We start from the raw sequence: 110,974 nt of genomic DNA on the forward strand, positions 1-110,974 counted from the left end.
AAGTGATATAAGGCACATTTTCCTGAAACTCGACTGCAGGCTTCTTCAGCACGCAGGATTCCCTGGGCTCCCCCATGCCCACAGGAGGAAATATAGCTTCTTTGCCATGGCATGGAGCCCCCCAAGTGCAAGCTGCTATCTCAGACCCCACTGTGTGGAAGCAAGGCTGATCCACGCCACAAGCTGGCAGTCTCATTCGAAGCCATTCCTCTCCCACCTAGCCCAGGTCCACTTGACCTTCCCCCTTCCCAAGCAGGATTCCCAATGGATGCCATTGCATTTTGCAGGACAGAGACCAGCAGAGCTATGCATGAACATCTCTGGGCCTGAAAGCCAGGATGTGAACATGGCTGCAGGTGTGCACAGCTCAGGGGACAGGACCCATACACATGAGGTCTCACACTGGTGCTTTCCGAAGAAACAAATGTGCTAACACCAGGATCCATCCTCAGCCATGGGCTGGGAGCAAGACACGTCAGGAATGGGGATACAGTGGTGATGCCAGGCTGGGCTGGGCCAGGTCCAAGCCGAAGTCGGAATACTAGATCTTCCCCCATCTGACACAATTCGTGCCACCCTCTCCACCCCACCTCCCTCAAGCACCCACTGTCTGTCACGAAGCACGGTGCCATCTGAGGCTCAGGCAGCAGGATGGTCATTGTGGGCAGCTTTCCCGAGCTACTTTTTTCCTTCCCAGAATTAACTCCTCTGCCCTGGGGAGTGCCTCTGGTGCTGGTGTTTCATGCTTCTGGCTTCTCTCAAAGGCTGGGCCGGATCACGAACAGCTTCCACCTAATGAGGGTAGGAGAGAACGGTGCGTGACTGCCCCGCACACTGGACAAGGATGCCTCAGGGAGTGGCCCGTGTATCTGCCATATCCACTGACACTCTAGTCAATGTGGTGCACGCCACTGGAAGGAAGTTTCTGGAATGCGAGAGGCAATCCTTCCTTTCCTACCATCACCGTGCTCGGAGTGGTGACGGAGCGCTTTGGAGATGGCGTCCTGGGACCTGTGGCTCAATAGTCCTAGTGGTTCATTTCAGCCATGGAGGAGTTATCTGGGAAGAAGCAGGCTAGAGGGAGACCTTGTGGGTGTGGCCTGGTGTTCCAACCATGGTCACCTGCTTGCTGTTCTGAAAGCCCAGCCCCCCAGTGGTGGGTGTGATCCCACCCCCACCCCCCATTTTACAAATGTGAACTTGAAAGGCAAGCACCTGCAATAAACTTGCCTGGGGCCATCCTATCAGTACGATCTGTGTGGAGCAGAATCTCCAGACAGAATGTCGGCTTGCTGGGGTCGGGGGTCGGTCTTACAGCACTGGGTCTGGCCATGCTGTTCCCAGCAGCTGGGAAGCACAAACATTTGTTGTTGACTTTGAAACCCGTCTCTGCCCTCTGATGTGGAGCATGAAGGCAGCAGACAGACCAGTGACTTCTAAAGCGCCCTTCCAGGCTGTGATTTGGTAGGGAACAAAAATAGACAGGGGAAAAAAAAAAAACCCTCCACCATGTTCATGCCCCTCTTGTGGCACGGCTGGAGGCTGCTGTGGCAAGGTTGTGATTTAAAAAGAGGGAGAGAGGTTCTGAGCAATTCTCAGAATGGCTTATTGATCATGTCACCAGGTCTCCATTCCACTGGGATGTATAAGATCACATCGGGGCTGGCTAAAGGATCCAGGACGCTGCAGACATAACAGCTCGCTGCTGAAAAACTTGGAGAGCGTGGCTTTCAAAGTCAAGGGAAGAGAAGCATGCAAGAGACTTCACACGACACCGGTCATGAAGAAAGCACACCTGGATATGCTCCAGCAGGACTGGGGCTCTGTTCCCCAGACACCTGTCTGGATTGCTGAAAGCATCCTGAACCCATCCCGTTTGACACCACACACACCTGCCCAGGTGTTGTAAACGACCCACATTAACGACTCTGAAGTAACAGCCACAGGAGTTGCTGTGTGGCTGACTATATGGGATGCACCAAGTTCTATTTTAAAAAGGTAGAATGACAGATAAGAGATGAAGAAAGGAAGGGATCCTTCCATCCACTCCCCAAATGGCTGCAACAGACAGGGCTGGACCAGGTTGAAGCCAGAAGCCTAGATCTTTCTGCAGAGCTCCATGTAGATGGCAGGGACCCAGGTGCTTAAACCATCATTGTTGCTTCCCCAGGTACATTAGCAGGGAGTTGGACTCAGGACTTGAATCAGTGCTCCGATACGGGATGCCAGTGTTGCAAGTGTTGGCTTAGCCCACTGCATCACAGTGCCAGGTGCTACAGTAATTTTTTGGATGGTGAAGTGCACAAAAATACGCTAATCGCGAAGGGGAGAGCACAGGACAACAATAGCAGCCCCCAGCCCCAACCTACAGTTCACCAGAGACCAAGTGCTCTACATCGCCACTTCCACCTCATCCAACAGCTAGGATTTGAGAAAGAGAAACACACACCTTGGCTGAGAGATGGCATCAGGCCTTTGAAAGCGCCAAAGGCTCCTGGGAGAGGGGACGGGAGCTGTGCCCTCTTCGGATCAGACAGGCCCCAGCTTCCAGCTCAAGGGGGCACTCACTGTTCTCTGCCACCCTCCTTGATCCCCGGTGGCCACCCCTGCCCCTCCTCACAGCTTCAGATCCATGGGCTCAGCATTAGGACTCCATGTGCAGGAGCTACGTGGGCTCTGAGGACCCTGATCAGTCACCGCAGAACAAGAGACAAAGTCCTGAATCGGTCCCCACATGCCTACAATAGCTTAGATCAGGCCTGATAGAAGGCAGGAGCCCGGAATTCCATGCAGGTCTCCTGGGAGGGTGGCAGAGACCCAGGCACTTGAGCCGTCATGGCCTGCTGCCTCCAGGTGTACACCTTAGCAGGAGTCAGGAGGGGAGGTGGGGCTTGAGCCCAGCAATTCTGATGCGGAATGCTGCTCTAGACCAGCTGGGAAAATATCTCTGGACCCAAAGGAAAACAAAGAGAATAGGATGACTGAGCTGGCTCTCGGGGAGATGAGGCAAATCACGCTGTCCCAGGGAACCCCCATGAAATGCTTGCGTGGCTGCCGGGCCAATGAGAGAGGCCCCAATGGTTTAGGGAGTCCAACTACAGGGGGTGTCCGGAACTACCCTCTCTGACAGAAGCTAGAAAATGCACCACTGTCAAACGCTGATGAGAACCCAAAGAGCAAACACGCAGACAGAATTCTGCCTCTTAGTCCTTCTCTTAGAGGAAAAGCACCAGAAAAGCAGCTACCTACGGGGCAGCCACAAAGTGGGACTGGCACCCATGTGGCTGGGATGGAGAGTGGGCTCAGGAAGGTCTACGGTCTTCAGGATGTGTGGGTCCTGCAGAAGAGGACCCACCCCTGAGTTATGACAAGAGCCTCCAAGACCTCTGTGCTGTCCACGGGTGTGCAGGTGTCAGGGGCGTGACCCCCTGAATGTGAGAAGAACGCCCGTGTCTCTGGACGGCGCCCACACCTTCTGACACACGTGGCAACCCATCTGGGGTGAGAGGCAGCAGGATCTCACTCTGGGGGATTTGCATCAGTGAAGCCCACCCACCCGCATCCTCTGTGGCCTAGTGAAGGCAGCAGTCTCTTCTTCACTGCTCACTGATTTTTCAGAGGCTCTCCCAGGGAACCGGGAATGAGAAAAACCTTCTCCAGCTTTCCCAGGTGCCTTCGCCGGGAGCCAGATCAGAAGAGGAACAGCTGGGACTCAAAGCAGCATCTATACGGGATGTCAGAAACTAAACCGCGCTGTGCCACAGTGCTAGCCCCACCACACTAATTTAAAGAGCACACACATTATCAGAAATAGGAATGAGCCTTCAGAATAAGGAGTGGATGGTGTCACGTGGCCTAATGCAAAGTTTTACCCTGGCATGATTCCAGACGTTGACTTTCCATGTTTGGCCCCTTCAATGCACAGCGCCTGGCATGGCCAACACTGAACTTGGGTGCATCCCCGTTCCTCTCCCTTGTGACTGGCAGCACCCAGTCAGCTTTGAACTCTGCGACTGTTGCAGCCCACAATTCCAGGTCCCACTGTGCACTGGCAGTTTTGCTTGGCTTTCCATTTCTGCTTGATCACCCGACCCTTTGCAGTTTGCCTATCTCAGATTCGCACTTCTTCGATTTCCTTTTTCTGCAACTAGAACTTGACATAAGGAAAATCAAGCAGAGGATGTGCAGCGCTAACTCTTAACCAAAGGCTTTCCCTCACGGCTTGGCCGCTGCTCACCCTTGCCAAGCTGTGTGCAGCATCTGAACAGGAGGGCAGGGTGCAGACTCAAAGGTGACCACTGTTCAGCAGACTTCCTAAAACACTCAACTTCCTCTCATAATACAAGCTTTTGTGTGGCGCTGGGCAGTGCATGTTGTAGGGGAACAAAACAGTCAGCCCATCAGCTGCCTACCCCTGGTAGAGAAGGAGCTTTGGCAATCCGAGTTTTCAACATGGTAAGCAGAAGAGGAAGAAGTGCTTGCTGCAAACAGGAGCCTCTGATCATCCAGCCAGTGCAGCTGACTGCTCCATCAGGGCAGAGCATCAACTCCAGGTCTTAGGATGCCAGAGATCGAGGGTGCAGGCTTCCAATGCCAGTCCTCAGTTCTTCTCTGGGAGGACACGGAATCTGCAGGAGAAAGGGATGGAGAAGGAGCAGCCTCATTATTGCAAAGAGCCACTTGAGGGGATGCTTCCCCTGGGCACCCACAGAGACCTTGAACAACTTGTGATAAACAATGCCCAGAGAAGTTGCTTTTTATGGGGGAAAAAAGGAAGAAAAATGAGCATCTGCTTTGGGTCTCTGGAGCTGAAATCACACCATTACGGTACTATTGCCTTTCACTAAAGCAGGTTTCTGTGAATTTCATGAAAAAAAAAAAAAAAGTCCTCCAGAAAATGTGCTCCTAGTTCCACTGTGGAATGCAGAAAATGATCCAAACAGCAGTGACATTTCTAAGGTCAGCACATCCACAGCCCTGCCCAGGGCCAGCCAGACTCTCTCCTCTCTACCATGGCTCCCGCCACACGACCCATTTCACTAGGAAAGTAGGAGAGGACAGAGGTGACCCCACGGAGGTCTGCCCTCTCCTCCTGCAGCTGCCAGCATCCCAGGTCCTCTTCCTCGCTCATCTCGGCAAGCAATCTGCCTGCACCCATCTCTTCCAGAATGTTGATACTTCCATCAATGGAGACCTGATTAAGCACCTCCAAGGGAACTCTATACTAAAGGCAAACAACAGAGGAATGAGCCCCCAGCTCCACTCCTCTCATCCCAGACCCAATGTTATCTAGCTCTTCTTCAGCTGCTTTATTGTTCCCTGACCTTATCTGCACTGACCCCAGGCCCACCCCAGTACAGCCTCCAAGCCTTTTCCTCCAAAGGCTCTGTGCAAAGCCACACATGGGGAGTGAGAGTGGCACTGTGCCCACTGGCACCTCGGCTGCATCGTGGTCTGGTGCCAGCCCCTCATCTGGCACTTGGCTCTCCTGACTTCCCTATGCCCTCCCTTTCCTATTACACATTCTCAGGGTCAGCTGCCTCTGGTTAGATCCTGGGGTGTCCTCGGTCCCCTCGCCAGATTCCCCTACCATTTCATCCATTTCTGCTCCTATGTATCAGGGATGTGGGGACTCACAGTCCACTCTGGAATCCTGACTCATGTGATTGTCTCGGAGAGGCAGAGATGGAATGTGGACCACACTAAGCTCGCGGTCTTCACCTAGGACCCTGCCTGGATGACAGCTGTCTTCAGGCACCCAGCCCTTGGAGTTGCCCTTGACATACTGGCCCCTCCTGTCTGCTCTATCACCTGCAACCTATGCATTGCCACATTTCCCATCTCTACTGCTCAGGTTCTCCTCAGCATCTCCTGTGATTTCACGTGTGGTCTCCACATTTCCTCCCTGCTCCCCTCACCTCCTAAGCTCCATGCACCAGCCAGGGTCCCTTACTAAAAACACAAAATAAAGCCACATAAACAAACTCTTAAAAAGGGGGAGCAAAAAAAGATGTATTTATTTGAAAGACAGGGAAACAAGGATCATCCATCTGCTGGTTCACTCCCCAGATGGCTGGTCCAGGCTGAAGGTAGGAGGGTGGCAGAGACCCAAGAACATGGGCCATTTTCTGATGCTTTTCCCAAGGCCATTATCAGGGATCTGCATGGGGGCGTGGAGCAGCTGGGACTCTCATGGGCATCCATATGGGATTCCGGAGTCCCAGGCAGCGAGTAACGCCTCTTAACGGTTTCTATGGTCTTCCTAACATTTTAAAGCTCACTTTGTATTGACTTGAAAAGTTCCTAAAATGTCAGTGCTCTATTTTTACCAAGCTATGATTAAATTTTAAGAAGTAGCCACTTGCCTATTTTGATTGCTCAAATGATGAAGCTCATCATTAAAGAATAGTCCTTTGGAAATGTTGGTTCTCTTCTCTCTGATGTTTTCGTTGTGAGGAGTGTTTCTGTCAGTTACTGTAATTTCAGTCTTCCTAATTCAACAGCCATTCATACAGGCAGAACGACTCTTTGAGACGATCTACAGTTCTGACATCCCAGCCTCGGTCTGTATTAGCTACCATGATGGAACACTCAAGACTGGGTCACTAACAGACACGTGTTTCCTCGCCCCTCTGGTACCCTCAGATCCAGGTAGGGCGCTTCCCTCTGCTTCCTGTATGACACCTGTTACCCCATCCTCACATTACAGGAGGGTGGAAGACACCCAGAGATGACCTCACCAACCTTTCTAAGCAGCAGCGGGGCTATCTCTGGGGCAAAATCCTCACCAGGCAATGAGCTCCTCAGAGTCTGCCTCTCAGCCTGGCTGAAGCAGCTGTTGGATTTCAGAATGCATTATGGGAAGGAAGGGACAGGGCCGAGGGTGGTTGCCTGGGCCAGGAGATGGCTAGGATCCATATAAAGGGTCCAAAATTTATGTTGGAGTAGGCCTGTCACACAGAGGTTAATATGCTACTAGTAATACCCACATCCCAAGTCCAGGAGCCTGGGATGCAGCTCCATGCTAAAGCACAGCCCGGGAGGCAGTGGCTGATGGTTCAAGTACTCGGGCCCTTACCACCCACGTGGGAGACCTGAATGGAGTTCCAGGTCCCTGGCTTGGACCCAGTCCTGGCTACCGTGGGCATCTGAGAAGTGAACTGATAGTTGGAGTATCTCTCACAAAACAAAGGGTACAGGGCTATACAAACTTGAATTGTGTTCCTGAATCTCCTCTGTTATAAGGCAGGCTGGGATACAAGTGTTTTGATAGTAACTTTTTCAGATAGCAAAGTTTGCTCAGGTGTCTGAAGGATTTTCAAGGTAGTTTTGAAAAGGCTGAGCAGGAGGAGCTAGCATGAGTGAAGATCCACTTGTCTCTTCCTCCTCCCCCAGGGCAAACAAAGTTGCTATCTATGAAGCACAGGAGTCGCTCGCTCCACATTAGGGACACTTCAATCTTTTCCTCCCATTCCGCTGCTTCCACTTTAGACGTGCATTAAACTCATTGGAAAAACACGCAGCCTTTTTGCTGCTTTTCCTGACAAAAGTGGTTTGGCGTTTTCCCAACCTTGGCCGCCCTGGGTGCCATCCCAGTGCGCATGACCAACCTGAAGCCCCACATAGGGTAGATCCGGAGGGAGCTGGTGGCTACAGACTCAAGTCTAACAAGTTTCCTCAGAGCACAGGTTGGGCTCCTAACCACCTGGTGGACATGCTAGGCTGCTGAATCCAAGACCAAGTCTTAGGCTGGTGGACCTGGGCCGAAGGAACCCTCCAGGGAAATGCAGGGCAGGGGTGGGTGTCCGTGCCAGGGTGCAAGACCTCAAATCCCACTGGAAAACGCACTGTCCACGGGGAAGCAGGAAGATAGTTTGGCTCCGGCCCAAATCTCCCCCGTGTGTCCACCGCCCTCCCCAACCGGGTCGTCGAAGCGGCTCAGCTGTCGGGTTCCCTCCTACCCCGGGGAAGTGGCCAGGACACCCCGTTCTCCTGCCCTGACACCCATCCAGGTTCCAGAGGCGCCTCTTCTCCACAAGCTGAGAGCACCTGGGTCACCTGGAGCCTACTGGTGTTCCAAGAGGGGCGGAACGCGCAGGTCGTGGCTTCCAGGAGCGGCTTGCTTCCGCTGCGTTCGCTCCAAGGGGTCTGAACTGGCCGCAGGGCTGCCCACCGCCCAGCCACGGTCCCTTCCTTTCCCCAGGCTTCCGACTCCCGGCCTTGGAGCGCCCCCTGCCCACCCTTGCTTTACTGAGAGGAGGAAGCTGGCGAGGGAGGAAGGCGCAGGGGGCAGGGCGGGCTCCAGGCGTCCGGGAGGCTCCTGGTGCGCGCGGGAAAGCGGGAAGGCTGGACTGGACTCCAAAAGAAAGGGTGGCTTGGCCCCGGGCCTGCTGCACTCCGGGGAAGCGGGGGGGGGGGGCGGACGGGAGGGCGAGGGGGTGCAGGGCCCGCGCGCCTGGATCTGCCCTTCTCCCCGCCTGACCCCACCACGCTTTGCACCAACCCTTAGCCAAGCGCCCTGGCCAACAGTCCGGGTGCCTTGCCCAACCCCCTGCTGTGCTTCTACGGGTTTGGGGGGTGGGGTGCGCCACTTCCCAGGAAGGCACGACCTTTTCCCCTTTCCGCGGAAGGGCTCCAGGCACTCATCCCACGGGTGCCACACGGGTAGGGGGCACAGCCTGTTTGCTCCTGAAACGCCCTTGCAGTTAAGACCCGGGCACGCGCCCGGGCACCGCCTCTGAGAGGTCCCGGGGCTTGAAGGCGGGGACGCCCTGAGGATGGTGAGGGCGATAGGGCGCGGGCTGGGGATTTGGCTATCGTTCGGCCAGTGGCTGGAGCAGGCGTCCAGAACGCCAGCAACAAAACAACCCTTCCCCTGCACTCTGCTCCATCCCCGGGGATCCCCCACTTTCCAAACCGCCTAGAGCACGAAGTACTGAGACAAGCCTGGGTGTGGACGGGCGGCTTGGAGGCGCCCCAGTTCCCAGAATCGAACGCCAAATCTCGGAACTGTGAGGCCGCCACGCGCAGAGGGCAACGGACACGATTGGCATTGGGGTGCGCACAGGGCAAGGCGTGTGCTGTATGGAGCTGCATTCCCGGCCTCGCGCTTTTGGCCGATGACTGCCCTTCGCCTGTGCACTACTGCGCCCCCAGCCTTCATTCTCAGCCCGAGATATCCAGGAGTACTCGCTGCCCTTGCCTTGCGTCTCGGGTCGGTGCAAGGAGGGAGGGGGCCCGACACCGCACTCCTCGCTGCTCCGGGACCCGGAGTTGCTCCAAGCAGCCAGCACCCCCTGGGCGCTCCGCCCTGCCGAGCTGCACAGCCCTGCCCAGCGGTCCAGATCGAGATTGCTCTGTGGGTTGAGTCGGACCCCGACGTTGCAGCCGGGGCGCAGCCCCAGGCGGTGCTGGTGAGGGCCCACCGTGCATCAGAGAAGGAGCCACCGCCGTCCTTAGCAGGCGGCCGGCGGGCGGGGCGAGGGGGAGGGCTGGGCAGGGGCGGGAGCTCGGGCGGGGGCGGGCGCAGCCGGCGCTGAGCGCCGCGTCTTCCGTTCCCGCTCCTCTGCTGCGCGCAGACACCCGGCCTCCCCCCGGGCGCCGGCTCCTCGGCTCCAACCCGTCCAAGAGCGAACGGTCCTTTCTTTCTGGAATTGGCTGTGCTGCGTGCGCGCGCGGCCTTCCCCCTCCCTCTGCCCCTCCCAACCCCCATTTTTTTTTTTTTCTTTTTTGGAGCCATGGCCCGGGCAGTGGCTCTTGGAAGAGGAACAAGTGTGGGAAAAGGGAGGGGAAGCCGAAGCTAAATGACAGGATGCAAGCGACTTGAGCTGCACAAGCAGCAGCGCGTCTCAGAGCCTGGCAGAGCGGGCTGAGCACCGCAACCCCCGCGCAGCCGGAGCGCCTCGGGCGGCGTGGACCCCCGGGCTCGGCTTCGTTGCGTCTCCGGGCCGTTCCCTCGCCCGCGATTCCCGCTTCTGCCTGCGGATCTGAGAAGGGAGCATGGAGAGGACGCCTCTCTTCTGCGCCGCGTTCGCGCTCGCCCTGACCGTGGCCGGCGCCTTCCGTAACGGTGAGTGGCAGGCCGGGCGCGATGGGGACAGCCCGGGGACGGCGTAGAGGACAGCGGGGGAAGCTGCGGGGAGAGCCCAGGCACAGTGGAGGAGAGGACGGCGCGGCGACCTCGGCGCAGGGGACAGATCGGGTTCGGCGCACTGGGGCCGCGGTGCCGGGGGACAGCGCGGGAATGACCCGGGGAAGGCGCGCGGGCGCGGGGACTGTGGCGCGAGGACTCCGCCGGCCACCGGACCAGGGTTCGCACACAGCCGCGGGGCACCGGAGAGGCGGAGTCCGGAGGGAGCCGAAGGAAAGTTTTATATGGGTGCAGAGAGGATAACAGGGGCTCCGATCCGAGTGGGATTGGCTCCACCGGGCTCCCAGTCCTAGGCTGCCTCGGGAAGTTGGTTTGTGGCTGGGGGCGTGGGGTCTTCTCCCCACCTGGGCCTGGGGGCAGAGCCGCCTACCTACCTCCCTCTCACACACCCGCAGCCAATTACCCTCCTAATGTTTCCTCCCGAAGGCAATTAGCCGAGGCTTCCCTTTCAAAAATCCGAGGGCTGTGGCGGGGAGCTAAGGCTCACCGCGCTCTCCGGGAGCGCTGCCCGGCTGCCTAGCCGACCCTGCGCTCTCGCCTCCTCTTAGGGGAACCGGGGTCTTCCGCTGGTTCCGGGAGCTCCCTCTGCGCGCGGGGTCCTCCCTACCCCATTACGAATGAATGAACGCCTAGGGGTCCCACGCGGGAGTCTAATAGGACAGCATGAGGCCCCCGGGGTGGCTGCAGATCCCGGGCAAGATTGTGGCATTCACTTGACTGTGACTGCCCTTTAGGTCCTTGAGGGCCTGGCCAGGGCGGTAACAGGGCAGGGCTCTGGACCCCAAGTTGTGTGTCTCTGAGTTGGGACCCGATTGTAGGCACGCTTGAGTCTCACTCATAGTGAATGTCTGCAATTCTGTTAACAGTAGTGGGTCCTCAACCATTATTAACTAATTACTAAATATTTACTTTTGTCTGGCTTCGATTTCAATCAAAGTAATTAGGAGGAGAGAATACGCACCACTTACTGTGGTATATTGTTTTAATAAGAGACCACAAGTGGAGGAGAACTCATGCGGGGCAGGAATTGGAATCCTGGCTTTATGATGGAAGTTAATCTTACTGATGCGCCTTTATAGAGAGAGAGGTTTTGTGATTTCAGCTGTAGATGTTCCCACACAGGTACCAAGCGGTGATCTGAAGACTGTACTAAAATGCGTGCAAAATAAAACCCAGCCCTGAATGTGTTAGGAGCCAGAGCTGCTGGCCTCTATGTTAACCTGGCAGAAAGTGAACCACACAGAATTATGAATGTGGAGTACAATTTATTAATGAACCTGGGCTGTGGCATCTTCCTGTGAATGACAGGGAGTGGAGTCTCATTCTGCCCCAGCGGGAAAAGCTCTGAAATGGCTGCACTCTGTGGAGGTGGCCGTGACCCCACCCTCTGTGCTCCTCTCCTGAGCTAAGTCCACTGTGTGTGGGGGGGTGCACATCCCAGGGCCTGGGCGGGGCGGGGGGGACTCTACCCCTGGTGCAGAAGGGGTTTGGGAGTCAAAGTTATGAGACACACACACACACACACACGCTCAAAACACACACTTTTAATTCCCTCAGCAGAAATCTGGGGAATGCAGACCATCTGCAGCCTGACGGTCTGTGAGCTTGACCAGCCGGGGCTACGCGGCCACGCGCAGTGACCACACACACCTCCCCAAGCCGTGTTCTCCTGGGCCGGCCACCAGTGCCTGCTAAATTAATTCATTAACCTTCTCTCGGACTAATGGCCCAGACTCATTAGAAAACTGCTCTTTCTTAATCAACTGGCAGAGAGACTGAGCAGACCCAGGGAGTCTGGCGGCCCACATTATCTTATTACACTGTCACTTTCTCAGAAGTCACAGATGAAAGGCGCTGCTGGGCCGCAGAGCCCACCTCCCAGGCCTGGGCCACGACCATTTCCTTGCCAGACACGAGCCGGGGGGAAGCCTGGGGACACAGGGTCCCTCTCCAGGTCCTGTGCGCTGGTACGGCTCACTCTGTATGGGTGGGTGGCAGATGTCAGAGCAATCCCATAGGGGTCCCTAGCATCGCCCGCTGTGGCCGGTGTCACTTCGTCTTGGCACAGGTTGAAGGAAACCGGTACATGGATAACCCTTGGCCTGGGCACGAAAATTGGGCATGTGCAGCAGCTGAGGCAAACGATATCATTTATGTTGTCTTCTTTTTTAATTTATGGGAAATGATTTCTGGAATGTGTGGAGCTTTATGCATTTTTGATGTGCTCTTCATCTTTCATTTCCATTTGACCTGGTTTTCTTGCAATAAAACCCTGTAGATTTATAAATTCATGCTGGGAGTAAAGAATGCCTTTCTCTTTTCATGGGGATTCTATTAAATGCAATATTAAAATCCATATATCCCATTATCGAAGACCCATGATTGATTAGGCTTCTGTAGCCCATGCCTTCCTACCTCTTCCTCTGACGTAGTTTATGTAGGCACCAAAGTGTTACTGTTCAAAACAACGTATCAATAGATGTGGTGGCGATTCTGGTTGGGATCTGTCTCCAGAGTCCAGGGTGCCCTCCCCCCAATCCTCAAGCCCCCACTCCCCCATGAGCCACCTCTGCATCTGTCCTTTTCTGAAACCAAGAAGGTTCAAATCCAGTCTCTCAGCTTCCCCAGGAAGCAAGGGTGCGGCTCAGCAGCCGTGACCCTGACCGCCGTCAGCGCTGTCAGCGTGGCCGAGTCCTCCCTCCACCATGCAGGCAGCCGGGGTGCAGGTGGTTTTCTATCTGAGCCTCGAGTCTTGGCAGCTCCACGCGGAAGGGGATTTCTGTTTCTGCAAGCACACTGTGCTGTTTGGGATCCCAAGAGCAGGAAAAATGGAACTCTGGGTGAGGGACAGGCGAAGCAGCCACAGCAGCAACGAAGGGCACAGCCGGTCTGTCTGTCTCCTGCCACTCCCAGGGAGAGATCCACTTCCTGGGAGTGCAGTAGGTCTCCTGGAAACCCCTACCTGCCTCCTCGCTAAGCGGGTGCTGCTCTGACATCTGCCACTACCAATGAGCTCAGACTGCTGGCCTCTGAGCATGCCCTGCAGAGGACAGTGGCCTGCCAGGCCCAGGGTGCCACCTGCAACCTTAAGGAAACCTTCCCAGGGGTTGGGGTGTTCCTGACAACCCATTGTCACCTGCTAACCTGAGCCTATCTGTTTGCAGATAAATGTGGGGACACCATCAGAATCGAGAGCCCCGGTTACCTGACGTCCCCCGGATACCCACACTCCTACCACCCGAGCGAGAAATGCGAGTGGCTGCTACAAGCACCCGATCAGTACCAGAGAATCATGATCAACTTCAACCCCCACTTCGACCTGGAAGACAGGGAGTGCAAGTGAGTGAGCGCGGCGTGCAGCAGGGCGCGCGGCGCCACCTAGCGTCTGCCTGCGCGCAGTCGTGGCCACCTCTGTCTCCGGCCAGCAGGGAATGGGGCTAGGAGGGCCGACCCTGTCCTGTTAGTTCGTGTGGCGTATTTATCTGTATGATTGTGTTTCGGGTTTTTTTTTTCTCCTATTCTGGGAAGAGCCAGAAAGCAGCAATAAGAGTTCCTGCTTGTGTTTCTCTTGGTATTATAGAGCTTTGCTCATGTGGGTGCTGAGATCGGGCTGTGCTTTGTCCGACCATGCACCTGGCAGGTTTTATGACTCCAGGACTGCGTCTGTCTTGCTGGATTTGACACGTGAAATGGGGGAGCCACAGGCCGAGTCAGATGGGCTCTGGAAAGCTGGGAGGCCTCCATGGAAAATGCTAGCACTCCACTAAATAGGACCAGAGCTGAAATAGAAATCAGCAGTTTTGCCTGCGGGCTTTGGTTTTGCCGTGTTCTGTCATGACGTGACTCAGCATTGTGCACACTCTGTCACTTAACACAGCGCGGAATGATATTTCTCCACTGAGCTTGGGAGAGCTGGTGTGTGTGGGTGTCGCTGCCCACAACTGTCTTGGAGACTCTGTGCTTGCCATGAGCAGACTTCCACTCAGCCCACGTCTGCACCGGCTCTCAACAACACCGTGACTGCCCGTCTTCCCCACGCCATCCCAGTCTGCACCCCTCATGGGGTGCGATTGGCAGGGATTAGCACCTGCTGGTCAGACTAAATAGATAAGCATTCTGATCCCAGGCAGAGTTGGTTTAATGCTCAGATCTAAAGCGTTGCGGGGGGCAGGGGGGAGGTGGTGGGGGGCGTTGGCTTTGCTATCTGTGGTCTTGAAATGGGTTCATCTTGAATTCCCATTTGGGAATTCCAATGGGAATTCAAGATGAACATGGACATGACGTTTCTGAGGGGACTGATTGGGCACATGGTCCCACCTCTAGCAAGTCTGGCCACCTGTTGAGTGGGAGGAGTGACCTGGCTTTTCCTGGTCATCTGAAGAATTCTGTGTTTGGAGAATTAGCATAAATTGGTTTCCAAGCAATCAGCATTTACTTGGCAGTGAAATCAGGCGATATAATCAGACCCTTTCTAGTTTGTTCCCGGGCCCGTGAATCTGAAATGCTTCAGTGGCTTCTGACGGACTAGCTTCATCATACGGGATTTGGCCTGTTAATACTCTTGCTGGTGATTTTCAACCACGACAGTCCCTCAGACAAGTTAAAGACGTGTTGTCTATTTTGTTTTTAGCTATTTTTGTTTACACTGCTCAAATTGCATTAGGAAAGTTTTGTCCTTGTTGCTATTGCTGTGTAAGGAATTCTGTTGAAATAATACTCCAGCAATAGCATTGCTCTGTAAAACTCAGGTGCTAATTAAATTTCCAGACGCTCATGTTTGTTAACAGTTGACTTGAATACTGTGGCTGTGTGGATCCTTAACTCGGGCCCTGAATTAGTGAAAGAACTCAGAATGGTCAAAATTGTTGGTAGTGGGTGCTTGGTGACTGGGAGAACAGGGCAGAATCGAGATGTGTTACCTTTGTGAAGACCCTGGCCCTGACGACTGGAAGCCACCCATGTACCCTGGTGTTGGTGCACAGCATGGCGGGAGGTGCACTATCGTTCCCCGTGAGGTGGTACCAGCCCCAGATCACGACTGGGACCGAAGTTCAGCAGGTGAAGCCTCCTGACTTTCCACATGCTTACGACAGCGTCTGGCGGGCAGTAAGCCTTAAATAACTCCTTGTGATCCCATGATGCGAGGTGGGATTGGGGCAGAGCTCATGCTAGCTTTCTCTTTGAAAGCTGGCAAGATAAAGGATGATGCTAATTTGTAGAAAAAGGCAGTATTAGTGATATTAATGTGATGTTGTCAGGGAGTCTTTGGAATTTTTGTTGTGGTCCTTTATGCTATAGAGTGGGGTGATTTCTTCACTGTCACCCCGGGGGCCCATCTCCAAGCCAGGGCCGAGACTGGTACATTTAGCATGATGAAGTCAGTGTAGAGGGTGCCGTGGGGAAGAGTCTGTGTGTTCCTGTCTGCTGAGTAGCTGGCCGGAGCCCTGTCAGCCGGCAGCTCCAGAAAGACCGTGGACACCAGCCCAACATAGTGCCCCCACTGGCCACGTCTGTGGCTGTGGTCCTCCGAGGAACACACTCATGGTCTTGGCCATATTAGACGTCCCTACATGCAGCTGATTTTTGTTAAGATTATTTATATATATGTAAAAAAAAGCAGATAGGAGGTGGCACACACCCAGGTAGTGCTAACCACGGAGTGGCGAGCTCTGAGTCACAGCTCCCACTAGGTTGTGTGTGGGGTCTGGATTACACACCACCTTCCCCTACCCCCACCCCAGCCCTCTGCCTCTGCTGATTGATGTGTCACTGGGGGGTCCTCTGGTTACCTCCAAAGAAGTAGCCAATGTGAAGGCCCTTTGAAAAGTTAGGCTAAGTCAGGCTGATGGTGTAGCCAACACCTTGGGTGTAGCTAGGCTGCTTGTGAAACTAAACATGTCCAAGTGACTCTAGGGATGAATCGTGCCGCACTCCTTGCATCTTCTCTTGAAGCTGTGGGGGCCGGGGCACTGGATTTCCACTGTGACGAAGTCTGAGGAATCGATTTCCCAGCATGTTTGCTAATTGAGGAACAGCCTGGGACCCAAGGAAATGATTTTCTTTTGCAGGTTTTAGGACAGGCGAGTAATTAAATAGGCCTTCCAATAGATGTGGTGGAAGAGTATTTCTTTCTTAATTATTAATGCTTGGTTTCTGATTAGGCAAATAATAATAATATCCTAGTGTGAGCAGGGCCATGAGCAGCACCAGGACATGCCCAGTTCCTGCCACCCATGGCTGTGCTCCTCCAGTGGGTGCCGCAGTTCCCAGCAGCTCCCAGGGGACGTGTCCTTCAGGGAAATAGATGTTTGAAGCTGTTCTGGTCCCCACAGAATCCAGGTCCTAGACAAATCAACATCAAGATCGCAGGGCTCTGCCCACTTGAAATGACTGATGGTGCCGAGGAGTGCATGGCTCCGTGCAGTAACGGGCAACTGAACTGAGCCGTCTGCAGGCTGACAAGGGGCTGGGCTGGGGTCTCACGCCACATGGGTGTGTGTGGGCCTGTGGCTGGTGTTGAGCACGCTAGGGAATTTGGCAAGAGGAGGACATGGTGAGGAAGGGAACAATGAGCTCTCCAAAGCATGCCTGTGAGCGTCCAAGAGCTAAGTGTGGTTAAAAGTAGCAACAGGCAGACAGGACGGGCGGGTGTCTGCCAGGGAGCCAGCCTTGTGGTTCTTAACTACGCCAACGTCTTCCTCGGTGGAAGGCAGACATCTTGAGTCTCGTAAAACTTTATATCTCTATAGTAAACAGGAACATCACTGGTACAGTAGTTAGAATTTATGGCTCCCTTCCGGTTTCCCAGCCTTGCAGGCGATCGGCATGATAATTTATAATGGTTTGTGACAAATACTGCTGAGCAAAGAGGTGTGTGGTTACATTCAGCTCGGATGTCGGCACCTGGGGAGCAATAAAAGTTTCACAGACCCCGGGTTAAAAACATTAGGAAAATGAAGGCAGAGTTCCAGGGAAAGAGTCTAGAGGTGGTGGTGTTGTGGGGAGACGTCCTAGCATTGAGTGGACTCTGGCGTCCATCCCCTGCTTGCTACAGGGGGCACCTCGGCCTGGCATGCTCAAGTTGGGGTCTCTGAGGATGCACCATGGCCCCTCTGGATGGCGAGAGCTGCTCCCGGTTGAGTGCCTGCAGAGGGAAACAGGAAGCAGAGCCCCAGGCACTGCGGGGAGATGGAGATGAGGCCCTGGCTTTGGCATGTTGCAGGAATCAATTGTGCATTGTTTCTTTAATCCTGCTCTCCACATTACCCGAGTTATTATAAACTGTGAAACGCGGCTAATCGCATTTATTTTCATGGAGTACAAACTCGTTGATTGGAAATTAATATCTGCCCTCAGTTTCTCAAATCTGATTATTCCTGCAAATTGAATTATACCAGTGGCCACTTAGTCATTTCTCGGCAAGTTGGGCAACATACATTCCATTTTGGGATTTCCTGGAGTAATATTTTCAATTTTGGACTTTCTTTCCTTATTTTGCTTTGGCGGTTTTTCTTTCTTCCTTTCTTTTGCATTAATTTTGAGTTGAAAAACCCATTGCAGTAAAACACCATTTATCTGCATGGAACTTCCTGGAGTTTTGTGTCCAGGGGTGAGTCTGTGCCTCTAGCTTTGTGTTTCCCAGCATTGCTTACGTCGAGTCAGACCGTGCTTTTAATCCAGTGTTCCTTCTCTCTGGAATACAGAAGTTTATTGAAATTAGAGTAACAACTTGCAAAGATACACAACCTCAGTTTGAGATTGCCGAAGAGATGGGAGGTAAACACCTCAGTGGAATCAAGGCAGAGCAAACAGTTCTGCTCCCTGGGAGGCCCCGAACACCCTCCCTGGGTCACCAACCTTTGCCCCAGAGCACCTGTGGCCCCTAGCTGCCTTGGATCTCTTGTTTGTCTGTTTCGAAGTCCAACAAAACTCAACAGCAGCTGAGCGGAAAACTCAACAGCAGCTGAGCGGTGTGCTGTTCACTGTCCTTGAACACAGACCGTGGCTTGTTTTGGGGGGTGGTCACTGCAGAAACAGCCTTGGTTCATGGCCTGCAATTATATGAAAGCGAACGTGAGCTTGCCTGTCTGGAGCCTGCTTTGTGTGCAAGGAAGAATACTCCTTGGCTTTCGTTCTTACCTTTTCATTCCTGTGACTTGGGATAGCTTCCCGATGCCACCGGGTCTGTGCTAGGGGTGCCACTGCTGAGTTCGACTCCCCTCAAATCTCCTGGGTAGGACTGGAGAAGCCCAGAGTTGTGAGACTCCCCCGGCCACCTGACAATCCCACCCAGGACTCAGGTGGATAAACGCTGTGTTTTTATGGCCCTCTATTAGCGCTGATTTCATTTGAACAGAACCCCCTCGTGTTTAGTAAAAATTAAACTTCCATGTTGTTCCTTAATATAAGAAATTTGCACCTGGCCGCAGTAGATTCTGCTACAAGTTGCTTTGTTAGGCATCTCTGTCGCTTGAAAGACGCAACCCAGATGAGGCGCTGTTGGAGAGGTAGGGGTGGGAAAATTCCATGGAATTGAATCAACATGTGCTGGGCATATTCCTGACCAGATGTCATAGTCTGGGTGCCCAGGGAGACCACCCCCTCCTCCCGCAGCCAACGTGCAATTTCCCCAGCTCCTTCTGTCCAGCTTGAAATTCTGCCTTCACGGGTGCCCAGGGGCCTCATCAGAGCCACACAGAAACATATGTGTGCACAAAGTCAACCTAAACAGGTTCAAGTTCACCAAGGAAAATCTGTGCCTCTGACATGCTTTTCCTCCCCGACGGGTCTGGGTGGTGGGGCTGAGTCTGATTGTGTTTTTCCTCCTTTTGTTTAAATCATCATGGAGACTTGGGGAAGGAAGCGTGGTGGCAGGCCCTGTGTGTGTGTGTGTGTGTGTGTGTGTCCCTCACAGCTCTGAACTCCCACACTCGGGACCCCAGTCTCCCTCCCCACCCCCTTCCTCACACACATGACAACCCCAAGGTTTGTAGCTGTGATGGAAGGCACTTGTAAGATGTACCAGCTGAAGGACAGGGCACTCTGCTTCTTACCCAAGAAACCAGTTTTTCTCTGTGAACTGTTACACACAGAAGTCAACCAGCCAACTGCAGGGGGAACTTTTAGACTTTGAGTTCAGGCTAAATAAGTAGCTGTGATAACTGCACATGAACTCCTAGCCTGCTAATGACTTTCAACTCCAGGAAACCCAACTGGCTTTAACTGAGAAATGGAAATCCTGGGCCGAGTGTGGCTGGCCCCAGAGCCTGGTTCTATTAGTTGATGAAATGTGTGGTTAAAAGGATAAATGAGGGGACTTATGCCATGGTGTAGCGGATAAGCCACTGCTTCTGACACCAGCACCCCACATCAGAGCTCTGGCTCAAGTCCCACCTGTTCCACGTCTGATTCAGCAACCTAATAATTCACTTAGGAAAGCAGAAGAAGATGGTCCAAGCACTTGGGCCCCTGCTACCCAAGTGGGAAACCCAGATGGAGATCCAGGTTCCTGTTTTCAGCCTGACCCAGCCCCCAATACTGCTGGCAATTTGGGAGTGAATCAATGAATGGAAAATTGATCTCTCTGTCCCTCTCTCTGTCCACCTGCCTTTCTGATCAAAATACAAAGTGAATGAGGAATGAGATCCTTGCTGTGCCCAGAAATGGGTGTTGGTGCTGGGTTCAGAAGTAAGATGGTTCTTTATTTGAACTCAGGCAAGCGTTAGGATTGCATTCCCCCTCACAGTGGTCCCCGTGATAACACTGAGGTGCTTGCATGGGCCATGGTGGTGCTGTTAGAACTCCAGGGGAGATGCTGGACACGGGGTCTCTGTGAGAGTCATGGAGGACTTCTTGGAGAAGACATAGATGCTCCAAAATTTGTGTTTTTCTGGGCAAATGTTCTGTGCAGAGACGGGTCAGGGTGCCATGACAGACTGACTACTGTGTCCTGGAAACAGCATCCAGCCCCCAGCTGACTGTCCCTGTACTCAGTTCTCAAATCCCACAGGTGGGGAGCATCCATTGAGCCAGGACTGCAAGTCTATGTCTCAGGGCCCAGCCAGAGCATGCTCCTGGGTAGTGCCTGTCCAAAAGCCTGGGTGGACAGTTTCTGGAAGGTTCTTCTGGGAGATGCTGTGTTGGGGTCAGCACTGGCACCTGCAGAGAAATCACTTTCCCACCAACACCCCTGGTGAGCATACCCCTTAGTCCAGGCTGTGATTGCCATGTGAAAGCCAGTCCTTGTCCATACTGTCTGCTCAGGGAAAAACAGTCTGAATTTTCCAGGGAAGAAAGATGGCTGGGAAAGTAGACATCTTAATATCACTGGCCAAACCTGTTCTCCTGGGGCCCTGGTTGTGGACTGTGACCAAGGCTAGCCATCTCTTCTCATTGCTGGTTACAATGATAATGGATGTCCATGTGGCAGGGGGCTTCTCTGCGATGGTCCCGAAGAGTGTGTGTGGGAGGGACCCCAGCTGCATGGCAGAGAGTGCCTGCAGCCCCCTACCTACTTCCCCCTCTGTGGCTCGGGACAAGGTGGCTGTATCCCAGAGTGCAGTCTTCAGGGTCCCACCCTCTTTGCATCCTTCTTGCCCTCTCCAGCCACCGTCACTGCCTGCCCCAAGATGTGCCCTAGTGCTCCCTGGCCACTGATGTACGTAGGCAAGAGTTTGCCACATTGCGTTCTGAGACGCTGCTCCCTCAAGGTCATTCCTTGCTTCTCTGGCCACTTCTCTCTTGTGCTTCCCTCTCCCATGTAGCACCAAGAACCAGCCATTTGCCTAGGTTCTGCTCTGCCCGCACTGTGTTTTCCCTGTGTCACCTATGTGAGCGGAAGCGATTGGCTCAGACGTGACCCAAAGTCCTGTCCCTCCCTTCCCAGGGACCTCCTTGAGTGCTGGACTTAGACCTCCACATTATGTGTGGATGGCGTTGGCTACCTGCTAACTGATAGTGGCCACACACAAAAATGAGCTTTGCACCTCTTCTCCTTCTCTTATGGGTTCTTTCAAAAGCAAAGCTGTGATGTCTCCTGATTTCACTCCATCCAGCAGACCTTAAGTCACTTAAGTCTCGTCCATTCCTGTCCTGATTTGGCCCACTTTTCCTCCCTGGCTCCTGGTCACCGTTACACTATGGTTCTAGTTTGAGGAGTGAGACATCAGGTTCCTCAGAGCCTTCCCACAGTTGGGATTCTGGGGGACGATCCTTTGGAGGTTGTGGGCTGTGTGTGTGGCTCTGGGCTCGGGTCCTAGCTGCCTTCACATGGGTTTAGCATGGACGCTGGGAAGCCTTCTTCATCTGCTCATAAACACACATGCACTTCCCTGCAGGTCCTGAGACCTCTTCAGGAAGCTGCAGAGAGGTGAGCTTGGCATGCGGCCCTGCAGAGTGGTATGAATAGCTTTAGCCACCCCTAGAGAAGAGGAGAAAGAAGCTCTCGGGAGAGTGAGGGACCCTAGCTGCCCAGGAGCACCTGCAACAACTGGACTTTTTCTGTCGTAGCAATTCAGATTGTAGCCCTCTCGTGGCTCTCATGTCTCCCTTAAGCTCACATGGGACTCTAGGCCAGTGCTGGCCCAGGAGAACCAGCCAAAAAGTGGCAGATGCAAGCTGTACCCCAGCACAAGAAGCCCAGTGGCAAGAAGTGGGTTTTCTTCCTTCTTGCTAGCCCCTCCAGCATCATCATCCTACCTTTAGCTGTCTGAGACTATCCACATCACCTTATTCCCAATGTCTTCCAGAAATTCATGATGGCACCTTCCCTCCCCATTCTTATGTCTCTAATTGGTCTGTAGAACCAAATGCCCCAGAAGTTGAGTTCTGACATCTCCATGAGGTTTGGCACATGAGTATGCAGGACAGGCTCCTGTTCTCAGCTCCTTCTGCTTTGGGCCCATGTTCACAGTATTCTCCAGAACATGCTTAGCCAACACGTGAGCTCCATGGGAGACCAGGGCATCCCTCTGGGTGAACTTTGTGGGGACACTGTGGGGTTTGGTGCAGGGATGTGTGACCTCTATGGGACTCAGGTGACCGTGTCCCTGTGGGATGTTGGAGTCACGAGCCTCTGGTGATGTGTGGGACGTGCGCTTTATGCATCTAGGTCTGTGTCTCCTTATCGGTGACAGGAGAAGGCAGGCCTCCAAGCCCTGTCCACCATGCTGGGTGTAAGGGAGCAGTGGGGAGCCCTGTGGCCAGCAGCATGGCCTGCAGGTGTCTGTCCTGGTTACATCAGCCAGTCCTGATCCCTGGACCATCCTGGTGTTGGGCAAAGCCATGCTCCCACCTTCCTGTCTCCTTTTTTATATCCCCCTATTCCCTCTCCCAGTTCAGGCTCTCCCCACCTTTCCACTGCAACCCTCTTCTTCCTCTTCTTTCACCCATGTGAGCTTTCTTTTTTAAAAAATTAAAGTTTGATGCCTTCATTTGAATGACAGAGGCAGATCTAACATCCAGTGGTTTACTCCCCAAGTGACTGCAACAACAGGCCAGGGCTGAGCCTGGGGACAGGAGCTCCTTCTAGAAGTTCTGTCCTGGATTGGTCTTGAATTGCAGCCAAGCTGGAGGTGTCATTTCCTAGCAGTCAATAACCAGAGTGTTAACTTGCTACTCTGATCTGATCACTAACAGAAGTAGTTCTTAGCTTATCTCCTTGTTCGGCAAAACATGAGAATTAGATTGTAAAGAGTAGAAATTGCACTGGAAAAAAAAATACAAAGGAATGACAGCAGGGACTGTGTTAACGAATCCTACCTCATTGTGCGTCTCTGAGGCCGCGTGGGCCGTAGAATAAGTGAGGCATCTATTTGTAAAGCAGACTGCATCAAGGAGCTGGTGCAGGATCTGTCAGCAGGAGACAGGCCACCCACAGAGGCCCATTGTGAACAATCTACCCCAGCGGCAAATCACAGACAGCACATGGATTCATTTGTTCCCACTGCTGCGTGTTCTGCAAAGGTACAATTTCATCATTTGAGCACTGGTCCATCTGTTCTAGACCCATTCTAAGATGTGTAAACCATAATGCACCTTTGCCAAAAGCATCCAAAGGTGCCAATGGCTCAAAACCCATCATGTAGGGTGGACCATTAACCTGGCAGTTAACATGCCAGAGGACACCTACATGCCTTACAGGAGTGACTGGGTTCCAGACCCTCCTTGGCTTCTGCTTCCAGCTTCCTGGTCAGCTGTACACCGTGGCAGGCAGTGGTGATGGCTCCAGGGCTTGGAGACCAGGAGTAAGTTCTTGGCTCCTGGGTTTGGCTCCTGCTAGGGAGGAAGTGATCCAGGGGTGCAAGCTCTGGTCCTGTCTGTTTCAGACCCCACCATCCTTCTTTGTACATTGTAAACACCCCAGACTTGGTCCTCTGAATGCCATCTCCATGGACGTGTTTCCAGTGAGGAAGAGTCATGAACCCCTGTTGGTGATGCAGTGGGGGAGGCGGGAAGCAAGTCCTCAGGACACACGTGCAGGCAGGAGCTGAAGTGTGTGCACACAGTAACCGCGTTTCCCATCCCCCCTCCTCCTGAGCTGTCATCTGACGATAAACGGTCAACAGAGCACCAACATCTGAAATTATTTTGCCCACTCCCAGTGTTGAATGGAAAACAGCTCAGGTTTCTAAATACTAGGATTAAAAAAAAAAAACAAATCGGACCGTCAACTCACATTATCTTTGTTATCGTGTCTCTCCCATGGCCAGCCTCGAGATCTGAATTCTCAGAGTCTTTTTTTCTCGTGTTTGTTTTCGGGTTTGGTTTATAGTTGAGTGTTACTCAAGTCCTGTGAGGGGTGGTGAGTATGAGCTCAGTGAGCGTTCCCCACAGTGGACACAAAAGAAACAGAGCCATCGTGGAGTCTGGGGCCTGGGGGGTCAGGATTGTCTAGGCACATTCTGACCTAGCTTTGGGGGACGCCGGAAGTTCCTACTCTGATAGCCTCAGCTTTACTCACTCACTCCCTCTTACTAATTCATTTACCCATTCATCCAATACGCTCATTCTCCAATGCTAGAGCCATGAGCACAGAGGGCATTGCTAACCTTCCCTTGGGAAATTGCATTCTGGAAGCACAGGCACCAGCAGGAGGTGTGTTCCCAACCACAGGCACCGTCCTTGCTCTCCCACCATGACATCCTCACTGACAGGCTCCAGGGATGCTCGCTGGACCTAGGTTTAGCTCCAAATGAGTCCTATGAAGACACTGGACATAGCCTCCCTGGCTAAGCTTCCAGCCTGTTCCTCTTGCTGGAGATCTGCGCTGGGCACTCCTGGCCTGAGTGTAATCTATCCCTGGTCACTGACCCCAGTGGCTTGTCCTCCAGATCCCACACTTCCTTTGTTTCTTGACTGTTTCACCTCTCCTGATTGGCCTGTGTTTACTCTGCAGCTGCAGCACCCCACAACTGGTGCGGCAGTTAATTTTCCCAAAGGGCTAAGTAAAGTTAGTTTGGGCCTCTTATTAACTGGCTCTTGCAGAGGCTAACTAACCAGAGAGAGGGTATGAGTTACAGGAACTCTGGGAAATCTTGCCCCCCACATCCCAAGCCAAGGCATAAAGGTAACAGTCACTCAGCACACACTCTTCCGAACCCCCGTCCTTCCTATATGTGGCCAACAGATGTGGAGATGCTGGGAAAGAGGAAGCAGGAAGGACCTGACAGATGTCAGTGATGTCACCTGGGTCTCCTGCTCCGAGGGAGCCAGGGTAACCTTAGTGTGAACAGAGAAAAAGCAAGGTGCAGGTCCACTGTGCATGTCTGCGAGACTTTCAGGAAGAGCCAGCCAAAAACAAGGGAGCCATTCGATGGCTCAAGTTTTAGAAACAAAGAGAGAGAAAAATGATATCCTTCAGCCAAAGCCAGCCTCCCAGGGCAGGATGAGGGGGTATGCAAGGGTTGGTGTTGGCTCCAGATGGTTGCCAAGGCAGGTGGGTAAGAATCATGGTCAGGTTCTACAGGAGGCCCTGGGGGGCAGTGGACATGGGAGGGGCAGCCCCTGAGTGCTGGGGGGCTCCGCAGGATGCAGCTGTGTGCAGTCCTTGGGGAAGGAAAGTCTCCCGCCCTCAAGTCCTTGGACATGCAATGCCTGGAGGCAGCACCGGGCATTCTGGGAGGAGGCACAGGCCAGAATCACTTTTTTTTTTTTTAAACAATGATTTTCAAAGTCCTAAATAAAACCTGCCTACATGAGCTGGCAAATTTTGTTTTGCACAATAAGCCAAATTTATGAAGAGTTGTGTACACATCCAGGTTGCATATATATATGATGGAACAAGGCTGCGTGTTTTTCTGTCAAATAAATATTCAGCAATACAAGAAAATGAATCATTCATGATTCTTCCCCTCAAAGGCAAGAGCTAGATTTTAGTGTATCTTTTCCAGCCCATCATTTTTGAAAGTGTAGAAAATGAGGTTATTCTCCATATACAGCTTTTCTCCTACAATTTTCTCCTCACCTCCCCCATTTTTTTTTATTAAGACTTGTTTCTTGGGGGCTCCTTCTGTGGCATACTGGCATAAGCTGTTCTCAACAGCCCCAGCATCCCCTATGTGTACCAGTTCAAGTCCCCGGATGCAGCTCCTGCTAGTGTGCCCAAGGGGCAGAAGGTGATAACCCAAGAGTTTGGGCCTCTGCACCCAGGTGGGAGACTGAATGAACTTGCCCTCTGGCTTAGGCCTGGCATAGTCTTGCCTGTTGCAGCCCTTTGGGGAGTGAACCAGCCGGGAGTAAATCCATCTCTCTCTCTTTCTTCCCAGACTCTCCCGCCATAACTCTGACTTTCAAAAAGATAAATTGTTTTGTTTTGTTTTAAGACTTATTTTTATTGGAAAGGCGGATATACAGAGAGGAGAGACAGAGAGGAAGATCTTCCGTCCCATGATTCACTCCCCAAGTGAGCACAACAGCCGATGCTATGCCGATCCGAAGCCAGGAGCCTCTTCTGGGTCTCCCACACGGGTGCAGGGTCCCAAAGCTTTGGGCCGTCCTCGACTGCTTTCCCAGGCCACAGGCAGGGAGCTGGATGGGAAGAGGGGCTGCCGGGATAGAACCGGTGCCCATATGGGATCCCGGATGTATAAGGCGAGGACCTTAACCACTGCGCCACCGTGCCGGACCTGATAAATTGTTTTTAAAGATTATATATTCAAAACAGTTACAGAGAGAAACAGAGATATCTCATCTGGCAGTTTCCTGGACCAGAGCAGAACTAGGATCCAGGCATTTCTTTCAGATTTCCCTCATGGATATATGTGCCCAGGCACTTGGGCCGTCTTGCATTGTTTTTCCCAGGCCAATGGGGAGCTGGATTGGAAGCGAAACAGCTGGAACATAGACCAGGGCCCAGATGGGATGGATAGTACTGCTGCTGGCAATTTAACTGGCTGTGTCACAACACGAGCCCCAGTACGGTTTTCTCTTAGAATTCCATTTTATGTGTGTCACATTAGCTCCTTCAATATTTTTTTTAAAGCATGCCCTTTACAAACTGTGTTATCTTTTCAAACTGATATGTTTTATCCAAATGGTTCAAGTATTTAGGACCAGTAGTAATTGTAAATGTTGAAGGGATGGGGCTGTAGCCTGAGTTTCCTTGGAGGCAACTGGCAGACCAGAGACCCAGGTCTGGCCTTGGCTTTAGCATCTCCAGTCTGCTGAAGACGCCCTGGATTGGTGAGGCTGGCTTCAAAACTATAGGGTGTTGTTTTAAGGAATCTGACTTTTTTTTTTAATGAAAGAAACTGACATTTCCTTCCAGGAGTTGACACTTTTTCAGAAGGATCAGGGACTAAATGCTTTGAACTTGGCTGGCCAGGTGTCCACTGCTGCCACAGCACACAACCCTAGGTGGGGTGAGGACAGTCAGAGGTCCTGAGTGGCCACAGCTGCATGTCAGTAACAGTGTATTTATTTATAATGGAGACTTCATCGCAGTCAAAACTTTATAAAATAGATTGTGTCCTAGTAAAGTTTTCCTTAAAAAGGATGTCGAGTCCCAGGAAACTTTATTTACCAGTGGACAAAAGATCTTGCTTTCTCTGTCTCTCCTAAGATTAAAAGGCAAAGGAATCAAAGCTGCCTGAGGACCGTTGTTCCAGCATCCAGTAGAGGCCCCAGGTTTCCTGTTTGACACGCATGTGCTCTCTTCCGCTATCCCTGCTGTAGGAAGAATAAGAGCTGGAAGAAAGCAGCTGTGCACCAGGCGGGTCTCAGGAGCTGGAACCCAAGCAACAGTGACTTCCCCGAACACAAACACACACTCCCCATACACATCAATGGCTAAGGTGCAGCTTTGTTTAGAACTATATCTTTGCCTAAACACTCCAAATTGTGTTCCCATCATCAGAAGATCTTTCAGGCATAAATCCCTTTTGAAAAATGCATGGAATTTTGTAAACACAAGGATATTGATTTGCAACATGGCAAGAAGATAACCCCGGGCTTGTCCTCTGACCTCTGTTTGATGGGTGCGAGTCAGTGGCACCGAGCAGGACGGGTTGAGAACGTGGCCCTCCTGGCTTCCAGGACAACGTTCTGGGCACTCATGCTGCATCCTCCCTGGCCAGGGATGTTCCAGTCCAAGCAGCACACGCTGATAGCCAGGGATATGGGGCAGCCTGTACCCCTTTGCCGTGTGTTCTATAAAGGGTATCTGACTTACTGTGAAGGTGGAACAGGGAACAGAGCCCACCAGTAGAAATGCTTGTGCTGAAGGACCACAGCTAATATTGCAGTGTTTGTACAAGTTCCCTGGGATGTGCAGGGTTGATTTTGCTTTGAATAAGACCCATGGCCTGTGGTTTTGGGCTTTTTATACAATTTTTTTTTAAAAATATTTCTTTTGTTATTTTGAAGGGTGGGGTTACAGAGAGACAGAGAGAGGTCTTCCATCTGCTAGTTTACTGACTAGATGACTGCAACAGTCAAGATTAAACCACCCTACAACTGGGAACCAAAAACTCCATCTGGGCCCTGCATGGGAGGCAGGGGACTCAGGTACTTGAGCCGCCACCTGCTGCCTCCCAGGCACATTTGCAGGGATCTGGGTAGGAAGTGGAGCCAGGACTTGTGCCCAAGCCCTCTGAAATAGGACACTGAGCATCCCAAGCAGCATCTTAACCACTGGTGCAGACACTTGCCCTGTGTCTCTGCCCTGTGTCTCTTGGGCGACATGGCTCAGAACAAAGGTGAGTGGTTTGTCCCATGCCCTGGCTCTGTGCTCTGTCTCTGACAGCAGTGTTCTACCAGAAGGTCCTGGACAGTGCCCAGATGGCTGTGTGTGTGTGTGTGTGTGTGTGTGTGTGTGTGTGTGTGTGTGGTGGTGGTGGTGGTGGTAGTACGGTGGGAGTTACTGTGTGCTCCTGTAGGCTCAGGTCCCAGTGGATCCATTGCACAGTTAAATGCACATAGGCAGGATATCAAGTGCCAGGCATGCAGCCATTGCTATGGTATGGATTTGGTTGGTCTCATGTCACTCCCGGGGCATGTAACGTGGGTCAGGGCTTGGTCTGTCTACCTAACTACATCTACCTACATCATCTATCTGTCCATTTATTTAAATCGATATATGTGTACCCCCATTTTTTATCATCTGTCTAGATACATCTATGTCCTCTGTCTGTATATATTTCACCTGTATGTACCTGTCATTGATCTATCCTTGCATGTATCATCTGGCTACTATGTCTTTCTAGCTGTCTTGTTGATCCCTCATCTTTCTGTGTCTGTCATCCTTCTAGCCATCTGCCTGTCCATCACTCTTCTCCATCTGCGTATCCAAAAGCTGGGTTTGAACTGGATGGTACCATCAGGGTGGTTTCTGAGGGTCTTCATGCAAAGGGACTCTGCTGTCCCTGGATGCTAAAAACCAGAGGGACCTGGAGGCCGTAATTAGTGAGAAAATAAGTGAGTCAGGATCTTCTAGGCAAGAGGGGCCTGAAGAACAGGGCCAACTAAGTCAGTGAGGACCCCCAGGAGGCAGAGTCTCCCCGGCCCCTCCCCAGTGGCCACTGCCATCTTTCCATTCCATATTCCCTGAAGAATTTACAGCTGCTGCTCTCAAACACAGAAAGATAAGGGGGAGCCAGGATCAAAGCAGCAGGAATTTTGTTGAGAACAGGTGTGGCTCAGCTCCCAGGCTTATCTCTCTGCCTGGCTGCTGTGACCCTCAGCAACCTGGCCTTTGTTTGCTTGTCACCTGGATTGCACTCAGCTCCTTCCCAGTGGTGCCTGGTCCCACCCAGGAAGTGCTGGCTCCTTCCTGCAGTGGGGTATGCCCCTCCCCCTACCTTGTGCCTTGAAGGAAAACAGATGGGCGTGCTTGTACAAGCCAGGATTCTGCATTTCTTCTTTCTCAGCTGTCCTTATCCAATGTCACTCGGAGGAAGACTTGCGACATGCTGCCATCCAGTGATCCCAGAGGTGCTACATGCAGAAAGACAAGCATGGCTTCACTGGTGGCTGGGAGGTGGCTGTGTCAAGGGCAGGGCTGAGCTGCCATCCCACCTCGATTCAGAGCCATGGTTGCTGGATAAGGGCTCAGAACTCCTGTTGGGGTTGTAAAGATGGACTCCGTGGTGAGATGGCACAAGTGTGGCTGCCAGGGACAGGGTTGGCCAAGTATTCCGGGCTGTGGTGTAGTCTCAGGAACCAAGATGTGCCTAGCTTTGTAACAGCCGACCGGAGGACAGTGCCCTGACCCAGTCACATTTCCCCAAATCACACCCCTGACCATCCCCGGGGATAAGTTCCTTCTTGAAAAAGCAACTTTTAAAAAAAGACTTATTTTTATTGGAAAGGCAGATTTACAGAGAGGAGAGACCGGGAGAAAGATCTTCTGTGTACTAGCTCACCTCCCCAATGGCTACAATGCCCAAAGCTGAATCAGTCCAAAACCAGGAGCCAGGAGCCCCCAACTGGTTCTTCCACACCAGAAGGTCAGTGCAGGCCTCCTTGTGTGGGTGTCAGGAGCCCAGCCACTTGGGCAACCACTGCTGTCTCCCAGCCTGTGCATGAGCCCAAAGCCAGAGTCAGGGGCCAAGGCAGTGTCAGACTCTGGCACTGTGATGTGGGAGGGGGAGTCAAACTAGTCCTTAATCTCTTTCCCATTCTTGGGCTCCTAGGGAGCACCTAGCTCAGCTGCCCTGTGCTCCTTGCATATATTCCCACCCAGCCGCCCTCCAGGGCTGCCAATCAGGAGGGGCCCCCAGAAGTCTGGGCAGGGAGCACACCATAGCATCTGTGTGGCCCTGCCCTCTGAGGCCCCACCGCCACTCCCCCCACAGCGCCCTCAGACCCCATCCTTCTGCTCCTGTGTGGTCTAACCCCTCCATGGGCCCCTGGTACTGTGCCCTCCCAGGGAAAGGGGGGCAGTCTGTGTGGAAGGTCTAGTGGCCAATGGCCAGGGGACGTCCATCCGTCCTTTGATCAAGGAGGATTGGGCCTGACAGGAAACCTTTCCTGTTTACAGACGTCTGGGGCTTTGTAAGGGCCCCACAAGTGCAGGGCAGCTCCTTGGCTGCTACGTGAAGGGGCCAAACAGGATGTGTCCAGTGTGGCTGTGAGGAGCAAAGGCTCCGGGTCGTGGCAGGAAGGAGCAGCAGGAGCCGGAGCTCAGGGTTAAAGGTGGGGTGCTGGCCCCTGCCTCCTCCTGTTAGTCCCTGTGTGCTCCACGCCAGGGGATCTGAGTCTGCTTGGAGGGTCGGTGAGTCAAAACGCTGTCTGTCATCCCTATGGGGAAAGCCTTGGCATCCTCTGCAGGGTTGGCTGCTCTAGAACGCACAGTTCACAGGTGCAGTCAGGAGAAGGCTTCAAGGCTATCTGCATCTCATTGTGCAGCTGGACACAGACATCACTGGGTCCTAATGGGATCCCCATGTCCCTCCGCATCCCCCTTCCCACCCTGGCCTTCATGATGCAGGCAGCGTGATGCAGGTTGCAGTGGCCTGCTGCAACCTGGGGTGCCTACTGCTGCAGGTGCTGAAGCAGCACCTTGTCATTTGTCGGGTGCAAACGAACAATGGATATGCCTTTTCCTTTAGTAAGTTTTCCCATGGGTCTGGGTTCTCTCTGTACAGTCATTTGAAAACATTCACGGAATTGATGAAATGAATGGGATCCTAGCATCTGAACAGAACACAGTGTTTTTCTTGTGACTTTTTTCAAAAACCAAGTGAGATATTTAGGATTCATAAGGAAAGTGTTGCCAGTGAGCTTCAAAGACAGTAGACATGGCAATGAAAAGAAAGCGCTTTCCTCAGAGCTTTTGTGTTTCTGTGATGGTGGCTTGGGAAATAACCTCCAGGGTTTTCAATCCCTGGCACCAGGGGGTCCCCAGGCAGGTAGCTGGGCCACCCCACACCGTGTCCCATCCTAGGGAGTGATGCTGGTCATCCTGACTCCAGCCCCACCTCCCCAGCAAGGAAGCTACGGACTGTTTACAAGGGACCCACATACGACCTTCTGAGGACAGCTGACAATTTTTTACGCTACCTCCTGCTGAATGTTCTTGTGAAGATCGTGCTGTAAGAGCAGCCCGGCTCTGCCTCCCTCCCCTGATCCCGGCTACAGGTGTCGCTGAGCGTGCTCAGACAGTGGGAAGAAGAGGAGAGTGGAGGAGCTGCACACAGCTCTCAGCTCCTCCAGGTTTGGGGCTTCCCCACACAAGGCCCCCAAACCCTGCTGCTCTCCCTTGCCCCAGGCAATCCTGTTCAGAAAGGGGAGGCATCACTTTCCCACTCCGTAAAGGGTAACAAATGAAGCCCTGCTGTGGGTAGTTCAGCATCTGTAAAGGAGAGGAAGGGCAGCTGCCCCTTGGGGCTAGGAGGCCAGCCTGCCCTACACTCTGCCTGAGTCTGTCTGGGCCAGGAGGCAGCAGATTCAGAGATCCCATCCTGGAAACCATGGACAGAACCTCCAGGCTCCTGGCCGCATCCAGCAGGTGGACATTGTACCCCATGTGTCTGCCCTCCAGGTCAATACTTGCGATGCGTGTAGGATGTTAACGCCAATATCTTTCAGGAACTAAGTCAAGCAGACTTCATTCAGTGGCTGGAAGCTTTTCTAGCTTTTCCACAAACTTACCCTGCTTAGGTACAGGATTCACGTCTTCTTACACCAAAATAAACTTCTCCTTTAAGTCCTTTTGTGGTGTCGCGCGCACACACACGATCTTTTCAAGGCATGGATGAGGAACAAGGAATATGCAGATGCGTAACTCTTCCAAAAGCAGCCGTGAACGCAGGCAGTGGATGAGCTGGCGACCGGCGGCGTAGACATGCTGTGGCCCACGCACACCACTCTCATGGCCAAGCTTCTTTGCAAAGCTCTCGGAAAGCCTGGGAGTTCCGGCCACACCGGACAGCCAGGACTTGGAATGGGTGAAAATCAGCATCCAGGGTGAAAATCCGAGTGGCGTTTCTCAGGGAACAGAGGGGCCGAGAAGAATGGGCTAGAGGCCGCACAGGCAGCTGGGCCTTTAGCCTCCTGAGCCTCTCATACCCCCACCCCCGGCATCAAGCCCCAGGGAGACACAGACCAGAGAGGTCCCCTCCTGCATGTTGATGGCTCTGTAGGAAACACCAGTCATGATCAAAGAGTGGAAATTAGTCTAATGGGACTTTCTCACGCCAAACGCCCCCTGCGCCCCCCACATCCCAACTGTGGCCCCATTCTCCACCACAGAGTCCTCTCTGGAGCATGTCCCAGCCCCTCGCTGAGCCTGCTGGAGAAGCCGGATCTGCAGGGCACACCTTCTCTGTGGCTGTGATGGGAGTGGCAGGAAAGCGAGGTACCCATGTCACAGGAGGATAATGCCTCCCTCTCTGACTATAGGGTCCCAACAGAACCCTGAAGGTCCTCTCTCTTTTGTGGCTTTGCCTCAGCATGGGGGGTAGTGAATCCTGTTGGTTTCCAAAGGGCCTAAAAGTAAAATTGTTCCTGCATAGCCACAGACTATACAAGATAGGCAGCAGGAAACAGCCCATGGACACCCATGGTGTTCTAGAACCCTACTCGTTGAAGCCCATCAAAGCTGAAGGAACCACATGCAATCTGTTAGTCAGTGGCTCTTGAAACCTTCCTTGGAGAAGGCTTTGAGCTCACGGGTGGCCATGGGATCCACCTCCAGCATGGCACTGCATGCACAGCTGGACACATGGTCTTGGCCTGAACCAACGTTGCCCTGCATCCCATGGTTTAGAACCACAGCAAGTGTCAGCTTGTAGGCAGTGATTGGCCAGTCATCAGCTAGCAGAGCATCTGTAATGCCAAGTAAGTGATTTCCCTGGGTGGTGAAGACTGTGATGCAGATCCAACCCCAGTCTGTGCTTTCCCAGGAACCCACTGACCTGTCAAAACCCATCCTAGGAGACATGTCCTGGGGCTCCTTCCCATCAGTCAGGGCGCCTGCTTCCATCCCACCCCACAACGGCCCCAGGGTCAGCCATGGATGGCACACACAGCTGTTTGCCCAGGGCCTGGCCCCCTGCTGGCATTTGTGGGAACCGATGTTGTAAGGTATTTCCACCTTGTACTTCAGTTGTGGTAAACTTGGTTTCCTCTAGTTTCAGCATCATAGATAATACAGTTGTTTTCTTTCTAACATATATTTTCATTCTGTTTGAAAGGCAGAAAGAGACAAAGCTCTTCCACCCTCTGGTTCATACCCCCAAATGTCCATAATGGCCAGAGCTTGGTCAGCCTGCAGCCAGGAGTCCAAGACTGGAACCATGTCTCCCATGTACCAAGGCCCAGGTACCAGGGACTTCATATCGCACTGCATCACATGGTACGCGTTGGCAGGAAACTGGAGTCAGCATGGAGTTGGGGGCTCAGAGTGTTCACTCCTGCATGGACAGGGATGTCCGAAGAGTGACTCAGCTGCTGCCCCAAACCTGGTCACTCCAAGCTGACATTGTGCTGATGGTGTCAGGGGACAGCTGAGGCTCTGGGTGATGATGGAACCAGCAACCTGCATGGCTGCCCTGTGTATAGAGCCCTGGAGTCTGTTGCAGGTTGCAGCCAGGGAGGGAAGCAAAAGCTTCGAGAGGAAAGAGAACCACTTAGCATCACTCTGCTGTCCACAGACAGGGGCTGCTTAGAGCCCTACACCTTGTTCTCTGGACAAACCATACCTATCCCAGCCAGGCAGTGGCGCTGACAGTTTAGCAGACAGTAGCTGCAGCTCAGAGAGATGGTCCTGGAGAAGGAGCACCACCCACATCATGACTCTACACACAGGGAGACCCTGGGCATGGATGGGCAGAGTGCAGGGACCCCAGGATCCGTGGGTGTACAGCTGTGAAGGTTGTGTGCTGCTCGTGTTGCGAGAGTTGTATAGTTTCCTAGGTGTTTGCTTTCATATGTGTTTTGCTACCTCTGGAGGAGACTGTCCTGTTTCCTCCTCCGTCTGGTGAAGCCTGCTATGTGGTCAGGAGTCCTCCTGGGCTCAGGAGGGGCTTTAATGTCAGGATGGGCCATAGGGCTTGCTCAACTGCCTGAGCTGGGTGTGTCTGTCCAAAGAGCTCTCAGGGACCTGCCCTGTGGACCTCTGAAAGGTTTAGGAGCCTCCCTCACACCCATCAATGCGCATGATGGTGGTATGAGGGCATTCATATGGACATCAGTATGAGCAGCACCTGGGTGCTCACTCCCCGCCTTTGCTTCACCAGCTCTAAGCAGGACCCTAGAGCAATGTGACTTTTTGAGTAAGGATTTTTAAAATTATTTTTAAAAGGATCCATTTATTTATTTGAAAGGCAGTTACAGAGAGAGATTGTCCATTCGCTCGTTCATTCACTCCCTAATAGCCACAACAGCCAGGCCTGAGCCAGATGCTTCTTCTAGTTCTTCCACCTGGGTGCAGGGGCCCAAGGCCTTGGCCATCTTTCAGGACTTTCCCAGGTGCATTAGCAGGCAGCTGGATCAGAAGTAGAGCAGTCAGGACCTGAGCCAGTGCCCATTTGAAAATCTGCGACTACAGATAGTGTCCTTACCCACCATGCCACAGTGCCAGCCTCTGAACATTGCTTGTTTCATGACAAAAAGAAGTGCTGAAAAGATGAGAGATTCTGCAAGAAAAAAGGGGAAAAGTCAGTTGGTGGAGGGCATTTGCATTCCAAGCTGACATTGGGTAGGATGTCCTTGCAAAGCTCTGAAATCAGAACTCAGCCCCAGGACCCTAAATCCATCTTTGACGCTGTGAGGCAGCCTGTATCCTGGGTACCAGTCTCCATGTTTGAAGATATGGGAACAGAACCTGTCAAGATCAGGTTCACTGTGATGGCTAGGCATTTCTGAATTGTCCTGCTTTGCCCTGAGTCTGATTCCAAGGGAGGCACTTTGGAATCTGTATTTACATGCCTGCTATCAAGGGTTTGCAGTTTCTCTGAGCTGTCTGCATCTGGGTAGTGTGTGTGTGTGTGTGTGTGTGTGTGTGTGTGTGTGCATCTGTATGTCTCTATGCCTGTGTCTGTGTACGCACGTGTCCACGTCTTCCCACTAACTTCTGACTCCAGCCCATGCCTGCACAACGCGCCTCTGTTTGGTGTTGCCCTGCGGTTGCCGTTGTTTGTAACTCTGTCTGGAAAAAAAAAGTCTTGTCTCCCAGTCACAGCGGCTGTCTCTTTTCTTGCCCTGAAGCCACAGACGATGGGGGAGAAATAGGCATTTGTTTCTGTTCATCAGAGTCTGAGCTGCCCCCAAGCGAAATTCTGAGCTCTCCTGTTCAATCCAGAAGCTGTGAGTCACAGAACAAATGCCAACTGAGGGCTGCCTATCACAGTTATGGAACAAGCAACATTAATCTTAAGAACCAGACTGCATTGGTCAAGGTCTGATTTATGCCCACAGAAATGTCGAGTTGGCCAGCCAAGGTGCTTAGGACACACTGCCCAGACAGGAGCTGTCGGCATGAACCTGTCATCTTGTGGACTGATTTGGATCTGGAATGCAGGCGTCTTGTAGGTGCCCTGAAGGAGAACTGGTGCTGGAACATCCACGGCACAACTATTTGTAAAAGTACCAGTCATGTCTCCCCTCATAAAGGTGCTATTGGCAGAAGGAGGCCTGATGGCTAATCCATAACTGTTGACTGGCACAGAATGAGCTGAGCAAGGTCCAGGAACTGGACTGCGTGCTCCTTGGAGCCGGAGTCCTGGGTCTGCTGCCATCACACTGAGTTGGACTTGAAATTGGCACGTGTTCATGTTTCCTTAGCTTTGTGAAGGTGCTCAGGGGCATGCGAGTGATGGGCAAGTTTGTGGCCAGATCCCTGGGGTCAATTCTCCACGATCCAGCAGGTGCAGACAGATGACCAGGGCTGGCCTCCTACCTGCTGGGTGGGAAAAGCCACTGGTGATAGATGCTGAAATGGACCCCAGTGACAGCCTGTGGTGTCAGTAGCACAGATTTGTACTCGGTCACGTCATAGGTTAACCCTCCTTGGCTGGATAAAGTTGCGATCTTTGTGTGTGGTGTGCGGCACAGCTAGACACAGCCAGACCCACCCCCACTGTTTTTGACCTCCTCTTGCAGAGTGGCTGCTGGACTTAGGTTTCATCTTAAAGGAGGCTGGTTGTGGCAAAGGCAGATAGAAAGGATGGTACCTGTCATCAGATCTCTGAGCCGGGAGGAAAGAGCCACGACCACTGTTGAAGGGAAGAGAGAGCAGAGGTGGTGGCAGGTGTCTGGCCAGGGGTGAGAGTGCCTGCATCCCATGTTGGTCCCCGGCCTGGGTTCAGGTCCCCGGCCTGCCTCCCCTTCAGCTTCCTGCTTAGGCACACCCTGAGGGGAAACAGCAGGTGATGATTCAATAAGTGATGTCCCTGCCACCCATGTGGGAGACCCAGTCATAGTTCCCAGCCCCTGGCATTGACCTGGCCCAGCCCCGTTGTTGAGGGTATGGAAGGAGCAAGCCGCAAATCAAAGCGTATGACTTTCACACTCACACAAAATGAACATGAGACATTTTTAAGAAACAAAGTTGCAGCAAAAAGATCTGTTGATGCCTGTCCCTATTGAGGGGAGTATGTGGAGTGACAACAGAGGGAAAAGGTCCTGGTGTTGCATGGATGTGACTTGTCCTTGCTGCATTCCCAACACCCTGTGCACCTGCGTGGACCAGTGTCTGTACAGGTGTCAACCACTGGCTCCATCGTACGATGTGAGCTGAGGGAGATGCGTGAGTTTTGTTTTGTGAGCATAAGTTTGAAAACCTGGACCTCATTAGCGCCATTTTCTACCTGTGGGACGGGAGCAGAGGGGCCCGTGTGCCGCGCCTGGGGACTCACAGACGTAATACTGATTAGCACTAATAGGTATTCGACACCTGACTCCCAGGAGTCCTGATGAGACAGCACCCCTAAGGACCTGGGCCTGCTCCCGTAGCAAGGTGCTATTGTCACGGGGAAGGCGGTGGGTGAGGACTGTTTTAACCCAGGGTAGCGCACCCAGAACACAGGCAAGAGTTTTTCCCAAAAGTGATTTACAAGGTTGCAGGAAAAGAAAATTCATGACAGTCTTTGATGTTGTTTTCCAAAATGATTTATGAAGCAATGGAAAAGAGTGGGGTTTTGTGTTGGCGCAGCATGAATGTAAAATAATTGACTGTTTAGGTTATGGGGATTTTTGTTCCAGTTTCTTGCAGATTTATCAGTGAGCATGTACGTATTCCCGGAGAAATAAATGGTGATTCTCCGGGGAAAACAAGTCAAGGTAAACACGCAGTCTTTCTTATAACAAGAGGAGCTGGTGTGGTGGTATAGCAGGCTGAACCTCCACCTGTGGTGCTAGTATCCCGTACGGTCTCTGATTTGTGTCCCAGTTGCCTCCCTTCTGACCCAGCTCCTGGGAAAGCCGTGACTACTAGCTCAAGTCCCTGGGCCCTTACACCCATGTAGGAGTCCTGGCAGAAGCTCCTGGCTCCTGGCTTAGGGCCGGCTTAGCTCTAGCCATTTGGGGCTTTGAACCAAGGGATGAAGGATATGTGTTTCTCTCTGTGTGTGTGTGTCTCCCCCGACCCCATCTCAGCAGTTCTGACTTTCAAGTAAAATAAATCTGTTTAAAAAAGAACAACTTTAAACCATTTATTGATTTAGGAGGTGCAGGAGGGAGGGGGAGTGAAAGCGGCAGAGAAAGCAAGCCTCCGTCTCTGTCCTGGAGCCTCCTGACATCCACCCCAAGTCCCCCTGGAGCCGTTCCAGGAAGGGGCTGCTTTTTGCCCATCCACGGTTAGCATCCTCCCACCTGAGGAGAGCAGCATGCAACATTTCTCTCCCCCAGCAGCAGGTGCTTCTGCACTTCTGCTGATCCCGCTCCCAGCTAGGGACCCCTCTGCTCCAGGAAGCTGCTGGGGTCCCTTCACTCAAACCTCCATAGCCCCCACTGACATGGACCAAGGACTTGCAGGCTTGTCTGGTGTGCACTGGGATTGTTTTTCAGGTGTTGTGAATACTGTATTTGTATCCCTGATAATGTTTGTACTTCTTGGGGTGGACGCCTGGCCTCTCAGTGAAGACTCCGGTTAGGATACCTGTGTTTCCTACTGGACTGTCCAGCTTGCTCCCAAGGAAGACTCCAGGCAGCAGCAGGTGCCAGCTCACGGAGATGCAGTTCTAGCTGCTGGCTTTGGCATGGCCCAGCCTGGCTGTTGTAGGCATTTGGGGAGTAAAGCAACAGGGATGAATTGATCCCCTCACCTTTTCTTTCTGTAAAACAAGATATATATGCATATACATATACGTTATAAAGTTCATAGAAAATATACCTTATGAAAGAGCTGTGTGTGGACTTTAAAAAAAAAAACTGTTGCTTGCCATAATAAGCATCTCCTTTAGTTCCACTGCTGCATGAACCCCTTGCTTGTGCTTGGATCTGAACCTGAGCAGTTGGTGGCCAGATATACATTCTATCTCCAAGAAGCCCTTCTCAGTTGTTTTTCTGCCCTGGCCTCCAGGCATTTCTTTGGCTTTTTCTTTTCTTGGGTTGTCATCAGAATTCGTCTCAACAGATTTCAGTGCTGGTGTGTGTGTGTGTGTGTGTGTGTGGCAAGTCGGGGTTCAAGTAAGAAGGGCAGAACTGTTGGCCATCCAGAACAGCCTGGGCTGCTGAGTTGCGTCCCTCCCACCAGGCAGCCCTGGAGTTGGAAGCAGCAGAGCCTGGATCTTCAGCCCTGGGCAGATGTGTCTCAGAAAAACGGCCCTCAACTGCCATCAGCTGAGGGCCTCTTCTGCCCTTGCAGTCCTCCCACCGCAGACCCTTCTGAGCCCATGGATGAAGAATTCAGGAGTCGATTCAGTCAGTGCCCTGACCAGTGTGATAGAGAATTGCCTGGATACCGCTGGTTTAACCAAGTCAACCAGCTGTGCCCAAGGTCCTGCCATCACTAGGAGCAGGATGCTACCCATCCCCGGTCTTTCTGAGGCTGGCAGCTGACAGCCAACACAAGAGACACTCTCGGCTTTTGAAGGGAAACTGCCGCATCGTTGATGCAAGCTGTGACCGCTTGTCCACTGTAAATGACGCACGTCACACAGCCAAGACTGCCTTCCCTCCTTAGCATATTGTCTAACGGCAGTCAGAATCAAAGCTTCGGCTGACGGTCACACACCATGTGTCCCGAGATGTCTGCTCGACTGTTCCAGCAGTCGTATGGCCCTTGTTGGACAAGTCTGCCACAGCTCAAGGAGAAGGCGTTTGAGAAGATGTTGGACTTTAAATGGGGAGGAATTAGAAGAGCTATTGCTTGTAACAACCACACGGTCCCAGAGATACTGCTGCCCTGGGTCATATCTGAATGGGGACCTTTTGTTTCTCAGTAGTGATCATGGGGTGAAGGGGAAGTGTTCTTTAATATGAATGCGATGGAAAGGCCATCAAGGTCTAGCGTCTGTTTAGATGCAGGTCATGTGGGTGTGTTTTGTCGGTGAGAGCAGGCATTCACGCATGTCTAGGAAAGGGAGATGTTTGCTGTCCGGGACCCTGAAGAAGCGTGTCCTCCGCCATTGGCGTCTGCACAGCGACTGTCCCCATGTGCAGCACAGAGATAGTGTTCAAAGAAGCGAGATTTGGGCGCATAATCTCCTAGGAGCCCAAGGAGGAGGGAGGGAATGAGTCACAGAAAACGCCACACAGACGTGAAACAGTTCCAAAAATAGGAGCGTTCTCCACTCACAATGCGGAGTTCCTGGCTGGCGAGTCTTGTGTGTAAAGGAAAAACCGGCAGAATACATTAAAATCCTTCCTTTGGCATCAGCCAGCCCTCAGAATAGATGTGGAAGATGCTTCTCTGAAGAGTGTCCCCTGGGGGTGGGCTTTGAGCTGCACTGGGTTACGCCGCCCCTTGGGACACCCACATCCAATAGCAGGTGCTTGTTCTGAGTCCCAGCTCCTCCCCTTCAGCTACGGCTCCCTGGTAATGTACCTGGGAAGGCAAAATGTCATCGATGGCTTGAGTACCTGGGCTCCTGCCACCCACAGGGGAGACCTGGGTGGGTGTAGCTTCAAGCATTTGAGGAGTGAACCAGCAGCTGGAATATTTCTCTTATAAATGTTTATATTGAATAAATAAATATAATTACCTCCAGTGTTTCCTTGGCAGCCTCACTATGGAATTTTGCCAGCTGTGCATTTTTTTCATAATATATATTTCCATGTACTCTTCAGTGACCCACCCCCCTGCCCAGGCAGGTGTTTGGTTCATGTTGGCAGCTGCATCCCGATACTGGAGATCCTGGTTCAGGTCACAGATGCTCTGCTTCTCATCCAGCTTCCTGCTGATGCACATGCTAAGAGGTGGCAGGTGGCACGTAGCTTGAGCCTCTGCTACCCACATGGAAGGCCTAGCTGGGGTTTGGGGGTATTGGGCTCCTGAATTCTGCTCCTCCACTGCTGGGCCTACACTGGCTGTTGTGGGCATTTGGAGGGTGAATCAGCAGATGGGAGTGTCTGTCTCTTTCTCTGTATTCCAAATGCAATTGTAAAAGACTGTGTGTATGCATGAAATTCTAAGTTTTCTTGTATCAAGATGAAAATCTTTGGATTCCATTGTCTGTGGACACTTTGGAGCACCTCATGCCAGACTTCCTGTGTCAAGTGGATGTTGCTGGACTGTGTCCCTAGCAGGCATTGTCCCAGCACAGCACAGGCAGGACATCCCTAGACCCCAGCTAATAGCAGAGACAGGCAAGGAGAATTGTCCCTGGTGCCTCCCCGTTTCCTTCGCCCATCCCCCTTTGCTAAGCGTCTACACAGTCTCCTGTGCCCGCATCAGGCTTGTGCAGCCAGAAACAGTTGCTAAAACAGTTCTTCTAAGCACAGATTCAAATTAGATCACTAACATTTCAGCAGACGGGGAGAAGGGATTAAGTTGCCAGATTGATCCCTGTGGCTGTCATCCTCAGAGCAGATTCCTCCCTGAATGTCCTGTGCTTCTGACAGGGTGGGCGTGCAGGGGTCTGCTCCATTGTTCTGCTCGGGAAGGCAGACTTCTCCCAGGGCACTGAGGCTGTCAGGCCAGGATAGCTGGGCTGTACCCAGGTCCCCAAGCTGTGGGCTTCTCAAAAATATCTTCTTGCCATTGCAAAGTGTGAATTTTTGCTACTCTTACTTTAAAAAAAAAAAAAAAGGGTTCTTAAGCAGCAGATTAGAAAGTGAAAAAAAAAAAAAAAACCAGTGGTGGCTGTGATCTGAGGGCAGGAGGGCGAAAGGCAAGGAGAACTGCTGAGAGATGTGCCAGGAAGCTGGAGTGCTGCACGTGAGGGTCACCGTTGGAGGATCCCAGTCCCTGTTTCAGTGGACTTCAGTAAGGAAGCACTCGCATGCCTCCACATGCTTCTGGGATCCCAGTGCCGAGAAGCCGGCTTCTTACTGCTCTGCATCCCCAGCTTTGCCCACAGCACCAATGCTTTAAGCACATTCACAGTCACAATGCCATCAGCCTCAACCTCTTCATTAAGACAGTTCAAAGGAATCAGGCTGCTTCCCAACAGCATGCAGTTCAATCATTTCTCTCCTGGTTTTTACATTTCTTTAGCTCAGAGGCAGAGATTGGAGAGCGAGACCTCCCAAGTACTGGCTCACTCTCACAGATGCCCCTAGCCCTGCCCCTCGCCCCCTAACCCCCAGGCCCAGGGACTGGAGCCATCCCTGCAGCCTTCCAGGGTGAGCACTGGCAGGAAGTTATACTCACGAGCGGAGCCTGGCCTCCAGTCAGGTGCTATGGGATTAGATGCCAACATCTTAAGTGCAGTCCGCAGCATGCTCCTTCCCCCCACCAAAGTCTGTTTATTTCACTTAAAAAGCAGCAAAATACTTAATGCAAAGAGGTGGCAAAGCGGGCGCCTCTCTCCTCCAACAACCTTCACACTAGAGCCGTGCACCTCGCCGGTACCTGGCTGGGTTGAGACTGGGAGAGGTGGCTCCAAAACACATTTTATTTTGGGCTGCTCCAGCATTGTTCCCTCTCCTCTCCAGTCCTGGGACTGGAAATTCTGCATTCTCATGTAGAAAATAGAATCGACCTGGCTTGATGACTCAGTGGCAATCACATGTGAGCACCAGTTCATGTCCCAGTTGCTCCACTTCCCATCCAGCTCCCTGCTTGTGGCCTGAGAAAGCAGTGGGGGGTGGCCCAAAGCCTTGGGACCCTGCACGCTCTTAGGGACCCAGAGGAGGCTACTGATTGCTGGCTTTGGATAGGCTCAGCTCTGGCCATTGTACCCACTTGGAGAGTGAACCAGCAGATGGAAGATCTTTCTGTCTCTCCTCTCTATAAATCTTTCTTTCCACCGGAAATAAATAAATCTTAAGAAAGAAAGAAGAGTAGCATCAGGTTGAGTCCACGCTCTAGCTGCCTTTCATGAAGCCATAAGGCAGTACGGCAATTGACATAGCACGTGTGTCGCTCCCACTCTTGTCTACAACCGTGGCTGCCCCTTCTTCTGACACCCACCCACTCCTTGGTGTTGCATAAAGCACAAAGGGCTCCATGAGTCGTGAACATCCTTCCTTCTTTTTTGAATTTGCTCCCAGTAAAAGGTGGCCAAAGACTTACTTTTACTTCAGTTAAGTTACTCTGTCTGCAAGGAAAGCCCATGAAAAGAAAGAAAAAAAAGCCACTCAAATCGGCATTTAGACCAAAAGCAGTAATTCTGTGAGTCCTGTTTCCAGGAGGTCTGTGTGTTGTCACATCGTATCGTGTCGACACTGGTGGCAGTGTCTGCCCACCAATAGATGTGCCTTTCTCATTATACCAAGTACTTGCTGTGTGATAAACTGATTTGGGGTGTGTGCATTTGGGGAGAGGGAGGGGCATAAGACCATTCCCCATGGAAAAAAGATGTCTGCTGAGCTACCCGATAGCTTATCCACCTCCCCCTGACCTCACAGAATTTTCCATAATGAAAAAACATACATACATCTGAATCTGAAGCTAGACCACGAGCAAGCAGGAGCACCCAACTGCCACCCTCCTTAACACCCAGGGTTAAGGCAGGACAGCCCACTCAGGGTCACCCTCTGCCTGTGCATGTCACCCAGTCCTTTAGACAAGCTGGGCCCATGTCCAAGGCCTAGCGGCTGAGCGGTCTGCACTTCGTGTCCACCCCAACATCTGTAGACACTGTCTCCTGCCTGAACTCAGTGCAGGTAGCTCTCACCTTGCAGGAAAGTGCCTCTCGCTGTGTCTTCTACAGCCTTGCATCCCCTTTCGGAGTCCCATCTTCTCTCTTCCGGGGAGAGCAGTTGCACCTGTATATTGCTGGAAAGGATCTGTGATAATTCTTGAAGGGGGCGTGGGAGGAAGGATTTAGAATAAATATTTGTCCACTTTAGTTCCTGCAGCTGCGATGACTGACGTACCCAGGTCCCCACTGACTTTAATAATTTGTCAGGTGGTTTTGTTTTTTGTTTGTTTTTGTAGTCCTCAAAGACTGAATATTAGGATCCTGGAGCTCTCACAAAATTAAGAAAGGAGATGTGACATTCTGTTTTATATTTATTTGTTTGAAAGATAAAGTTACAATGGGCGAGAGGGAAAGACAATGAGAGAGAGAGAGATCCTCCATCTGCTAATTCAGTCCCCAAATGGTTTCGATGTCCAGGGCTGTGCCAGGCCAAAGCCAGGAGCCAACAAGTCCCTCCAGGTTTCTCCAACATGAGGGCAGGAATGCCAGCACCTGGACCACCTTCTGCTGATTTCCCCAGCCAGTTAGGAAGGAGCTGCATCAGAAATGGAGCATCCAGGACTCAAAACGGCTCCCTCATGCTGCCACTGAAGGCAGAGGAGTTACTTGCTAGGCCACAGATTGTGACTCTGGGATGCCCCAAGCCACAGCCAATCCCATCCATAACCAAAGGGTACACCCAGGTACCTCCATCCATCCCAGTGAAAGGAGCTTTTTGTGCAGACTCAGCACCATGTGCCAACAGCACCAACCCCACTGCGGTTAAGTAAATCTTCAGTCAGGTGAGCTGATGGCAGCACTTAAAGTAGTTAGTGGTTTAGCCACACTTATACCATGGTATACATAAATTGCTTTCTTTAACTCCAAGGCTAGTAGCGGCTTTGGCTGATTGGCTTTTGGCAGGCCCTGTAATCATAGTGTCTTTCACAGCATCGTGTCGGGCCTTTTCCCAGAGTGAGTCATCTGCCCACAGAGTACCCTGGGAAGTAACGCAGCTTAATGTCCCGGGCTACCGAAACTGCAGCCAATTTTGTTTTGTTATGTTTTGCTGCTGGGTGGTGTGTGCTTTGGAAAGCAAGCTTTGCTCTCCCCCGTCTCCCTGTCTCTGCTCCTGTGGGGAAGGCACAGTCCACCAGCATCATGTCACAGACTCCATCTTGTGAGTCTCAGGTGTCAGCTGGCTCAATTCATAGAGTGGCCACTGGGACCCCCAGAGGTAGTATGACCACCTGGGCCATCCTGCTAGTAGGCGGTCAAGGGTGCACACATTGACTTGGGGGGGCAGGCACCCAGTTTCAGTCAACTGGATGTCAGGCAGATGTCACCTGCCCATCTTGACACATTGTGGGCTACCAAAGATGGTGACCTTGACACTCTGCAGGCCACCAGAGGCATGAAGTGACCTCTTTGGTGGTCACCATTCTGATGGAAAGTACACAGGGGACTCTGGGGCTGCAGAGCTGCTCAGTCCCCTCCCCCGCACTCATGTTGGAGAGAGGAGGCCGCCCTTTGTAGCAAGAGCCCTTGAAGATGCAGGAATCTAAAACAACTGGGAAAGAATTGACTGCGGCCAGAAGACCTGCCCCTGTCCAGTGGCCTGGCCTGTTGCATGATGCTGGCACGATGCTATCTATAGGACCCCACCTGAGATCCCAGTAGAGGAATGAATTTTTCCTGAAAGCAGCAGAAAGTTGGCAAGAAGCAGAAGTTCTCTGCGATTGAGAGGTAGACGAGAGGCTGAGGATTAAGGCCTTCCAGCTGGTGCCGTGTCAACAGCCTGTGAGTGTCCCAGGCCCCTCTCCCTCCTTCCTCTCTCCCTCCTTCCCAGGCAGGCATTCTAAGGGAGACAACCCTTATTGCTGAATGTGCATCTTTGGGTCTCTCAATCTGCAATAAATCAGATGAATTCCCATGTGCTTGCTTCCTTAAAAATGTCTTGGTAATGTGTCTTCATTGTGAAGTAACATACTCAGAAGGAAGAAATGTAAACTTGCCAGTATTCCTCATGGCAGTGACGTCTGCTCTGACCTGTGTTTCACACGATGCATTGTGAACTCTTTGTTATTATTGTTCAGTGAAAGCCATACCATACTTGGGTTTGTAGACGTGTAGAGTGTGGGACATCCTGAGAAGTTCTGGTTTGGTTCAACCTGCAACCCAGCATTCTTCCCCGGTGGATTCTCACGCCCACAGCCATGCACATTCAAGACCATTCAAGTTCTGGTTCCTCTACCATTGCTGTTCTCCTGCCCTTCCTGGGCCTGGTCATGGACCTGGCCAACTCTCCATCAGTGGCTGCAGGTAGAGGGCTCCTGCTGCCACTGATCAGCTCTGTGTGGCCCACAAGGATGAAGTCACTTAGGAGAGAGCTCTCTGGGCTCCTCCCTTGCTGGTGCCAGGCAAAAGCTTTGATGTCAAGAGAAGGAGAGACAGAGTGAAATCTTCCAACCACTGGTTCATTCCCCAGATATGCACTTCAGAGATTAGCCAAACCAAAACCAGGATCCAGGAGCTTCTTCTGGGTCTCCCGTGTGGATGAAGGGTCCCAAGGACTTGGGCCCTCCTCTGCTGCCTTCCCAGGTTATGAGCAGGGAGAAGGACGGGAAGTGGAGCAGCTGGGACATGAACCACTGTCCACATGGGATGCTGACACCAACCCTGATTTACTTTCAACTAAAACATAATAGAAATGTAAAATTGGTGCAAGAAAAAAAGATAGCAGTGCGCTACATTGTGACGTGGTGACTTTGCCCTGGCCTTGCAGCCCTGCTGACTGCCTCCTAGTTTTTTGACTATAGGTGTAATAAGGATCGGAAATGGACTGGAGAGAGTTTGTTCTGCTTTTCACTTGGTTTTTCATAAACATTTTTCTATCTATTTTAAAGAAATCTTTCGTTGCACATGCTGTTTCATAGTTAACCAGTGTCCTGTGCTATGCACTTGCATATTTGACATTGCAACAGATCACTTCCGTGCAGTAGGTTTTTGGAAGGTTGCTTTGTCTTAGTGGGAGGCTGGGGCCACAGGAAGCCTCATCAAGAGTGTTCATCAGAACCCTGCCAGCCCACGCGGTGGGTGAGGCGAGTGAGGGTTTCAGCCAGTGTCGCCTCCTACGGCTCCTGGAGAAAATCTGCTCCCTTGGGAGAGAGGGTGATGTAAGGCATTTCCAGCACAGCAGCAGGGCAGCCACTGGGGCCGCTCAGCTGGGAATCCTGTTAACACCTGTGAGCGCCACAGAACATGTTTGCACAGGTCAAAGTTACATTAGCTGCCGCTGTCGTCTCCCCCTCTGGTTTATGGTGCTGGATATCACATTTCACCATTATAATCCTGCTTGTGAGGGCAGAGCCTCTTGGAAGATGAACAATGCTACTCCTGGGATCCCTTAGCTGGTGAGGGGGATTTGCAGAACGTAGAGGAGGGGCTTGGGGGGGGGGTCTGGCAGTGCTCCTTGTGGGGTAAGCTTTCTGTCACTTTTGGGGTCTCCGGCTGAGCCCAGAGCAGCCCCTTGACTTGGCAGTATGTACCTACAGCATCCAAGGATGCTCTCAGGTGACTGAGTCCATTTCTTATTTTCCCATCTCTCTACCCCTGGACCGGGCAATTTTCCTAGTACTACAGTTCAAACTTTACTAAAGGAAAAAAAAAAATATCTTTGGGCAGTCCTTTCCAGAATTCTTAGAAGGAAATCTTGGTTGCTTCATTGTTCTTACAGGAAGCTCAGCTTGTGGTTTCCAGTGGGGCACAAATCTCTGCTCCTTCCCTGGTGTGGGGTGCGTGGGTGGGCATGGGAAGATGGCCAAGCAGATGCTACGCTGGAGAAATTTGCATAACCTCAAACCAGCCACTTGGTCCCTTGCCGGTCATTTTGTTATTAGAGCTTGGCTAGCCTTAAAGGTTGCCTGTTTTTGTGGGACACAGTGCTGTAATTTGGTACATGGATTAGGCTGCCAGGTTCCTGGTTCCTTTTTCTGTTCTCAGTTCCTCCTCCCTCTGAGACTCCTTCAGGAACAGAGTCCACAGTGAAGAGTAGATGTTGGGTGCCCCCACGTGTCATGTGCCCACAGCTCGGGGTTCCCTGCTTCACACCCCATCCTGAATCCCAAACTGTAGGAGGGTACCAGGGAAAGTGGACCTGTGCAGGCCTGCTCAGTGAGGAGTAAGCATCCACCCGCTCTGCCCCGGCTGGATCTGGGGAAAGCTGTTATCCTAACACAGGCTGTTTACATACTGGGAGTCATGCAGGGAGCAAGCATGAAAGAGGCACAGCATCCAGACAGGCCTGGTCCCTGTTGGGTTCTGGCGTGGACCCTTCTCCTGTTGGAGCAGGGACTACACTTCTTGACCCCATGAGTCCTTGGATACCACACAAACTCTCCTCCTGCTGCTGGGGCAAAGCTGTCCCCAGGGAGACTCTTAACAGGTGCCTTCATCCTCACCTGGGAGAGGTGCTGCCCTGGAAGCTGGGGATCCTGACATTCTGCAGAGCTGGCTGCCCTTGGAAATGCATAGACTTTCCTGGGCTGGCTGTGTTGCTGGGCCACACACTCCTCCTCTAGGAAGGGGCCACTGGCATGCCGACTGCATTCCCAGCACCATGTGTACCAGGGAGAGATGCTTATGGAGGGGAGTCAATGTTGACTGCAGAGGGAGGTGTCAGCTGCACCCTTTTGGGCCACATGCCCCCTCAGAGCTGCTGGGGGAGGACAGTGGCAACAGTGGCACTCCTGTCTGCCTCAGTGGTCCAGGGTCCTGAAGCTGGCACTTGAGGAGAGGATTCCCAGTCCCCATTGCACGCCACTAAAAATAGCTTCTACCACTGCCAAGCTGAGAGATCCTTACTACAGAGGGTGTGTGAGCTCAGCACCAGCTGCTTTCCCCGCCACTCCTGGCACTGAAGTGGATGGTCCTCCAATACCTGGGAGGATGCTGTCCTTGCAAACTGGCCCTGGGTCTCTCAGGAAGACCAGCCCCCACCCCAAATGTGCATAGGAGGTGACCCCCATTCGGCTTTGGCCTCTTAGCGTTCAGCGCATGGCCAGGTTGAAGTAAAAAGCCAGCGTTGCAGCGCTGGGCACAGTTCGGATGCAATCCTTGCCCTCCTTGTTTTCCCCTTCATTCCCCCTCCTTTCTTTTTCCTTCCTCCTTCTGCTGATCTTTTCCCTCTTCATCTCTTCATCTTTCTCCTTTTCCCCCTCTTCCTCCTCCTCCCTCTTCTTTCCTCTCCCTGTACCTCCTGATCTTCTCTTTCTTCTCCTTTGTATTTTCTAAGAAATATGTCTTTGTCAATTTCTCTGAAAGGCAGAGTGATGCAGAGAAGGAGGGAGAGAGATCTTTCATTTGCTGATTCACCCCCCAAATGAATGCCATGGTCAGGACTGGTCTCCCACGTAGGTAGCAGAAGCCCAAGCACTTGGGCCCATCTTCTGCTGCTTCCCCAGCTGCCTTAGCAGGGAGTTGGATCAGAAGTAGAGCAGCCAGGACTCAACCAGCGCTCACATTGAACCTGGCATTGCAGGGGACTGCTGACACTGATGGGCTGCAACTTCACTTCCACCGCCTCCTCTCCCGTCTGCCCCTCCTCCTCCCCCAGGCTCAAGAAGCTGCACAGTCCCTCTGAATGGTTCTAGAGCTTTGTCAGGAGACTGTGGCATCTCCACAGGCCAGGCCATTGTCATGACAGCATCAGCCACAGCAGGCAGTCCCAGCGGGAACAGGAGCTCACATGAGTCTATGCTTATACCCCAGTAGTGTCCACCTCACTGTCTCTTCTGGGTGGACCCAGGGGCGTACACATGGCCTTGATTGATAAGGTGGGTCATCTTTCACTTGGAGAGCCTGGCATATGCGCTGTGACCAGCAGAATTACCCTGAGGTACCACAGGGAGCGTCCTATGTGAGCCCCATGGGTGGATCATGACAGCTGCTGAAGATGCCACTGGGCATGGTGAGGGCTGCCTGGACTCTGGTGTCTGAAGTTGCTAGAACCTTGCATGAGCCATTCTTGGGCCATCTCCAGGATATCTGAGATCTCCATTATCGCTTACTGTTAGCACTGTCACATGGGGCCCCAGGTGGGAAGCCTGAGACCGAGCAGGGTCTGGCTGTAGGGAGAGGAAGTCAGAAGAAGAGAGGGCAACAAGGCATGGGCCAGGTGAACTAGAGCCCCTTCCTCTGGGCACACAGAGGCTCTGCACTAGGACCCCACCTGCTGCTCATGCCGCTGGCCCTGCACTTCTGCCGTCGCCTTCCCAGCTGGGTCACATCGTCGCCCACTTTCCCATTTGTCTCCTTCATACGATGTCATTAACCCTGAGTTCTTTTTCTTTTTTAAAGACGTATTTATTTATGGGTGGGTGGGGAGAAACAGAGATCTTCCATCACTGGTTCACTCCCCAGATGGACGCAATGGCTGGAGGTGGGCCAGACCAAAGCCAGGAGCTTCCTCCTGTAACTTAGGCCAACCTCCACTGCTTTCCCAGACACCATGCTGCTGTGCTTATTTCCTGCTTGAGCAAAATGTCATCTTTAAGTAGGGGGATGCATGAACATAGAGCAAGTCATGCTCCTTTTTGAAGTAAATTCTGAGCCAATGCTGTGAAAAGAGAGGTGATTGGAGAGGAGACAGCTGGGGTCTGCCCTGCGGGGTGTTCTTTGGGAAAACAGTGCAGGGCCTGATTGGTGTTCCCTGGCTGTAGGTGTGGAAGGTCACCCATGTATTATTTGTAGAGGGCTCCAGCTAATGGAGACGCTGGGGTTCCAGGTAGGCCTTTGTGCCTTTGTGTGCACAAACATGGACAGAGGGACAGGACCAAATCACAGAAGGTCCTTCCCCGGGGCTTCCTTTCTCGTGTGCATCAGTTGCTTCCCCCCAGGGCTTAAGGGGCCGTGTTGCTGCTGTGGATCTGAGCTGCCAGGTGACATGTGGATGTGTGACACAGTTCACTTGCCCCTTCCGGCTCAAGGTTTCTTCCTGCCAGGTAAAGCAGTGGCAATTGAGGACAGACTGCCCTGGTTGAGCCTGGTTTCTCAGTCTCTGGCACTCTTACCAGACTAACACTGCTTCCTGTGTCTCTATGCCAGGTATGACTACGTGGAGGTTATTGATGGGGACAGTGAGCATGGACGGCCATGGGGCAAGTTCTGCGGGAAGATTGCCCCTTCCCCTGTCGTGTCCTCGGGGCCCACCCTCTTCGTCCGGTTTGTGTCTGACTACGAGACGCATGGTGCAGGCTTCTCCATCCGCTACGAGATCTTCAAACGAGGTGAGTGAGTGTCTGCAGGGTGTTCCTTGGGACTGAGCATTGGCCTAAAGAGCGAATGCAAAGGCAGGGCTGGCGCTGGCACCCCTTTGTGACCAACTGTGAGCTTCCATTGTGAGCTTGCTGCGAGCTTCTTCCAATAAAGGGATACTACCCAGTGGATAGAGAGTTATTTATTTATTCTTTTAAATGTTTATTTTGGCAGAGTTATGGAGAAAGGGAGAACAAAAGAGATCTCCCATCCATTGCTTCATTTCTCAAGTGGTTGCAAAGGCAGGGTCTGGGCCAGGCTGAAACCAGAAGCCAGAAGCCAAGAGCTGCCTTGGTGCCTCCCATGTGGGTGCAGGGGCCCAAGCATTTAGGCCATCTTTTGCTGCTTTCCTAGGTGCATTAGCAGGGAGCTAGATGGGAAGTGAAGCAGCCATGACACAATCCAGTGCCTATATGAGATGCCAGCTCTGCGTACAGCAGCTTCACCCACTACGACACAATACCGGCTTTACCCACTACCTCACAATGCCGGCTTTACCCACTATGACACAATGCCTGCTGGAGGGGGTGTTTAAAGCAGGGAGTAAGCTCTTACAGAGCATGTCCTGGCCACAGGGGCTTACTTGCTTGCTGCAAAGGCAGGCATGATGCACCCTTGCAGTTTGGCTTCTAAAGACACACTCACTCTCTTCTCCTTAAAGCTAACTGCACCCTGCTACCCTTGAGATACCAGAGTTGAGAGCTAGACATCCCTGGGAACCTGGATCTGCCCACCTGGCACACAGCAAAGCCAACTAAAGATTCCTGAGGCAGAAGAGAGATCTTTATTGGAGCAAGCAAGGTGCTAGTCATGATCAGTTAATGCCAGAGCAGCAGAGGTAAACAGAAATTGTGGCTGTTGGGGGATACGGTCAGCTCACATGCAGGTTGCTAGCCCCTCTTGTATACATCAGCCACCCTGTGTTCCATGGTGCTCCAGCCAGCCAGATGGTGGTGGTTGCTCGCCCAGGGCCTGAGCTAGGTCACTGGAGAAGCCCTCAAGGCAGCGTGGACACCACAGTGTTAGTTGCAAAGGAGATGAGCAGCCCCAGGAGTCTGGACTCAGGAAGGCATCTTCAGCATGAGGCTTATTCGCAGTCACAGATACATCCTAGGAAACCGTCAGCACAGGAAGGGCCAGAAACCAACACTTAGCAGGTGTGCCTCTGAGGCATCAGGGAGGGGACCATGTGAAGATTTCAGCAGCTGTGGTTGTCGGGGAGAGAAGCACATCCATTCCTCCCAGGTCTAACACGGTCTTGACCGTGAGTATGGATAGGAGAGAGCCTTCTCCACAAGGTGCCCAGCCACACGCTCAGGACACAGATTGTGAATAGCAGTCCTGAAGTGATGTTCATGTCAGCACTGGACCGTGTGTGTGTGTGTGTGTGTGTGTGTGTGTGTGTGTGTGTGGCTTTGCACTAAGAGTTACTTGGCCGCTGATCTGTGTCTGATACCACTGGGGTGAAAGATGTCAGGGGAGGGGCTCAGAACCTAGGGTTTCCTCAGCTGAAAACAATATATGGCTCAGGCCACTGGAAAAATCGGGGGAAAATCAGCAGGGAGAACCTTGAAGATACCTCCACAGCCACTATCTTAGTGGGACGGGGTGGGGCCTCTCTTTGCTAGCCCAGCCCCCCCCCAATTCAACCCTCTCAGGAGTTCCCCGTAATTAATCTGTGAAAGGGTAGATATTAGTCGTTTTTGAACCAGCATCCAAACCATTGAGGCTGTTACAGAGTGGGTGAGGTCTCTACAGAGCAGGTGCATGTGGGTAAGCAGCCTGCACAGGGGTGGCCAGGGTGGGGGACACGTTACCTGTGGCCACCTGGTGCTTTGGGAGAAGACTTTCAGCATACTCATAAAGCTGTACTCCTGGGTGTTGAGCCTGCTGCATGAGAACCACGAGGTGAGAATTTCTATAATGGTTACATTTAGAGGCAGTTCTGGGACTCAGAGAGGCTTTCCTGTAACTGTTTGGAAATCCTGGCCGGAACTAGACAGCTTTTCTGTTGCATAATTAACACCGTTCCCCCATCATCACTGGGGGCCATGAGATTGTCACTTGCAGCAATAGCAGGCACACTCTTGAACAATGTCATCCCAGGATGCCACCACCCTGGGTGGTCATCACAGCATGGAGCAGTCCTTGTATCAGATCACCCCTGTGAGTGTGGCTTTGACACACCCTCGGTCACAACCATGGAGGGCAGGTGTGCTGCCTCTGAACTTGGGATGTCAGCACATTCATGTCGATGTCAGGTGGCACCTGTTGATGTGTTTGGAGCCCTTGCCCCTGCCACTTCATCATGCACCTGTGTCAACACAGCCTGTTTCACATCTCACTTATCAGGCACAGGTGACCTCTGGCAGTCACTGAGCCATGGTGGGGGCCTGAACTGCACCCCAGCACCTGCCCCTGATTCTCTGCTTGGCCTCTATAGATGCTCTTTCACCAATATTGACGGCTCTGGGGTTCTCGGAGACCCTCACAGTCAGCGCTCCCTTGCCCTGCCACCCCGTGACTGTTTTTCTCTGCAACAGCACTGCTCTCAGAATCTTTCTGCACAAGTGGAAAACTAAGGTGAATGCAGTAAATCTGAACTGTCTCAGACCTGCTGCTGGTACTGAAAGAGCCAGTACTGCCTGCCCAGGATCATGGCTACAGCGACGGTGCCTTTCAGATAAACACCTTCCTTGCCTCCAGTCAGGCTTGGGGAAGCTGATCCCAGCCAAGTTTTCACACTGTCCCTTTTCTCTTCCATTCCCAGGTCCTGAGTGCTCCCAGAACTACACGAGCCCCAGCGGTGTGATAAAGTCCCCAGGATTCCCAGTGAAGTACCCCAACAGCCTTGAGTGCACCTACATCATCTTTGCCCCAAGGATGTCGGAGATCATTCTAGAGTTTGAGAGCTTTGACCTGGAGCCTGACTCCAACCCCCCGGGAGGCGCATTCTGTCGCTATGACCGGCTGGAGATCTGGGATGGCTTCCCTGAAGGTGAGCTAGTGGTGGGGAGTATGACTCAGAGGGAGGGAGGGTGATGGGATCTTTAGGAGTGTCCTGATGCATGTATCACTTACACCACAGCTCAGAAAAACAAGGAGATCCACACAGAACAGCAATGATGGGCCTGGGGCTGGAGCAGACCTGGTAGGCTACCCAATACCCTGCTCTGCAGGCCAGTGAGCTGGGATAGAAAGAATCCGCAGGTGTCTGTGTGATGGGACTAAACCCACAAGAGCCTTCCTGCCAGATTGCTCAGCTTCTTTCACTGCCAACCTGCTGGTCATCCAGTCAGTCATGGACCATCAAGCAATGGAGACTCAAGATGTCACTTAAGTCCAATGCTCTGCTCCCAATGGCTGAGCCCTGATGGGACTGTAAGGGCTAAATTGCATCTGTTACATCTATGATGTCACAGAAAAATGTCTTAAGAGATTAGGAAAGAGAATGTTTGCTGTTTTTAATTTAGAAAAAGCCCTTCTGTTCCCATGTTGTTTCTCCACTGGCACTTTTTAAATACAAGATTTATTTATTTTACTTGAAAGAGTTATGGAGAGAAAGGGAGGGTGAGACAGAAATCTTTCATCTGCTGGTTCACAGCCCTAATGGCTGCAATGGCTGGAACTGGGGCAATCTGAAGCCAGGAGCCAGGAGCTTTTTTCAGGTGTTCAACATGAGTACAAAAACCGAGGATTTGGGTCATCCTCTGCTGCTTTCCCAAGGTATTAGCAGGGAAGTTTGATTGGAAACGGAGTAGCTGAGTCTTGAACTGATGTCCATATGAAATGCCAGCATCTCAGACAGGTGATTAGCCTGATACACCACTGTGCCAGCCCCCAGGTTTTTGTTTTTTTCAAGTTAGACAGTTACAGAGAGAATCTCCCATCCATCCGCTCAGTCACTTCCCAGATGACTGTGGCAGCCAGGGCTGGACCAGGCCAACACTAACAGCCAAAACCTTCATCCAGGTGTCCCATGGGGTTCAGGGGCCACCTTTTGCTGCTTTTCCAGGTGCATTAGCCAGGAACTGGATTGGAAGTAGAGCATCTGGGACTCAAACTGGCTTTCATGGGATGTCAGTGTCACAGGAGGCTGCTTAACCTGCTATGTCACAACTCTGCACCCCCGCTCCGGCAATGTGAATTCTCTGGAGGCATCATTACTAACTCCTGTCCCATGGGGGACAGGAATTGCTGCACCTGTCCCCCGTGGACTTCCACATTGTGAAGGTGTTTCCTGAGCACCTAGTACATACAGGCCACTGTCCCTGCCATAGGGTCATGAAGCTACCTTGAAAGGTGGCCCTGCCCTGTGATTTGTGCGACCCCCATCCCTGGGTAACACACAGCATGCTACAAAATGAATGTACTACATATGTGGGACACAGGAAGACGAGACGCACTGGAGGGGTGGAGCAGGAATTAGGAGGAGGGAGCTAGCTTCTGAATGACTGAGTACTCAGATTGGTGAGTATTCGAAGCAGGTGGGGCTGTGGACTTCTACACAGAGGATGTCACCCCAGTTCTCCAGACCTTCTGGATTAGAAACAGGCAGAGACATGCCAGGACCTCAACATAGGTGCTTTGTCATGGTTGCAGTGCTCATCCTGTGTTCATGCTGCTTTGTTCTGATTGCCCCAGAGAGCATGGGCTGTACAGCTCAGGGCAGACGGCCCAGCACTGTTTAGTGCCCCTGTACTCAGAGCCATAAACCACCTGAGAAACAGAGCAGTCAAGATCTTCCCTAGAGGGAGGGGGGAATCGCCAAATGGAGCCACTCTGAGGGGTTGAGTGGTCAGTGAGATTGCCAGTGCCCAGTCCCTCAGCCATGGACACTGCGGCCCAGGCAGAAAGTGCTGATCTCACAGGAGCTCAATGTCTTTTGTGTTTCCACCAGACACTCAGGGTGATGATGGTGATGGAGAGGGTGGTACGAGAACCCCTCTGTAGGTGGTGAGCTTTGCCCAAAACCAAATACGAACGGATCTTCAAGCACTCAGCTCAAACATCTGGCAGATGGCACTGATGATAATTCTGCCACAATAGCCAGGCCAGTTAACAGAGAGTTCCCTTGTCTACACGTCACATCTGCTGCCGCCTTCCCTTCCAAAACCTTCCTTCAAGTGGCATCAGAGGAGGAGATGCAGTCAGCTGACCCACTTGGATGCTTTCACAGAGAAGCGTGTGGTGACCAGCAACTGGGGTTCCAGTTCGGGCGTCACCGAGCTGAAGCAATGAGCCGTAGCGCCAGGAGTTTCCAGCCTTACATCTGGTCCTGTGATAACGCCAGGGTCTCCCAGGGCAGAGCACCTTGGTATCTGTTGGTGTCACCTGCCCTGCCCACTTTCCCCAGTGGGATGTCTGCATATCCCTGGGTTTGTGTCTGGTCGTAGACACGCTCCTGTCATTGTGATTCAGCACACACCCCAACTTCCCCGCCAGCAAAATCACTCACAGTCTTTGATCGCCTTTCCAAAATCAACAACCAGAAGGCACTGAAGGCTTTTAACCACCCAGCAGTTTTATGTTGCATTTTATCATAAACATTGAATTACACACCCAAGTAATTGAAAGCTGCCCATTGATTCAGATTGACTTTGAAGAAAAGCAGTTGACTCCCAGACTGGAGTGAGCGCCTGGTGGCTTGCACATCTCTCTCTCTCTCTCTTGCCTCGAATCTTGCAGCTGGAAAAGAGACGGTGAGGTTTGCCCGTGGTTTGTGGCCAGGAGCCAAACACAGCTGCCCACTTCCCCAGTGGGTGCCCGGGCTAACCAATGGAGCCCACAGCCCAGCTCTGGGACAAGCAAGAGAAGAGATTCAACTCAGCCTGACGGGGTAGGGGTTAGCAACATTTGATCCCCAAAATCAGCAATCTCAGGAATGATTTTCTAAAAAAACTAGATTGAGCTCTGCTGTTTAGCTTTCTACGTAAATGAACATTCTAGAAGCAATGGGAGAGGTGTTTGTCACAAATATGGATTCTGAGTTCCCAGCGATTTGCTACCACAAGGCTCACTACATTAAGGCAAGCGTAACTGTTCCCATTTTGCTTTATCTTTTCACACGCACACCCCTCATCTTACGGTTCTTGTCCATGGGAGATCATTGCTCTCGCTTGTGTTCAGAGGTAACAGGAAGCCTGCTTGTACAGTTCTGGGGCTGGGGATCCCCAGGAGAGTTGGAGGAAGTGGCATAGGGGTAGCTCCTGAGTGGCCCAGCACCCTTGTTCCTTATCACACCCGGTAAGCTGCCTCAAGCAATAGCTCGGGTCCTCCATGCCCAGATCTGGACTTCTCGGCTGTCCCTGTAGCTGCTTCCCCTTATCCTTTGGCACTTAAACACACAGAGAAATGGCAGCTCCAAAAGTCTCGTCCATGTGAATGCACAAATCCATACACGCACGAGATAGACGCAAGCACCCCCGGCACTCGGGCCCAGCCCGGATCAATACCGCATTAGTTGCTGAGCCGAGGTCCCGCTGTTGTCCAGGAAAGCTCAATACTTCTTTGTATGAAAGTCGAAAAAGCCTTTCACTCTCCTGTCTTGAGGGCTGCTAGCGCAAGCGGCGTGCTGCTATCCGGCGGCAATGTTCTGAGGACAGAGGCAGCTTTGCCCAGCATGGCCTGCACATTATAAACCAGTGAGTCATGGAGACTCTAAATTACGGTCTGTGATACACAAGTTCCCTTCTGTTCCCTCTTTCAAAGAGGCCCCCTCCCGGCTAGCTACCCTCCCCTGAGGAACCAGGCGATGCCGGAGGGGGAGGACCAGCACTTCCCAGGGTGGCCATGGCATCCCCTACATTCTGGGGGCAGGATAGGGATTGTGGCAACAGACACCAGCCCAGGGGATTAGGGCTGGGTAAGCATTTGCCAAAAACTAAGGGGAAAATGACAGAGCCACACGGGTAGAATTTCAATGCCTGAGGCAGAGAGAATGGGGGTGGGAGAGGGTGTGTGCTGGGTCCCTCATTCATAATTGCAGACTGGGACAAGGAGATGGCTCCAGCCATACATATGTGTGGGTGGTGTACTCCTTGCGAAGACAAGGGTGCTGCATGAGTGATAAGGCCACATCCAAAACGAAAACCTCAGCTGGCCAGAAGAGACTGTGCCCAGGATTAAAGCTGCAAGGGACAGTTGGCAGCCAGTGTGCTCCAGGGGACTCAAGTCCCTGGCCCCTGCCCACAGCCATACAATGCCCTGGGTCTCACCCATGCCCATAGCCCCTGTCTGCCCCCTTGTTCCTTCCCAGGCCATCCCCTGCATTCTCTGTGACAGCAGCCTTCACTCACCAGACGTGTGGCCTCTGCAAAGTAGGGACTTGCCACAAAAAGTGCTCTGAGCTCCATCGTGTCAATTACTCTGAACACACCAGGGGTCTCTCAGAGACTCAGGCAGCCCTGTCTTGCAACTGCTTGGCTTTGGTTTTGTTTAAATCCTTATGTGGAGAAGGTGGACTAGGAGCTAGAAACCTGGCAGCCATGGGCGGCTCTGTGTGCTCAGGGCTTAGGGGAGCTGGACTGGTCCCTGGGGGCTCCATGGCTCACTGTTGGAGCCCCATGGGAAGCATGTCCCACCCTCAGCAGCTGCAGTCTATTGCCCAGTCTCACACCCAGATCAGGGAGCCCCATATGCCTATCTGAGGTCTCTCTCGAGGAATGGATCCATCCCCTTTGACCCCCTAGGGTGTCATGCATAATTGAAATTGGCCATCTACACCAGAACATGCTCAGCCCAAACTGGCATGTTTCGTTCACAAGTAGGACATGAAAAAGACCTTTTGGTGCTGATCTGGATCAGGGAGTGGAGGAGTTCTCCCAGCAGGTAAAGCTGTCACCTGTCACCCTGGCATCCCATATGGGTGCAGGTTGGAGTCACTGTTGCCCTCCTTCTGATCCAGCTTCCTGCTAATCTGCCTTGGAAAGCAGCAGAGGATGATGGCCCAGCCACACCCACATGGGAACCCAGCTCCAGCGTTAGCAGCATCTGGGGGAGTAAGCAAGCAGATGGAAGATCTTTCTCTCTGCCTCTCCCTCCTTCTCTGTCATTCTGCCTTTCAAATAAATCAGTCTGAGAAAGGGAGAAAAAAAAAGGAAAGAGGGAAGAGAAGGGAGTATAGACTGCTGTTTGTTCCCATTTGGGGGTGTCTGCAGCCACTGGGAGCTGGACAGCCACCTGACTTGAACACAGGTGGGTCCCTGCCCCAGACTGTTCAGTGACTCGGGTGTATCGCTTGACCCTGCAATCCTCTCTTGGCTGCTGCTTGCCATGGAATGTCACCACGCTCAGATTTCAGAGAGAAGTTGGACAGATGTGCTGCCTGTTTTATTGATATAAATGACAACGGCAGCACCACAGTCCGTGCATCTTAGCATGACCATTATTCTGAGTTAGTATGCAGTTGCTCAGTATCTGAGCAGGGTGTGACCCAGCATCCTGTGCCCAGGTCTGTGATGTTTAACAGAGTAAGAAGGGAAACAGGATCCCCCTACTGTAACCACTTGGGTGCTCAGAAGCTCAGTCTTGCCCAGGATTCCCTTCGGAGCATGTGTCAGGTTAAGAAGCATGAGGCCTTAATGACCACAGCATCCTGGGTGTTTCCCCCCTCCCTCTTGCTGCTGCTAGGCACACATGCAGTTTGGTCCTGGATGGAGGAGGCCAAGATACTTTCCCATAGTTCCTCCCTCCCCCAAATGGTCCTCCCAGGCTCTGCCTCCCATTGCAGACTTGACCCAGGGTGTCCTGTGTGCATCTACCAGCAGGTAAAGACTTCCTGCGGGCTGGGGGGCTGTGGGCTGCATCTCTCTAGTGGCCATTGTTCTGGAAATCACACTAACGTTCTCTGACATTCCCTCTTGCCCTCCAGTTGGCCCTCACATAGGGCGCTACTGTGGACAGAAGACGCCGGGTCGGATCCGCGCTTCCTCGGGCATCCTGTCCATGGTGTTCTACACTGACAGTGCCATAGCCAAAGAAGGCTTCTCGGCCAACTATAGCATCCTACAAGGCAGCATCTCGGAAGGTCAGTGTGTGGGCCAGTGGGGCTTGTGGCTCCCTCTTCCAACCTCGTCCTGAGCCACAGCCTCATGTGTCTTCTTCTTTCAACTTCTTTAAAAAATATATAGATGGGAGGAACCATTAGATTCATTTTCTTCCTAAAACTGGCCTAGGAGCCTGCCTGCGGGCCTCCAACCTCATTGTCTGGGAGGGCAGGATGGGAAATGGAACGCCAGGCTCCATCCAACTCGGGCAACCCCACTCCTGGGAAGCACAGACAGGTGTCTGGGTTGAGGAAGACTCCAGCGGTAAGCCATGACATTCTACTCCCTTGTGTGAATATAAGTGGATTCTTTACGCAAGAATCACGTTTTAAATTCAGCCTTCACTGTCCCATCCAAGAGGCACATAACCACAGTGATGGCGTTTGTGTCCTCCATTAGCAAACTCACCTCCTTCTCAAAGCATCTGTCGTTCCCAGCTCCCTTATGAAGGGCCTGAGGGGGAGGAAAAAAAACCTATAATGGAAAAGAATAAATCATTTGTGCCTGTCTCTCCCAGCTGCTGGAGCATGACGTAGCTTAGAGAGAGGCCCCAGGGAAGGAGGTGCGGAGGTCAGATCCAACCTCAGCCCGGCATGCCCTCTGCCACATCTCACTGGGAATGCCCAGCCAGTGAGACCCCAGGTGCTATGCCTACTTAAATTGTGTGTGGATTTTGCGCACATAAATTTCCTCTACAAATACCAGCCCTGAGCTTAAAAGGGTACAGCTGATGAAAGAAGAGGCTTATGGTACATGTGCTTCTGTTAAAACAGAGAACAGAGGGACCATGATCCTGCTCACCTCTCCCAAGCTCTGCTCATAGTGTGCTAAGCACCAAGTCCCTCGGTGACCAGTGTGTGAACTCTGGCCAGGTGCACACAGCAGGTACACACAGTTGCTGATCACATCTTCATTTCACACTGAGGAAAGCGTGGTGTTCTTTGGGGCCACATGCTCTGCACTTTCCCTACCATGGGAGCTTGAGTGTCATAGAACACATACGTGTGTTGTGTGCTAATGATCATGACCAGGTGAAAGGTAGGTATGTAAGAGCAGAAGGCACCAGGAGCTGTGACCTCAGTGCCCCAGGAGAACCTGAATGGCAGAGCCAGTGTCCCTTGAACATGAGTTGTCACTGCACACAGAGACTGTCAGATTTCATTAGATATTGAAGGAAGTGATCCTACAATGTATTTTGTTTATCCGTAGCTCTTAGAGTGTACCACATGTGAGCAGCACATATATGTTACATGGAAAATAAGACTGAATTGGCAATACCCCCTGATGAATTTTAAATGACCTTTTGGTCATCCTGTCCCTGCTCAGTAGAACTGTTCATTACTGTGATGGTGACTTATGGACACAGGGTGAAGGTTGGCATAGCCTTTGTACAACTCCATGAATGAACTCCACAGTCCACCAGCTTAGAAGGAAAACCATTGTAACCGTTCATTCTGCCATGTTTCCTTTCAGATTTCAAATGCATGGAAGCTCTGGGCATGGAATCAGGGGAGATCCATTCTGACCAGATCACTGCCTCCTCCCAGTACAGCACCAACTGGTCCGCAGAGCGCTCCCGGCTGAACTACCCTGAGAATGGATGGACGCCGGGGGAGGACTCCTACCGAGAGTGGATACAGGTACCTACGAGGTGTGGGTGTAGGTGTGGACAAGTGAGCATACACATGTGGATAAAGTGTGGCCACAGGTGTGGACAAGATATGGGTGTGGGTGTGGACAAGCAAGCATACATGTGTGGATGAGGTGTGGCCATGGGTGTGGATGCAGGCACAGATAGAGGTAAGAACAAGGCCCTGTACATGCAGGGTTGAGGAAGGCCTTTAGGGCAGAAGCAGATCCCTGAACAGTGCCCACAGTTCACTCACTGCTGACATCATGGAGGACACAGGACTGTTAGTCCCATCCTGCTCAGAACCAGAGCATTGGCGTACGCATTGTTCCTGGCAGTAGGATCTGATTTTTCTTCCCAGCTCTGCATTTTTTCTGTTGATGCCTGCTCTGACCAATCTGGTCTCCCGAGTAAGGGACCCCCTGGTAGATGTGCGTAGTCCTCACTTCAGCTGTCAAGTTTCTTGTTTGCACAGGAGTGGAACAGGGAAGGGAGTGTGTCTGTTCTATTCACAGGGCTGTCTGCAATGTGTGTATGGGGTGCCGTGCAGGGCCACTGGCTCTGTGCCCTTGTGACTGGCACCTTCTTTCTCCTTGCATCCTGCTCATGCCATATCCACATACCCATGCTAACCCTCCACACTTGTCCTGAGGGGGCATATGGGGGCAGATTGTCCAGCACTGGGTCCCATTGTCTCCTTTTGGGAGGGAGGCAGATGACAGATTCCCAAGGAGTAGTGTTTCCGAGCAGGGAGAATCTAAGATGATTAATCCTCTGCTTTCCGCAGCCCTCTCTGCTTCAGTCCTAGGAGCATAAACACCAGATTTTGTTTTACTTTGGAAAGGTCAATATTAGTTTAACATACACTTAAAGTGAAATGGCCTATTACAGAGACTGAACCCACGTTAACCCCCGAAAGACAACACTGAGAAATGCATGCGCCATGAGAAAAGATGAGGCTCTTACCTCAGGATGGCTGCACCCAGCTATGGATTAAGTCAGAAGGGAAATGAATTGGCCTGTGTCAAAATAAGTCTTGGTGGTGTGCTGTCCACATCCTCTCGGAGCCTCCAGGAGTCGGGGTGATTGACAGGCGTGCCTGCGGGAAGACGCACATTGTGCAGAGCTCAGCGTGTTCCACTCTGGGTCACGCTGGGCCACCTGTGGTAATGCAAGGCCAATGGCCTCGCACAGGTTCCAAAGCTGCAGTTGCAGCAATTCTGCACACAAGATTCACAGTGACTAAGTGGGCTCTCGCAAGGTGCTTGTCTGCATGTCATCCTGGAGTGTGACACAGTATGAGATTGTCACAGGAGAAGGAAAACCTCTCCAGCCACCCCAGCCTTTGTGTCTCTCAGCTGGCATGGTCAGGGCGGAACAAGGAGCCACCTGGGTTCCAGAACTGGGGGTTGTGTGTCATTCCTCCCCTTGCACTACCACCACCACCCTGTCCCAGTCATTAGCCGCTGAACCACCTGCAGGTTGGTTCCTCATCTCAGATCAGGACCCATGCCATCTTGTGACATGGTGACTGTCATCAGGATAGGCAGAAAAAGCACAGTGAAACACACCCACCCCTGGGGCTCTCTTGACTCACACTGCACCCCTGACTCTCCCAAGTATGTCACCCAGCCATGCTCCATCCACAGGACAGCAAGCACATGGCACCCAGCACATGCTGCAAACACTTGGAGACAGATGCTGACACATTGATGTTGTGTGGTGTCATCCATGAACTGCTGACCACCAAGGGGAGGCGCGTGTGTGGCCCAGCCTGTGTTGCGTGCTTGGCCTCCTGGCAATTTAACCCTCGGCATCACCTGCTATGGCACAGATATCCCCTTTGTTAATGTGTGGCTGCAGAAGCTGGCACAAGCTCAAAGTCATAGCTTCAGCTAGGCTGGGCAGTGAGTTCTGTCCCACTCCACACCTACCCCTACCCTGCAGGTAAACTTGTCCTTGTCACTTGCACCTGCACATGCAAAGCCAAGTCCATCTGAGGACGTAGCCGCCTCTTTCACGGCTTTCCTTGACTGAACAAAGCGGTTTCTAGACCTGTAAGGCCAGGGCTTTACTCCTCAGTCCTTCCAAAGACAACGGCAGGTACTGCTGCCAACTTCCCACCACCCGTTTTGGGGTAATTCTGTGTGTTTCCACTCTGGAACTCCTCTAGAAAGGACTGGCATGCTTCCTGGGATAGATGCTTTAGGAATGGCCCAGCCAGCCCAGAGGGCAGTAGGTTCAACCTCCAATTACGGGAAGAGAGGATCCCACAACCTACATGCACCTGAGTGTGCCGGGGACATTTGTTCCTATTCTGCCCCCGCAAAGCACACTGCTGTAGCAACAAGGGCAAACACCCTGTGTGTGCTAAGTTAATAAGCTGGTGTCGGAAGCCGCCTTTCCTTCAAGACAGCAAAAGTCCTGGAGCCTATTGTCTTTTCCAGGAAACGGCTGAGTGACACAGAACACCGTGCATCCTTACCCCGCCCACGAGAACATCCACCGTGGCTTCCTGTGAGACCCATGGTCTCCGTGGAGCTGGGCTGTGAGCAGGGAAGTCCCCAGCGGAAGGCTGCCGTGGCCAGCTCCCGCTGAGGCTGCTCCACATCCCATCCAGGTCAGAGTTAGCTAGGCACTCTCTTGTTACTGGTTTAGGTTTTTGTTCTGCCTGTATTTCTGGCTAAATGACCAAGGATTCAGAGAATCAACCCTAACAAGCCTTACCTGTCACTCACATCTTCATTGCCCAAGCCATTAAGGCCATCGAAACCAAAAAGTCTCCCTCTATTGCCCCTGCACTCGCAGCACGTGTTCAGGTCCCAAGCAGGCGTGCTCCGTGACTGCTGCTGCTCAGCCCTCGTGTGCCGCTCATTTCCCATACATCACAGCATAGTCCTTCACATACAAAGCAGGATTTAACGTGCTCATTATTCACATGTCTTATTAATGATGGCTTTGGCCACACTGTAAACAGATTTGTCCTCCCAGCTTTAATTAAAGCCCTTGGGAGTGTTTTCCTGCAACAACTGTGACTTTCCGTGATGCAAATGCCAGACACACAAACACACACACACACACAGCACAGTGCCCTGGTAGGAAATGACTATACAACAGCACCGGGGGCCACCAGTCAAAAACACTCCCTCCAGGACTTCAGGAGTGGAAGCCAAGGAAGCAGCTCTGAGCACTGGGCGCTCTGGAGCAGAGGGGACAGCAGACCTCAGCAGTGTCCTGCTGAGAGAGGAGCCTGATGGAGTGACAGGGTCCCAGGCCAGTCTGCAGCTGTGGTAACTCAGCCGTGTGCCTACCTTTTTGGTGCCTAGTGAGCATGAAACACAAAACTTGGCTGTTTTCCCTCATGACAGCGGGGATAGTTGCCATGGCTCAGAGTTCAAAGGCAGTGGCCAGTGGGACAACACCTGGCATCCACTTACGGCTCAGGTAGTAAAGCAGTGAGACAATACCCTTCTCCTTTCTCTACTCAGTCCTGGGTATAGCAGCTGAAGATTCCACCTTAGATATGACCGTTCATGTCCACTGCACAGCTGGGGGGATTTCCCACCCTCCCTCACTGGGGTCCACTGCACACCTAGAGGGACTGCCCACTCTCCCTCTCTGGAGTCTACTGCACATCTGTGGGGGGACAGCCCACCCTTCCTTGCTGGGGTCCACTGCACACCTAGGGGGAACTGCCCACTCTCCCTCACTGGGGTCCACTGCACACTTGGGGTGACTGCCCACTCTCCTTTCTCAGGAGCACAGGGCTGCACAGGCAGCAGAGCCTCCCCTTTCTTGCTTTCCAGGCTCAAATCTCCCTTTGTCACCTCACTGCTGCTGTCGGCCTTGTGCCTTCAGGCTTCTGTACCTGGACCTAGTTGCTTCTCGCTTGCCACACCTGTCATCTTGCAAGACGTGGAGAGATCCTTGCTCCTCTCCTAGTACTCCTACAAGGCAACCGCACTGGACAGACCCCTCACAGGAAGACACAAAGCATGGCCAGATCTGGAATCACATAGGAGCTTCTCCCCGCAGTAGTCAGGCTGCAGACTCAGCTCAGGCTCACCTGGTCCCAAAGTGCTTCCACGTCTGCTGCCTGTGCACACACACGCAGCTCATCCAGACCTGTGACTGTTGTTACCAGTGCCTTCGCAAAGAGGCTCTGATGTGATTCAGGCCTTGCCTTGCCACTTAGAATGGAGACTAAAGGCATCAGGAGGTGGGCAGCGCCCAGTGGGACCTCCTGAGCGCCAGAGAATGAAACCGTCCGTGAATTCTGAGAATTTCCTCTGCAAACGGCCTCGCATGTTCTTATCACATTTTAGGTAGAAGTGAGTGCTGGCTTATTTGATTAGAAGAATTTGTTACCCAGCTTCTTGTTTTTTAACCTTTCAAGTTAAGAGTCCCCCAGAATTGAAAAGAGACACAGAAGCAATTTATCTTGAAAATAGAAAGAGAAGTAATTTATCCTAAAGCTCTGTGCTGTCATTTATCTTAGCTTCATAGACAATTTTCTTTCCTTCTAAACGTCCTGGACACATCTTTGGTTTGCTGATATTAATGTGCCGAATGTGAAGCAGGTATCTGCTGTGAAATGGCTTTTGATTTTTCACAGGATGCCAGCCACTAGCAGGGCTGTAGTCTATGAGACTGTATTCTTGGCAAACCCGGAGCACAGAGAGGCTGGCTTGTCCTGCCGGTGAACTCTCGGGGCGCTTATTGTGAACATTTCTGGGACAGTGGGAGTATGTCCGTACCGTGAGTACATTGCTGAGATGACTATCAAAGAGTCCTTTCTAAGTCCTGTGAGCAGAGGTCTGCCAGGACTAGCTCACTCAGTTGCCACACGTGGCATGAAGCAGGTGTGGGACTGTGAGGGTCCTGCAGCTGTTCTGTCTGTGCACTCTGGGGTGTTTAATAGCATCTCTGAGCTCTACCTGCAGAAGCCAGAAGGGCAGCGGTGCGCCCACATACACACACAAACGTGCAAAAATGTTTATACATACGCACATGTGCATACTGATACACGCATACACACATGCACTGAATGTACCTCCAGACACTGACACTGACGTTGACCATGTCGGATCAGAGAGAGAATGACCCCTAGGTGAATAGAAGGAACCGGAAAGCCTACCCAAAGCTTTCTCTGACTAGTCGGACCAGCCGGACTTTTAAAAGACAAAGCGGCTTGCGGCTTGGCTACCTTTGAACATATTATTGGAACAGAACCCTAGTGCCTTTGTTTGCTGAAAATAGAGATTATTTGTTTACATAACACAGGAAAACAGCATCTCCAACCTCCTTGTTTATTTATCTTAGGTTCCACTATATTTAGCTGTTAAGAGTGAACTGTTTTTAGCTAAACAAATACAGATGCTATTTTAGATGGAGCCTCAAAATGAACAAAGAATGATTAAGAAAAGGAAATACAGGGCTAACGTTTCAAGTCACCACTGCCAGACTCAGGCAGAAAGGGCTCTTCCACGTGGGTCCGTGGCCTTTGCCTACTCAGTTTCATTTTCTTTTTCATCGGTTAATTGTAGTGTTTTACTGTCTGGAGAGGCAGTGACACAGAGCTGTCATCCTTAGGTTCAGTCCTCAGAGGCCTGATGCAGCGAGGAGCATCCGGGTTGAATCCGGAAGGCAGGAGCTCCCTTCCGAAGCACCTGAGCCCTCTCTGTCACCTCTCGGGCAGTGCGTTAGCAGGGAGCTGCAAACAGGAGCAGGAGCTGAGCACTGAACCCCGGCACTCTGGTGTGGGACTGTGGATCGCTAACTGGAATCCTGTGTTCATTTCCATGTGGCATGCTGGTGCTTTCCAGCTTCAGACGCGATCAGAAGTCAGGGACGTGGTGAGATAGTCCCTTGATTTGCCTTTTCATGGAAGGAGTAGTAAGTGTGGCGTCTGCAACCTCAGTGACACGTTGAGAGCTGTCGGTTACCACCCAGTGTCACGTCGGGGAGAAGGCGAGGTCTGTGGATTCACATCTGTTTTGTGTGAAAGGCTATCCTTGTCTGTGGTGTTTAAAATTATTGGGCTGTTGAGACTCCTCAGGAGGAAAATGTTAATGGAATCTATCACGTGCAGGTTTTACAGCAGTGGTTTTAGGAATTCCTTTGTTGGGATCGGTTCTGCCCAGTGGTAATGACTGCACCCTTCACAGCACATAGTAGCGTTCACATGAGTGAGCAGTGACCATGGTTACATGTGTGTGATGTCACCCATGGGTGCCGAGGCTTTGAGTAACCATCACATCATGATTGGAAAGCCCCCACGGCAAGCACTGTCTTCAGAGCTGGCAGAAGCCTGCCAGCTTGAGACTTTTTTTCCCAGCACAGATGACAGAAGAGCATCCTGGTGTGGCCAGGATTCAGTGCCTGCCAGTTCTCATTTCATGCGCTGTTTGAAAGCTTGTACTCAAAATGCAGTAGTGATGCACGCCAGAGCAGCAGCTCTGGGTGCTGACCTGAGACAAAGCAGATGTGTGTACACAAGTGTGGGTGTGCATGCACGCACAACGTAGGCAGAGGAATGTATACACACATGGGCACACACAGAAGCACAGGTGCACATATGCACACACAAGTGTGAGTGTATAACAACATGCACACACGTGTCTTCCATCTCTCTGCCCTCCTCCCTTCCTTCCGCTTTTTCCTCTCTCTCTCAATTCCAGGTCCAAATAGAGGAAAGTAGATTAAACTTTAAAATGCTCCATAAATCCCAAAGGTAATAAAATGCACTGTGCTTTTGTAGTTCCGACCCCAGTCGAACAGAGTGAGCATCTGAGACTAAGTGCACATGTTACGACTGGAGCTCCATCACATGGGCCCTTGTGCAAGTGGCTTGTGCATTTTTTTTTTCAGCTGCCTTTGCCTCGTGGGGTTAAAAATGTATTTGTGCCATTCTTCTAATCACTTTCTTTTAGGAGACAGATCGCTCGGTGCTACCACAATTTTTACTCTTATAGCCTTAATTTCTGACACCTTGAACTGCATTTTCTGCATTCAGCGTTGCTCCTAGCAAGCGCAAGGGGCTCGTCAATGAAGTTCTCCGGGTGGTGATGACTGGCCCCCGTGGCTTCTTGTGTCATTTCAAGCACTTGGTCTCTGTGGTCCTACTAAAAATAAGTTTACTGTACATCTTCTTGCCCTGAGGTTGCCCAAAATGACACAAGTAAATATATGCCAAAATTGAATGCCAGAATAAAAATTTCAATAGAGGAAAGCATAGCTGAATTTGCTGGGTCAGCCTCTAGCAGTTTTGTGTGTATGTGAGGTTTTCCCCATGGAACGTAGGATCATATATGTTTGTGTCATCATGGAGCTCTCCAAGGATACAGAGGATCTTGCCCTGTGGGCCCTGTGCCCTTGGTTCTTCCATGTGTACCTGGAAGACATTCCTGTTCCCATCTCTCCCTGATGCAGACTGTGGGGCCTCTGTGTGCTTTGCCTTGAAGTCCTTCCAGTCCTCAGGCCTTTCCTTCCTTAGGAGCATGGCCTTAGCCACTTAGGACCTGGGGCAGGCACTGGACCTGGTGGTTGGGATGCCTGTGGCCCACATCAGAGAAGACCCGCCTGGCTTCCTTGTCTAACTCTGTCTCTTGTGGCCAGTTTCTTGCGAAAGTGAACACAAGGAGACAGCAGCAATGGCTCAAGTGTTTAGATTCCTGCCACTCACATCAGGAACCTGGCTCCTGGTTTCAATCTGTTGTAGGCATTTGAAGGGTGGACCAGTGGATGGAAGCCCAACTTGGCTGCCCCTCCCCCTCTCTCCCTCTCCACCTCTCTATCAAATATTTTTTAAAATGTGGAAAATGGAACAAAATAGAGATACAACAACAACAACAAAAACTATTCCACAGTAAGCCTTTCATAAGTTGAGTAGTAATGAGAAAAGCAGAGGGGAGAAGGGGCACCAGGACGGCTATGCATTGAGTCTCAGTACAGCCATCTTTGGCTTCTGAGACTTGGTTCATGTCCAAGGATGGGAGATACTGCTCAGCCTCGTCTCAGAGGTGAGAGAGACCAGGGAGGTGCAGGAAGCATGCAGCCACAGGTGCAAGAAACCTGACACAGAAAGTTTTTTTGGTACTTCATGAGGCACGCATGGCTCAGGGGAGACACAGGAAAGAAATATTTTTTTTGTTTGTTTCCAACCTTAAAAAATGAAGCTGCAACATGTGGAGTCTAACAGTTGAGTGATTTTTTTTTTTTTAAGAATTCCAGACTAGCCATTGCTATTTTCATTCAGCAGCATTTCAAAGCACTGGGATTATTTTTCAAATTTCAAAGTATGCTTCTGAATAGGGCATGCATTTTAAAGGATGCATGTTTATTTTAAAAAGGGATTCGTGCATTTAGCATTTACCGTGAAAGGAAAAATCAGTCAGTATTTCTGCTCATTGAGACAACTTCTCTAAAAATCAACCACTGGTAGTAAGTGAACCTCCTTGATAGAACCATAGAAATTACCTTATATGACCATTTTCTGGTCAAACCCTGTGTCTTCCGGGGAGTGGGACAAGGAAAAGGTCGCAGGAAGTAGGGATTTTGGTCCATCCTGGATACGGACGCTCAGCTGCAGTGTTCCCTGGGTGGGGACCACCTGTGTTCCAGAAGGTTCTGAGGGAACAGCTGCTTGTTTATGCCTGTGTCTTCAGTATCTCCATTTAGAACATTTATGTTTCCAGATTTCATCTCAATTAAAATCTTTTTATCAAACGTAATTCGAGCAGATTAAAAAGCAGCTCATTCCATTTCCATTTTGTTTAAAATACTGGCAGTTGTATCAAAACGCTGCCAAGTGCTGTGTTTCAGTCTTGAATTTTGCATCAGAGAGTGGAGTGGCTGTGTGACGATCCACATTGCCATAGACTTCAGGAGAGCTGTTTTAAAGTCTAGTGGAAATTCTGTCACAACCCTCATTTTTCAAAAAAAAATTTTTTTTGAAGCTCTCTTACATGCATGGGTTTCAAATTCTTCTTAAACCAAAAAAACTTATCTTTCCATTCCATTTTCCGCAAGATTTTGACAGAGTTCCCATCCTTTGGTTCAGCCCTCATATTCACTGGCTACAGCTGGCCAGGGCCAAAGCCCAGAACTTTGAACTCCACCCAGGTCTCCCTGGTGGATGACAGGTACATTGGCAGGAAGCCAGAGTCAGGAACGATGGCTCAACAGGATAATCCTCCAGTTTGCAGTACCAGCATCCCATCTGTACACCGGTTCAAATCCCAACTGCCCTACTTCCCATTCAGCTCCCTGCTTGTGGCCTGGGAAAGCAGTGGGGGGTGGCCCAAAGCCTTGGGACCCTGCACCCGCATGGGAGACCTGGAAGAAGCTCCTGGTTCCTGGCTTCAGATTGGCTCAGCTCTGGCTCTTGTGGCCTTTGGGAGAATAAACTAGAAGATGGAAGATCTTTCTGTCTCTTATCCTCCCTTCAAATCTGTCTTTCCAATAAATAATCTTAAAACAAACAAGCAAGCAAGCAAAACCAAGACACAAAGCCAGGGCCCGAGCCAGGGAGTTCATCCAGCCTGGAAGGTGGACACATGATAGCACAGTGGTGATCAGCGCTTATCATCCTGTGGATATAGTTGGAACAGGTATCTGGCTTTGAGTCCAAAGTGGGCAGGTGTATATGTATCAGGCTGTGCTGTGTGGGGACCTGGGCAATGGCTGGAGGGGGTGGCCACCCTGGGTGCACCATGAGGTCTGTGCATACACTGCCAGGGTCTCAGGGGGACCCTGCATATTCCCCATCATGTGGCTCAGGTTGAAAGGTGTGACATATAAGCAGGTGACAGATAAGTTCTTCCCCTGCTTGTGTTGAAGGCAGTGGGAAGCCCATGTCCACGGTAGGAGCAGGGAATTCATAAGCACAGTGCAAAGTTTCTCTCTCCCCTTTGCCCTGCCCCACATCCATCACAGTGTTTCCCATGTCACTGCCACAAGCTGCCACTCAGGGGTCTCAGTGGCCTCGGCAGCCAAGCTTGGCTGCAGTTGAAATGCATCAGTTTTTGCTTCTTTGTGCCAGCTGTAACAACTGCAGCGGATTTTCCTGTGCAAACAGAACCCACGGAACTCTAAAGAATGTTTCAGAACAAGAGCTTGATTTCCTAATCAGTTGCTTCCAAATCAGAAAGAAAAACAATGAATGTGAGATAGAGGAAGTGCTGGGACCGATGTAAAGTGAAGCTCAGACCAGTGTCACCTCCTCCACCTGCCAGGGATACAGCCTGCCCTTCCCTGGGATCCCCCTGTCCCCCCTTGCCATGCTCTAGGTTCAGGAGCGGGGCTGTCAGGGCAGCCAGCTTTCCCTACCTCAGTGTCGTGACAGCCACGTCAGTGTTGACCTGACTGACCAGCCCACCCTCTGTGTTCGTTCTTACGGGTTGTTTCACTCTCAGCACCCGCTTTATTGGAAACAGCAATCTGTCTATCCCAGGAAGTGCTCACTTTCCATTTAACTCTGAAAGAAAGGATTAATTCAAAGAGTTCAGATGAGAAGATGAAATGGTGAGATGCTTCCTATCCTGTGCTTTTTTTTTCAATTCTCCAGAATTTGTAATATTTCTGTATTTTATCTTTGCTGCAACCCACCATTCACCCCATCTTGCATCGTTAACAGCAACCCCACATCCACGGGTTTTGCTTTCCATGGGCAAGGGTCAAATTTGAGCTGATAGATAGTAAAGTAACCCCAGGTAGTTCCCTAATTATAAAAGAAATTTCCAAAAACAATCGGGGAGGAGTGATAACTAGCATTGCCTGATAGTTCAGTTATGAGCTGAAGGGCCAGCGTGAGGGTACAGGCCAGGGCCACTGTCCCTATGTGCAGGGTGACAGCTGTGCAGCCTCAGGGAGGGCATACACAGGAGCCCTTGTAAGGACTGTGACAGGCCATGGAGACATTCAGGCCATGGGCTTCTACTGACTGACAGCACACCGTTGTAAGCACTGGGAGAATCATGTCGCTCAGTGGAGAAGGGACACCTTGGGAGGGGACGCCTTGTGGGTTCTCAGAAGCCAGGTCCTGCGGCGCCCCAGGGTCAGTACTGTAAACAAACCCTCGGAGGCTGCAGCTGCCTGGATGTCCATGGAAAATAAGGATTTCTCTGCAGAAACAAGCCAACTGCCCAAAAGTGTTCTCTTTGGCTGGTGGTGTCAATGGACTGAGCAGCCCTCTGAGTCATCAGAGATCTCGGAGACACTCCACCATGCCCCCCTCACTCCATGCCCTCAGAAGTGTTTTCCTGTTTTTAATCAGACATCAGTTTGCTGGACTCTTGTTTTTTCAGGCTGTGCTGCTCTGCCATGGGAGTGGTCAAAGCTAGACCGCACTCTCTGGCCAGGGCCAGCCCAACAGGCAGCATTTTATGGATCAGGACAGACTTCCATTGTAGCAACAGGGCTGTTTCTTCACACTATGCTGTCAGTAGTGGCTGGTTCTGGATCGTTCCAGGGAGCAACCATGTGTCCATCCTGGCTTGAAGGCTATGTGCTGCTGGTCCACCTGCAGCGGCAGAGACACACAGCACTCAGACCATGCCTTTGTCAGTTCCCGTGAAACCAGAGCCTGTCCCTGTGTCTCTCCATCCAGGGATGTACTTCCCATCACAGTTAAGACGGTACTGTGGCAGAAAGGGCCCATATGGGCCGTTCCCGTGTACCTACACGTGGGCTGCTCCTGTGGATGTGTCGTAATAGAGACTGCAAGTCTGCAGCAGGGTAGATACCCGTGCAAGGGAAAAGGAAAGGATGTGGGTTCCCCACGCAGACCCCAGGCTTGGGCCTTCTGTTCCCCACGCAGACCCCAGGCTTGGGCCTTCTGTTCAGCATCTGCAGTTGTAGTTCTCATTGCATGTGGCAGGGGGAGATGGGACAAGCCTGGTATCTACAGCCACCATTGACGCTTCATGTCTGTGTGAGAAGGTGGTGGGCAGAGTCAGTTCTTTACTGATCAGGCAGATTTCACAGGCTCATGGAAATAAATGGAGTTAGAAGATAAATTTATTTTGGTGCCAAAAAAAGGCCTTGAAATCCAGTTTCTCATCATTTACACTTTTTGTGAACCGTCTGAAGACCCCACTTTATATGGGCTTCAGCATTTCTGCACCTACATAAAGATGTATTTATTTGAAAGGCAGAATTTTACAGAGACAGAGAAGGAGAGATCTGCCATCTGCTGGATCATTCTCGAAAATGGCCACAGCAGCCAGAGCTGGGCCAGTCCATAGCTAGGACCTTCTTCCAGATCTTGCACATGGTTTACAGGGACCTAACGGCTTGGGTCATCTTCCTTCGCTTCCCCAGGTGCATCAGCAGGGTGCTGGATCAGAAGTGAAGCAGCTGGAACTCCAATCGGTGTCCATATGAGATGCTGTCACAGGCAGCTGCTTTACCCTCTATTGCACGACTCCAGTCCTAACTTCTAATTCTGTTTTGCACAAGGTGCTTGATGTCCTTGCTAGAAGCCAGGGCTGGGCCAGGCTGAAGGATGGAGCCAAGATCACAACCAAAGTATCCTGCATGGGTTTCAGAAAACCAAGTATGGGAGCCGTCACTCCTGCTTCCCAGGATGCTCATCAGCAGGAAGCTGGAGTTAGGAGCCAGAGCTGGGACTGGGACCCAGGCCCTCTGATTGGGGGTTAGGGGTCTAACTACCAGACCGGATGCCTACCCACTGCCATCCAGCTTCCAGTAGAGGTGCAGGTCCTATGTAGCCCTTCTGTGAGCATCTCATCCATCCCCACCAAACCCAGGGGTGATTATGTTAGGGAGAAAAACACAGCGAAGCATCCAGTATACCAGGGTGGTGAGCAACTCTGTGGCATTAGGGCAAAGTGGGGAGCTCTGCAGGGTGTGGTATGCTACTACTAGGCTTCCAGACTGTTGGGAAAGGGGAATGCTTGCTGGGCTGAGGCCTGTGTCAGAAGCCATGGGCATTTCCTGTCTTAGGCTCGGCTGACTCCTGCTAACTCCTTCCTCTGAAGTCAGCTTTGTCCTCGGCTCAGGATTCCTTTCTTTGACTGCCAGTTAATTTCTTTCCTATCTGGTAACTGAATCTCACCCCAATCACTATCAAAAGAAACAGGAAAAGGACCGACCAAGAGTGAGATTGTGGTTAGCTCACATCAGCTCCAACCACATGCACATCCTGGGAATTCCATCACTTGCCACTGAAAAGTCATGTGCAGGTTGCCGGGAGGAGCTTGCTTCCTGCTTCCCTGGGACCTAAGGACTGCCAAGTCAACTCCAGCTGACCAGTGGAGGCACAAGGACACAGCTCAGTGGACAGCCCATGAATCACCATGTGTTCAGAGGGCATGGAAACACTGGTATGGTGCAGTGTGACTTGCCCAGAGCAGCTGCCACTCCACAGCTCAGCATCGTGGCCTTGGAGCTACATGGGCCATCCAAACAGTGAGGGGTAGGGCTGCCACCTGCATACATGGCACTCTGTCAGGTGAGACATAGCACCTTTTAAATGTGGGGTTCCTTTTTCAACCCCAAACTCATATTTCATTGGATGACTTATATTTTTTGTTTGCTCAGCTGACACTCCCAGCCACCTCCCCTTTTTGAAAATGTGCACCAGAGCAGGAGGGAGAATGTCAACCCTGGCACAAAGGACCAGGGCTCCCTTTGGAAAGCGATCAACATTGTAGAGCAGACGATTGATTAATTGAAACCCAAGACATCTTTCATTGTGGCCCTGAAAGTCATTTTTATCCATGTTTTGTTTCTGTCTCTTGAATTTGGTGAAACCACTCAGGGTGTAGACTTACTACCTTTGAGATCATGGGGGTAAACGCCAGAGTTTTTACTGCCTCTTTTCTTGACTCCTTGGACAAAGTTTGTTGCTCCTGCCTTGTGTGACTGGCCTCTTAGCGGACTTCCTGAATGTCAGTGATGGTTCCATCAAAAGCAAGTTGGCAGCCTATCCAATAAGTCACCCCCAGCACCCCAGGAACAGCGGCCCATGACTAAGCAGTCGCACTCTGTGGATTGCAGCCTTAGCTGAGAATTCTTTCTGGAAACTGAGTTGTCAAGCAGCAGGCAGCCAGGGCAGAGGATGCAGGAGCTGGGGAGGTGGTGCTGTGTGCTCTGCTTGTCTTTGCTGCTGTTTCCTGGGGAAAGGGCATCTGTGAGAGAAGTGTCAGAGGAGGGTGCACTGCCTGACCACTTGCTCCATAGGCGAGTTTGGTTTCTTTCTTCCAAGGTCTCGCATAAACCAGGGCATGCGGTAAACAGAGAAACAGTTCTACAAGGTTATTCAGTTGTGGTCACAGAAGGAAACTAAACATATTTCTAATACACGGAAGCTGACACTTTTACTTAAATTATATTTGGTATTAATAAGGAAAATTAGAGAAAGCTGTTCTCTTTACTGGAAACATAGGTGGGACATGTGAAAGCATGGCAAGTCGGGGCCGGGCGGAACCATCTCTTTGCTGTCACCTGTGTCATTGCTCTGCAATTGAGGGCCTGGAAGCCTAGACATGGTGCTAGAACTGGGCCTAGAATCTTTGTACTTGGGGCTTAACCCTTCTCTCACATATCCCAGGGCTGCAGCAACCCCCTGAAGTCACTGAAGGCATTTGGAATAGAATCACAGGCTAGTGGCAATGATGGCTCTAGGTGTGCTTCCCAGGACACGCTCTGCAAAGGTGGTTTAGGAGTGGGATGAACTGACTGGTGGAGATGCCACACATGCTGGAAGCTAGCAGCCCTGGAACTGCATGGTCCTCCTGCTTTCGGGCTGAGCTGTAGTGGGTGAAGGGATGTGGAGTAGGAAATAATGTAAGATGAAGCCAAAAGGCTCAAGACAGACAGGAAACAGGATTGTGGTAGGCCTGGCTTCTGATCTGTGTGCTGCCATAAGCAGCTTCTGAGAGCTCGTTCTTCATTTTCTGCATGAGAAATGCCACACAGGAGTGCCCTTCAAAGAGTTCAAGGGAGATGGAGTCAAAAATAAGTTCACTTCGGCACAAACATTTCTGAAACCTGTGCTTGGTTTGGTGGAGCACACATTTTTTGAAGACTCCTCAGTGTGTGTGGCTTCTAAAACTTTTACACCAAAATAAACTCATTGCTCCCTTCTCCTATGGACGGATTCTGAGGGATATCTGGGAAAGTGGGTTTAATCTTTCAAAGTGACCATGAACCCCATCTTCTCCTATGCACCAGAGACCAGAAGATCCTGGCTGTGGGAATGAGGACCATGTCATGCCTGCTCTTGTCCTATCTTTGTTTATCAACAGAGGGAAGAGTTAGTACAGTGGCCGGGGATGCCGTCAGGGCCTGTCGGCCCCAGTGGAGGAAGGGTGTCCCTGGAAGACATATTTCCCAGGTTCCGTGTTCTGGAGGTGACGCTGATCATGCGTGTATTTGTCCTGCAGGTAGACCTGGGCCTCCTGCGCTTCGTCACGGCCGTGGGGACACAGGGGGCCATTTCCAAGGAGACCAAGAAGAGATACTTTGTGAAGACGTACAGGATAGACATCAGCTCCAATGGGGAGGACTGGATCACTCTGAAGGAAGCCAACAAGCCCCTAGTGAGTGCGGCAGCCCCCTTCCACCTGCCCATGATTTTGTGTGGTCACACGAGGGTTCCTATCTGGCCTGATCTGCCTTGTGAGCTGATCGGAAGGGGAAACTGCAATTAGAAGCTTAAATGTGACCAAGTAAACTCATGTTTCCCTTTCAAGAAGCCAAGAGGAAACTATTCAAATGTTTCTAGGGAAAGTCAACACTAGCCAGCCACGGTGGCTGACAGCGCTGGGAGCAGCCACAGTGGGTCCCAGCCAGGCATGGCTTCAGAGAGTATCAGCACAATGAGAGTGGCCGCAGGGAATGGTATTCAGGAGTCACCAGGGCTTGTCAGCATGAGCCTGTCCATGCAGTCCTCTGAGCCGGGGACCATGGCAACTGGTTTCCTCTACATTTGTCTCTTCCAATCTCTCACTCACTCTGTGCTTCACATGCTGATACACAGGTGTACTCGGCTGGAGGGGCAGTAGGTGCCCAGAGTCACCATGCGGCCCTTGCTGACCATGCAGGCCCCTGTAGCTCATCCTTGGTGGCTCTCAACTGAGAAGTTTGCTGTGCTGACCTATTTGAAATCATATACAGATTTGCTACATACAGGGCTTAATGAGGACTCGGTCACACTGTCCTCAGAATTACAAGCCTGTGCTAGAGCCAAGCAAAACAAAGGAGATTGATAAGTATAGCAACAAAACCCAGGGGACCTGAAATTAGGGTTCAGGGAGAGGCCTGTGAATGGGGCCTGGTGTGGGCTAGAGAAAGCCCCCTCCCCACACCATGTAGAGGGAAAGGGTCTGCTCAGTCCTTGGGACTCTGACTTAGGGAAGGCCAGGTGTGAGCAAGTGCAAACACAGCCACTCTGGGGGTGGCAGGTGAGTCCAAGGCCACTGCCTGCACCTGGCAGGTGTGGAGCCTGTGTTCCACCCTCGTGCCTAGAGGAGATTCAAGGACAAATGTTAACACCAACTCTGATGACTAATTCTTACTTGAATACAAGCTGAACGTTCAAGCAAAAGCACATTGGTGCTAAGGACATGCCCATACAGGAGAGGCATAGCGAGCATGAGAACTGTGCCTGGTTTTCCAGGCTGTTGTCCTTGAGCTGTGATCCTCAAGGTGTTGGCATGGCCGGAAAGGATATCCAGAGGCACCCTGGCAGCCAGGGCGCCCCACAGTGCACACAGCCATGTGACAGTGCACACAGCTGGCACAAGAAACCCCTGGGCACACAGAAGGGTCCCCAGGACACATGCGCAGAGAATGAGAATAGTGTCTCAGAAACAAGGGAAATTGCCACATCCAGCCAGGGTCTGGTCGCTGTCACTTGCCTTGTCCTTCTCTGCTCTGGGGCTTTTCAAACCCTGGCTGTGACCTCCACACACTCTCCTTGGAAGTGTTGGCCCTGTGTGGATCACTCCACAGGTTACAACAGGTGTCCTGGCACAGTCTCAACCATTGCAAGGCTGCCTCCAGGCGATCAGAGCTGCACGTCTCAGACTGACACCTGACCACTCACAAGGGCACATTGACTCTGTATGCAGGGCACAAGCATCAAGCCCCCAGCCATCCTCTGTGGCTTTTGTTACAGGAAAATGACCTCATGCAAGCCACTTCCCAAGGGGACTGTAGTCAGGCAGAGTTCGAAGGGCATCTTGGACCAGGAAATGATCAGTTTGGTATATGGCATTCCCTCTATGCCAGCTACTTAGACCAGATGGCTGTTTTCCCAAGCCCTTTCTCCTGATGAAAGACAAGTATCAGAAACTATGGACCTTCCCTGCATGGTCGCTTGATGAGGCAGGGGTCTCCCCGGCTCAGGTGGGCCCCATCGCACCCTAGGAGTGAAATCTGAGCTGGTTGTATGGAGAAACAAAAATGGTGCCGCACTGGCCTCCAACCTGGGACTGGGTACAATGCAAGGAAGTGGAACTTCCACTTCTTCCTGGGGCAAGCTGAATGCCCAAGTCACCCATGGTGGCCAGCAGACCCATGCCCCGAGAGGTTGCTGGACAATGTGCCACAGCCCCACGTCTGGCACAGCTGTCCCTGTTCACTGGTGAGAGCCAGATTCACACCCAAACACACCTCATCTTTCTTGGGATAAAATGAGCTGTTTTCCAGCTAGACGCCCGGCAAAGCTGACTGTGAGTAGGAAGTTGTTTACAACCCAGCTCTGTCTCACCACCAGAACACAACCTTGCCTGGACCAGTGCAGATTAGCGTGGTTTGAGAGTATTGAGGACAAGTTCTTCCCTCAAGTAATGCAGGCAGAATGGAGAACGCTGCTTGCCCAGCACGGCATCCAGAAGCACAGTGCAGATGTCCACACAGCAGACCCTTCTGGATCTCAGCTTTCCTCCTGGGGCTCCTGGGGAAGCAGATGAAAATGCACCCCACCCCCCCAGGAAATTCAGCAGTGTCCACGGGCCTGAGGCATGTAGCAACATCTTGCTCCTGTCAATGCCAGCCAGCAGTGCCTCCCTGTGAGAACTTCCTGGAGCCGTGGCCACTGCAAACACTGAGCATACGACTAGAACATTCCACGGCAGGGGTCTCAGGCTCCCCCCCTTAGCCATAACCCAAGCTACCTGTGCCACCTCAACTCCGACAGACATGGTGGTGTTTTGGGATCTGTCTTAAATGTGAGAAGTCTCGTAACAAGATCCCCTTGCTTATCCACACAGATCTTCCAGGGGAACTCAAACCCCACCGATGTTGTATTAGGAATTTTCCCCAAGCCGCTGATCACACGGTTTGTCCGAATCAGGCCCATGACCTGGGAAACGGGCATATCCATGCGCTTCGAGATCTATGGCTGCAAGATTACAGGTAAGCACCTGCGGCTGGACCCTGGCGTGCCGGTCTACGCAGATGTCTGATTGCAGGCAGGGTGGGTTTACACAGAAGACAGTCAATTCTAGTCGGTGATTAAGGACACAGACTTGACTTTTGCTTTTTATTTACTTAATTGTGAGGGAGATGGATGGAGAGAGAGAGAGGACATCTGAGCAAGCTCTTCACCTGCTGGTTCACTCCCCCAAAGGGTCACAATAATCAGTGCTGGGCCAGGCCAGAGCCAGCAGCAAGGACCCTCATCCAGGGCTCCCTCATGAATACAGGGGCCCAAACACTTGAGCCACTTTCTGCTGCTTTCCCTGGTGCATTAGCAGGGACCTGGATCAGAAGTGGAGCAGCCAGCTGAATAGGCACCTATATGGGATACCGGCACTGCAGGCAGTAGCTTAATCCACTGCTCCACAACACTGGTCCCAGCATGCCAGCATCTTAGAGCTTTATCCACTAAGCTGAATCCTACCCCAAAAGCATGAATTTAGGATCTGATAGCTCTCTAGGTCAGATCCTACCCTCCTGTTCACCAGATTCTCTCTGTACAGTGTAGCCACCTGTCAAAGCCTCGGTTGTCTTCCATCGAAGACGTTGCTAGAGGCATGTACCCAGCTGGTGTGCTGTGATCTTGAGTGCTATGATGGATGCAGAGTATCTGGCACAGCCTGCTGGATGCAGGCATTTGTTTGGTAGAAGCTTTTTTTCTAGGAGTATGTAAGCCTCGTGGGTACTAGCACCAGAGCTATGCTCTATTCCCTGAGCAGTGGGCACTGATGGGGTCTGTTCCTGGGGCAAGGGACACTGACGGGGCCTCCTCCTGGGACAAGGGGCACTGATGGGGCCTCCTCCCGGGGCAGAGGACACTGATGGGGCCTCCTCCTGGGACAGAGTGCACTGACGGGACCTGTTCCCGGGGCAGGGGACACTGACGGGACCTGTTCCCGGGCCAAGGGACACTGGTAGTTCTTGAGAGTACACAACAGCACATGAAGTGCTCTGGCTTTGGAGGCTGCAGGTGTGACTGCAGTGCAGTGAACAATAAGTCTAAGTGGTGGAAATTCTCCTGCCACTCACCGCCTGCCCCCGACAGTGCCACCTGTGACTTATCTTTCCCAGCATCCATTTTTACTGCATGAGTAAACCAAGGCAGACATCCCTGTGTAAGTTATGCTCCCCTCCCCAAGTTGCTGGGCCCATCAGGGTGGGAGCTGGTGACAGACAGGATTGTGGCATCCCTGCTCGTACTGAGCCTCCTGCTTGAGGAGATGGACCACAGGTCTCCCCATGTCTGTGGCACAAGATAGGCAGGACCTCCAGTGTCCAGATAGAGGCCAGATAGACAGCAAATAACTTAGTATGAGGGTACATAAAGAGTTCATGGAAAATGGAGTTAAAGGGTAAGGTCATTTTGATACAAAAATTTTTGAAGTTCATGAAATGAACTTTTCATTTTTGCACCAAAACAAAATTACCTTTGAATTCCATTTTGCACGAACATGTTGAACACCTTGTATGTTCCATGTGATATTGGGAGCATTTGTGTACCCAGACATTCCTAGTCCTTTCTCTGAAGTCCTGGCAATCGGGCATCCTGCTTCTTGCTCTGCTTGTTTCTTAGTCTGGCAGCTCTATGTCCGCATGAGCTGTGAGTGGACCCTGCTGTGTGCTCTTCACTGTTGAGTCACATGCACAGGTTTTGGGCAGGGCAGACTAAGATGCCTCTCGGTGCAAGACAGTCAGCATCTGACTGCAGTGAGGCTGTGTTGGCCCAGTGGGGTCTGGTACCCCCAGGATCCTGGCTGTGGGGGCCAGTGCTGCTTTGGAGAAAAGGCATGCCTTGGGTGCAGGTATTATTCTCCTTACCATGTTAATTCTGTTTTCCTCCAAATGTTGTGTCCGCATGCCCCGTTATGAGCTGGGCCTTGCCTTGCAAAAGCTGATCTGGAGTCAGGCAGGTTGTGACCACAGTGAGCAAAAATGTATGACTTCTATTTTTAACACCACCATTCACAGGCCATCTGAAAAAAAAAAATCATTTTCTCAAGTCCTGTTTTCAATCCTCACTGTCCGGATCCCAGCCCAGAGCAAATACTGTGGCTGAATTACAGGGACAGTGCCTGACATAGTGAGAGCTGCCACCGTGGTGTCAATAAGCTGACTCACTGAGCAAACTGAGCAGATACCAGGCACGAAGCAGGACGTAAAGAGTCACGGAAAATAAAACAGCAACTTGGTTCCATGTCCTTGGAGGACCTAAGTCCTGGAAAAGCTGAGAGCAGCCCAAAGATGGGAATGCAGCCCTGGTCCTTCATTCCTGTGAGTCCTATGAGGGGAAGTGAGCCCACAGCAAGCATTTGCAAAGAGTCAGGGAGTCAGCAGTTAACAGAGGGACTGAGGGAAGGCAGGAGGCAAATGGCATGCGGGACAAGGAAGCACATTGTTTGAAGGCAGAATTGCATTGTTTCGTAAAAGCAGTTACCACTGATGCAGATGTGCGTTGACATCACCAGGGCTGCTCTAGGAGTGGGGGGCCTTATCACTTCAGCTGCAACAGCAGGTGTGCTGGGCATGTTCGTCTGTACCACTGAAAGTATTTTGGATGTCAGTCACCTGGGCTAAGCAGGTGTGTTGAACATTGTATCACTTACATTGCTGCAGGTGTATAGCGCATTATGTCCCCGGGGTTGCCATGTTTGTTAGTTGATGACCCTTGGGCTGCAGCAGGTATATTGGGCTTGTGTCACCTTGGCTGAGCAGGTGTATTGGGGCTGTGTCACCTGGGCTGAGCAGGTGTATTGGGGCTGTGTCACCTGGGCTGAGCAGATGTATTGGGGCTGTGTCACCTGGGCTGAGCAGGTGTGTTCGGGCTGTGTCACCTGGGCTGAGCAGGTGTGTTGGGGCTGTGTCACCTGGACTGAGCAGGTGTGTTCGGGCTGTGTCACCTGGACTGAGCAGGTGTGTTGGGGTTGTGTCACCTGGGCTGAGCAGGTGTGTTGGGGCTGTGTCACCTGGGCTGAGCAGGTGTGTTGGGGCTGTGTCACCTGGGCTGAGCAGGTGTGTGGGGCTGTGTCACCTGGGCTGAGCAGGTGTGTTGGGGCTGTGTCACCTGGGCTGAGCAGGTGTGTTGGGGCTGTGTCACCTGGGCTGGAACAAAGCAGTCGTATTGAGTTTTTGCATCACCATCGTTGCTCCAGGTGTTCGGATATTTTGAGTCTCCATCCTTGCATGGTTTTGTCACTTGGGTTCCTGCATGCATATCCGGTATTGTTTCATGTGGTTTGCAGGATACATAGGCTGTCCAAGCCTTCAGGATCTTAGATCCTAGCTGAGGACGCAGGGCCACAACCTGAGGCCTCTCAATGAAGCTGAGTACCTGGCTTGGGCTCCTCCTGTGCTGGTTGTCATGGTTCTGGGATGGGAGAGCTCAGGGTGTAGCTCAGGTTGTCTGGGACATTTTCCTCAGGAGCCATCAACAGGGACTTGACATCTGGGGACCTACTCTCTGTGTCCTGGAGCAAGAAGAGTTTGGGGAGAGGCAGTGGCCAAGGTGCTGCAGGCCAAGGAGGGTTGGCCTGACAGGCCTGTGCTCAGCACTGGGCAACACAAACACAGTGCACCCGAAAGGGTCCTAACAGAGCTGGATGGACAGGGTTCTTCATATGTGAGAGTCAGAGACACAATTTTGATCATCCTAGGTGTAATGTGCAGCCTGGGTAGGTTAAGACCCTTATTTCCTTTTTTCATTGTTATTGTGGCAGAAGACACAAGACATCAATTTTAGCACTTCTGCAAGTTTCAGGTGTGCAGTTGGGTCTCATGGAGCCCTGGTGATACTGTTGTGCCATCCCAGCAGACCCTTGCACCCACTGAACATGGCTGGTCGTCCTCCTCCTCCCTGGCCACTGCTACCCACTTGGTCCTACCGTGTGACTGCTCTGGAGCCTCCAGGCTGGGTCCCCCTGTGTTAGGATCATGCACCGTGTACCCCCTGTGTCCACCTTGTTTCACACAGCCACTCAGGATTCTATATGTGAGACTGATGTGACAGGAACAGTTTGAGGAAAGTTATGGTGTGATTGCCACTCAAAGACTTGGGTATGGTTTGAGACCAGGGCACCATTTAGTGCTATGGCCTGGCTCTGCTTGGGTCAGGATCAGGTCAAAGACATGGAGGCTACAGAAAGACCCAAGATTGGCAGGACAGAATTGGGAACTAGGAAAAGACCATCAGACTGGGCATGGATTAGCTGCATGGTCACGTGGTCGAGGAAAGTGCAGGCTGGGTCAGTCGGGGAACGATGCCTGATGTCCTTGGGCGGTGCAGACTCTGCTCCGTCAGGCTACTGCTTCAGATGCCCGTATCCCATTTGAAATGCTGCATTCCTGAGAGGTGACCAAGTGCTTGGGTGCCTGCTCCAATGCAGAAGACTCAGACTCAGTTCCTGGCTCCTGCCTGGCCCAGCCCTGGTTGACATGGGCATTGTGGGAGAAACAGCCAGTGGATGGAAGATCTCTTTGTCCCTAATAGTCTTTCAGATAAAATGAAAATTAGCCAATGAAGACTCTGCTCATGGCAGGAGAAACCAGGGTGGGGAAGTACCATGCACTTTACCTTGGCCTGCCTCTTCTGCTGTCTTGCACTTTATCTCCTCACCTTTCTCTCGGGCTTGTACTTAATTCTTTACTTCCCACACCCATCCAGGATGCACTTGTTGACAGTTTGTTGCTGGGCTATGAGCTGGCGAACAGAACGCTCAAGGATGGCAAGGGTGTGAGGGAAAGAAGGCTGTGGGTGGGATAGTAAGCCCTACAGGACACTTGGAGGCAGCCTCTGTGCCCACGTTGCGTCCTGGCTCTCACTGTCCTTTGCCACTTCCTTCCACACACAGATTACCCCTGCTCCGGGATGCTGGGCATGGTATCCGGGCTCATTTCTGACTCCCAGATCACAGCCTCCAACCAGGGGGACCGGAACTGGATGCCCGAGAATGTGCGCCTGGTGACAAGCCGCTCCGGCTGGGCCCTGCCTCCTGCATCCCATCCCTACACCAATGAGTGGCTCCAGGTGGACCTGGGTGAGGAGAAGGTGGTGCGGGGCATCATCGTGCAGGGGGGCAAGCACCGGGAGAACAAGGTGTTCATGAAGAAGTTCAAGATCGGGCACAGCCACAATGGTTCCGACTGGAAGATGATTATGGATGACAGCAAGCGCAAGGCCAAGGTGAGGACTGGACAGGGCCCGGAGGGGAGGTCTTCCTCATCGCCAGGTTCAGACAGAGGGACCCAGCTTTGCCACCCAGGAAACCCATCTCAGTCCCTGCAGCCCCCCCGATTCCAGGAAAGATGGGAACAGGAGTGGATCGTGAAGTTTGAGATAGGCAGAGAAGACTTGAGTGACAATGCCCTTGTTCCCCCGGGGGAAGGCCACTGTCTCCTTCAACCCTCAGCCCTCTGTACCCCTTCTCCAGCACAAGTGGGAGTGTCCCCACTTCCTATCCGGTTAGTTGAAAGGAAGTCAGCCATGCCTCTGCCCCTGCCCTGCTACGAGTCCCAAGAAGCTAGCAAAAGCAAGGTCCCCACAAGCTGACCGCTCTCCTCCTGTCCCCAGTCTTTCGAGGGCAACAACAACTATGACACGCCTGAACTGCGGACATTCCCACCACTGTCCACGCGTTTCATCAGGATATACCCAGAGAGGGCCACGCACGGTGGACTGGGGCTACGCATGGAGCTGCTGGGCTGTGAGCTGGAAGGTACCGTGGCTTCCCTCTCCACTCAGCTGTGCCTTGGCAGGCCACCCCTCTCAGGGGCCAGGTGCCTGATTCAGTGAGGCCCAGCATCCAGCCCATGTCCCAAGAGGCAGCTCTTCTCACCCCGGCTACTCGTTCAGCTCTAATTGTGGTCATGGGTGCTGTTGGTCAATCTGATCAAGTGTAATTCTCAGGTCAGGGACCCTCCATGGCATCGCATATGTCCACAATTGTGCCATCAAGCCCCAGATACCACCTTGGTTCGAGGGGAGACCCCCATGGGCCTCTAGGGTCTTGTTTCTATGCTAGTGGTGAGATCACCATAGGCCAGCAGGAAACAGCAAGTCGGGCACCAGGAATTTCCAGTGGACTCTGAGCTGCTGCAGGGAACAGCTTTACCTGGAGAACGACTAAGGTTCACTCTACCACACACACACACATGCAACAAGTCAAGGCCATACCAAGGACAAACTCGACTCACACTCCAACAGACAATCTGTGGTCATTTGGCAGAGAAGTGTGGACCCTTGCAAGTGAAGACCCTGGCCATGGTGCAGGTCTCAGCTTTAGAGATGGTGAGCATGAGTGGTTGAAAAGGCTGAGCTGTCGGCCCTTGGCTAGGTTGGTTCTGAATAAACAGAGAGAGGAAGTAACCACTGATGTGGTTGTTCTGAGCTTCAGAGTAACCACCACCAGCCTCAGTTGGCCAAAGTGGAGTTTTGTTGCTTGTGACTCCAGTTGCAGGCCCTGCTTGAATGCCCACATTTCACCCTGTTCTGTGGGAAGCACCTGAGTCTGCCCTTCTGTGAGTGTCCGTTCCACTGGTAGCTCATATATTTATCTAAGACACAGATAGTTAATTCAAATAGGAAATGGGGCAGAGTAAGCATCCATTTTCTACATTTTCAGTGTCATGCAGGCTGCACTGGGCCACTCTTGACAGACACAAAGAATGCAGAAAATAGATGAAACAGGCAGAAAATGTAAAGGACTGAGAAGTCACATGTCATGTGGAGCCTTGGGAAGACACTGGATCAGAGGCCGCTGTCGGATGGCCAGAGAGGACTCCATGCAGCAATGATAGCAGCCACGAGTGCCCAGAACACACACGGTCTTCCTAGGACCAACAGACATGTCTTAGTGGCAAGCCTGTTTGCTACCATGCATGGTGGAACATTTGGAAAAATTTAAACTTGGTTGTTTCTTTTTTAAAGATTTGTTTGAAAGCCATCGAGACAGAGGTCTTTCATTCACTTTCCAAATGGTTGCAAAACTTAGGACTTGAGCCAGACAAAAACCAGAAATGCTATCCAGGGCTTTCACATGGGCACGGGGACTCAGGGACTTGGACCAGTAGCAGGGAACTGGATTGCAAGTGGAGCAGCCAGGACTTGAACCAGTGCTCATATGAGATACTGGTGGCACAGACCACAGCTTACCCTGCTGCAGCACAACTCCAGAGCCCAAACGTAGCTGTTTCTACATTCATCTTACCTCTGCTCAATACTGAAGTGCAGTGATTCAAGGTCAAGGTTCTGTTGAGGAAGCAGCAGCACTCCTCAGGGCTGGAAGAGAACAGACCTGTCTCCTGAGTCCTCACTCTGCACATATTGTACGGTTCTCAACCATGCAAAAAAATGATACATCATCTCAAGCCTCATACAGTGAAATATTAACAGATTGCAAAAATGGGTGATAGGCTGTGGAGCAAAGCAGACTACACTAAGTGTAAGGTCTCCAAAACCAGCCTAGGATTAATGCTAGTGACCACAGATGTGAAGACAGTGCTGGGGCAATGGAGCAGAGAGGGACATGAGAATGGGGACTGCCGCCCCAAGGAAAGTCCTCCACCCAGGGTGGATTCAGGCACTTCTCAGAGGGGGGGATGATGCTACGGGTCAGATGCCATTTCAGGATCTGGGATGGGGCCTTAGATACCAGGTGCTGGCGGCCCCCTACCCTGCTGCAGCCATGCCAACCCCCAATCCTAACATGTGGTTTTGTCTTAGCACCCACAGCAGGGCCAACCACCCCCAATGGGAACCCAGTAGATGAGTGTGATGATGACCAGGCCACCTGCCACAGCGGCACAGGGGACGATCTACAGCTCACAGGTGAGCCGCCATCTCCCCTTCCTGCGTCACATTGAGACCACCCATTCTGTGGGCCAGGGGACATTGGTGGGGCGGGAGGGGGTGCTTCACTTGCTCTGTCACCATGACAACTGTGGCAATCCCAGTCATCAAGGTTAATTGCTCAAAGCCAAAGGCTGGGGATGACAATGGCTTTGGGGCTCTAGGAGCTGAGATCTCATCCTCTCCCATCTTTTCTCTGACTTAGCCATGCCCCTTCGAAGGCTGTTTCTGATAGGCCCGCATTCAAAATGCAACTTTTAGGATGGGATTTTATCAATCATTTCCTGTCAGTACATGCACAACTGTCTCCTTATCCCCTCCAACAGGTGGGCAGTAACAGGGCCTTGCTAACCCACCTACAAAGTGTCAGGCAGGTGCCAAGATGGGGCTGTGGCCATTAACGGCATCCCAGGGACTTCTGACCAGGTCAAAACATGGTTTCATGTGCTTCCCGATTTTCACAGAAGGTCAAAACAACCCCAACTACTGCTCTGAGGGTCTCAGAGCTCAAGGGACAGACTGTCATGAGGCAAGTCAGAGGACATGACCCTCATAGATGGGACCCCCCCCAAGAACATGCATTCAACACCCTGAGGCAGAACAGCCTGCACATAGATGCCCTACCTGGAACCTCACTTCCTAATGGCCAGGAGAACCTCTACCGCTCATCCCTCTGGCCAGTCACCACCACACTGTTGCTGCTCCTGAGTGCAGGTCCAGCACAGAATGGTTTACAGAGCACATGGAGGCAAGCCAGATGCTGTGGACTCGCACAATGGCTGCCAGCAACGGCTCCACCATTGCCCATCTCACGTCGCAGACGCTTCAGATCACAGACTCGTTTCTGCAAAAAAGCATTTGGAAAGCTCATGACTGGATCTTTTGAAACTGATGTCTGTGACTCCAACAGGGCAGGCTTTGTCCTGAGTGGCTGCACAGGGAACGAGACACGTAGAAAATGCAGCAGGGGCAGTTTTGTACAGGCTAAAGTTGGGCTTCAGCTTCACCTTCAGTCCATTTCCTCAGGCTGAAATAGGAAACAGATGCAGACACTGCCCCTGCAAAGGTGTGGCTGTGCCCCTGCAGCAGGTGTACCTGGGTCCAGAAGGGACAGCCACCCGTTAAGTCCACTTCCAGCACTGAAGCTGTTGGTTATTCTTTGCCGTAAAAAAAAAAGTGGGCTTATATGAGGGGCTTCACAAAGTTTGTGTGTCCAAGTCCATGCTTCATTTGTCATAATATGCCTTTTCCATGAATTTCACGAAGCCCCCAGTAAGTAACAGGTAGACCAAGGTTGTTTTCGAACCCTGCTGGGCAGAGACAGGAAGAGTGAGGCCAGGGCTGTATCTTCCAGTGTTTCATTCCTGTGCATAGACAACTAGATATCTCCTGCTGAACAAAGAGGGTCAGCCCTGACAGCAGAGGTACCAGGAGGCCGCAACGCACCTTGGAACCACGTGTCCCCAATGTAGAACCTAGCCTATGACCTGTAAGAAACCTGGTCACACATGCACCACTTTCTCAGCAAGCATGCACGCCTCAACTTGTTCTCCTCTGACATGAGAACTAACTGCTAATGCCGTGTGCCTCCCTGCAGTTCTACCACTACAGACGCCCTTGGAAACCCTTGGTATGCATGATCTTCCTCCTGCCACTCATCCCGACAGTTGGTTGTAGCGTTCTAAAACCATCTTGAGAGCACAATTTGAAGTGGGACCCATATCCTAACACCTTACCTGCAGGAGGCGCAGGGAGCCTGGCCTGTAGCACTACTGGAAGGGCAGAGCTCAAGGCCATCACCCTACAGATCCCGGTTCTCAGGTCCAGATGGATGCGGGGACAGGAAGCTGAGAGTGGAGCAGGTGTCAGGCTGCAGTGCCTGCTGGACAAGTCTGGAAGATGGCTCCGCCACAGAAGAGATGGATGCAACAGGAGAAAGCAGGCAAACCGAGGCTGCAGCCCAGCCCCATGGTCAGAGTGTTATTTGGGTCTCTGAGAAAGTTTCTCTCCCCCACATGCTTGGCAGCACAGGTGTCCTTGGGAAAAGCCAACAGTTTCAAGCAAAGGAAGGGAGCTTGCATCAACTCTAGCCTCTGCAAAAGCAAACAGACCAGGCCTGCAGCTCCCTGAAGCACCATCTGACACCATGGAGCCATCTACAGCACCGAAGCCAAGCTTCATACCGTGCATGGCACAGCCCTGCTCATCATGCTTGCACACCATGCTTGGTGAAAGAAGCACCACAGGAAGGGGGTCTCGGGCTGTTCCAGCTTCCCATGTGCCTGTAAAAGGACTGGCCGAGAGGGCATTCCATGGTTTCTCACCACAAGCCCACGCTGCATCTGTGCTGTGAGCCTTGGAGACAACTGGAGAGCTGGCACAGCCTCAGTGCCAGACGCAGCTGCAGGAGAAGCGCATTGTGTTGCCAGAGGAGAGCTTGTGGAAAGGGAGTGTTGTGAAACGGCACGTGCAGGCCTCTCCATCCCTTTTTCTCCATGCTAGTTTTAGAGGCGTCGTCTCTGAGCAGCAACTTTCAAGGGATTTTAAGGTGTTCGGTTAGAAACTAAAGTGTGCCTGCTGTGGCAGTGAGCAGAGTTCAAGGGAAATGGTGCCACGGTAGTGTGTCCGGCAGACTCCCTGCAGGAGTGCCAACTTCGACAGGCACAGGGCCCGTAACGCTTCCTTTCCCTGTCTCACGTTCCGATTTTGTCTTGCAGGTGGCACCACTGTGTTGAGCACGGAGAAACCCACAGTGATAGACAGCACCATACAATCAGGTAAATCCAGAATGCAGAAGGGTGAGCAAGGGTGGCCATCCTGGACCCTGCTGGGTGTCCTCACAGGGCCCTCCTGCCTTTCCACCGCAGCCATCGCTACTTAGGAGCAGCCCTGGCCTGCCCTACTTACCTTGTTTAAATGCACATCTAGGACCCAGCATGTCTAAAAATTCCAGGCAGGACTTTGTCAGGCAGCAGCCCAGACAGCAGAGTGGGCCAGCACTGCCTCCCCTGAGCTGGCACAAGGACAAGGTGTTGCCAGTGAGCATGCTCAGGAAATCGCAGTTGGGGGCAGTGGGCAGCAAGGGGAGCAGAGGCTCCTCTTTGTTTGCTTGGCCTGCTGGCAAGGTCTGCCCAGAAGCACATGGGGTTTGCCTTCTCAGGCCAGCTCCCTGCAACGCACATACACACACACCACACCACCCCTTTGTGCCTTCATGGTCATCTGTGAGAGTCGTGGGAGGGGATGTCATACCCCAGAGCTGGGGGCAGGACTAAACCACAAAACAAACTTCCCTCTGAGGGAACTTAATCCCAGAGTTCCCACCCCCATGCAGTTTAGAACCCCCAGAGAGGAGAAATCACATGACTTGTGACCCAAACTCCACGATGCTGTGGTCACACACATGGCTTGCAAGTGGTGAGGTGTGACCTTGCGGTCTGAGCAAGACTGAAGCCTCCCAGGACAGCCCTGCCCGCGCCCCTGTGGCCACCCCTGCCTGGGCCCTGTCTGGTTTTCTGCCTGGCTGCCTGTGACCCGTAGGTGGGCTGAGCACGAGGTGAGCAGCTGAGTTCTGTTCTCTGCTGTCCTGCAGTTTCCTCTCTGGCCTGTGGGGGCAGGCAAGGCTGAGAGGAGCTGGGATCAGGATAAAACTCTGGCATAGGGCAGCTGGGGAGTCCAAGACCAGAGGACCCTTTCCGTGTGCTGAGGGCTGGGATCTGGCCCATGAGTGACCTCAAGGTCACTGGCCTCCTGGGCTTACCGCAGAACTGTAGATCAGCAGGTGGTAGAAAGGGCCCAGGGTGGGTACATGGTCACCGCCCAGCAGGACCCTTCACGCCCACCATCAGCTCAAGTTGAGGTCCCCACCCAGCTTCCTGTTGAGGCAGTCTTGACCAGCTGAACAGTCTGTTCAGAGTGCTTGGCAAGGTCACTTGACTTCCTGTTTTTCCATTGTCTGAGTCTGAGTCCTGACTCTGGGCTCAGAGACTCTGCCTGCTGGTGCTGACCTGTCTGGAGGAGTCAGTCCAGTCTCCTGCTGGTCCAGGGGCTACACAGAACATCCATCAGGACATGGGTGTTTGCAAGCCAGGGGTCAGTCTACACTGGTCTCCCCAGATGGGGGTATACCTGTGGTGCCCTCCACCCCACTCTGCTGCTGAAGGCCTCCCACACAGATCTGGCCTGCAATTCCGCCATGCCTCAGCTGTCAGGCCCAGCCAGGGCCCGAGAATTCATTCGGAGGGCTCCTATCCCTGTGGTGAACTCAGGGCACAGGACGCTCCCGTGCTGGCACTGCACACAGGACACTCTGCTGGGAGCTAATGGGAGGGAGTGCTGCATCTAGCTGTTCCCTGAATAGGGGTGGGTGGGGGGACACGCTCTACACTCTTAGTGACTTCCCAGCCTGTACCCCTGCTGGTCTGGCCAGCAGGAACGGCATATGCGTGAGCCCATGCTCAGAAGTGGTTTTAAACGTGGTGTGTAGCACTTAGTCCTGCTGGCCCTGCGTGTAGAGACTGTCAGTGGATTTCAAGTTCAGGAAGGGACTGGGACAGATGCCTGCAAGCAGATTCAGCCAGGATCCCCTGTGGCTGCAGAGTGATGCTCATGGAAGTGAGGGTGCTACTGCTGGGTGTTTAGTACATTCGAATAGTAACGTTTCCCTCCCCCCCTGCTTTCCCTCCCTCTCTCCTTCCCCTTGTATGTGTGTGGATATTCCCTGTGTTTCGTCACCTTCCTTAGCCAGTCCTGAGCTAACAGCACTGAGTGACCCCTCTCCAATGAAGCACACTGCTTTGAAACATTTCTGTTGCACATTCAAGATTGCCCTCCGTTGTAGGGTTGAGACCCGAGGACAAAGACCAGTGGCTGGCTGACTGTTAGCACAGTTCTCCTTATTAAAATCCCAGGACTGGGAAGCACACAGAGAAAGTTCTGGAGTGTAGACTCTGGGTGTGTGAGCAATGAGGACAGACCAGAGTTGTAGGTGTTGTGCATACTATCCTAGAAGCCACAGTTCAGTCTTCTAACTGGAGAGTATGTGCCAGGGAGTCCCGAAGCCAGGGACATGGGCAGTCATGGGCTCTCAGTCCAGCTCCGAGCAGTGAACCTGGAGGGCACACCCCAATGTGTGGCCGTGGTGCCAATGTGGACCACACCTTTCCCAGGACACTGCAGCCATGGGGCGGCCCCTTGCACTACCTGAGTACGTGTGTGTGTCTCATGGTTCCCAGTAGGTCAGTCACCTGGTCATTGGGAGGGCCCATCTACTCATCCTGGTAACTCCTACAGTGAGTACCCTCCAGAATTTGCCATGAGCCTGATGAGAGCTCCTTACATGCTGAAATGATGCTCAACAGAAGCACCTGCACCCTGCGGGAGTTATCCAAGAGCCCAGCCTTGCATGTCAGACCTAGGGGTGGAGGCACACCACCCTGGGGCCCATCTGGGCGTCTTGGTCTGTTTCTGTGCTGCCACCTTGTGGACCTCAATTCTGTACGCCTCAAGCCTTGTCCGGAGAGCAGGATAGGCAGTGGTGGAGCTTGTTCCCACGGCTGTTGTTGCCTTAGCACTCCCAGGCCAAGTGCTCATGTTCCCACACTCCTCTTTCAACAGGGGTGCACTGAACATGAGGCTGTTTGCATAACACTGAGGGTGAACACGGCACCTCTGTTTTGTCTCCAGACTCTTGAGGAAGTGTGGCATGGCTGTTTGTGCACATTGACCTTATGTGGGTCGCACCGTGATAGAAAGCAGGGTGGACAATGTATATATACATGGATTCACTAACAAAGCAGAAACCTGCACTAAGGGACCTACTAGGAGACACAGCAGCAGCAACAACAAAGCAAAATTGAAAAATACCAAGCGTTTACTTCCCAGGTTTCTGCCCCAACAAGCACAGCCCCAAGGCCCCTGGTGCCATGAGAACAGACGCCCCAGCTCACCTTCTAAGATCCTGCTCTCACTGCACATGCCACTCTGAGATTTCTCCTCGGAAACACAGCATCCTCTGGTTTACATTCCGAGGTGGGGGAGGAGGTCCAGAATGACAGTCCTTCTTGGAAAGTCACCTCCCTGGAGATTTGCTGTCAACCCCATCTAACAAACAGCAGTGGCCTCAGCACAACTGCACAAGATGAAACTGCCAAGTGTGGTTTCACAGGCATTCCGCATCTCTGCATGTTTCCGATTCCCTGGGTCTGGCTTTCCCAGACACGCAACTGGTCAAGCCTTGTTTGTCAAGGACAGAGTCCTTCTACCTTTAAAGTGACCGAGTCTCTCTCTTCCTTCCACTCTCCCACCCCACCTGCTGCAGAGTTCCCCACGTACGGATTCAACTGTGAGTTTGGCTGGGGCTCACACAAGACCTTCTGCCGCTGGGAGCATGACAGCCAGGTGCAGCTCAGGTGGAGTGTGCTGACCAGCAAGACTGGGCCCATCCAGGACCACACAGGTATGCAGCTAAGGTGCTCCTCCAGGCAGGGAGGGAGCACCAGAGCCTCTTCCTTTGGGGGCTAGGAAATGCCATGCGTGCCCACTTGTGCCTTTGTTTTCTGGGAACCGGGCCCTCCGCCCCAGAGGAGAGGCTGAGGCGGGAGGCCAACTGCCTGGGATTGGGGAAAGGTGCCTGGGGCCAGACTGTGTATCTATCTGTGCTCTCTCTACATTTTTGCTGGGTTTTCACTCACGGGCTGTTTCAGATACATTCCAACACAGAAAGGAGCCGGGGATGTGTAACCTGACCAAAAGAGCTCCTTACTTGGTCATGTAGCTGTGTTCCTAGCATCCCAAGGCTGGGTTATTTTCTACCCAGTTCAGGTGTCTTCCCAGGGTGAACAAGCGACTCTTGCTCCCTGATCCCACCCTTTAATTGCAGAACTCAGCTGGCTCCAACACCACTGCCCTCTAGGATCCAGGGAACTCACAGTAGCTGCACAGAAAGGCCCCAGCCAGCCCACTTGTTCTCCTGGCTGTCCCCATTCAGGAGCCCTCCTTCTGCACACCACTCTCATCACGCTCGCTCTTTCCCCTCCCGTGAACACAGCCATTAAACGAGCTGAATGGGCTGCCTTCTTGCCTACTGAGAGTGACAAGGAAATTGGCCGCAATTGGGCTCCTTCAATTCTGACACACTTTCCATTGAGCTTTAAGACAAGCGGTTTTAGAAAACTTAAAATACTTTGACTGTAAGTGGCATCAAATTAACTAAATGCAATTAGCCCAGCTGAAGGCAGTAATGGTGGGAAAATTGATGCAAAGTGAGGCCAAATGGCCCAGTCACCCTGACACTTAGAGGAGGTTAAGAGCTGTGTGAGGCAGACACAGAAGCTAAAAGGCTGGCAGAGGGAAAGTGCTAACAATGACATAGTTCCTGACCTGGAGCTCTGATGAAAGCCTCAGAAGGGAGGTGGCTGAGAGCTTGGCCCTGCAGTCCCCACACCCCCACCCCTGGCAGGCGGGAACCTTCACAGACAGCCCTTAGAGGCTATCAGAGGTGGAGGTTCAGGGAGGGACAGGACAGCTCCACATCTGAAAGGCAGAGACTTGTCAACAGGAGACAAGGCAAGTGCAGAGAGAACCCCCTCCCCCAGCACATGAGGCTCCTGGGTAGAGCTGTGCAAATCAGGCCCTGAGTTTCCTGAATACAGCCTGGGCCAAATCTCCCACTATGCACGGGTTCACCTGTCTAAGAAGGACAGTCAGGATTCCCTTCCCTGACACAGCCCTAATGGCCACAGCAGCTGGGGCTGGACCAGGCCAGAAGGAGCTCCACCCATGTCTTCCCCATTAGTAACAAGCACCTGAACCATATTACCTGTTGCATCCCAGAGTCTGCGTTAGCAGGAAGTTGGGTCAGAAGCAGAGCCAAGACTTGAATCCAGGCTCCGATACAGGTTGTAAATATCCCAACTAGCAGCTTCACCAAGGCACCAAGCACCTGCCCCAAACCAGGTATTCTGTCTGCTGTGGATGCTAGCTGGCACCTTCCTGCCAGTGGCATGGGTGCCCCTGATAGTGCATAGCCCTAAGACATGTCTGAGTCTGTGCTGGCCACATGCCTAACCCAATAGGAGGTGCTCACAGCATGGCCTCGGTGTTGCTCCCCTGCTCTATGCCTGCGGCTTAGGTTTCTGGGGCTCAGCACAGCAGGAGAGAGGACAGAGCACACTGGGGCCTCCTCCCTGACCCCATGTTTGTCACCACAGGGGACGGCAACTTCATCTACTCCCAGGCTGATGAGAACCAGAAGGGCAAAGTGGCCCGGCTGGTGAGCCCCGTGGTATCGTCACAGAGCAGTGCCCACTGCATGACCTTTTGGTATCACATGTCTGGCTCCCATGTGGGCACACTAAGAGTCAAGCTGCACTACCAGAAGCCAGAGGAGTACGACCAGCTGGTGTGGATGGCCATTGGACACCAGGGAGACCACTGGAAGGAGGGCCGCGTGCTGCTGCACAAGTCACTGAAGCTTTACCAGGTGCTGCCACATGCTGGGCTGGGAGGGGCAGCTCAGGGAACAGGCTGAAAAGCCATGGGGATGCCTGCAGTGCCACTGCCCCCAAAGATGGCCTTCCTGGAGCCCAGGCCCCCGTGTGCGGGCAGCAGAATCTGGGTCTGAGCCGCCACCATCGGCTCTCTTTGCATCCCCTGGGCTTTTCAAGTTGATATATGTAAGAAGCAGAGTGGCAGAGCTCCAGTCTGTGGATTCTCTCCCAAGAAGCTGAGACAGAACTCTACCCAGGTCTCCCACATGTAGCTGGCACCCACTCACCTTGCTGTCTCTCCCACCAGGGAGCTGGGAGCCAGAGATAGAAAACAAACAGAAGTTACAGTGTGGGACCAACGCCCTCACCTTGTCCCCTGGGAATTTTGGCTATCTCATCGCCAGGCAGCTGGCTGGTTCCTGGGCCAGGTGCACGGGAATCAGTCTGGATTCCGCTCCTGTGCCCCAGCTTCAGCTGCACAATGTCTCTGGCACTGCCCTTTGGGATGGCCACTTATACCCTGTGAACTGTTCTTGTTCTGGCAGGTGATTTTTGAGGGGGAAATCGGCAAAGGAAACCTGGGCGGGATCGCTGTGGACGACATCAGCATCAATAACCACATCTCTCAGGAGGACTGTGCAAGTAAGTACAGGCAGCCATGGACACCACCGGGCATGTGCCCCCGGGACAAAAACATGCTGTGATGATGTGGGCTTGGGAACACCATGGGAAATGCGAGAGGCCAGTCGCCGTTAGCTGCCCCATCACCTAACCCAGCCCATTCACATCACAAAGTCTGGTTGGAACCCACAAACCTTTGGCATGTGACATGAATTCCAGTGAGCAGAGAAGCAAAGCTGACCCTGTGATAGCCGCCACAAGCATGGGGATGGAGTTGGAAGCTCAGACTCCACAGACATGGGGTACAGCAGGGCAGGCTTTTGGTGACTAAGAAAGCAGTGTCTTTCACTAAGACAATGCTGAATATGAGCCACACAAACCATCACCCTCCACCGTACTGCAAATACATACATGAAAAAGCTATAACCTTAACAAATGAAATCTAGAGACTTCGATCCTATGTGGGAGCGGGTCTTGGTAAATTCACAACCCTGTTCCTAATGCGGATGGCACAGTGGTCAGTCTTGGCAGTGCTGTGGCTGCACTAATTATTGGCTGTAGGTCATCACAGCTCAGGATGTCAGTTATAGCAAAATGGAACAAGCCTAACTGGCACAATTAGGCATAGTTGGTCAGTATGGCGTATAGCGCAGTGGTCAATCTTGGCAGCGCTGTGGCTGCATTAATTGCCGGAAGTCACCACATCACAGGACGTCAATTACTACAAAACAGAACAAGTCTACTGGATAAGTGTCAGACAGAAGAGGGGTGTTGGATATGGCAGGTCTTGTCATTGTAGCACTTCACGGAGCTTCACTGTGCGGGATGTGGACAACAGAGACCCTGCCTGGGGCAGAAACTGGGGAGCAGCAGTAGGAGAAATTGGATAGTACTCAGAAAGAGGACTGCAAGGGACAGTGTGTGTCTCTGGACTGTGTGGGGAAATATGTTTCACGCTACGGCACTTGGCAAATCATCAAAAAAATTGCAGTTACATCATAGATGATGGAGGCCCAAGTCCTCTTCACAGCCAAAGCAAGCATGCCATTTAGTGACACAGGTGACATGACTGCTGACCCACTGCACATGTCCTCCCCACAGCCTAAGCAGGCATGCCTGTAGTGACACAGCAGGGGACATCACCATTGTCCACCACCCAGGTCGTCCCCACAGCTACTGAAAACATGCCAGGTTGTACTTGGAGACAGGTGAAGAGGACAGATGTGGCATTGCAGTAAGCTATCTTGCAGCATTTCTTCCTGTGGCAATCATCCACTCCTTGTGGCTGCCACCTACCACGCTCAGAAGTCACAGCCTCAGCTCCCCCACGATGCCTCTTTGTGTAGAAATGTGTCGGAGATGACTGTGCATGCTTGCTTTGTCACATGTCCTCACTCCCCTGTGGGGTTCATGCAAGAAGCCCATCCGTCCTAACACAGTGTGCAATCCATGTGGTTCTGAGGGCTGGGGAACTCACTGCCACGCAGTGTCCCCACCTCCTGCAGAGACATTCAGGTCCCAAATGTCAGGACACAGGACACAGCCTGTCTCCCCATAGGCTACAGCACAGCAGCCCACCCTGCAGCCCCAGGGCTCTCTTTGCTCCAGGTTCCTCCCCGTTACAGACACCAAGGCATGTTGCTCACCCTGCCCTTCTCACAGCCACACCCCTGGATACAAATGCACACCTAAAGGGGTGGCGCTAGGACCCCAGGCTGCCTCCCTGCCTGGGCAGCTTTGTGCAGCTGGGGGAGGGTATCACAGTACTCATGTATGTCTGTGCCAGAGTGGACACAGTTGGTGCAAATGTGTATTTTCTTGGCCATCCAAATATCTCTCCAACTTTGTTTCACTTGTCAGAACCTGCAGACCTGGATAGAAAGAACTCAGAAATTACCATTGATGAAACAGGTAAATCTGTCTTACTGACCAAATGTTTTTAAATGGCTCCCATGAACTTTGTCAAAGAATGGTCTGGATCTTTGATTCAAATAGTAACCCATGTAGTAGACCCTAGGACACAAATGGGAGGCTGTCCTAGGTGGTTCCCACCATGCAGAGCTGCACCAAGCTGGGCAGTGGGATGGCAACCGTTGTTTCTACCTGGGAACTGTAGACACCCAAGTGCTTAGATCTGACTGATCTGAGTCTGGCTTCTGGGACCGCCTGCCCTGCTGCATCGCCCGTTCAGTGAGGAGGAGGAGGAGGGTGCAAGCAAGAATTCACTGAGTTCCGAGTGCTCTACAAGTGTGTCTTGTCTCCTCCCGACAGCAGTTCCCATCTCAACAGAGCAAGATGACGTGCTGGACATAGTGGAGAAGGTTGCCTCAGAGGCAGCCGGCTTAACTCCGACACCCCCGCTGCCAGGCACTGCATTGCCATCAGCCACGAGCTGTGGCATCAAATGGTACCCATGGCATCCTGGCAGATGACTTTTGTTCTCTAGAGGTGCCTGGTCCTGTTTCTCAGGTGGCCATGACCTCACTCTCAGTTGCACCACAGATCCATGCACTCGGGGAGCCCCTTGTCATGGGGGAACAGTGCCTGGTGCTCACAGCTGCTGCAGGCCTGCTGTCTCGCAGCTCTAGGTCTCTGGTCAGGATCTGTGTCTTTTGGAACACCATGAGAAAACTGCATGAGGGCATGTACTCACCCTGCAGGCCTCTCCTGGTGCCAGCTGAGCATGCTTCAGGATCCATATCCCCAGGGCTGCATGGCACACTGCCCAGCAGGTACAATCAGCGTGGTTCTCCACAAAGTTCATGCAAATCCATATTAGGAGACGACTGTGTGGGTTTCTCACTTTTTACACTGAAACAGACATCGTAAAGATTTCAAAGAGCAGTAGGGAGGGAAGAGAGAATCAGTCTTCCACTAGTCCATTCCCCAGATGCCACAATGGCCAGGACTAGACCTGCTTAAAGTCAGGAGCCAAGACATCCATCCAGGTCTCCCATTTAGGCAGAGGGTCCAAGGTATTTGACCTTCCTAGGTGCCTTAGCAGGGAGCTGGATTAGAAAGAAAAGCTAGAACTCAAACCACGGCCCCCACGTGTAATGCTGGCATCACACACAGCAGTGAAACTCGCTGCACCACAGTGCCAGCCCCCAGATCCATTCCCCAATTCCATTTGTTTCCATGAACTTCTGAGGAGACACCCCCATCCACCTGGTGGTAGCCTTCCTGGACACCATGGAAGCGCTGCCCAGGGCTGGTTTTGAGATCTGCTTGTGCCAAGTCCCTGCAGGACTAGCCCATGCTGGACACCCTGCAGGGCTCAAGGCATGCATTTCTGCTGGGGTCAAAGCCTGGCACTGTCACAGGCTGCAGAAGCTTGCGCCAGGACAGCACACAGCCTCCTCTGGGCCCAGCAGCAGGAGCTGAGCTGCCTGCAGGGAGAAGAACACCTGTCTCCCTGTGCCACCTGCCCTGTTTGCTTGCTCTGCTGCTCACCCAGCCCATCCTGCTTCTCTCCTAGGCAGCACCCCGGGATATGAAGGCGAAGGGGAAGGGGACAGGAATATCTCTCGGAAGCCGGGCAACGTCCTGAAGACCCTGGACCCCATCCTCATCACCATTATCGCTATGAGCGCCCTGGGTGTGCTCCTGGGTGCCGTGTGTGGGGTGGTGCTGTACTGCGCCTGCTGGCACAATGGCATGTCGGACAGGAACTTGTCTGCCCTGGAGAACTACAACTTTGAGCTCGTCGACGGCGTCAAGTTGAAAAAGGACAAGCTGAACACACAGAGCAGTTACTCAGAAGCGTGAAGGCAGACGGCCAGGCGGTGTGCAAAGCTGAAAGTTGAGAGCCGCAGCAGACAATGGGGCTTGGCACCAGGCACCATGGACCTCTCCCCGTCAGACTGGGAGGTGTGTGGCCATGGACGCTGAGCCAGGCTCTTCTCAGGAGCTGCTGTGAGCGTGGCCGGCAGACACGAGCACGGAGCTCACTCCCTCGTGGTCATGTGCAGTCAGGAATCACAAGCTGGCATGGCAGCGGACGTGACGGACTGACCTGATCATTCACTGCGACTCCCCCTCTCTACTCACTCCTCCCTCCCTGTGTGCGCTCTCAGAAGCAATGCCGGCACCACGTGTGCCATAGGGCCCTGTTGACGGATGTGCCACCTGAAGTAGCCCAGTGCCCAGAACAAACCAGAACAGCTGCATTTTGTCGGACCCTTGTTGTGTCATTGCCCGTAGCATGGGTAGGTCCATGAGGGGTCGGGACATTGGGTTGCCAGGACAACCTGGGTCCCAGGCTAACATGCATGGGCTGTGTTTACGAAGCAATACTGCCAGCTCCTCTGCATGCCCCTCCGGGTCATGACGCAAAACCTGGCGCCCATGAGCTCTGCGGACAGAACCGCGTGCCCACTCTGCCACGCCCCACCTTGGCACTGGCTAGTCTGCATCCTTCAAGTGCCTTTCGTTTGTACTGGTTCTCCGTGTTCCATCGGTGACCCACTCTGTTTCCTGCCGAGGAGGTGCACGCACCGTGCTAGCATGAGGGATCCCAGTGTGAGGCGCCAGCCCCCAGGAAGGCAAGGGCTCTGTTGTGGCAGAGTGGCTGCACTGGTCTGCTCTCCTGTGGTCCGACCCCGTGTCTCTTGATGCTTTTGTATAAAGCTGCAATACTCTACTGTTCTTTCATACGGAATGTATTTTCAAATGTAAACTTCTGCTCCCTCTTGCTTCTCTCTCTCTCTCTCTCTGTTTCTCTCTCTTTCTCTTCTCTCTCATTTCTTTCTCTTCTAGAATTTAAGCATTTGCCATGGTCCAGGAAAGAAACCTGCAGCTTTAACCTGCTGGGAATGGCAAAACGTTCACTAGACTTTATGTTTCAAAGTAAATAAATAAGGGAAATTCCTAACTTGGCCCTCCAAAGTCTAACTTTGGTTTTCTTGTTAACTGGTTCAAGTGACAGTATCCTTTTTCCTGAAGCTGTTTGTCTGTCCCTCCCATCTGAACACTCTTCTGTAGCAATGTCTGCCTTTGTTAGAAACAGTGATAACTTGAGGGAAGCAATAATGCAGCTGGCTTTCCAGTGAGACCCAGAGGCATGACTGAAGAGAATCTCAAAAACGTCTAAAAAGGTGAGACATTTGCCAGGCCCCTGGCTGTTTAGTTGCAGAATCAGTGCAGGGGGCGAGATCCTGCTGGGGTAGATAGCTTAATGCAGGAGAAGGAACAGGGCCGCAAGGTGCAGCCAGAAGCGTAGCCTAAGCTATATCAGGTAGCAATCCTGAAGGCATAGACTTGAATTGATGATGCTTCTGGAAACTTCTCCGACAACAACCTGCCCTGGAGCTGGAATGCCCTTCCCTTCTCTCCCAGCACTAGAGCATTCTACTGGGCTGGGTCCAGCCATGCTGTGGCAACACTGCACATCTGTCCCCATCCCAGCCCCTCCTCAGCTGAGCCACATTTGCATCATCGACCCCAGGGTCCACTCATCTTGGCTTAATGGGATTAAGATCACCTTTTGCTTCCAGGCGAAGTATTGATCACTGAGAAAAGAACAGCTTCTGTCCGCAGAGGCCTTACTGGGCTGTCGGCCGAGCCAGAGGAGGGCACTGAGGTACACGTGGCTTCCTTCGTTTTCTTAAGAACAGACAGAAATCGTCCTCAGCCGAGGGAAAATGATACTGCAACTTTGAATTTTAAAGTATCTTGCACTGATAAATATATTTAAAAATTATATGTTTATAAAGTTATTAATTTGTAAAGGCAGTGTTACAGAATGTTCCGTTTATATTGTTTTAGATGGTTTCGTAATTTTTAAAAGGTGTAAAATAACATATTTTTTTCTTTATTGAGATCTATAGAACTTTCTGTGATAAAATGTTTTCATTTTACTGGTATATGATTGCTTCATGTTTTGTACCATCATAAAACTTTGTGCAAATTTTTTTTTACAGAAATTTTTATTTTCTACAACAATGACACTTGTAAAATGAACAGCGAAGCCTTAACTTTAACTGATGTTTGTATTCTCAGACACTCAGCAGCATAAAACCATGTAAGACTGAACTGTAACCTAAACTCCAAACTATGACTACTACATTCCAAAGAGACAGCCGAATTAAACGTTTTCATAAAATATCCCGACTGTGATTGATATGCTGTGTCACCTCCATCTGCTTTGACAACTGGATATTTGGTCATCGATAACTTAAGGGGCTGGTTCAAGGTCACATCGGAAAACATCCTCAAAGAGAAACCAGTGAGATTCTTCCTAGCCATCTATTTGATGCCATCTGTTCTAGAATTCTCAGAGCCCTGTCCCCCCACCCCTACCCCATTGGTGCTGCTGTGGGCCTCAATCCAAGGCAGCCTTCACAGCGACAAGTAAACCTGGTGCCACAACATTCACACTTCAACTTTCTACCAACATGCTCAGGTGCCCCAGTTCAGGGTGACTGCATCAGTGCCCAACACACACACACACACACACACACACACACACACACACACACACACACACACACACACACACACACACACACACACACACACTCTGAGATGCCCAGAGCTGCAGCCTGCAAGCTGCTTTTCCTGAACTCTCCTTCAAAGGTCATCCAGTGGTGCCCCCATTGATCTGCCTGACCCTGACCCCTTGCCATGGCAATCCTGTGGCCCAGAGCCTCCTGACCCTGTCACCAACAGTGACAACCTCAGTGTCTGTGTCTTCAGGCCCAAGACCACAGGAGTGCCGCCACCGCAGCTGTGGAGTGACAGAGTGCGTGGGAGGCAGCCACTGGATGAGCCCAGCTGGTTGGGGTCAGTTAGAGAGTTGGGTATGCACCCTGCTTCTGCCATCAGGAGTTGGAGGAAGCACAGCACAGCATCCTGGCTTCTCCCACGATTTCCTTGTACATAAATATCACAGTTTGCTGATGTGCAGTGACACTGCAACAGAGCTAAAGAACAGTCAGCAGCCAGATGCTCACTGCAGCCCAGGAGCCTGGGATGGGGAAGCAGCACCCAGCATGAGGGGTGTAATGGGCTGATGCCATACCCGAGAAAGGGGACAGGAGGCAGAGCCAGGTGGCCTCATGCCAATTAGGCTGCTCTTGTTCTTCTCCTTTCTCACCCTCTGTCCTGGGCATCAGAGACAGCAGGAAGGACTCTGTCCCAGGCAGGGATTCCCAGCACAAACAAGAAGGCCAGAAGTGACCGCAAAGACAGGAAACTCAGGAAAACAAACAAGAAACGCTCTCTAAAAGAAAATACTAACCACAGGCTAAATGGAATTTGCCCCCCAGTTACTTGATGTTATATGCAGAGCATGAAAATAGCAAACCGAAATTTAGATAATAACAGGATGTGACAAAAATAGGGCTTGCATACCTCAGACAAATTGAAGACCAAATGTCATCATTAGAAGCTTAGTAAGTAACCTACGAATGAGGAGAGCACTTTGTATAAGACCAGTTTGATGTCTTACACAGAAAGGTGTAAGAGGAATGAGCATTCAAACACGTGTTGGCAAAGCCATACCCTGTGTCCCAGTGCGTGCATCAAGCTTCCTCCACACTTCCTGCTTACACACAGTCTAGGTGACACCAGAAGACAGCTCAAGTCTTTGGGTCCCTGTTACCCATGTGTGAAGCCCTAGCTCCTGACTTCCAATTGGCACAGCCCTGGATATTTGGGGAGTGAATCAATCAGTGTCTCCTCTGCTTTTCAACTGCAGTGAAAAAAAAATACATCCCATAAAAAAGAGAAAGAAGCTAAAGCACTTTGATTTGTGCCAATATAAAAGGAGGAAAACAGCAGCTCTGTGTGAGAGTCCATATCTCCTTAACCTAAAAAAACAAAGGAAGCTGTATGGAGAGATACAGCATGAACAAAGCTCCTTGGATATGCTAACCGAGCAGCAGCATTTCTAGAATGTGAAAAACAATGTTCCAGAAAACCCAGTAAAAAAAAAAACAAAATCCATCACCCAGAAACCTAAGGTGGCTCCGTAGGCAAGAGATGTGCTTGCTTTGACCATAGCACTTGGTCCTAAAGGGCCACACTCCCCCAGGGTTACAATGGCAATGAATGACCTTGTCTCTTCCAGGATCACAATGGATAGGCATTAATGTTTCCCAGAGTCATGATGGGCCTAACCTAGTCTCCCTCAAGTTTATATTGGGTCTAGCCTGTCCCCCAGGTTCACAGTTGGTCAAACTTAGTCTCCACAAAAGTTATGGTTGGGATAGCCTTGTCTGCCCCAGGGTCACAATGGATCTAGGATAGAGTTCTCCATGGCTACATAAGGTCTAACCAAGTATCTCCAGGGTCAAAAGTGCATCCAGCCTGGTTTTCCCTAGGATCATCTTCTTCTGTGGTTCATAACGGACCTATCCTAGTTTCTCAGTGTCCAATTAGACCCTGTCTTATCTATATCAGACTCACAATGGGTCCATCCTAGTCTCCCCATATCAGAATGAGCTTTGTGTAGTCTCTCCCAGAATCACATTTTGTTTAGTCTTCCAAAGGGTCACACTGGATCTAGAATAACCTCCCTAGGGTCACAATTGATTAGCCCAGAGTTCCTCAGAGTCCCATTATATCTAACCCATTCTCCTCAGGGTCACAATGGGTCCAATCCAGTCTTCTCTTCAGTAACAATGGATCTAAACAGTCATCTTCAGAGTCAGCTACACCTACCCTAGACTACCAAGGACCACAAGGGGGTATAAAAGCCTAGTGACTCCAGGGTGACAAGGGGCCTAACGTTGTCTCCCCCAGCAGCACATGTGTGTAGCAGAGTCTTTCCAAGGGTCACAACAGGTCTACCCTAGACTCCCCTTGGTAATGATGGGTGTAGCCAAGATTCTCCAATCATACTGGATCTAACCTAGCCTCCTGTAGCGCAACAGATCTAGCCATATCTTTGCCAAAGTTTCTAACCTAGCTCCCCAAGCTAGGATTTTGTCTGACATAGTATCCACCTGGGTCAACACAGGTCTAGCTTAGTTTCCCCCAAGTCAAGTTGGACCTTGCCAATACTATTATCAGTCTCAAAACGGGCCTATTCATGTGTCCTTAGCATTGCCATGAGTGTAACCTAGTCTCCTCCAAGATCATATTCGGTCTAGCCTGACCTCCTCAATCTCATCATGAGTCTAGCCTGGAGTCCCTCAGGGCCACATTAAATATAACCTAGTCTCTTTCCTGGGTACAATGGCTAGAGTCCTATCTTCACCAGGATCAAAGGGGTCCAGCCTAGCTTCCCCAAGGCCATGCTGTGTTTAGCCTAGCTTCCCCAACTCACAATGATCTAAGCCTAGTCTCTCTCATAGTTACCTTGAGACTAGCTGAGTCAAGTCTACTGGTGTAACAGCATTCTACCCCATCTTACCCAAGTCACCATGAATCTAACCCAGAGTTCTCCAATATCATGTTGGGTCTAAACTAGTCTCCACACCCCAGCGGATGCAGCCTGCTTTTCCCCTCGTGTCACAATGAGACTAGTCAAGTTTCCCCCAGGGTCATGATGCCTTAGGCTGATCTCCCCCAGAGTCACCATGGGCCCAGCTTAGTTTACCCCAGTGGTCACAATGGGTCTAACCTAGGTACATCAGGATCCTGATGTTTCAAGCATTATCATTTCCAAGATCATGTTGGGCCTACCTATGTCTATTTACTCATGACCATATTCCATCTTGATTTCCCAAGTTTGTCACATTGGATCATGATGAAAATAGTCTGGTCTTCTCCAGGGTCATACTGGGCCTAACCTGGCATCCTCTGTAGTCACAATGGTTCAAATCCATTCTGCAGGTTGAAAATGGGGGTAGTCTACTATTCCCATAGTCACAATGGGTCTAGCCTATTCTAGCTTAGGTCACATTTGGTTTAGCATAGTCTCTCTCGAGGTCGTCATGACCCTAGTTTAGTCTGGCCCAGGATCCTTTTGGCCGAGGCTACAAGGTCACCCAGCACCGCAATGGCCTTGGCCTACTTTCCCCAGTATCACAATGGGTCTAACATAGTCTTCTCCGCAAGCACATTGCATCCAGTCTAGTCCTACCATAGTGAAGATTTTTCTTGTCTGAGCTCCATTAGGAACAAACTGGGTCTACCATAGTGTCCCCAAGGATATGAGGAGCAGAGCCAAATATCTCTCAGGAATTTAGCGAGCAAAGCCTTGTCACCCTCAGGGGTACAATGGGCTTGGTCTGGTCTACCCAAGGTAATCCTTAGTCTACTCTAATCTCCTATGTTCACAATGGGTCTAACCTACTCTCCCCTAGGTCACAATGGTTCTAGGACCACAATTCATGGAACCTAGTCTTCCTCCCAGTCATAATGGGTCTAGCCTTATCTTTCACTATGGATTTGCAGTATACTATCTTTCACCAACAGAACAAAGTCAACAAATTTCTAAGTGAATAAAGTGGTACTATGAAGAATTCTCTGCTGGTCTAAGTGTTTATTCAAAAATAAAGAAACTGGCTGATTTGAATTTAAAAAAATAGCCAGAAAATGGAGAGGGTCAAAATTCTACTAAGAGAAAAGAGATACCACGGAGCAGTGTAAACAGAGCAATCACAGCAGTGGGCAGACACCATGCTGGAGACTGGGGAAAATGGCAGATCAGGAGACAGAGATAGGAGCAGGTCACAGCTCTCAGAGTAACTGGTGACACTGCCTGGCACGGAAGCTCATGGAGTAGGGCCCGGCACAATGGCGCAGTGGTTAAGGTCCTCACCTTGCACACCCGGGATCCCATATGGGTGCCGGTTCTAATCCCAGCAGCCCCGCTTCCCTTCCAGCTCCCTGCCTGTGGCCCAGGAAAGCAGTCGAGGACGGCCCAAAGCTTTGGGATCCTGCACCCACGTGGGAGACCCGGAAGAAGCTCCTAGCTTCGGCTCGGCATAGTATCGGCCGTTGGGCTCACTTGGGGAGTGAATCATCGGACAGGGGCTCTTCCTCTCTGTATATCCGCTTTTCCAATAAAAATAAAATAAATCTTAAAAAAAAAAAAGAAAGAAGAAGCTCATGGAGTATATTGACTCCTGGTCTGGACTTGAGTCAGAGCAGCAGGAAGGATTCTGGTAGCCTGTCTGGGGGAGGGGTACACTTGTTTGCCCCATTTCCCCACTAACCTCCTGGAAAAGTAACCATTTTGAAGGTGCCCCAGACCTTCCAGAAGAGACCACAAGAGTGTGTGCAACTGTACTGCACGCCTGGCTCTGTGCAGCTACACATAATTAGTTGGTTCTGCTCCTCTCTGACTTTGACCCTGAGCTGGTGAACTGACAGGGACTGTGCGGAGTACACATACACAACGCCCTCCTACATACCCCAAGGGAAGGCAGGGCAAAAGCTGCAGAGATGGGATGCTCCAAGTCACTGGCACTGGGAATGCCACTGTCCTCTGCCATCAGGGCAAGTTTATAGGGGTGAGAGGACCTGCAGCGCCCTCTGACTGTGGGAATTCTACCACTGCAGAGTAGTGCATGGCATGCAGTTGGGTCTCTGGGACACAAAAAATTGCACAGATCTTTTGAGTGGCACAGGTGCTTGCACGGGTAGGAGCTGTAGCTACTGTGGGTTAACCCCAGCACTGGGCACCTTATGAGAGAGGAGGTGAAGCTGTGACGAAAGTAATAGTCATGATCAATACGACTCGCCTGTGCTGATTAAAGAGGAGATCCACCATGCCCATCTTTGGTGTCATCCTGGACTCTTACCACACAATGAAGAACTCACCAGTGTACCCTGACCACACTGTACACGTGCCTCCAGATAGCCACTGCAGGAACAGTCACTCCATCAAGCCAACAGAGGTTTTGTTCAAATGCAAAACATACAGCAGAGGAAACCAACAAGTGCTCCCAGAAATGTCTCAACATAAATGCGAAATACAGCAAGCAAAAACAAAACAAAAAGGGAATACAACTTTTCTATGTTCAAATTAAGGGGGAAGAGGAAGGGACCGAGAGGAGGAGGAGGAGTTAGTTACATTAGTACAAGTTGGATCTTAAGCTGAGGAGCTAAGTCTTCAATAAACACTATTACTATGGATATACCACAATGCCAGTCCCCACTATCTAATTTTCAGTCAGAACACCTGTAATTGCTTCAAGGATTCCAAATCCTTAATTTTTTCTGTTTCCTCTACTGTACTTTGAGTAAGATTTAGTAACCAAAAAGGCCAGCACAATGGCTTAACAGGCTAATCCTACACCTGCAAGTACCAGCATCCCATATGGGAACTAGTCCTGGCTTCTCCACATCCCTCCAGCTCTGTGTTTATGGCATGGAAAAGCAGCAGAGAACGGGCCAAGCCCTTGCACCCCTGTATCTGTGTAGAGGACATAGAAGAAGCTCCTGGCTTCAGATCAGCTCAGCTCCAGCCATCGTGGCCACTTGGGGAGTGAAGCAGTGGATATGAGATTGTGGTGTGCCCCCCCTCTCTGTAACTACGCCTTTCAAATAAAACGTAAATAAGTGTTTAAGATAACAATAATTGCTGACTGGTGGTGCTAGCAATGTGGTCCCACATTTCCCTCATTTTATTTCAGTTTATTTCCCTTTAAGTAAACTTACAATCTGATGGTTTCCATTAAAATTGAATCTGTAGGGCCGAGTACAGTAGCCTAGTGGCTAAAGTCTTCACCTTGCATGCACCAGGATCCCATATGGATGCCTGTCCATTTCCCAGCTCCACTTCCCATCCAGCTCCCTCCTTATGAACTGAGAAAGCAGTGGAGGACAGCCCAAAGCCTGGGGAGCCTGCACCCATGTGGGAGACAGAGAAGAATCTCCTGGTTCCTGGCTTCAGATTGGCTCAGCTCTGACCACTGCAGCTACTTGGGGAAGTTAACCAGCAAATGGAAGACCTTTCTCTCTGTCTCTCTTTCATTCTGTAAGTCTGTCCAATAAAAATAAATAAATCTTCTTTTAAGTGAATTTGTAACATCATCCCATTTATACAGGATCACCCATCTCTCTATGTAGGAACCTGTTTTGTGCCTTTGGGACACCAATGGGCTTTCAGTCTGTGTCTCTGTGGGCTGTGCAGTCCCACCGAGAGGAGCCTGGCTTTGGGACAGAGGAGTTGGGAATGGCTCTGTGACAGTTTTACTGCAAGTTCCCTCATCATCCACAGGCAGCTACTACTATGCTAGTTGGGCCCCAGCATTGATGCTAAAAGACAAGAAGCTGAGGTCACTGTTGGTGAAACACAAAATAGTAGAACAGTCTATCATAGTCTCATGGCAAGCGAGGGTGAGGGCAAAGAGGTGAGATAGCAATTCCTCAGGCTCCTAGGGAAAAGGGGCCTATGCCTCCCATGAGAGAGGCCCTGTGGACTTATCCATTTCTATCTGAAATTTCCCATGCCCCAAGGGTGAAAATAATCATTGTTGAAAACAGAATTCAAGTCCCACTTCCTAAATAAATAAACTTTACTCTTAAAATAACTAAGAAAAATCATTTAGACTTGGAAGAGGGCCCAATGCCATGGCTCAATTAGCTAATCCTTGCCCAGCAAGTGCAGGATCCCATATGAGCACCAGTTTGTTCCCTGGCTGCTCCACTTCCCATCTACTTCCCGTCTTGTGGCTTGGAAAAGCAGTAGAGGATGGCCCAAAGCCATGACACCCTGTACCACACAGGATAAGAAGAAGAAGCTCCTGGCTCCTGGCTCCTGGCTCCTGGCTCCTGGCTCCTGGCTTTGGATTGGCTCAGCTCTGGCCATCGTGATCATTTGGGGAGTGAACTAGTGAATGGAAGATCTTTCTCTGTCTCTCCTTAT

The 110,974-nt window shown here is 51.8% G+C and overlaps 1 protein-coding gene across 2 annotated transcripts; it reads left to right on the forward strand.

Annotated features, from left to right (window-relative positions):
* Positions 1 to 9,945: 9,945 nt before the first annotated feature.
* Positions 9,946 to 100,995, forward strand: LOC121167488 (neuropilin-1). Of its 2 annotated transcripts, XM_040996927.1 has the most exons (17): positions 9,946 to 10,069; positions 13,315 to 13,489; positions 50,923 to 51,104; positions 53,903 to 54,130; positions 60,005 to 60,160; positions 61,653 to 61,819; positions 77,220 to 77,375; positions 80,052 to 80,196; positions 85,104 to 85,435; positions 85,823 to 85,967; positions 87,974 to 88,078; positions 90,817 to 90,876; positions 94,419 to 94,556; positions 96,310 to 96,581; positions 97,134 to 97,230; positions 99,070 to 99,120; positions 100,688 to 100,995. In XM_040996927.1, the coding sequence occupies exons 1-17, from the start codon at positions 10,000 to 10,002 to the stop codon at positions 100,975 to 100,977; spliced, it is 2,769 nt and encodes a 922-aa protein (XP_040852861.1). In that variant the 5' UTR covers positions 9,946 to 9,999; the 3' UTR covers positions 100,978 to 100,995. The 2 variants fall into 2 exon arrangements, with proteins under 2 accessions (XP_040852861.1, XP_040852862.1); XM_040996928.1 differs by lacking the exon at positions 99,070 to 99,120.
* Positions 100,996 to 110,974: the final 9,979 nt, after the last annotated feature.

This window comes from Ochotona curzoniae, unplaced genomic scaffold, assembly GCF_017591425.1.
Source record: "Ochotona curzoniae isolate NIBS_2020 unplaced genomic scaffold, NIBS_Ocur_1.0 patch377, whole genome shotgun sequence".
NCBI classification, from domain to species: domain Eukaryota; kingdom Metazoa; phylum Chordata; class Mammalia; order Lagomorpha; family Ochotonidae; genus Ochotona; species Ochotona curzoniae.

Coding starts and splice junctions, on each gene's coding strand:
- LOC121167488 (XM_040996927.1), top strand. CDS start 10,000: ATGGAGAGGACGCCTCTCTTCTGCGCCGCGTTCGCGCTCGCCCTGACC. Junction 61,820..77,219: donor CCTACCGAGAGTGGATACAG/GTACCTACGAGG, acceptor TTTGTCCTGCAG/GTAGACCTGGGCCTCCTGCG. Junction 85,968..87,973: donor GCTGGGCTGTGAGCTGGAAG/GTACCGTGGCTT, acceptor GTTTTGTCTTAG/CACCCACAGCAGGGCCAACC.